We start from the raw sequence: 144,179 nt of genomic DNA, 5'->3' as shown, positions 1-144,179 counted from the left end.
TCACTGAAGTCGAGACCCCTCTTGATACAGATGGGTCATTCAAATTCCCAAGGTGGTTACACCTCAAGCCCCCAGGGTCAAGCTTCAGCCTCACAGCAGTCCCCCAAAGCCAGCTGGGAATTAAAGCTGGGCATCTGACAACTTTTTTACCATGTGCATGCTGTTTTCATGTGTAATTACTGAAGAAGGTATGAAAAGAGCTCCAGATCAGTTTTTTTTAAGGCTGCACAATAAATTACTTCCCTTTCATTTATTTTATACTTCTCCCAGTGACGATATGATAGGAAACACGTGCCATGAATTCACATCCCACCAATTTCCATACTTCTGTTAAAAAGGAGAACAGAGGTTTTAATCTGAGAAAATGTCTGATGTTTCAGAACACCCTTTTGCCTTCCCCATTTCAAATTAATGACTCATTTTCAAATTAAAAGGTTTCATTAGCTGCAGTCCTGTTGGACAGTGCTTTGGACAGAGAAGGAGAGATTGGGAAATTCTAGACAGCAAGGAACTTGCCACAGATGAAAGTTTTTCAGCCTCTTTAGGCAAAATGCACAAATGTTAAATGCATTAATACAAATAACACTTAAAGAAACAGCAAGGCTCAAATATTATCAGCCTCTCAGTTTTTGTCTCCCCAAACACAATAAGCCCAGTTGGCAGGTGGGCTGGGGGACGCCCCACCAGCAGCACCATGGGCTGTGCTGGACTGTGCCAGCCAGTTGATATCCCTCCTTTATTCCCCTGGGATTCAGCACATTCTGCTGCCAAATCAGCCCATTTTCCTCAGAAACAATGTATTTCCAAAGAAGGTTCCTTTAATACAGACGAATGTCCAGGGGTGCTCCAGCCTCACAACATGGGGGCAATCACATGTAGGCTCCATAAAACAGGAGTAAGGACAGTGGTAGGTGTTGTTCAAGCTAACCTCAAACCCTGAGCTGAGGCTGGTTGAGGTTTGACTGCTCAGTTCCTGCTTTCCCTTGCCTGTCCCAAACAGGTGCTCACCATCAGGACTACAACTCCAAAACGCCCCTGGGTGACAGAGGCAGTGAAAACCCAGCAGTGCCGGAGCTGTTGTCCCACCACCTCCTTCTGTGCCTTCCCAGAGTGGGACTGAGGCTCCTTGCCCACCAAACATAACACAGACACATGGGCAGCCTGAAAGAGATTCCAAAAATGAGCCATGGAAATGATTCAGTGTTTGGAAAAAGGCTTTTTTGTAGTGCAAAGATCAATCCATGCAGTCTAGTAAAATGAACATTCAGCAATAGTTTAGTTATCATCTACATATAGTATCAGGGGAGGAAATTCTGACAGCAGAGGGCTCTTTAAGCCAACAGGCTGAGGTACAGAAAGATCTGGTAGCTGTAAGCTGAAGCTGAACACATTTGGACTGAAAATAAGCTGAAATCTATTAGCGATGAAAAACTCTGATCTCAGGACTTCCTTGCTTTAGAAATAAGTTGGATTCCATAGAAGATGGAACTGTAGTTCCAGTTGGATTGTAAATAAAATTTTCATTTAAATTAGATACATTTTTAAAAAGAAATGAACTTTTTTAAAATTGCACTTGTTATTATGACAAGCTATAGTAAACCCCAGATTTACTGTTATCTTGGAGTAATTCAGATGCATAAAATAACACACTGCATCAATGAGATAAAAGTGGTTTAAATTCCACATTCATTGGGTTTTAGCACGTAGTCCAAGGAAGAAACCTGAACTTCTGGAAAGAGCCCAGGCTGAAGAGACTTGTCACAAAAACATGCAATGTCATTGCCTTCATTATTTTTTTTTTCTTTTTAAGTTTAAAAGACCTCAAAAGCTCATTATTTGCTCCAAGCCCATTTCAGGACTGAGACATCAACCAGATGTCTTTTCATTCCCTCAAAAAACACATCCTCTCCTTTTGCACAACAAGCATTCCATGTTCAACCGATTTTTCCCATGGAGAGGTCACAACTTGCTGCCTCTGAGAGCACAACCACTGGCTCTGCAGCATTAAAGTGTTCATTGCTGAAGACTTCACCCATGTTCATCAGAAACAGGTAGATATTTCTGCCAGAAAAACGAAGAAAACTGCCCATTTTGTGAACAAAACTGAAGCAAGCGATGTATTGCATGTTTGAGGAAAGGTAGAGTTAAATGAACCCAGAACAGAGTTTTCTGGGAGATGGTACAGTGAAAACACTCCCATGAGAAAAAACAGAAGAAATTTCTCTGAAATTTCTGCTGCTGAAAGGAGTGTTGTGCCTTCATACTACAAAGTGGGGTGGCTGGAGCAGGGTTTTTCATGGCACTTGGTGTGTGCCTCAAGGAGAATCTGGCTCTCATCATGGTTTTAGGAGAGAGAACTGATGGTCAGCTCCCAGGGAGAAATGGCTCTATTAAAATATGAATAAGAAAGAAAATATAGCAACATGACTCTTGACCCTAAAATATTTAGATTAAATTTCATCCACATCTGTACTGAGCTTCTTTCTGGCACAGCTCTGGCAATGTCCTTCCAGGCTATAACATTGTGTGTTTTTCCAGACAGTGCCAATGGAACACAGTTACATCCAGACCTATTACTTTCATTTTCTGATTAGCAAAACAGCCACTTATCTTAGTACCTGGGCATGTTGTCTTCTCCTAAGGGTGGCAATTCGCACTGTTACAGAATTGCTCCTCCAGGAAGCTCTCTGAATGAGGCACAGTTTTCCAATGAGTATGTAGAGGAATTAAAGCCCAGAGGGTAAAGCTCAGCAGCTAAAATGTAGGTCTCTTGCGTCAGGTGGGATGCTCTGGGGACCTGAGACATCAGTATGGGACCGTCAGGAAGGAAAGATGACCTGCGTGAGACCCCAGTATCCACAGAGAAAGCCAGGGCTGGCCAAATGGAGAGTGAGGTACGTGTGTTGCAGCAGCCAAATCCCCTTCAAGATGACTGAAACCTGCCCAAGCTCCTCTCCAGTATGGCAACTATTTATAGAGCATGAGGCTGGTCCACACCAGCCTTCCAGGGCAGGAGTTGGATATGGACCCTGCTCATAGCTCACAGTCTTCATTTGCCCCAAAGTGCCTTTGGTACTGACGGACCCTCAAAAGAGACTTAGTATCCTGTGCCGGAGGGACGGACATTGCTTGTCTGAGCTGACACCCTGCAGGTTCTGCCACCTCCTCAAAAGGATGCCTGTTCGACTAATACCTTTTCATGAATGTCTCTGTGACCTTTTCTGGCTTTTGTTTAACATGTAGTTCAAGCTTGTCAAAGACGTGATCACTGAAGTGTATTTTTGAGTATACCTTTGGCACTGAACACCCCAGGCTGGGCATTTCAGTCTTTCAGCACTATTACTTGTTGCCTCCTTGTCTTCTTACACGCAGTTTTTTAATTATGATTTTTTCCTCCCCCTCAACATAATTTCTCAGTATAAATAAGGGCAACAGCACTTCTCACTTCCATGAGCATTTAAACCCTGAAGCAAAGTGTGCTGCCACTGCTTTAAGGGTCTTGTTTTGTAGTGGAAGTGAGGAGATATTGTGCAGAGAGAGTGTGGATCTGTGCTCTGGATGCCTGTGGTCAAGGTGGGGAGGACACATTTTTCCTGTCTTCTGCTACCTCTTGTCTTTCCCTGCCATTCCTTGGCATGAGGTCATGGGTGTTGATTCCCTCTCCCCTGAGAAATCCCATGATTTGAGTCTGGATGACAGAGATAAAAAAAATGAGCCACAGGAGCGAGTGATGAGGGCAGAGGAAATGGTGCTACTGCCCCTCTCCCCACAGCCAGCCAGTGCTGTGCTTCCCTGGCAGCCCCAGGCGTTCCCAGCACAGTCTGTTCCCGCTGCCTCCACTGCACTGCTCTGCTATGGGGGTTTTTGCGTTCTATTGGTTTTGGCCACCTTCCAAAATTTCCCTCAGGAATGCAACTGCAAGGGGGGAAATGGCAGTTTTTAACACTTCATATTTCAGCCCGAACGGAATGAAATTTTAGTGGAGCAAAAACATGGTGGTTGAGCACCTCTGTAACCTGAGGGCTGTCTGCTCTCCAAACACCACCAGCACGCCAAGATCCCAATGTCAGCCTTGTGAAGGGAAAAGACAGGACAGTTCTATGAGGGGACATGTTGCAAAAGGCTGGAAAAAATATTTCATTGCACACCATGCTCTAGTACATGCTAGAGAAGTCAAAAAAAATCCGGACGTTAATGTTTTTGGTAAGTTTCAAAAGCTCAAACTGATACAAACATCCTCAGATTTTGGAAACTTTTCAATTCCTGTTCAGCATCCTGTTCAGCCTGACTCCATTTCTAATCCATTTGTTACTACATAGACATGAAAAGTCCTGTCCTGTTTGTCTCCCATGTTGAGCTCCGAGCTCCCTCCTTGGCACAGTGGGGCTTGCAGTTGGATTGCAGCGCCCTACGCACACGCTGCTCGCCCGGAATTTGGCTGCGGGGTTATTTACAGCCTTCCCCATGGAACGAGGCAGGGTGACAGTTGCCAGCTGTGCTGGTGGCTTTTGTGATGAGCAGACTGAATGCTCTGAGTTTAGCTGGAAATGTATAATTCATTGCACATTAAAAAAAAATGAACATCATCGGATGTGACGCTCTTTTTAAATGCCCTGCTGCTTGGCTCGGGTTTCTCCTCATCTGTGTGAAGAAGCTGCTGCACGGCCTGGGATTGTGGACAAGTTGGGACAGCAGCTGTGCTGCAGTCATCCTTTTGGAAAATTGCTGGGTTGGAGGCTAATTTTACAGACTTTGGCAAGGTACAGAAAAGAAGAAACTTTAGGATATCTGGCCAACCTTGGGAGTATCCCACTGATGAGAAACTCTTCAGACTGAGGTGCTGATGATGAAACAAGTTGATGTTATGCCAATTTACACTTTCCCAAATAACTCGAGGAACAGTTGAGTAGTACCAGGAGAGGGGAGGTTAGGCTGGAGTATCCTTATCCCTGCCCATGGACAGATAGGTTGCCATCTTATAGTAAAGACTACTTTACACTAAAGGTTTTGCTTTATCTTATCCAAGGCATCTCTCCTGATGTTTTTCTTGCTTCATCCAGTTGGTATGGCTCATCATTCATATAGGCAGTCTGTTTGGGACTTCCATATTCAAAAGAATGGAAGTGTAACAAAGTCATAATTTGGATAAAATTACCAGTGCTGCCATGATACAAACCAGGAGTTTTCTCATCTAGGACAGGAGAATAGTTTGTAAACCTCCCTATCAAGTATGAGAACTTCCTTCCCATAACATTACAATCTCTCGAATAACCCAAGGGATTTGATTCCTTTGCTGCACAAGAGAACTGTGTGGACTGTGACTTGATGAGAGCTGTTCAAAAAGCTGATGTTATCCCAAAATTTGAATAACGTCTCCTGGAGAACGTGAGGCAGAAGAAGCTACACTTAATCGAATTCAGGATTTCAGTTGCTTGTATTAGCAGCTAAGGAAACTGGTTTAATTTCTTCTGTGAGAAAAGTGAGATAAATGATGTGTACATGTGTCTCTGGTAAAATATTTGATCACTTACCTTCTTAGTCATCACTGGTCTTTAATCGCGCATTATGTAACATTACACCCAGTACAGATTACATTGGGGGGAAAAATCACAACCATGCAGCCTGCAGAAACTAGAAAGCAATTTGTCTCCAGGAGGAAGGATGCTCTTTTCTGCACACTCTGTGTACAGCACCATTTATCACCTGGGAGCATCACCCAGCAGAACAGCGCTCAGTTAAAGTCACATCAGGCCAACTCTCCTCTTAGAGGCTCCTGTACCAAGACCAGCCAGACCCTACAACTTTCCTAGGGCAAAGGCCTCTAAAGCAATGCCAAATCAGTAAGCCCAAATAGGTTTATAAAACCTTTTAAACTTGTGGGCACTGCTCGTAGTCTTTTACAGGCTACCTCTGTCATAGTGCCTAATTCAGAACACATTGCACTTGCAGATTGAAGACAGATCTATTTGGTAATACAAAAAAGAGAAAGAAAAAGAACCCCAAAGCCAAACCCTCCAAACAAATTATTTCCTACTGAAGAAACTTTTCTGGTCCTGTGAAACCTAACTACGCTTTGGCACGTTTTCCCAAACACAGTATGCAAAAGTAGTAACATTTTATGTTTTGATTATAGGACATTGTGGGCTGCAGCCATCTGCTAAGAGAGGGCCATTCTGCTCCCCGAACATCCTGGCTGTAATCTGCACAATATTTGAGTTTCTGAGAGATACCAGGAGCTCAAATACAGTGTAGATACCCACAAGCACTAACAACACTTAAAACATGGGAGAGCTGACTTGAGGGTGACAGCAGATTTTGGCACCTCCTGATTTTTCCCCAGGCAGTGGAAAATGTTCCAGCATGAACTGAACACGTAAAAAGGTTTACCCAAAGCACATGTAGCCCCCATGGAAAACTGCAAACATGAAGAAGTGCCTCATGCTATAACATCATCTCCCTTTTCCAGAGTTACAGTTGGGTTCAATTTTCTATTATAGCAGATCTTTGGGGTGGGGTTTTTTTTGAAGCATTCAGCCTTGGCCCAAGTCCTCTCCCTCTGGGAAACAATGAGGCCCTGACCCTCCCACTGCTTTAATGGCAGAAGAGTGAAGCCAGCACAGAGTGCTTCGGAAAATCCCTCCCTCTGCCGGCTCCCGCACAATGGGTCAAACGTTTCATCCCTGCATGGAGCCTGAATAAACAGGCATTGCACAAGGAATCGCGGTGGGGAAGCGAAGCCGCTGTGCCAAGGGCAGCCTCTAACACTGCAGCCAGCCCGCGATAACTGTTACAGCTCACGGGCTGGGATTGATCCCGGGAATGCCACTGCCCTCACGGGGAGCCTGTGTCCCCCTCACTGCCTGTTTGACACATGTCCATGAAGCTCTGCCAGTGCTGCCTGACAGGGCCAGGCTGGCTGTGACGTGGTTCACATCCTTCCATATCCTCCTACTGATGACGAAGATGGTAATTTCTGACCTCGGGGGCTATTTGCTGTAAGGTCAGTTTTGGTTCTCCGGATGCAAATTTTGATGCAAGTTGGTATTTTTGAAAATTGACCAATTTCATTTGTTAATGAAAGAATAATGTGGTCATAAATCATTACCTACACCTCCAGAAGAAGAATTTACTGTTGCTTTGAAGTGGCTGACCAAACTGTACCTAGCCCTCAAAGATACTAAGCTTGGGGACATCTATCTGCCACACCAGGCATACCCTCTCATTTCTTGACAAACCATGTCTGAGCTTCACCTAGGCAGCAAAGACAATCTGTGCTAAAAGACCTGCAAAGTTCACCCACATTCTTCTCCTTGGGACTCATTGGTAGGGATTTCAGATGGAAATGTACAGTCCCACAGTGAATGGGTGCTTCTTCACCCATGGGCTGCCTTGCAGGAGGAGGTGGCATGGAGGACTAAATACGGGCTCAACAGCCTTAAGCCTGTGCCTGTAGCACCCCAGACAGAAAACTAAGCTCGTATCGGGTGAAGAGTGTTACTCTGCTGCTAACACATGCTTTTACATCGTTATTTCTTCCTTATCTGGCATGTTTCTGGCGCGGTTCGTCAATGCTCTGCCCTGAATCTCAGGATGGGTTTCTGTAGGTCAAAAGGAATAAATAGCTTTCTTTCTTCTGCATTAGGTAAACAGGCACAGTAAATGGGCTCTCTCAGTTGACATTATTTGAGGATCTGTCTCATCATCATCAATGCCAAGACAGATGAGCACTTCCTACCATCCTTCTGCTGAGACATAAAGGCATAAAGTGCTTTTTCAGGCAGCCCTGTGCATACTGTGCTCATTTAGGAGGTAAATGAAGAAGACATCACCACTGGATGTGCGTCCTCTGCTAGCAATCAATGCACAGCATACACTTCTGATGAGGTTAGATAACAAGCATCACATGGAGAGAGGAGTACCACGCACACACAACCTTCTGAATATGTGTCAGCAATAAAGTGAGAACTTCAAAGGCAAGCAGTAGCTGCCCACTGTAGGATATCTCATCTAGTTCAAGTTCAGCTATGCAATACAAGCCCAACTCTCTGTAGTTTGATAAAAAACCCTAAAACAACAACAAATCTCCTATATACTGCTCTGAAGGATTAGCACAAGGATCTATCTTTGTTCACAGAGCCCTTTTAAATCTTGAAAAGAGAATTTCTTATATAAAGAATAGAGAAATTCTTTCATGTCACTGTCAGCTCTGTAGCCCACCTAAAATTGCATTATTACCACTGACAGAAAGACAGGTGTTAACAGCTGGAGAGAAAACAAATGTAGAGCACTGTGGCAAAAATTGAGGAGAAACAGATGTGTGAGCAACATTGTCTTTGATATTTATTTTAATAGTGCTTCTCAAATGTGTTCAATATTTATGCAGCCATAGGCTCAGCTTTCACTGGCACACGAGAGCCCACGCGGTGCATTATTCACCTCTGCCACCACTTCTCCTTTTCTTTTCCTCCCTTCTAACTGCCATAAAAACAGCATCCACAAATCTCTCAGGAAAAGCTGGTTTATTCCTCCTCCCCTCCCCCAGTATAAAATGGATAGAGTTTTTTAGCAGTGGGAGTTCAGTGTGATTAGTATGCTAATACGGGAGAGAGAAAGGGAAATGGAGATGAGAGATACGGTCCTTTAGCGAAGAAAAGCAGGAACAACTGAAAGGAGGATCTCTGCTAATCAATTAACCTACAATGGACCTAATGCCATAAGAAGCTATTGTGCATAAAGGGACAGAATTCTCGGTGACAGATGGCACTTGGGCTCATGATATTACAGGGTTGCTGCTCGAGAGCTTGTTTACCTCCCATACAGGGGTAAGCAATAAAGCAATAAAATTGCTTATTTATTTTAAAGAGAGAAGTTGAAATGCTTATTTACCAAATCAATCAAGGTTTACTAAGGCAGAACAGCCACAATCCTCATGGCCCTAAAATGCTGGATACTTCACTGATTTCAAATAGCAATTATCTATTGCAGTTTCTTGAACCCGCTCTGACTGCAAAGAGACGTTTAATTTGCAAATTTTGATGAAAATTGTCATTTTTTTAATTGCCTATTTCACCAATTTGAATTTTAAAACAAACTATTAACTAGAAGCTCATTTTTACTTGCCTTGGGCAAGCCCGGAAAGATATTTGTCAAGACCCAAGCCTGTCTGCTTAGCATTTGAGTTGAGAAATGCACAACTGCCTTCAAGTCAACATTAGCTGTGACAGAAGCAAGACTATTATTTAACAGTAGCTGAAAATGTCAAAAACAAGCGGCATTTGGCATTTTGACAAGACGGTGCTGAAAAGAAACTACTTTTTTATTTTTTTTCCCCAAACACTCAGTTAACTGTAAAGCAAAACTGTACAATTATCACTTGGCTCTGAGTATGGCTCTGGCCGTTTCCTCTGAACCAGAGGGGAGAAGGAGAGCAGGTGGGTCTCCACCTTCTGCTTGCAGCCACCTTCAAGGTCCCACCACGGGCCAGACCCTCTGTCCTTAAATCCAACCCACACTCTGCTCCCAGAAACAGAGGCGGCATCATCTTACAATGTGTCAGGCCTCAGGCACATCAACGAGATGAAGACATCTTGAAAGCTAAGGGCATATGTAAATGCTTAGAGGTATATATTTTAGATGTTAACTGGCTGTCAGAATAAATGCAGGCATTTTTAAAAAAATGTAGATATTGTGCTTGGGCATTAATCAGCCTTTTTTACTTTAGAAATTGTAACAAAGGGTCAGCTGAATTAATTAAAAATAGCATTGTGTTGAAGAGAAGTCTGATATTGAAGAAGTGCAGGGAAACTAATATCTAAAATACTTTGTTCCCATGGGAAGATTAAGTTGGAAGTTACTGTTTTAATCAATAACTAGATATAACAGTGCTTATGATAAACAATATTGTGAACCATCTCAGGGAAACAGTGCAACGGGTGATAAGATTCTGCATTCAAGAACTTTAGATACCAGAATGAACAGACCTTCATAACTTAAGAGATGTCGAAGTGATGAACACATGTTCATCTTCATTGCATATACCAGATACTCTGCACCATTTATCTGAGCTCAAGTGAAACAATTTTCTAGCAGTATTTCCTGCCCAGGAAGTCCCTTCAACATCAGTCAACATTAGGTGGGGTATAAAATCCATAAAGATTTGTCTATATGACTGTCAGTTGCTTGTTTATGTCCTTCCTCAGTGAAATCTCAGAGAGGCATCAGGAGATGTGTTGCCTGGTCCCATCCCTCAATAATCTTCTGTGTAGCAGCTACCTGACCAACCTCACCACATCCTTCTGGGTTTCATTAGTTACAGTGACCTTATAAATCACAAACTATCAAGATCTGACAGCTCACCAAAGTGTAAGTATTCTATGAAAAGCTAATTCAGATGATGCCAGAAAGCACGTCCTGTCCCCATGGCTTTGAAACTTTCCTGAAAATTTGGGGGTTTCTGGTAGCAACTAGGTCCCTTTCCTGTTACACAGCACCCCTGGTGTCTCACTTCTAAGACTAGTGGAAGGCAGGAGGAGGCAATACCACAGACAAGAAGAGGTCTTCTCTTTGCACTGACCTTGCATTGGTGCTGGGATGGAATGTAAAGGACTAGGGAACCACTCCTGCTTCAACTACACTTATTATTATTTCCTGGGAACAGATTAAGGGACCATGCTTGTCAAGCCACTGGCTGTGGGAGCAACTCAACCATCCTCATTTATCTATGAGCTGATCCAAAGCAGTGAAACACAGTGGTTTTCAAATCCTAAGATGCACTGCAAATCCAGGGAGCTGGGATACAAAAAGCACCCTAAATGGCACATGTGGGTCTGAAGAAACAACACTTCCTCATACTTCCAAGTATAGTCCCACAGAGGTTAAGGGCTGAATGCAAAAGCAACCTGTGATACCTCTCTCTGTCCCTTGGTACTTGAAGGTGATTCTCCTTTATAAGTGATTCTCCTTTATAAATTCACAGTAAAAAAAAAAATTAAAAAAAATCAAAAAGCCCATGTTTGAACTGTACAAATAACACTGGTATTTGTCTTGGCACTGGACATTTTGACCTGACATCTCAACAGAATTCCCTTTTGTATCCAGCCAACTTATCAAGTGACCCCCCCATCTTGCTGCTCTCCACTGTCCCGAAGTTCATGCCCTGGACCACCAGTGCAATGATCAAAGTCTGCAGAACAAACATGGAAAAAAAACCATTTCCAGGGAACAGATATATATCTCCCTTTCTACCAGCTTCATTATTTCTTTACACTGCATTTCTACATTTATTACTTACGTAATACTACATGTCTAACATTTCTAATGCCACCTATTGTTGCAGTGGACACATCACTTCATCGATTCATGTCCTTGAAACATCAGTCTTCAGGATCTTTCAATTCATCTTCTTCAAGCCACTATTCCAGCTGCATTTTCACTTGATACACTGATTTGAGGAAACTGGTTGGTAAGAGGAGTCTGAAACCACACAAAGCAGTATTATTTCTCTCTCCCCAGTTTAATCAGAGCAGGCACAGGTCCAACACAAAGCCTCAGCTGAATTTCCTACAAGCAAAATGCTGGACAAAAAAAAAAAAAGCAAGATCATGGCAAGCATTTATGACAACAAGCTCATTGGCGGCCAACATTTTGTATCTGCATCATTATTAATCTGCTCTGCCAGATCTGATTCTTCTGAAGAGCTGATACCTCATATAAAAAGCACACATTGCAAATCACAGGGGATGATGACAGTTTCCATCAGTGCTTAAAGAGAGGAAGGAAAGGCAAAATGTGCAGTGTGCTGCTCTTACTTGTTGTACAATGTAGGAATTTTTTTGACCTGTATCACATTAGAAAACAAGTGAGGTCTAAACAATTTCACCCATTTCAAACACAGTGGGCCAAATTCCCAACCAGCATGAAATGCCGCATATCCACTGAAATCGATGGAGTTATGCCAGTTCGGCTGAGAACTTGGCTTTGCATGTCAGTTCATTCAGCAATGATTGCACTTGACATGCAGCACAGAACAAGCATTTGTTTTTAAAAATAAACAGTGGAGTCTTTCAGTGCTGACCCAGCCTATACATAGTCCTGGCTCCAAGAACAGGATTAACTGTCCTTAGCTCAAGGTCCTATGTATTTGTGCAAAGGAAGAGTAAAGAGGAGGGAAAAAAGCACATTCTTGGGTGCACAGTTGGCATGTCACCACTCAAGACAAGAAATGATGGTCTGTAGAACAGGGCAACTTTGCTCTTCATGGGAACTTGCAAGTGGCACATGCACTTAATGTCCTTATAGACACTGGGCATCCTTTCACCCCACCTGAACACCATGGACTCACATCCCTCACTTTACCTCACCATTACCAACCACTGCCCTGGGCCAGACCACCAGTTTCTTACAGAGTTCAAAAGGACTGTGTCAATCTCAGCAAGGAGTTGCTAAAGCCATATTTCCAAGAATTCTCTGGTGGCATAGCTAGGCTTACCCCAGGCATCCTTAGTCACTGACGAAACAACTGGCACAACTGGGGTAGAGGAAAACAGACAAGCCAAAACACATTCTGCTGATCATAGCCAATTAAGTGATTCCTTTGGAGAACAGCTGAGATCAGAACAAGTCAATACAAATGCATCTGTGAGACTCCCCTTACCCTTGTTTTGAAACCCATGGTGCAATCAGAATGATCATTTATTGCCCTTTTCTTTCTTGCAACATTATGGAAAATGCTGGAGGTTCTCCTTGCATAATTTCTCTCTGGTAAATTAAGTTGCAGCCCTGTTCCTCACAGCTTTCTTTTTAGTTCACATATTTTCCTTGACTAACTGCATAAAATAAATCTTGCTTTGAGATTTGATTACCAAAAAAGTATTAAATACCTAAATGTTAGTTACAAGGCCACTAAACTAATTAGAGAACAAAACCAGCAAAATTACATTGTGAATTCAGATAGCAATGTATTTATAAATAGAGATTTTTCTTGCAACAAATACTTAGCCATATTTGCTTACAAGGTACAATTTCAGGATTTCTACCACGAAGACATAAAAAACAAGTGTTATGGCTACACCTGTGGCCCTCGCCACTGCAAATGCTCTGCAATGTGTGCACATATCCTTGCAGAACTAAGTACATAGAAGTTTTTAAGTGCAAAGTACAAGGCAGAACTGCTGTCTCTACAGAAAAAGAATCCTATGAACCTTGATCTGGGAACACTGCAGGTTGTGCATCTGACATGGATGCGCAGGGCACGCTGGGCACAGAGCTCTCACCTGGCTTGGCCTTGGGAAAATTAGTAGCTGCCCTTTCCATCTGTATTCCTATATATTGCTTCCTATCTGCTATAGTGTCTGACAGGCTAAAAAAACAAAGTATGAAAGTATAACAGGAGCTACTGAACTTCTGTGCTTCAGAACTGAGGAGCAAGAAAGGAAAACCTCAAGAAAATGCCAACCTACATTTCAACCTGGATTGGGCTCATTTCAACCTAGAAATGACCCCTACCTCTTCACCAGCATGGTTTTTAAACATTCAAAGCACAGTATGAAAGTCCCAGTATGCTGCCTGAAAAGCCCAGGCATAAAGTTTATCCTTTAATTTGAGGCTTTGTCATTTGGCTGGGGGGAGGCAATCAGGACAAGGCTCTGGACCATGCCGCTCAAAACATGACAACAGATACCAAAAATCCGAGCTGGCTGCCTGAAGCAATTAAAGGAGTGTTTACTATTCCATGACACTTAACATGTTGGACTGACCTTTCATTTACTGTTTAGTGCTGAACATTAAGCTGCAAAATTACTCATGCTTTGCATTTAGTACTGGCATCAAAACTAACAACATTGGATCGCTATTCCCCACGGCAAGACATGCGTTCCCTCTGCCCAGCTGTGCTCGTATTTTCATAAGCATTGCATTTGATATTTAACATCATTTCCACAGGTTATATTGGAATCATTGGTAACACTGTTCCAAAATGTAAAAAGCATATGCAAAACGTCCGGGGTGATGCGGCTGGTGAAATTATGTTCCTTCCTTACATACCAGGAAGGATAAAGAGGGAAGACTGGTGTATGCCCACAGGTCCCCATGGCAGCTCCCAGCCAGATGGCAGCAGTGAAGTACAGAAGATACAGAGGAAAAGTTTCTTTATTTACTCTCCTCCTGACTGCTTAGGGCAGCTGTGTTATAAAGCGGCACAAGATGCGTTTTGTGAGAGCCTGGTAGCTCAGCAGGTGGAATATTCTCCCCAAAATAGGCAACTTTCCTTTTGATACCCTTAGGCTGGAAGGACCGGGAGTTTCCATTCCTCATGGAGAGGCTGCAGATGAAAGGGAGAGGTTAAGTTTCCAGCAAAACACCTTTGCTTGTGTGCTTTTGGTTGATCTTAGTGCTTACTATCCAAAATTATGGTTATTTCTATCCCTGGCTGTAATTTGCCTGGTCAGACACTTGGCACGCCCAAGATGCTGCATTTTGACATGAGTTAGGAATTTTGGGTCACAGGCTGCCAACACAAACAGGGGATTTTTCCATTTACTCACTGCACTCCTTCCAACTTTCAGTTGTGGTTCTGTCCTGCTGTGGGACTGCATCTCAAACCTCCACGAACTTCTCTTCCCACCCCTTATTCACCTCTGCCTGGACACTTTTCCATTACACATTTCCAAACCTCTATTGGTCACATCTTTTTTGAGAGAGAGCAATAGGCATAATGAATTGAGTCTGTGAATAGCAGAATAACATTCACTTCATATCCAGACCGGAACATTAATAAACACAAATATATTAAAGAGTTTCTCTGTCATTTGTGGGTGGGGTTTTTTCATATTCATAGCAGCTATTTATATCTAAATCTCTATTTTCTGTATTGCAAGGGGAGTTATCTGACTTATTCCCACTGCAGATTCAAAAGGGCAGATTTTCCAAGGCTGCTCAGCATGCTAATTAAGATAGAATCATGGCCGATTTGATCTTGCCCGCTTCTTTTTCAGTATTTCTAGGCAAGTGTGCAACCAATATGCCAGGAAAATGGTCAAAATTATTAAGAGATTGCTGATAGAAGGCAACTCAGTGTATTTTAAAAATCAGTGTAATTTCTTAAAGGAAGAAGAAGCCTATCAATCAAGGTTGTAATTGTATTTAATGCACATTTTGCTTTTATCGGCAATTTGCCAGTTTAAACAGCATAGACTTTACAATGCTTAATTGGTGAAGAGGTTATAGTGCTTATAAAGTTGTATAGAAAATATAGCTTATTCATTCTCTACTGAACAACATTTTTAAGAGTCTAATGTTATAATGTTATAATGTTAAAATGACATGCTATACAGTAGCAGCATGTTCCCACCACTAAAGTTAAGGTCGTCAGCATTTTCATCATGAACCTTTTCCAGGGTTTGAACACATCAGCCACAAAATTACAGCGCAGTTTGAAACAACAGGACACCCACAACGTGATCCTGTATTGATGTTAGTCAAATAAGAATAAAAACAGTAAGACATATAATAAAGGACTCCACCCAAATTTATTTTGGATGATTGCTGCCTTTGCACAACATGCTTAAAATTTCCAAAATGAAATTTAAACGTTAGCAGACAGCACAGTCTAACCAGGTTTAGCTGAATCTGAGTGCAAAGTGCCGTAAAGTGGGTGCCACAGAAGCACAATAACCACTTCTCACATACTGCACATTTTAACATACACAAGGCTGCTTCTGTCTAAGTATCAAGACTGGCAGGTAATAGCAGTTCTACCACCAAGGGAATAACAAAAGCGACTCATCTCCAGTTGTACACACTCACTGGTCATGATGAAACTACATTGTTTACCAAGTCAGCACACTGGCTACTGAGGTACCATGTGTTCTCTACAGTTAGGATAAGAAATATCTGAATTTTTATGCCACTCATGCTGCCCAATCATGCTGCCCACCATGCTGCACGGGCCCACCAAGCTGAAGGCATTTGTTGAAGCAAAGAAGGTGGATGAGGTGAAATACTGTGAGAGACCCAACAGCTTCTTCAGCGAATCACCAGAGCATACCTAAAGAAACTCACCCGTCATTTGTACCCAGTTTCCTGGTTTTATTAATAAAATGCTTCTTATTGCCATATGGTTTGGTAAGAGAAAATCTCTAGTCAGGGATCTACTTAAACATGTTCTACCTCTGCTTAAAGCAGAGCACCTCTGTACGTGCTTTCCTGAAACATTATCCCATGACCATGTGCTGTTGGTGCTGAACTGCCACGGAACCATGACAAGCTGATGATACTTTGTGGAGCTGCAGAACCAAGCTCTTTATACCACACTTGTTTTTCACATTTACAATTCCCCATTCAATAAAGTTTCCTTCCGTGACCGCTCCATTCCATACCTTTCAGACTTGGAGGTAAGCAGATAAGACTGAAAAAGAGTTGCCTAGTTCAAGCTTCGTGTACAGGCTTCATGTACAACACATTCACACGTTAATAAAAACTTGTCTAAACATCTATGTGTTCTTTGGACCAACTCCAGCCTCCCTAGGTGACTGTAACATGTCTTATAAACCTTTCATGGAAGACTTAAAAAACAGTACTTCAAGACAAAAAAGGAAAACAAATACATTAAAACATCAAGAAAGACAGAAGAGGAAAACAAAGTGGAGACATCCCATGCCAAATTCACTGTAAGCACAGGTTAGCAGTGTCCTCTTGAAGTCTGCTTTCTGCCTTGTTGCACAAGTTCTTTTATCTCATGATCTTAAAAGGGAGCTGCAAAGCCAAGAGGAAATTCCACTTATGCCCCCAAATATGGGTCACAAACTGAAATCCTTCTTAAGAAGGGAATTGATTAGCACCCAGCCTATTTCAGCTTGCTGTCCTGCCAAGCTTTCTGTGCACGGGCACCTGTAAAACAGGGGTAAAACATTTTTCTGCCCCAGAAAACTGCTGTAAGAACAAATGCATTTATGGTTGTCTGGACACAGTCACAGAAACAAGAGCTACATCGGCACCTAAAATACAGCCTGGCCTCCTCCTGCTGCTCCCTGCCAACAGAGCAGGTGGTCGGCAAGGACTATCAAGAGTAACATTGGTAATGGAGGGGTTTTATGACACTATATGGCAGTGGCTGATTTACTTCAGCAGAATTAAATTTTGCAATAAAAACTCCCTAAGATTTTTTTTTCCTAACCACACAAATCAGCTTAAAGGATTGTACAAGAATAACCCAAACTGTATCACGTTGTGCACACGGGTAGTTTCAAAATCTGTCCACATGTGACAATAAATTCATACACAAACATGTATACTGGTTGTACCAGGGGAAAAATAGCAAGTAATTTCTAGATTCAGTTTCCATTTCTGTATTCTGTGATATTGGGCACATACCACAGACCAATGAAATGCTACAGCAATAACCCACATAACCTGTATTGTTTCCTCACCTGTGCGTAAGAAGAATGATACACTGTGTTAACAGGCATAAATCAGTTACTTATTGCATCAAAGCTCACCTGTAATCCATAAATTTCATACAGATATTATGGGTTATCATCATGGAAAGAGATCTTCATTCCGAAATTTGAACCCCCTTTCTTTCACTAGCTGTTTAGAATATATTCCTCAAAACTTTCAAGATAAAGTGAAGCAAGAAGTTTCAGCTACAGAAACATAGTGCAAAGGTTCAGTTTGGCACTGCAACATTATGGACAAACAGGAATTTATGGTAAACTGTTTAGATTTGGAAAAAAAAGAATCCTATAATTGAACCAATATTGTCAAATGTATTGCATACTATTATAACTTCACAGTAATCAAAATCAGACATCAAGGTTTCTATAGAAGCAGCAATCACAGATTGCAGTAAAGTATACCACTCAAGGGAAAAAAATTGCATTTTGGCAATTTCATAGTCAAGTGTTCCTTATGCTCCTCCAACAGTCATTTGTCAGAAAATTTCCTGTTTAAACGGTGCATATTGTTTCCTCTCAGTCCTCGTGAGACTTCTCTGCAATGACTTTGCATTCATACTGAAAAACAGAAGTTGACAAAACAATATTAATTTACATAAATCATGAAAAAGACTTATGAGAGTGACTTTTCTACAAAATGGGTAATAAAACAGCTCTTCTTAAACTTCACCCACATGACTTTGGTTTCCCAGGTTCTGTGCACACACTGGTGGCTGCAATTTCTGTCTCCCTGAGCAGCAGATAGAACAGGTCAGATTTGGGGGATGGCCTGACTTTTCCCCTAACACAGCAGCTCTTATTTAGCTCCTGGTCCTTTCAGGACCTAAAAGTATGTAACAGAGTGTGCAGAGCAAAGCATAGGCTGTGCTTTGAACAACAGGAAAAGCAATGATTACTGATTTGTACCTTACTGCACACCCACGAGTCAAATAGCTGGTTGGTACATATGGAGGAAGAAATGACACGGACATTTAGAATTTTACTAGAAGACAATCAACCCTCTCCTCCACACTCACCATTGCCAGCTGCCTGCCAATATTGCCCATAGTTATTCCACCAGCAAAAAATATACATGGCAACCAGGAACGAACATAGAGGAAATCTGGAGATGTGTATCTGGAAAAGAACACACATTTTTGAGCTCAACACTGTGCAATACAGAGAGTCCTCCAACCACAAGGCAAATTATATTAGGACATTTCAACTCAGAAAGATACATATAGAAATCTAATTACTTGCAGAAAACAACAAAGGAGGCTTCTTATTGATTATAGCAGCATCTACTCAGCTGAAAAAAGCATGTTACATTATTGGTAAGGTACTAATTTCATTTCAATTAGTAACTTCCAACTAGATTTCTCACACACATAACAGCTTTCATAAACAGTCCAATTTGTGCTGTGCTCAAAATTAGGTGCTGACAGCTTTGGAAATCATATCAAATCATACTCTTTCAGTTATTCTGATTTTATGTTACAGGTTCAGAATACTATAGTTTAATCTTAAGAGAGCAAATACTTACTGATAAACTCCATTGTACACAAGAAGTTGTGATACCAATGTGGCCAGGAAAGCAATTCCCACTCCAAGGCCAAAGCCACTCCGTGATCTATCAAATGTCCACCACAGTCCAATCGACAGTGCTGCTAATGTCAGAGACAGCTGGATATTGTTGGCAAAATCCACCTTCTGGGCTGGCTGTTAAGGATAAGTTTGGAAATACCATATACAAGTGTAAAGTAATTTTTTTCATTCTGTTTATAATATTTTGGCACAAAAGAAAAAATACTACTAAAAAAATACAGCATTACCTGTGTCAGCTCTCACACAGCTACAGGCGTGAGAAAATAAGCGTTGTAAAAGTTGTCAAGATATTGGGAAACTAAAAACTTATGACACTTCTTCAGATTTTAGGGTCTGGGTCCTGTACAAGAGCAAAGATACTCTAAACCTACCAGAGAATGCAAGCATTTTATAAAGACTCACAATGCACACGTTACTGTTAAGAGTAAGAACATCTCATCCTCACCTCGTCCTTTATTACACTAGATATGAAAACTTAAATCTAGCATTAGACTTCTCCAAGTGACAGGAATTTACAAAAAAAAGGTTTTTATCACTCTTAATTAATTGCAATTTGTTTATTTAAATGACACTTTACATAAAGCTCAACATTAAAATGTTAATGTTTTTTATAAAATAAAATGTAAATATTACTGGAAGTGTTCACATAAATCAACATAGAAAGTCAGTTTAGTCAGCTTTGTGACAGAAGCATGAAGTCATTCCAGATATCTTTGTAGTGTTTCACATCCTTCAAAATGTTTTGGAAACACTAACCCATCCTCCCTACTCCTGTCCAAAACAGATAATTAAAAAGGAGGCTGTCACACTTCATAAGCCTGAAAGCAAATTTATGGGATGACAATATAAAAAACACTGCTCTGTTTTCACACAAAAATCTGGAGAGAGACCTAGAGGAAATGAGAAAGAAACTTCACTAACTGAAATAATGACAGGATAAAAATCAACAGCATCAGAAAAAGTATCAAACAAGACCAAAACCCTCACCAAACATGGCAACGTGCAGAATTGGCAATAGCTGAAGAGAAAGCAGACTGGAGAGTTGTCAAGGAGGAAATACAGACAGTATGTTGCTGACGTCCTGAAATATGGGTAACAGCTGTTAGAGATCTGCAGAAGGTTTGCTGTAAATAACCAGACCCAAGCAGAGAGGTGGTGCCAACTCTCTTGTATTTCTTAAAAGCAGCAAAGTTGCATGTGCTCACCCAACAGGTACAGGCCAGGTCAGTGAGAACCACAGCACCAGACTAGTGCATCTTTGGCAAGGAGAGCGAGGCTTGTGAGGGACAGTGGGAGTGACTCGGAGCCTTGGCAGCTCCAGCTCATCCGGCCATTTTGGAGAGCAGTAGAACACCACCAAAAAACAACACAACTCATCTGACGGCCAAGCCACCTCAGTGGGAATTCAGCCTGCTTTCCCATCTTTCACCTAACTTGCCCTCTTCCTGGGAATGAGGAGACAGTAGCAGGTGGTCAGCACTTCTTAGTACTGTTTTTGTGAACTGTGTTGGAGCTGACACTGATGGAGACAAGCATCTCAGAGATGATCAACTTCCTTTCTGATTACTCTACAAGACCCCAGTTTTCACAAACAGATACTGGCTTTAGCTGACAGAGAATGCACTAGACATGACTACAGAAAACCTCTCAGCACTGCCAGTAAGGTGCACCAGTCCATGAGAATAGCACCCTGTCACCCAGTACGTCCCCAGCTGCTTCAGAGGGGACACCTTTGAGCTCACTTGTGCCAGGATGTATCTGAGCAGCTACACAATTAGGAGGAGTATAATGTACTAACACGTGCTGACTGACTTCTAATTGCTCTTACTGAATGACCACAGGAATGAGAACTACTCTCTTGGCATCAAGGAAGGCATTGTTTGCAGAATGGGGTAACAACGCTTCCTTGAGTTGTATAGTCCTGCGTATTCCTGTCCTGAGTTTTCCCCATTCTTTGCAAAGTGCATGTGCTTCACTGATGACCTCAAAACTGGGATTCAACCTCTTACTGTGGTGTTAAAAGGACATAACTTGGAATGTCGTAAAGCACTTTTCTGTAATACCTACCACATGAATATTTTCCTACACTTACTTTAATTTTTCAAAGAAAATAAAGAATCTAAGTAAGACAAAGCCTAATACTGAGACATTTCTAATGAAAAGATATTTTCAAAAAAAAAAAGACCTGAGACTTATAACCTCCAACACTGCTACAACAGTTTGACACTAACACATATTTTACATGTCCCTTGCAAAAACTCTGCATGTTATATCTTTACTAACAATTCACGTGACTGTGATTTTTTTTTCATGGAAACCCATTTGTTATCACCAGTTTCATCTGAACACAGGATACAGCACTGGCATGATTTATTCCCACAAAGACTGCTACACATCGCATTACACTGGACCATTCTCTCTTGAACTTATGTGGCTCTCCCAGATGTCTGTCCATGCAGGGGTACAATAACCCAATCACAGCTGTGGAGACAGGAAAGAAAAAAGGTCCAGAAGTTAAAGCACTGCAACATTTAACTAAAATAAAGACTATCCAGACTTTGACCATTATAATCACTACTAAAACAGACCTGCAAGGATAAATAGTACAAAAACATACATTGTAAACAAAGAGGAATTTCAAAGAATTTCATTATTTAAAAAAGCCCTGTAAAACTTCAGCAGCATCTTCGAGCACTGCAGCAGTGACCTGGCAGAAGGAGCAATACAGAGACAATCTGAACTAGGGGCAGAGGATAACAGAGCTCTCCCCCACACCAAAATCTGCATTGCAGTTCGGGAAGAACAGTGATAACCTGCAGGGTGGCACTTTTGAAAGCCCCACATATCAAACATACATGTTTAAATAACTGCAAAACAAACACACCACAGTAGGGGCAGAGTGTGGTATTTTGTTTTTTCTTTTGTTGTTGTTACAAGCAGGTTTTGTTTAGATAATGTTTTTCTCTTCTTCAATGCTCACTATCAGGCTCACCCAGAAGAGAGAAAACCAAGAGCCTATGGCAGCTGTTGAATACAGAAAACAAACAGGACTTCCAGCCCCAGGGAATTGTGATGCTCTTTCAGTATTTCTTCATAAACGTGTTCTCTACTGCAACTGCAGCTAAAAAGACTGTTACCAACCCCACTGAGGACTAACAATGGTGCATAATGTTACACTGGTGTGGCAGGAGCGTGGCAGAGTCTGAGGCATCAGTACAGACTCCAGTGCTCTCAGTCCAGCACACTGCTGGGGGTAACACCACAAATGCTCTTTATTCTGCCACAGAGGAAACTGATCTCCAGGATTCGGGAAAATAAATCATCAGTAAAGCTGGAGCGGAAAAAAAAACCTCCCTGAGCAATTTTCTTGCCAAAGGCCTTGGGCCAAACTCATGACTAATAACAGTGATGGATGAAAGGACTTCTCTGAATGCAGCCTCGATCACCACTGATTATAAATATGCAAAATACCTTTATTCTGTTTATAATAATAAACCATACTGCAGAGAAATGTTCACGCCAATTCCAGGAAGGCTGTGCACATACAAATGGTAAGAAAATGGGTGAATTATCAGTATTTACCACAGAGATTCCCTGTAGGTATGCTAGCAAAGAAGATAAGGGAAGAAAATGGAGAAGACTGATAATGAAAAAAAAGAACCTGAACACCTCAACAGGGGTGACTCCTGCTGGGAAAAGCCAATTAAGTCTGTAATATCTTTAAATCAGGTGGCTTAAAATCAAGTAGTGTAACTGCCTAGCAAGTGACTGACTACAATTTACAAGCCTTATCCGGTCTTTTCATCAAAACCACCAACCCACCAGATCCAGAGAGGCCCACGAGTTTCTTGTGAGATGATGGCAAGACCTAACCTTCACAAGTTCCCACTCACAGTTGCAGTGTCCTCAGATTACCCAAAAGAGTACAAAGTGCAGCCTGATGCAAACAGTTTTTGGTGCAAACGCTTCAGTAAACACTGCAAACCTTGTGCATTGCTGCTATTGCAGGCTGGTATTCTGTCACTTCAACCTCCATTACTCCATACATATAAAAGATCAAATCTTTATCAGAAATATTTGTCAAGACAGTCAGTTTAAAGCATGAAAGAAAAATGCAGCAAATAGAGAATACGAACCAAAACATAATCAACAATCTCGGCAAGATAACAGGAAAAGGACTAAGACAACTAGCAGATAAAGCAGGTACATAACTGCCACCATAATATGCCAAATGCATTTCCACTGGAGAACACAACTGACGTACTCAGCAAGCTGTTTGGAGGGTTTCCTTTCAAATTAAGCTCCTCGATGATATCTGGGGTGTAGTAAATTCAAGAAGGTATTAAAAAAAAAAGCTAGGAAAAAAACCAGGCTTAAATATTACCATTAGCAAAACAGTGATGCCATCTTGAAAACAAGTTTATTGACTCACATTACTACCCAGAATCACGAGCTTCTCAGTCTTATTAAAACTGACTTCTAGGAAGATATTGCCTACAACTAACAGCTTCACCAAAGCAGAATGCTCCAGTACTGGCTGCTAAGAATATTTCCTTAGTAAAGCGTGAAACTGACCCACAGATCAGTGATTTTCAGAGCCAAGTAGAAAGTCTAATCCTATCATGCTTGTAACATAGAATATGCCTTGATAGTTGAAAGAAGAGGGAAAGGGGATATTTCTTACTACCTACGGTGGACATACATCTCACTTAAACTAGTTAAACACACAAAAACCTCAACTCCCTACGTGGCCATGGGAGAAATGGAGCATGTTCACATCATCTGAGGTGCTCTGTTCTGCTCTATGCCTCTACAACTATAAGCTGCCTGCCTGCCCTAAGCTCTGGAGACACATCAGGGCTCCCAGCTCCATGGAGCTAAAGCCATACCTCCAGCTGGAACAAGGAACAAATGGAAAGCCGGACGACAAAACAGAGTACTGCTCAGGGTAGTTTGCTGTGCTCAAACAAGGCACTGTGTGATGCACAGTCTGACACTGTTGGGGTATTTTCAAGGGCTGTCTGAGAGCACATTCCTGTAATCCAGCCTCCAGGTTACATGTGGCACCACCTTCTCAAGTCTGTTGAACTTGCACTCTACCCCAGCAAAAAAAGCAGAAAAATTGCTGTGCTAACAACAGTACAATAAGACAAAATTGCAGAACAACAATTTCTGGATACATGCATATTTGTGTACACACAGAGGAGATCAGAAAGGACAGTAACAGCTCAAAAAGGGCAGTGACGATGGAAGAGAAATTTGTACCTTCCCCACCTCTTATATAGCTTTTATAACTATCTACCTCCCTCTCCACTTTTTCATCTCCATGCTAGGCACACACACATGACTGAACTTACCTGATGCTGTGCCACAGCAAGGTGGTACCCACCAAGCTGAGGAGAAGATGCTTGTGATCACGTCAGGGGGGAAGAGAGTAACGTTTCTCTGGATCTGAAGCAAGTTTAATACTAATGCAAGAAATACGCCAATAAAAAACAGCACTATACCACGAATTACCAAATTCATGCCATGACTGGTTACAGATGAAATATATGGGCCACACTTTTTTGGTAAGGTTGGCATTGCATCATTTTCTGCCATGACTTCTTATATTCTCAGAGGCATCCAACAGGTTGACTGAGGAGGATTCACTTGCAATCAGTACGTTGACTCTTCAATTTGGAGACACCCAAACTCTGAAAAATAATAAAAAAGGGTGAAAATGCAGATATAAGAAACATTACATATATTTCTCTTAAATTATTTGGAGATTGGGTTAAAAAAATGTCTATTGTATTTTTTTCTGAATTTTCTGAGGAGGCAATTAGTCATTTGAGAGCAGAAACAACCACAGCTGCAAAAACAACTTACGAAGAAAACAGGTTTTACAAATAGCTTTGTCTATTAGGAGACAGAGGAGGAAACACGTGGTATGGGACAGCTAGGAATGTGAAACTACAGTCAGGAGGGGAAGAAATGAAACTGGTATCAGATGGAAGAAAGGCTTGCTTTGTAGTAACAATAAATTGTTTTTCTCCCCTCATTTAAGCAACAACTGGAGATTATGTAATTCAGAAGCAAGTAAACACAGCCCTTAATTCCACGTCAGCCACAGAGGTTCATAGATCTCTCTTCCTGAAGAGATGCCAGAAAACATTTCTCAACTGGAAAGCGAAATCTGAAAAATAATTTTCAGGATGGAGTCAGAATTTCAACAATCCTGCAGCGAGCACATTTTGTAACCCCTGGTAAGTGCAAACAACTTGGCAAACCAGAGCAGTAACCGCAATACAGAGAAATATTTGCCCAAGTAACAAACTTTTGGTGAAAACTGCCATATATTATTTCAAACCATAACTGTAATCAGGCACAAAAGCACCTGAGGGTGAAGGTAAAAGGAGCTCCGCCTGCCCGTGCACTCGGCAGCGTCCTACGTGAGTAACTGCAGGCACTACAGGAATGGCAGAGTTCCCATCCCAATCACTCTTTTTTAAAAAAACCTGTCCATCAAAAGTCTTGTTATACATGAATTCAGTGCCACATTCATGTATAACAACGATTTTGATCGACAGCTTAGCCACCTGGAACTTCAGAAAAAAAGCCCTGACATTGTTTTTAAATTTGAAACTGCCAGCCAGTGGCGGCTTCTGTTAACTCTTATTTATGGCACATGGGGAGCCAAACCAGAACATCCATCTCCCTTCCTCCCTGGCTCCAGCAGATCCAGAGGAAGCTCTCTGAAGATGCAGCAGCAGGGCAGAGGACACAGCATTCAGTTTTGCTAACTGAAACCTGAAAGGGAAGTTAAAAACATCCAGGCTACGTAAGATACTCCAGGTAACTGCACAGAAGATGCAATGCCACACCATGGCATCCTCCATCAGATGGAAAAGGTTCCAACAGGCAACAAAAAAAAGGAAAAAAAAAAAGTTCTGATCACATGCAGCTTCCCACTGGCAATCTGGGGAGGCAGCAGTGTCTTCCTGAGAACACAGGATCTCTTCTGCACAGCTGATTCTCCACATTATTTGTAATAATGAGCACCTCTTAGGGGGACAGAGGACAAACAAGGTGTCTGGCTTCTCAGTCTGCTTCCTGACTCACACTGGTACTGGCACTGCAACACACTTCCCTCAAGCAAAAAGGAGGTGCTCCAGATTTTTTTCCCCTCCTCCGGATGACATGGCTCGGTTGCTTGGATAAGTGGAGCTTGGATAATACGTTTAGCCTCCAGGAAAGAAAGCATGGAATCACAAATACATCACTATTTCAGCTGAGAGTCTCCCCTGTATCCCTGAGGGCTTGCCCAACAGATGATCACAGGAATTCTCAGAATTTACATGAGTCTTTTCAATACATAGCATTGGAGGCTGTAGGTCCCAGTTACAAACTCTGCAGGAATATTGTGCCTAATGGGGGCTTTCAAACTGTTATGTCCCTTCTAAGCTTTAGCTTGCCTAGGAAAACAAGTTAAACCCCTGACTCTGTACTTACTTCTCCATCCCAACAGCTTTTGGCATTTCCTGAAACCTCCACATCCCTTTTTTTAAATACATGACCACAACTGACGTACAAGAAAGTTCACACCTATGTATTTCTCTATAACGAGCAGTTTTGCAGCACACAGGATCATGGTTTCTTTTTTCAGTCATAAAGTGGTTTGCTCATGTCCCATGATCCATTAGTACATTCCAGTGTCTCTTCTTTCATGTTACTGAAGTCCTTGTTCCCTGCTACCAGCCCCAAACCTTGTATGCTGCATTTCAGGTGTTATTTACTCTGACACTCAACGTCATTCCATTTTTCCTGCACAATCTCCCAGTCCTCCTTGGCCCTCCAAACGGTTCTCAGCTTTGGGTCCTCAGCAAGCAAGATTACTGCATCCTATTTTGTGCACCAATGTCATCAACTAAAATAGAACCATAGAGTGCTTTGGGTTGGAAGACCTTAAAGATCACCTAGTTCCAACCCCCAAATACTGAGAGAGATCGGCCCAAGCCTCCAGTCTTTGATGAAATCTATTAACAATTTCCCCACAGCAATTATTTCCCCCTTTTATACTATCTCTTGATATGTCCCTCTAACAAGACTCTGCTTTTTGTAATTCTTCAACTACAGGAATCTTCAACCTAATTAAGAATCACCAACTGTCCCGCACAGCAATACTGATGTAAACACAAATCAAATGTTATTGGTTTTTTTCTAGAAATGCTGATGATTGAAAAAAGTACAATTTTAGTCTCACATAAACCAGTTTCAGACTAGGAAACCTGCATTTATCCAATTTCCTTTTATTTGTCATTCAGCAAATATATATTTAATTGTGAAGGCTTAGCAAAACGTCAGAGGACTTTGCCACTCAAGGAAATCATTCACTGCTCTTATACAACCACTGCAGCTGCAAGTCATACAAGGCACCAGCAACAGATTTTTACTACCAGGTAAACAGCCTGACCACAGCGAGGGCACCCGAGTGGGTACACATTGGTAGATGTTCAAGGTCCTAAAGTAGCAGTAGTTTTCACCTGGTGGTTTCTCACCCCACACGTATCATTTCTATTTGTTTTATCCCAGTTTCTAAATTTTCCACTGACCTTACGGCCTTCTGGCATGCCACAGAGCAACAGGGGAATGGAGCAAGGTGACCAATTCTCATGAAAAATTCCTCAGTGCCTCAGACAGCTCTGGCTCAGCAAAGATATTTAGTATCATCACTTTTCATGAAAATGAAATTAAAATCTCTAAAGGCAACATCACCTCCTCCTCCTGGACTGGGAGGCTACTGCGCCTGCAGACAGAGAAGACAATGTCTCCTTTTAAGACTTATTTTTTACTGAGTGTTTCCGCTCAGATGGGAATAGATCACATATTGAACCAACACGATTTCTGAGCCTGCGTCTCTTGGGACTGCTCATTCACAACTGTAACACCACACTGAAAGCTACAGGCTTGGCACTGCCAGAGCCTCAGCTGCGCTTCCCAAGCCTTCCTTCCAACACACCGTGCAAGGTGTAAACACGGTGTCTGGCGTTGCACAAACACTTAAGGAGTAAATTACCACCTTAGACATTTTGGAAACACTTAGTCACTTAACTGTCTCCTGTTGAGAAGGTCCGTCCTGCAAGTGCCCCCCGGGGCTCTCCGGGAGCACCGGGAGAGATCCACAACTCCTGACACCGCACACACACACCGGGCACGGCGCGGTGTTGCGGGGGCCGACTAAGAGAAGATTTATTTAAGCAACACCGCGCAGGAGATGGCAAGAAACCATCCGTCGCCTGCCAAAACCAAACCACCCCCTTCTTCGGTCGCGGCGGTTCAGCCCCGGACCCGCGGGAGCCCTGCCAGCCTGGGCAGAGCCAGCACCCCCGGCCCGGTTCGCCCCGGCCCGGCCCTTCCAGCAGGGCCGGTGGAGGGGCCGCGGGCCCGGGGCAGCCCCGCGGGGCACAGGGTCCCGCTGCCGCCCGGGGAACGGCCCCGCCGGCCTGTCCCCGCCTCGCCCCCGGCACGGTCCGCCTGCCGCCCCCCAGGCGTCACCCCCGTCCCGAGGCCCACGGGCAGGACCGGCCGGGGGCACCGCTGACCCGCCCGGCCCGGCGCGTCCCCCCCTCCCGCGGCCCCGGCCCGGCCCCTCCGCAGCCCCGGCACTCACTCGGCCTCCGCCATCTTCCGCCAGTCCCCGCCCCGCGCAGCCTCCGCAGCGCCCGCCGGGCCCTGGGGCGCGCTGGGCTCGGGCGGGCGGGAGAGAGAGAATCCCGGGGTCTGCCCGGGTATCCATCGGCACGGCGCCCATCCGCCTCGGGTTCCATCGGCACGGCGCCCATCCGCCTCGGGAACGCGTTGGGGACCAGAATTGGGGGTGTTGGAGCAAGTCCAGAGCAGCGCCACGCAGTTCGCAAGAGGACTGGAGCACCTCACCCTGAGTGCTGTGTGCAGTTTCAGCACCGCAATATAAGAAAGACATTAAGCTGTTAAGCGTCTAAAGGAGGGCAGCGAGGATGGTGAAGTGCCTTGAGGGGAAGCCGTATGAGGAGCGGCTAAGGGCACTTGGTCTATTCAGCCTGGAGAAGAGGAGGCTGAGGGGAGCCCTCTTTGTGGTCTTCAACATCCTCACCAGGGAAGTGGAGGGCCAGGTGCTGATCTCTTCCCTCTGGTGACCAGTGACAGAACCCGAGGGAATGGCCTGAAGCCAAGGGAGGTTTGGGTTGGATGTCAGGAAAAGGCTTTTCACCCAGAGGGTGGCTGAGCACTGGAACAGGCTCCCCGTGGTCACAGCACCAAGCCTGACAAGAGCTCAAGAAGCATTTGGAAATTGCTCCCAGGCACATGCTGGGATTCTTGGGGTGTCCTGTGCAGGGACAGGAGTTGGACTCAATGATCCTGATGAGTCACCTCCAACTCAGCATATTATGTGATTCTATGACAGGCCAGGGATGTTGGGACTGTTCAGCCAGGAGAAGAGAAAGTTGTGTGGAGCTCTCATAGCAATCTTCCAGTATTTGAAGGGGGCCTACTGGGAAGCTGGAGAGGGACTGTTCATCAGGAGCTGTAGTGATAGGACAAGGAGTAATGGGTACAAACTGAAAGAGGACAAATTCAGGTTAGATGTTAGGGAGAAGTTCATTACTTCGAGGATGGTGAGGCCCTGGCACGGATTGCCTAGAGAGGTTGTGGATGCCCCAACCCTAGCAGTGTTCAAGGCCAGGCTGGATAAAGCCTTGAGCAACCTGGTCTAGTGGGAGGTGTCCCTGGCCATGGCAGGAGGTTGGGACTAGATGATCTTTAAGGCCCCTTTCAACCCCTTAACATTCATTGATTCTGTAATTAAAACAAGATCCATACGCATTGGGGTATTTGCACCACGGTCACGCTCCCAGCTGGGCTTGGTGCACTGGTGTGGCTGTGCCACAGCCCTGTTACACATTCAAGCACAGACAGGGGGATAAAGTCCTTGTCCCCACCTGACGCTGCCAGCCCCGCTGTGGCCGTCCTGAGCACCTGGTCTCACAAGGACTTTCCCATGCACTTGCTTTATTGATTGAGTCCAAAATTACACATCCCCTTACTCCAGAAGCCGCATTTTTATTGCCAGACTGGGAGAATGTACAACGTTAAGCAGAAAACAACTTGTGTTAGCCAGTCTTAACTGCTGGTAAAGGCATCACAATAAAAAGTACCATTTATTGTATGTACATGAGGCAGATTATGGGAGACTAATACTGTTACAGCCATTTATATCTCATATATATTCCTTATAACATTGTACTCATTATTATTCTATTATTAATGAACTCTTCCCTTTCTCATTGCACTGATTTTGAATACAATTTATTAAAAATATTTGAATGTTGCATTCCCTCAAGCTTAGTATTTCGTTGCAAAGACTTTGACAGAGCTTTCCATATTACGAAGTCTGCAGTGGTTCCGTGCAGATCCCATTGTAGTTTCCAGAATAATGACTGGGTAGGATGGAATTTGTAGCTATTTACTATATTGGCATGTTTAGTCATAACTGTGGTTTCTTTGTGCTGGTATGTTGCAAACAACAGTGTCACCAAACATATAGAAACTCAGAGGGGAATACATGGGTCTATAATAGATATACTAAGAATGGAATACAGCGACATTTGCAGCGGTATAAACCCATTGTGGTTTATATGAGCAATAAATGAATTTTCAAATCATTCAACTGAGTTTTGTCACACAGAAACAAAGTCTTTTTATTCTTAGTAATTGTAATTCCTAATGAGCTGCTTGCTCTGCCTGTGGTTTACATATTTGCTTTGCTGACCTTGAACTCCAAATTTTGGATCGAGAAAGACAAACAGATGTTTTAATCAAATTAAATAGCTTTCCCTAATGTAAGATAAATGCCTTTGGCCAGCCATGTGCCTGAAGCAGAGTAAAGTGCCTTATCACTCTGTGCCTTAAGGACTAGGACCACCAGAAAGCCTGAAATCAGAAACTTTGTGAACATAAGGTGTGTGCACTAGAGAGGAAAGTATGACATAAGTAGATGGAGACTGTGAATAATCGCTGGATCTTTCCTTCTCTAGACACACATATATATAGTCAGGTAATGGCTTGTATATAAATTTGGATTAGTTACAGTCAGGTCTGCTGCTGTGTTTGGCACTATAAAATTACAAGAGATTAGTTCCTACAAAAAATAAATTAGCATATGATAAATATTAGCCGTATTACTGGACAGTATGAAGACTAAAATGTGAGAAAGTGAATAACCAGTGTTGGAGTAAATCTCTGCAACTCCAAGGACTTCATGGCATTGCCAGTTTACACCAGCTGAAGGCTCAGTCCTTACACCCATCTGGTTATCCTGGAGGACACAATGTCCTGTTGCACAGAAATGGGAGGAGCACGAGGGAAAAACATGCAAAAACATATCTGAATTGGAAATTGCCAAAACAAATATATCAGCAAATAGTGTTGCAGACAAAGGAGACAGAGATATGACCTGCAGAGAAATGTCGCTTGCTCTGACTTTGACTGGAATTGCTATGAAACATCATGGGAGAATCATCTCTTTTGGAAAGCAATATGGAGTTGTTTCATTGCAGTGGCTGCAGAAGAAGATGATACAGAGTGTTCTGCACTTAGTTTTGGGACATCAGTATTGCTCTGGATAAATAGACTTGACAATGAAAAGCCCAGGAAATTTCATATAAAGCAGAGGAGCCTATAGCAGCCACACACCTGTAGAAAAAGGGGAATTGCTCTCATGACTCTAACAATGGCTTTTTAAAAGCTGTATTTTGTAAAGGCTTTCAGAGCTGCCTGATACACTGGTTGAGTGAGCCAAGGCCAGTTGGCTGGACTGGAGATGTGTCTATAGCAGGATAATAAGGAAAGAGTAAGAAACAATGGATAGATACATACATGGATGGATGGGTTAGAAAAAGAGAAAGAAAATAAGAGAGTAGGTAAAAAAACCTCACCTGAGTCTCTCTGTGATGATTCATAATGAAATGATCAGGTGTTCCTGGAACTATATGCATGTGTAACTTGAGAAAAGCCTATGTGTATGACAAGATAAAGCCTCCAGTGGCAGTCTGGAGCCAATTCCTGGTAGGGCTTCCAGAGTTTATATAAAGGACAACATCAGGCCAAAGCTGTTCCTCTTTCCGAAGGCCTGCCTGTACTGGGGGGGGGGGCAGTGGGGCAACCACAGAGTGTAAGACCATTCAGTGTAAGACCATCTGGGTAGGAGCCTTGTTTCCAGGGATTAAGCCAGGTTTGCTTCCTGTTAGGTATGTGATTGAACGTCTATAGAGCTCTTCAAGCACAGCCTGCAGATCCTAAGTATCTGTGGCATCCCCGTAGCAGGAGTTCTGCGGAATCCTCTTTGTGAGCCGTGCTGAAGCATGGCCAATGACCAACAGAAGTTTCCCAACAAGGACTGCCTGTCCCTTCCTCATTTTACATTCCAGACAACTATATCAAGTATTGCTGTTATTTAGGGCCTTTAGCTAGTGTTGTTAAAAAAAAAAAAAAGAGTAAATAATAGATTTTTCTCTACCAAATCATTCTTCAGGAATATAAATCTCTTCCAAAGCCTTCTTGGAAGTTCTCCATGCATGCAGAAGGCTTCTGGAAGGCCAAAGTGAAGAATTAAAGAACTGGGCACATTTTCCACAAATGTCTTTTATCTCACCAGCTGAGGATGCTGTCTTGTCTTCTACCATCTTTTACTATCTGCAGAAGGCATTGCAGGCACCTGGGTTAGCACACAGCTGGTCACAGGCAGAGACAAATCCTGCAGCACATGGGGAGCTCGTTGGGCACAAAGAGGCAGAGTCCTGTGAACTAGTCTGGAGTCTTGGCAAGAGCATAGCAAGTAGTTGACAAGTTCTATAAAATTGATTTTTCAATAGCGTTGGCATTTTAGAGAGGAAATGAAAAAGAGACAGCAGCAATGTGCAACTATCAGATCACATGCATTCTCACATGTGAAAAGGGCTTGTGCTTATCTCAGGTTAGCAACAAGATACACAATTGTAGGGCTGACATCATAAGCATTTTTGTTTATTTAGCCACTTGCAAAAGGTGCTGTGTTGTCAGCTCCAGAGGCTAAAGTCCTTTATTTATGTACTGAAAGGTGCTGCATGGACAAATGCAGCCTGGGTTTTCCTGTATCACTCTGCCAGCGTGGCTCAGCCCTGGTCTGGTTTCCATACTCATTCAGAACTTGCTAAAATAGTTACCTAGGGAGTAAACACTGCCAACCACAGCCGTGGTTTCTGAGATATGGAGTCCAGCCCAGTCAGGAGTTTGCCAAGATAACCTCATTGCATCACATGCCAGAGAGCCACAAATAGCTGTAGCACTGAAGGACTGTGACATTTAAATAAGAGATTGAAAATGGAAGGTAATCATCATCATGTTAGAATACGTCCAGATATGGGATTTAGAAATTAAAGACTTCCTACCATATTTTTACAGTGCCATACAACATCTAGATTCAAAGGACAGACTAATTAGCTGGGACACTGAGTTTCAGTGGGAAGTCTTTTTTTCAGTGGTAAATTCTGGTGAGAAGCAAGGACAGTATGGAGCCTGGAGGTGCATGGAGAATGTATATGAATGCATTCTACCCCTGGGTTTATGTGCATCTGTCAGAAGTGTGTCACTTGCTGAGAGTCAAAATAAGGTCAGTGCAGATGAGTAAGTATATGCAAAAAGGGCAGGGAGGAAATTCATGTCAAATCAAGCTAAAAATAGATGGCTGCGTGGATGAGAAAAATGGTGTAATAAATGCAAACAGAAAAACTGCACTGTCTGAGAAGGACAGTACCCTTGCACAAGAAGTTAAAATATTTTCTGAACTCAAATGAAAATATTTGAGATATATGTATCATTGAAGTTAGAATGAAAATTAATATATTTAAGTTGGGAGATTAACAATTTCTCTGCAGCCATGAAACTCAGATTCCCTTCCTTTCTCCCTTCCTTTCTTGATCCCTTTCCCTCTCTTTTTCCTTCATTCCCTTTGTGGCATTTCAGATCCAGAAGGAAGAAGAAGATTCTAGCAACTGAAATTGAAAGCTTCTGCTCAGTATCCCAAGGCTTGCCATGTAGTCATTAGCAGGCAATCTCAGTGCCAATTGCATTTGGCAATACTGTTGACTGAATTTATTTCAATTGGCATTATATTTGTAGAGATACAGACTTTATACTTATGCCTACAAAGAATATCAACAACTAATTTTAAATTATTTTAAGATAAGGCAACCCACCCCTGTTTTGCCCTTCACTGTACAAAGGCAAAGTGTGAATGTCTCAGGCACATGCTGGGATTCTTGGGGTTGTCCTGCGCAGGGCCAGGAGTTGGACTTGATGATCCTTGTGGACTTGACGATCCCTTCCAGCTGAGCATATTCTATGATTCTACAAACAGGCTATTTCTGCAAAGTTTACAGTCCAAAAAGAGCAGCAGATTCCTCTGCGGGTGGTAGAAAGAAATAGCACACACAGAGAGACCCTTCTGCTCATTTGATGTATCTATTTAAAGTTAAAAAATTGTCCTCTGTAGAAGCCTGCTTCTTTCCTTCACTTATTGCAAATGGAACAGGTGCCAAACTTCATAGACATCTAACTTTTAAACCTCAGAATAAGAAGATAATGATGTTATCCTGTGTATTTGTTCAACAGCACAGGTTATCTGGGTCAGTGTTGAGGAATGTTTGTGTTGCACCAGTCTCAGGTGCTTCTGTCAGACAGCAATCACTGCTGGCATTGACAGTGCTGGGAAGGACACATTACAGAGCAGTTTAAAAAATGTCTATTTCTCTTAGCCAGCAAAAATCTGCAAATTTACAGTGACAATTCAAATACCACAAGTTCTCGTTTCCAACAAATATTTCCATTTTGCAGCATTCTGCTTTGTCTCAAATTTGACCTTTCCCTCAGAAAGCACATGGTGCAAATACAGAAATAAAGGAACCAAGAGCTCACTTAGAAACACAATTTTACATTAAAATCAGTTTTAATGAAATATATTCCATCAGCTATAGTTGCTTTTGACAGTCAGTAAGTGATTCAGGTGCCTAAACATAGGACTCACAGTCTGTCAGAAATACTTTAGGGCATCCAGGACACCTGCATGGAGCTGGGGATGTGACAGCCACCTGCAAGACCTTTACCTTCCTAAGGCTGTGGCTGTGGCTGGGGAGGGACACTCTGGGGCATCTAGAATAGCATTACACACCCTGGGCTGGGCAATTAGTCTCAGAAACTCTATGATTTCAGACAGAAAAACATCCCACCTGATGCTGTTGTTAATGGGCTGTCAGAGCCTGATAAAGGAGAGAGGGCAGCAGCACAGTGCTCTCGAGTCTCACCCTAAATTCACACTCCATGACCTCCAACAGGTGCTGAGCACCGGGAGCTGGTTCACCCACTGCCTCCATGCCAAGCCCTGGAGCAAGAGGCAGGTTTCAGTCCAATCACTTGCAGCAGGAGCCTGTGCTGTCCTGGGAACCCTCCAAGCATGTGGCAATGCAGCTGCAGCAAGCTTGGCAAGCAAGAAGTGAAGTAGTTTGTTGGGCAACCTGACTGTGCAAGGAACACCAGGATAAACAGAGCAGTAACTAGCAATCAACTCTATGTAAGTCTCCCTGAAGCTATAAAAAAGAAAAAAAGAATTGTCTGAGTCAGCATTATTATATATTTTCTTTTTGATCACAGAGGCAACACTGGAGAGCCCATGTGCTGGAGAAGGAAAGAAGAGAGAAGTATATTACTGGTCCAGGCTGAATGGGGCTTTGAGCAGCCTGGTCTAGTGGAAGGTGTCCCTGCCCATGGCAGGGGGTTAGAACAAGATGATTTTTAAAGTTTCTTCCAACCCAAACCATTCTATGATACTGTGGTAAGATAAAATAATTCAAATTGAATTTGTGTTGAAGAATTCTCAGGCCTAAAAAATGAAAATGCTTTCTTTCCTTCATAATTACTTTACTGTCTTGGCTGTAATCTTTGTGAAAAGATAGAGAGTTGTCTCTTCCTTCTATAGTGACCCACTAGTTAGTGTCATCAAAGAGTTGTTAGGCTGTCCTGGAGTTCTGAGCTACTGCTTCAGCTTGACCTTTTCTGATGAAAGCCGAGGCTTAGCTGTGTTGTGTAAGATTTGATGTTACAATCAGAACATTGAGTATGAACCTTCTGAACTTATATTTTAATGTGATGGTAAATGGAGCTGTTAACAGAATCACTTTTACTCTCTTCTACATATTTTTAAGGTTTAATGAGGAAGTTTTAAGGTTTAATGAGAGAGGGGTTTTTTTTTTTTTTAATTCTTATCTCTATTACTAGAATTATCACATAATTCTATAACATAAGTTGAGCCAAAGTACATAGGACTTCACAAGAACTGAAAATTATGTGCCCAGATGTGTTGCTGATGTGGGACACTGAACTACCACCAGCCTAAACTGGCTCCTGGATTTTGTTTTAGCCCCATTACTCCCAGGCTACACATTTTGGATGTCAATTTATTCTGCATTGTAAATTTACCCCAGTGAAGAATTTGGCCTTCACCTTGCAGAAACAAATAAAATCTCAGTATTGTGTTTGTGTTTGTATTGTTCTTAGTGGGTTTTTGGTAGGTTTTTTTTTATTCTTTTTGCTCCAGTGATTCATTTATGAAACAAGGTGATGAGATTCAGGCTTCTGATGGTATTTCCATTACCCAAGAATTGAAGAACTCTGAGTAGGCCAGGACTTGCATAAAGATAAACACACGTACCCAAAGTGAACACAAATACTTTAAATACAGAAAAATATTACAACTTGTGCCCTGTACTATTTACCCAGCAGACCTTCTGCTGTGGATTTATGGCTGTTGTCACAGTATTTTCTCCTCTGGCCTTTCTCAGAAGAAAGCTTTTTCAAGAGCTAAATTAATTAAATTCATAGTGTTAAACCAAAAATATTGTCCATACAGATACGCACATACGTACGTGCATATACCCATAATTAGTAACCAGTTCTTCTAGAGATTTGATCTAAATCTGGCAGATTAGATTATCTGATAATTACTTTGTTTTGTGGATCTCCATGGCAGATGCAGGACTCCAATAACATAATTAGTTTGGGAAAGGGCACGAGCTTCTCAGCAGTTCACTCTCATTTTCTCATATGTGCTTCCTGAGAGCCGTATGAAGATCTTCCATTCCAAATAAATCCAAAGGCATGTGTCAATTGCCAAATATATTATAAACAATAAGGGAATTTTATGCACCAGACTTTTTGAGAGTAATCTGCTTATACAATTTCTTGACTCTTAGATCAATATTTTCCAGCATTTGTGGTGCAGAATAAAGACCACGTTTTATTCCAGTTATGAGATTTTAGCTATATATTTTTAGAGACTTTAGAAGTAGTTGGACATGCTTGTAACCAGAACGTGGGCCAAAATGAGTAATGTTTTGTCATCAGTGAATTTCTGCTGCTTCATAAAAAGTGATCTTACCTTCATAACCAGCAATGATCTTATATCTTATAAGTTCAGATGAAACTTGGTCTCTTGTGGCTGTGCTAGAAAACTGAGACATTTTCTGTTTGCTCTATATGCAAAATTTCAGTCACCCTGGCTTTATCTTTTGCTGCATAATAAATAAGTGGTGTTGTTCAAGTTTTATTTTTCTTACTCATAAATAAGAAATCTCATCTTCATTTGGTGTAGAGCTGCTTCAGATGCTTTACTAACATTTTATTGTCTGCCTAAGTAACAAATACACTGTCTATCCAGAAACACTGTGGCTTTCATTAGACTGTTCTGTTCATTGGATTCAAGTGGACAATAAAACATGCTGAATGACAGTGTGTCACTGATGACTAGAGAGCTTTAAAGAAAAACCATTCTGCCTCCTGCCTTTTCTTTGGTTTTCATATATCTGAATGTACCACACACACTGTTTTAATGGCCATGTTGATGTATTTCTATTAATTTTTAGTGATTAGCCCAGTGTAAAGCCTTGTTAGATAAAACTGATTATGTTATTTTTCCAAAGGAGAAAATAGGTACCCAGATGTCAAAGATTAGTAAACACCCTTCTAGTGAGAAATGTTGGTTAAGTGTATTTTTGGCAAATTATCCTGCAGTACTTGGAAAACTGAGGGAGGTCCTTTAAATGAAAATGTGTATATATATAAGTCCATCTGCTCTGGGCATAGATGGAAGAGATGACTGAGAATCAGTACTAAAAAGGGCTAGTCTGTGGCTTTGTCAGGGGTGTAAATTGGTGGAATGTCTGGTTTGGTAACAAAAGACATTTCTTCCACTCAGGTTGGAGTTTACCATGTTCCAGAAGCTGGTACAAAGCCAGTACCACTTATGTTCCTGTTTGGCTCACACAATGCATAGGTTTCACGTGCTGCACAGGGATAAGGTGTCATTAACTCTTGTTTTTCTTTTTTTTACTCCTCCTAGTCAAGCAGAAATGTAAGTGACTGTAATTCCTCTCTCCATTAATTAGATGTGACACTTCAGCAACTTCTGCCTGACATACATCTGGTTTTCTGGAGTCCATCAGAGGTCCCTTATCCTGGGGGATCTACTGAACCTTCACATGCCCTTGAGGTGTTAGATACCAGTATGTGATTTTCAAGGTAACACTGGAGATATTTCTTTCTTTCTGAAATTCAGGTAGTTTTGGGTTTTTTTCCTGTTTATCACATATTTGTTCTGTGGTGAAGGAATATTCCAAAGTATACTGGAGATACTACCCCCCCTTTCAGAATGCTTGTATTCTGTGCCTTAATTAGACAGTGGCCAGAGGCTGTAGCTTGGGTGCATTGGCCCTCTTTCAAGAAATTATCTTTTGAAAACTTGGCCACAAGGAATGGGCTAGGAGGGTTTTCGTGTGTGCTGTTTTAATGTTGTGGAAGACCTATCACAGCATTATTAGAGAAGCACACAGTGCTGCAGCAAACACATCCCCCGCCCTCAGTGATGTCCTGCCTGGGGTGAGGCCGTGCAGACCCCCTGTTACCTCCTGGAGATGATGTCTCTTTGGGACAAGCAGCACCTTTCCACTATGTGTGAGCACAAGATGTAGCAAAATTGTCATATTATGCAGCGTTTCTAGGACCAAACTGCACATCTCTGTTGCAATAAGCCTTTGCTTACCCAAATGACCTCTGTGTAAATGGTGCTTGCAACATGGACCCCAATAAACAATAATGACAGAAATAATGATGGCAACATATTTCTGTGGCTGCCTGCCTTTTCTGTTACGTGGGAGACATTCAGGTACCACAAGATGGATGTGGTACAAAATACAGATCTGTTGTATTGGGAAGCAGCAATACTGGCAGCACTTGGAGAGGGATGGTACTGTGTGCTGAGAATGTTACATCTCTCCACCTCTTAAAAGTACAACACTATTTACAACACCTCTTGGTTAAGTGTTTATTTATGTTGCTCCACGTCCAACTAAATGTTAAATATGACGTCATGTAGTCCTGCTCTGTCTCTGGGTGAAGGTATGAGTGGAAAGGCATACAGAACTTTCTTCTCTGACATTCCCATCTACAGATACACATGAATTGATAGAAATAACCTTTTGTAATACCCACAAGTTTCTGTAGTTCTAATTTTTATTGTGCCTGCTGCCTGAAAGATGATAAGACTTATTCATAAATTCACACTCCAGTGGTTTGATAAATATATAACAGTCTGAAAAGGAGTTTCTTGGTGCAGTGCATGTTATTTATCAGGTCTCAGTTTTCCTTGGGTTTGGTCCTAAGGTTTATTGTTGACTTTTTGTGGGTAGTTTTTTTTTTCATTCTGACATTTTTGGCTGACTTCTCTGATCCTACCCATAGCCACAAGGAAAAATAGCAATTGGGACAACTAAAACTAAATATGGTGTGACAAAAAATATGTTTATATACCTTTATTATATTATCTCTTATTCTCTATCTGATAAATGAGGAGGTGAGAATATTGTAAAGTGATATTCTACAGCAGGCACAACGCTTATCAGTTATTTTCTTTTGACCTTCTGCCTTAGAAAATTAATTCACTTGAGCTGCTCGTACACTAGAACATTAGGAAAAAAATAATGTTAGCACTAGTGAATATAATCTCTGCAGGAAAGCTGGGCAATTATTCAATGGCCTAATCTTATCTCTTGTTTCATTTTTATATGGCAAGTCTACATTTAAAGTATTAGATATACTGTGCTTCTGCTCAGTGCCATCAAACCACAGTAAATAAACGCCGCTAAGTGCCACCATGAGTGAAGGAGCTTATAATGAGAAGTGTGAGCGGACGTGTGCGCCATTCATCATCCTGCTCAGGCCGATATTGGGGCTCTTTTTATCAGCACTATTCGTAGCAGTGTCATCACCTCTGGTATAAATCTTCTGTCAGTGTCTGTCGTCCCCGTGCCCTATTAAACTCATGCTCTCACATAATCACGGAATGACCTTTGGATGTCTTTCATTAACCTCTGACCTGAACCCCGCTGGCTTCTTGTTGGTAGGTAAATCTATAACATGACATTTGCTTACGACTCAACCTTTATCCTTTTTTAATAGTCATGCCTTTCAATTTTATTTTTTTTTTTTGTTCTGGAGCAAAAAGATAGTTACAATCTTAAGGCACAGCTTGGATTTCAAAGGTTAGAACACAATATTCACCTAAGTGTCTCCTAATAGACTTTATAATATTTTTCCACTGCTGCTTACTGAATCTTATCAATTGTAAACTGATGAAGGACGTTAGCCTCACAAATAATAATTTTGTTTCTGATAGAAGTTTGTTTTCCCTCAGATATTTTCTTCTTGCTGTGTTCACCTAATCAGGGATTAAAGATTGATTGATTCAAATTCAGTTGTGCAGCTGTGCCACAGCTTAGCCTAAAATTTCTGGTGCGGGAGATGAAGGATAGCTATTACACAGCAGCAATGATAATAAAAATAATGCAAGATTTTGTTCTCTTGAGGATCAAGTGGGCTGGAAAGTAGCTCCTGCAGTGCTCTCTTTATGTTGCCGATGTCTTACTGCAAAGCCTTGGTCAAGCTACTTGCTTTTTCTATGACTCATTTACCTCACTTGTAAAACGGGCCATGGTAAAACTGTACCTGAAGAATAAAACATGAAAAATGGCTTCTATTTACCTCTTATGTGCTTGGGAACCAGACCGATGCTCTTATTAACCCTGTTCAGCTAAGTGTGTGTACAGAGTTGAGAGTGTACTGAATTATATTTTTCCTCCTTCAGCCCTCCCTCCCCCCTGTGAATGTGCCCCTAGTTACCCCTTAACTATAATTAGTGCCAATTAACTCAAATTCTTAGCAGTTGTATTCCTGCAAACCCATTGGTGAAAGGGGCTCTTGGTAGAGAACAGGAAAGTAGGTGATTGGGGTTTGTGCTGGCATTGAAATGAGGGGTCCATGGAAAAGGGTAGGACTGGCTGGCGCTCCCTTGGCGAGGGGTTGGGGCCATGGGCTCAGCCTCTGAGGGGAAACGGGAGAAAGGAAATGGATGTGGCACTGGAGAAACCCAGGGAACACGAAATGTGGGCAGTAACTGTGAGGAAGGTTGTGGGGAGACAGTGGATGGGAAGGTTTGATGGGGGTCTGTCTGCAAGGTGCTGTGGTGCTGATTCAGTCTTTTGAGGGACCACAGAAAAGAGGAGCACAAGCCTTCCTGTAGGTAAAAATATGAGTGAATTACATGCTTAGCTTTTGTATTTTTCTGCTAAAGTGCTGTAAATCATCCTGAAGCAATGTTAAAGAAGAGATTGGATGGCATTATCTTCTCCTGAATTTTATACATACCTTTAATAAGGATATTTTATCAGACTTGTGTACTTACAAAAATTTCAACTAATTTGTGTAATGGTGTCAGTATTTCCTGCTCCATATAATGCACACACACTCATTACATCCCTGTCTTTATTTTGCTATGCAAAAAAATGCCAGCAGTTTGTTCCTGAGATTTTCTCTCTCTGTTTCTTTTACTGTATTCACAAATGGCAAGTAGGTTATGCTTCTTTTCCTGTTTTGGTATGAGGCTGTCTCCTCACAGCTGGAAGGCCCATCTCTTCTCAGCTTGTGAGCAAGCACCATCAAAACAGGGAAAATTTCAGGGAATTGGGAATGAACAGATAAGCAGTTTGTCTCTTCTTTAAGTTACAGTTTTTTGATCTATCATTTCTCTCTGTTTTTATCAGTATTGTCCTCATTTCTCCTTCTTCTCTCTCATTTTCTTCTGTGCTTGGGTATGTCTTTTTTGATATCAAGGGCAAAAAAACCCTCTAGTGTTGATGTTTTTCGGTTTATAAAATACCTGGAACAAGTTACATGGATAGCAAAGGAAACTGTAACAAACCAGAGGTGTCAACAGATACCCATCCCTGGTGTTGGCTGGTGGCTGTTACTCTCCGGCCTCTCTGGAAGGGGAGGCTGTTCTTGGCATCAGCCATCTCCATGGGAAGGTGACACCACCATATGTGCCTGGGACCAGTGTCCTCTGAATGACTTGGACATTGCCTGAAACAGCATCAGCTTCCTCTGGTGTCTGAACTCTGGGTGGTTACTGAGGGGTGTGGCTGCAGCCCTTTGGCGGGGCACGGAGATGATGGTGTCGGTGTCTGCTTCAGTCCTTGGAACCATCTTCTTCCTTTTCAGGTCACCAGAGAGAAATCTTCTTGTCATACAGATGTGGAATAACTGAGAACTCATTTCCCAATCCCAGGCTTATTATATGGATGGTATTACCAAGTGTAATACAACTTACACGTGGGTAATTGGGCAACACTGTGCCTTTTATTCAACATACGTGTACTCTTTATCTTTCGTTAATCAAAATGAAAAGGGATAATGCTAGGGAAAGGAAATAAAAGATTTTCATTCACAATGGATAATCCATCTTCCCAGCTTGTTTGCAAGCACCTTGCCCTTCCCAGTTTAGTGTGCATCTGTTTTGGAGCTCACAGGCAGTGCATGGGGCAAACACTGAGCAGTGAGATGGAATTGGTGGTAAATTAAAGCATGAGCTGGTGAGGTGCCAGTGCCAAAATAGAGTGCACACAAATAACCTGGCAAGAGATTGTTGTTGCCAGGGCAGTCTCCTTTCATTGGCAAAAGGGGAAAAAACTGGGCAGCATACTGTGTAATACTAATCCCTCGGCCATTAAGGCCCATTAGTGCCCTCAGAACGCTGACACAAATCCCTGCAGTGACAGGGAGATAGGGAGGGACAGCAGAGAACCGTGGAAAATGTGATGGAAAGGGCATTTCCCTCAGAAATGCCTAGTGCCAGTCTTTGCTTGAGCCTAGCGTCCCTCGTGGTGCCCATGATGTGACCTGGCACCTGGGCACACATTTGTCATGTTACTGGACAGGGATTCAGGATTTACTGGAAGTAAATGTTATAATTCCAAATAATGGTAACACTAATGATAATAGCACTAAGTTATGAGAGTACTCTGGAGCTCTAGCTGTGGATCAGAGTTATATTGTGCTAGTGACAGTAAAGATCTTTCCAACACCACCAGACAGTAAGATGAACAAAGTCACAAAAGCATGGGAATAGAATCAAAAAATAAAGGATTCTCTCTCTCTCCATTTTATTTGGATTTGCAAATACATTTGCAAATGGTTGTCAGGGTCAAATTTGGCAAAATGCAATTGAGAACCCCTGAAAGAAACTGTATTTTGAGGAGAAACATATAGAGCAAGGATCCTGTCTCTTAGATGTCTCAGCCCCACAGACTTGAGTGAGCTTTTGATCTGGCGATGGCAAAGCAGATTTTCAACTGATGATGGCAACTGAGAGGACCTTGGATGATGGCAGCAAAGAAACACAAAGCAGTGGTTGATTGTGTGACCCACAGGGAGCACTGGAAGACATTAATGGGTATAAAGAGGCCATATTTCCATAAATGACCATTAGTCTTCTGCAAATGTTCCTTGAAATGTAAAGGAATGGTTTTCTGTCTCCAATTAATCATCCTCAAAATCCTCTTTCGTGTAGTCTTGAAAACACGGGAGAGGACTTAGTACCAGCAAATGTTGCCAGATGTACAAAATGGCAGAGTAATGTGTTGTATAAAATGATTTTGGGTGGCAGAAACAGGATAGAAGCCAAGAATACTGCACCAACATTTGAGCTTTTCTGTGAGAGGCGTTGCCAGCCTCAGGAGGGAGCACTGGATAATTTATAGGTTAACATTTTCTTTTTATGTGAATAGCATTTTTTCTCATTTATAGTTAATTAGGTTAAGCATGCATGGGGAGCAAGGGAGGAAAGACTTTCAGAGAGAATCTAAACGATTAGTAATTTGAATGAAGTAAAAGAATCTGCTAAAGGATGTAGCACTAGAATTAAATATGTTGCTATAACAAGTGTAAGTATCAGATAGGAATTTTAAAGGTTCTTACATTAATTATAGCAGCAGTACAAAAAGAGGGAAAGCATATTTACAGATTTGGCACGTGTATTCTTTTCCCAAGTAGCTGCTGTTTCATTTTACTAGAGAAGGAGAAACTGTTTGTCCCACCATTTCACAGGTTTATATCTTTTGCACACATTTCTTGTCTCAGGGGTTTTGGTTCACATACAGGATCAGTTAAGGTGAATTACAAAGTAAAATGAACATTCCCTTAACCACTGAGTTTCTTCAAATCTTTTTTCCTGTATAAAATTCTCTTGACACTTCCTGGTTGGCTGAACATTTTTTTGGCAGATTCTGTGTGCCCATCTCTACACAGGGAGTGGAACAGTTTCACTAAGGGCCCTCTAAAAATGCTGCACCATGTCTAGTGCAGGACAGACTTTTATGCAGACACTCAAATGGTTCAGGGTATTAAAAGCACCTGGGCTGCAGTTCGATTGCTGCTCCACAGACCTGTCAAATCCAGTGTGTTGGTGGTGAGGGTTGCACAGTGGGCTGTCACCTCCCACCACGAGGGCAGTACAGATCTCCTTTGCAGTGCTGCACCACAGGCTCTGTCCCATCCTGATGTCCCATATCCCTGACACAACTGGCTGGTTTCCCCCCCAAGACCAACTCTTCACTCCCTGTCTCCACTGGGTGATTCAGGGCATGGTTGTTATGGCCAGGTACGTTCCAAGATATCTATGATGAGCAAGATGGAATTTTAAAAGAAGGAAGACATTTATGAAAAATTATTTAAAATGCATTTCAAGCCATAATGCCTTCCACTGGGTAATTTTAAAAAATGCTCAGAACAACTTTTAACTAATTTTCAGTTCCCTAAACTGAAGGTTTTAACTGTAAGTATGTAAGTTCAAATTTAAATACTTTTATCCAAGGGATCCGAGTAAAAGTTCTCCCAGCTGAAGAGTGTGCAGTATTTCCGAAAACCAGGCAGGATTTTGTGGTAGATACTAAATATAGATTTAACAGTTTATCCCCTGACACCCAGATAATTCAAAAGGTGAATGATTTATGATTTCAAGAAATGAGTGATTATTTATACTGGAAAACACTGCCGTTTTTATTGCATATGAGCAGTTCCACATGGAGAGTTAGTCAAAGTAGTTTAATATTTGTGCTGTGCCCATAAATGCCAGTTTCTTTTTCTAGACAAAGGTCTTTAAAATAGCTTAAAGGAATTGAATGCTGAGCCCAGATGAAAGTCACAGTGAAAGATAAGCTCTGAATTCCCTAATTTTAAAAGATCCCAGTGTTTATTTGATGACAAAACAACATTTTAGTAGCAATTTTGGGTTCTTCCAACATGGCACATGTGGTGCAATGAGTTTAAATACCCTGTCTTGGGTCACCCAGGGAAGCAGTAGCAGATGCTGTAAAGGAACAGAGGTACCTACTCAGAGCCCATTCACCTCCTGAACCACACAACTTCTGTCACAAGCCAAAGGGAATACTTTCACACATGCAAGGAGAAATGTCTGAGAAAACAACAGTTCAGCCAAGCCCATAGTGAGTTTGGATAAATGGGTGTTGGTCAAGCAGCCAGAGCTGAGGACCAAAGCCCAGAACTTTGAGTTTGGTTCCTGGCTAACTGCATCAGTGCCTCTGGTGACTCCTGGCAAGTCCTTTATTTCTACACCAGCCTGAAAAGCTGGGCAGAAATGACTTTATGGTGTGATTGTGAGAATTAGCTAATTAACACTGTGCAAAAGCTCTGCCAGAGAGCTGCTCTGCCCTCAGTCGAAGAGCCTGTGTGCTCTCTCCAGGCTCTTGCAGGATAGGATTGAATTGCACATGGGCTCATCTCTTGCTGCTGAGATCATTGGAAGGTATTTTGATCCACCCTTTAGACTGTGTACTTGCCCAGGCAGCCTCACAGACTGAAGCTGAGATCGGTGGAGCAGGAGGTGAGTTTAGGCATTTTGGGCATCATCCAGCTCCCACAGGGCAGCTGCAGAGCAGCACCAGATCTGAAGGGCAGTATGACCTCTACCACATCTAATTGCTGCACCTCTGAAGCATGTCCACAGCTCTCCATGAAGTGATTCCAGCACAGTTAGAATGCTGACAGGACTTGCCCCTCTGCCTAGGGGCTGGTTCCCACACATGGCAGGAAGGGCCACAGCAGAAGGATCCAGGGGAGGAAACTTCATTTCCTAATGTCCCTTCTGCTTAGTGAGTCAGGCCCATTCACAGGGGGACAGTTCTGGGGTTGGGCAGGTGGACTCTGTGCAGCTGCTGCTTTATTTGTCCCGGCAGCAGCAAATGTCTCCTCTCTTCATCTGAGAGAAGTTGGAAGCGAGGCAGGCATAATATTTTATGGTAAAAACTGCAATATCCAAGGAGGGGGATCAAGAAGGGATAAGAAAAGCTGATATGGCATCTCTTCAAGACCTGGATCACACCATGGACAAGTGAAATGCTTCTCCTTGCACCAGTTGGTTTTCTTATCTTTGGGAAGGGCTCCTTCCCTTGCACCTCAGCTGTGTCTCTTCTCCACTCCCATACCTGACTGTCAGGGCGGTGGGAGGTGCTTTGTGAACAAACACAGTGCCTGGAGAGCTGCATGGCTCTGAATGGCTTTGCTATCTCCTTGTGGAAATCCTATCGTATCCTGGAGCCTGTGCCAGTGGATGTTCCAAGGCTTGGCTCATAGTAACGCTCCCTTGAGAAATAACAGTTTCACTGGAAGAAGTTGCCAGTACATTAAAAATGTAAGAAGGATGGCATTTTTCATGTGAAGGCTTGCTGTCAGTATGGATAACGAGCTATCTGCTGCTAGTTTCCTTCTTCTTGGGGTGGGAGACAAAGAAGAACTGTACTTTGTGCTGAATGGGTGGTTGTGAGAAGGTGGTACTATTCAGTGATTCACGAGCAGCTTGCAGACATCAGGAGTAAAGGTTCGTTACATCCCTAATTTTTTTCTTCCTTTGGGCAGGTGGCCTAACAGCCCAACAGCTGATCCTACGTTTTAAATTTAATTTTAATTGAACGCACTGCTAGAGATGCCTTAAATTGACTCTTTTTGTTTGAATTTCCTCAGGGAGTTTGCCCCAAGACCTCTATCCTAGTGATAACTTATTCTGGCCAATGGAGCCAGTGTGTATTTATTGTATATCTCTCCATCCCCTCTCTGGCTTCTGCTCCCATGAACACTGCAGTTGCTGATGACTAGAAAATTACTCAAGTGTGAACTGTTTCACTGTCTGTCACTTTGCTCATTAGGCTAGTGAGAAAATGTATCTACGGCTCTGTCACACACAGCCCTCATTAGGTCAGCAGCACATTGAGATCATTGCCTTTTTTAAAGATGGCTGCAGGAAAAGGGCTGGGTAGTTTGATGCTCCTCAGTAATAAGTGGAAATAGCAAAACTAGGGCTCGCTGAACTTTCCTCTGAAATAATGGCATGGTTTGCAGAGCCTGATCAATGGAATGAAGTGATACTGATGGGGAAGGCAGCATAAACACACTTCTTACTCTGAGGGGAAGGGGCAGGAGATGCTGGAGGTATCACTAATTCAGTGTGCAAAAAAGATTTAGTACAAGAACAATATCCATATTTTGCATCTGCTTCTCCTTGTGCCTCTTAACCTGGAGGGACTCTACTGAGGGTGGTGTACTTTCTTTTGTGTCAGTATGAGCAAAATTTAAGTCTATCAGCTATAGCTCTAACTGGTAGCAATGAAGGCTACCAGTGGGTTTCTAGTTCCTACCTCGAGGAACTAGCCAAAGTAGCACTAATCAGTCTAGACCCATTTTAGCCATTCCTAGAAGGCTGCATTTAGACACCATCACTGCCAAATGTCCATGCTGAGCTTCTCCTTGAAAAGACACATCAGACCTGTAGTGCTGATGGTTCATCTCTGTCCTCTACAGGAATGTTCGTTCATTAGCATTGGCACAGAGGATCTGTGATGTACTGTAGTTGATTAGGTTCATAGCAGCTATGTATCCCCTAGGGATAAGATGATGAAAAAAACTTAAGGCCTTTTTGCTTATTTAAAGTTGATATCCAACTCCAAGTTAAATTGGATATCAAGTACTTTACTTGCTCTGCATATATTCTCTTCAGTTCCATATACATAGGATTCTTCTCATTATCTGCATTTACAAATTCAAAGGCAATTAGCCCTGAAATAGCTAGAAATGTAGAGAAAGAAATGTTTGAATTTTTACTTCCCATAAAGTTCACATTTTCATTTAAGTGGAACTTTAATTTCTTTTGAAGCACGTAAGACAAATGTAAAAAAAAAAAAAAAAAGCCCCTCATGGGATGGGAGGCTGAAAAGGACCATTATCATGAAATAGAGTATTTGCTTCCTATGCTGAGGATTCAAATATTCTTTGAGAGACTGAGTCTATACTGGTATGTAGAAAGCAGCTCCTTATCTGTCATCCACATATTGAGACTGCCAGTGCTGGGATGGCTGGGCTCTGGTGTTTTGGTTCTCCTGGCAGCTGAAGCCTGGGCTTGAGCAATGCTGACTGTTTCTAGAGGCCAGCCTGGTTTATATGCTCAGTACCAGCCTGCAGTGCCACCACAGAGCACTGACAAACCTGCAGCCCACCATCTGTTGTGTTCAGGCTGGCATTCAGCTGGCTCTACAATCCGTAATAGGAGCCCAAATTTTTATTCAAGCCAAGATTTGAAGCTACCTATGCAGGAACACCTGTGTTCAGTCAGGTGCTGAATGGGTGTTATGGAACGTGGGAGCTGAAGAAAGGGCTCAAATTCACATTTAAGACATAATCCTGGTGGAGTCTGTGAAATAAGCCATTCCAGTTCCAAAGGAATAGGTGTCCTCAATACTAAGAGTGAGCAGACTGAGAAAGGTAGGCTATCTAAAGCCAGGCCTTGAACAGCTGTAGGATAGGAGCCAATTTCTTGTATTTTGTTCCTTTATGTCAGAATCAAACCAGTCTGTCCAGCAGGAAAACCTGAGCTGTGCCATCGGCACATTCCCTGCAGACCAGACTGTACATCCCTGTGCCAACACCATGCAGGGTTTCACAGGTCTCGTCCCACCTTAATAGTGGGAAGAACAGGTTCACACTCTGTGCTGATTTTGCAATTGTCTTCAGTTTTATATTAGTATTTAAGTTTCCTTTTCACACATAACTTGTCTTTAGACACACCAGCTTTTGAGGAAAGTAATTAATTTACAGCAATATTACTTAGTTCATCCAGCAGGCTGGTTGTGCCTTATTAATGCCTAGGTACAAGACTGGGTTTTTTCTTCATTCTGACGGGGATTCTTGGACTCTCAATGAGCAATTAGTTTAAAAAAGCTGTCCTGGGGAGACAGAATTAATACTAAAAATCCCAAGCCCCAACTTGAAACACTTCAACATGTCTGAAATTTTGTGTATTTTTTAATTCATTAAAGGATACATTCTTAACGAGCAATCTTCCCAAAAAATACCTGTCATCTATTAAAAAATAAAAAGTAATATCTTTTTTAAGGTTTTACAAGTTAATTTCAATAATTTTCATTTAAAGGAAAAATATAACGTCATATTCCCAGAGATGAATGAATGTCCTGTTTAACAGATGATGCTTCAAGAGTTGTTTGGGGGTTTTTATGTTGGTTGGGTTGATTTTTTTTCGAATGACATTTTCAGAAAGCATAATTACCTCAGGAGTTGACTTTCAAAAGACTGTTGGTGGCATCAGCTTTTTCTTGTCTTTATTAGAGCTGGTGGGAGCCAAGACTAGATTGTTGGCTTTTTAACATCTGTAAACTACGTGATACCTGCTGCAGTAGGAAAATAAATAGCCAACAGCAATGCATGAAGACATTATGTGTAACGTGGCCTGAACTAGTACCTCACTAATGTGTACATAACCTGCTTTAGAGAACCATATCTTAACCAGGCTAAGGGCTTAATTATTATTGATTAGTTCTGCCCACTCTTCCAATATCAGTCGTTATTGAAATAATCTCTGTGTCCCTCATTAAACATGCATCTGTTTCCATGGGAATGCATTTTTAAATAAGAAGTGCTATTTGAATATTATTGGTTTCACTGGTTGTTCAGGCATTTGGTACTGTGGTTGCCCAATCTGTCATAGTTAATCAACTCTCATCTCTTAACACTGGCTGCAGTTATCAATGAGTTGAGGATTAATATTCTGGGCGAAGCAGATGATAAATCATTTGTATATAATTAGTGTACAGCAAGGTTACAGCTGACATGAATTTTTATCTTAATTATGAGAGAAATTTGTTCCATTAATTTAATTTAGTTTGCATGAGTGGCTAGACACCTAACAAAGTTAATCTTACACCTGTCATTACAACATTAAGGAGAGGCTCATTTTCAAGCTGTAGACACAGATACTCCAGTATATAAGGATAATGTTGCTCATTCTGATGTGAAAATAGATGATCGTAGACAGAAGATATAGAACCTACCCTCTTTAAAGACTTCCCAAAGGATTTATGTGCGCACATTACACAGATTCTAATCCAGTTGCTGCTGTACTGAATGGACTAACTTTCCTTCATTCTCCTTCTGTACTTCCTCACGAAAGAGGCATGCAGTGCTTACAAACAAAGGGGAAGGTTTTCCCCTTATCTTTACGGATATGTATTTTAATTACTCTAACTATATACATATAGTTAACATGTGACAATGCCATAGCACTTGTATGACATGATATCTGCATTAATGGCTATGGGTGAGGAAATACGTGCTGCCTGCAAGCCAGCCTTCTTATTTATGTGAAAAAGAATTATTCATAACTTCATCTACTACACAAATGGCAATTATGCAGGCATTTCTGAGGTTTCAGCACACTGAATAAACCTAAATTCTGTGTTAATTATCCAAGCAATTATCAAGTCTGATAAATCATACATGATTGATAGATAAGGTGGGGCTGTTTGGGTAACAGGATATGGTGTTAGTTATTTTGCTGATAATTAACCAAGCACCTAAATGAAACAAGACTATTTGTGGCATCCCTTATGAAAATGTTTATCTTTATAGATTTGTTGATTATAGTTATTTTATTCTGGTAGGATGACTTCGAAAAAGAAAAGCCAATACCCGAGTCTTTTTACAGCTAATGAGATGAGACTGAATACAGTGGAGACAGAAATATAACTGAAAATTGCATTCTGCACTAGCTCAAGCCCAAATACATATTTGTAATACAAGCCACAGTCTCCTTCACATTTGCAGCATAAAAATAACCCTCAAACAGAAACATTAATTGAACAGTAACTCAGATTAATGTTTTGTAATATTAGTTCACAATTATTACTCTCAGCTAGGGTCAAGAAGTATATAGTTGGATATTCACAAAGAAATGGCTGATTTAAAAACAAAGAGCTCTAATGGAATTCAATAGTGCTTTTCAGTCATTCCAGTTGGCATCTCTATTACCTGAAATGATTCACAGTCCATTATGGGAGCTTCCATGCTAATAGAATGTCTATCTTCTGTAATACAGACACATCAGGGCACTAACTGAGAATCTGTCACAATGAATTTCATCTAGATTTCACTTCATCTCTTCATGGACTGTAAAATTTGCTCGTGTACAATGCCTAAATTTACTGTGGGTAATTGAGAGAGATCTATAGATGCAGCACACAGTAAAAAGCCGTTTTCCAAAGATCTATTGTAAATTGTGCAGATTTGGTTCAGTTGGGAAAAGAATATGGAGTGCTGGACACCACTCTTTGCTAATTAAATGTTTTTGGTGAACTCTGAAAATATTTTGAATAGATCGCAGTGAACAGAAAAGTGAAAACAGCAATCCAGTTACAGTGTCTCTCTTGCAGCTAGAAAGGCAATGAAAAAGCTTTTGAAATCTAAGAAACCCAAAAAAGAGGTAGGCAAATGAGTGAAAGTAAGCTCCATTACCCCTTGTAAGACTTATGGATCATATCAAGTAGTCCTATGATATTTATATCTGTCTTGTGTTTACATAGTGCAAAGTGGGATATTACCCACTTAATCTGACTTCCTCCAGTTCTTTAGAAAATCCTTCTTAAATAGGGCAGGCAACTCCATTTTATTTTTGTGACTGAGATTATTCATCTTCAGTGAAAATGTTGCTGTTAAGTTCTATGCATGGACTGTTGATAAAAAATTAAAATAACATTTAATGCGTGGCTCATTTTTTTTCCCAGCTGAATACTTACTGCTCTGCTCATGAAATAGATATCCTGAGCATTTTCAACCCTTTCTGTCTTTTTTTTTTTTAATTTTACTTGTTCCATTAAAAGCTAAACGAAGTTATTGGTATCCTTACTGATCAAAGACTTTAATATTTGTTAGACAATTACAATTGTGATATATTCTATAGCTTTTTTCCTAAGCCACAAACAGAATAATAGCATCACGCTCCACTGCAAGTGAAGTGATCTCAGCCTTTACATTAGGAGAAAATCAGAATGGTATGACTGCAGTTCATTACTGAAATAGGTAACTGATGAACTGAAAAGACAAAGGGCATTGTTAAATGAAATGTCATTATTAGAGCTGTTCATGTTTAACAAATGTACTGTAAGTTAATTCAGTGGTGCTTTCTCCAAAGTTCTCTGTAGGACATTCACCATCCATGTTTATGTCTTCACATGTTCAAAATATTTTTATTTTCTTTGTGAAAACAACACTAACTAAATCTTAAATAAACACCAGTTAAACTGTTGTAAAAAATGATACATCAGCTTTTGTCCAAGGTTTACCTCCAGAACTGTGGCTCACCCAGTGATCTCTGAAAGACAAGCCTTTTTGAATGCTTTTAAATGTTTATGTATATTATATTTGCATAAATGCCTCGTTTCCCTTGAAGGAAAATGGAAGGTAAATCCAGAGTTTCATGGGGAAAAGATTTAGTCTTCAGGCTCCAATTCAGCAATCTATGACTATGCAACAAAGCACTTTGGCACGTGTTTAATGTCAGGACCTGAAGCATCTGTTTTAATATGTTGCTGAATTGGGGCCTTAAAGCTCAAGCAGAATCTTGGACCTTGTATTTTAAGAGCTGTGTAAAAGTGGTGTTCTGATATTAAATAAAAAACATATCGTACTTTCAGCATCTGTGGGAAACTGTTTGCATTGCCCCAGAGGTGATAAAAATAATTTATGGACTCAATATTTCTCACAACAAGGAAATGACCTCAGCTTTGGCAATCTGAGGTAGTTAGTGAAGCTTTTCTGCTACATTTATAGATCTACTTGAGCTACATATTCTTTGACCTGTATTTTAGATTTATTGGCAGATACATAAGTCACTGTAAATAACCTAAAAAGCAACTGATGCTCTGTGCATTTTGTGCATGGGCTGATTGACAGATTAAGAAGGGCTCCTTCTTCACAAGTGATTGAGACTTGTACCCTTGCTTGTGATAAATATGTCTGTTGGGGTGCCACGTGAATTTTTTTAACCAAAAATTTGAATACGACTGGAAGATTAAAAGTATATTGATACCATAGGATGTGTAAATATGAGCTTGAAAAGAAAATATGTACTTATGCATGCAATATTAAGGGAAATCAAACTCTTGGGAGCAGCCTTAAAGCCCTCTCTTCTCTGGGAAGTCTCACTGGCTTGGTACCTCTCTTAGGAACAGGAGTGCAGAGTCCAAGTCTCTGTTGCAGAGCATTAATGGTCCAAAAGAGCAGGGCAAGAAAGGTTCCTCTGGTACCTTTCCTTCTGCTATGACAGTACTGACATTGAGATCAGCACTGTAAACAGCTGAGGACTTCACCCAGAGCTTGCTTTTGTCTTGAAAGGTTTTGAAATAAAGATTTGGGCCTTGAATGCCCTATTCAAGGCGCTCCTCCAGTGCTTTGCATAGCCCTACAGGACTGAGTAATTACCTCTGTATGTGAGGAGGGAGAGTCGAGCTGGTTTTCCTCAGGTGAATCAGGCCCTGAGCTGTATTTGATGGTCTGACATCTGATTGGAACTCACAGACCCCACAAGTATGTTTTTTTCATGACATTGCCATGGAACTAATATATTAATGACATCACATAAAAATCCCTGCTATCTTTTCATCCCTTTTTCACTTTAGGCAAGGAACTTAAAAGTTACAATCAAATATCTATACTGACATCTCTGTCATTTGCCTGCCAAAAATCGGAAAAAACCCACCCCCCCTCTGCCATCCTGCCACCAGAAATGAGATTAATTTAAAGTGTAAGGCAGGAATGTAAAAGTTTACTCTCAAACTCTTTGTTCTTTGTGGCTTTAAACTGATATCTTATTAACCCTTTCACACACTCTTTTTAGCAGTAAAAAAAAAATTGGCAATACAAAAGTTTTAAAGCAACCCATAGTGATACACTCTCATTCTCTCAGATGTAGCATAGGATACATAATAAAGAGTAAAAGTTTACTCACTTGAAACTGAGCTTCATCCTCATCTGTTCAGCTATGCATAGGTTTTAAATATGGATGTAAGAATTACAAGAGATTTTATCTGTATCACCAAAGACATCACAAACAAAGCAAACATGACCTGGATTACTAACAGATATGGATGAATTAATATTTTCTGCCTCTTGAATGTGCTACAGGCGACCTGTGCATTGGAAATGAACCTTACACTGTCTGAATATGGGCAGAGCTCTGTGAGCTCTGCAGCAGCACCATCCACCAGGCAAAACATATTTTCTTGACTCATTTCCCCTCATTTGTTTAACTTCACTGCCATCTGCTGTTAAGGAAGGGAACCTGGTCCACAGGCCCGAGAAATAGCTGTGATGTGCCCAGGTATGACTTGCCATAGTACTTCCAACGTTTACACATTTTTGATGTGCTGTAAAGGACAGGAAGGAAATAGTTGTCCGTGAGATTTGTGTCCCATGGGACACTGTGCTACTGCTACCATTGCCAGGAGTTCTGCTGTGTCCTACTGAATTAAGTGTTAAAATGGCCCCTGACTAGATCCAAAGCAAGCCTGGCCCCTCGCAGATTACTGCTGGTTGTCATCTTGTGCATCCTTATACCTCACCCAAGGGAGTGTTTTATCACTGATACACCTTGTGAAGACTCCAACGACACCAACATAAATAACACCTTCCTTCTTCGGGCATGTTTCCCTTCTTCATCTTCCTCCTCCTTTTGCTCTAGAGAGAAAGTCTTCCTCATGTCCCTTTTCACAGCACTATTGCCCTATGTTCCATAAAACAGATCCTGGGAAATCCCATCTTTTCCACCTAGCTTAAAAGAATGTAGAAGAACAGCTTGAAAAGTAATGAGTCATTATAACATCTCTCATTTTGTGCAGGGGAAGCGCTAGGCAGAGAGAACTGGAGCAGATGGATCACCAGCTCTTCTCATTCAGTATGTCAGGTAGTTCCTTCCAGTCTAATTCATTGATGCTGGTATTTTCACTGCACTTAACAAATAAAATAACTCAGTATGGGTAATGGATTGCAGCCAGGAAAAAACTAAAAAACCCCTACCAAACAAACCCCCCCAAGAAAACCCCCCCAAACTGTATATATATATAAAGGTTATGAATTAAAAAATAGAGTTTGGTTATGGAAAAGATGTTAAAAATGGAATATATTCTACTAGTGATGAGTGCAGTTAAAGACAGGAAGTCTGTAAAAGCATGACATTTTCTATTTCTTCCTATGTATGTGTATCCAACTTTGACTCAATGACTTAATCCTTTGGCCTGGTTCAATATAAAGCAACAGAAAACTTTGCTTTGACCACAGGAGGCTTTGGCTGAGACTGTCAGTAAAACTACTGTGGAATATAAAGTGATATTTGAAGATTAACCTAAATACTGTGTTTAGATAGTTAATCTGATGGCCTTGAATGGTAAATGATGATATTACAGTTATATATACATTTACTACAAATAGTATATTTTTAATCTACAATGTCAGGAATAGGTTTTTGTCAGTAGCAGTTTACTACTCAGGTATTAACTCTTTCCCCATGGCAATACTTTCAATCTCCTTGCTTTTCTGATTTATTTTTTTTCTAATTACTAAAAGGCTTGATAATCAGTACATCTGTAGAAAAAACAAGATTCAGTCTATCTCCCCTTATGCGCTAGCAATGAAATTGCATTTCAGTCCTGATCTCAGAATATCTGTCACTATCAAAGCTAAGTTATGAACTATATGGCAGAGAAAATGTAGCTCGATTTTCAGATACTGTGTTAAGTGCAGACATGGCATAAGTTAGAAAAATCTTATTTTGCCTTATAAAAGGAGTGAATTTGATATGGAATTGAAGAAGCATGAGAATGGAACACCAACATGTCAGTTCTTAAGTAGAACAACATCCCTCGGGCAACAAGATTTGCATGAAAAAGTCTCATCCAGCATTGTTAGCACAGGATTGTGTTGTGGTGGGCAGAATGTATTAACAGGCATACTCATGTCCAAGCCTCCTGAAAAACCTCGGTATCAGACATGGAACAAAATACTCTGAAAATGAAAGAGTTAAGGAAAAAACTTTGGAAAGAAGTTGGACTAGAGCTGACCACGGTCAAAGGCCAGAGATGCTGGATTTTTTTCTTTACGTTTTATTTTTTCCTAAAGTGTTTAAAGTACTTGTCCTGACTCAAACCCTTTCACCACGCATTTCTTTGTTTCCTTGGTTTCTCCTATGACACGTGGTTATTCTCCTGTGAACACCCACTCTTTTGCACAACCACCCATCATATATGCAAGCAGACTTTCATAAACTAAAATCTCTTCAGAACTGACTCAACATTCGAAATTTGTTGGAAAGTTCATGGGAAATCACTGGCACTTGGTACTTCTGACTTAGTGCATGGCATGAGAGCCACTGCTCACCTTCTCACTCTGGAACTCCCAGTCCACTTTATCTTATTGAAAGCAGACTTGAATTTTCTCTCTCACACAGACCAGCACAGGCCTCTTTTCTCTGAGCCACTGTGAAACATGCTGCTTCACTTCATACACACTTCCAGAAATAAAGGCGGGCGAATCCTGATGTGATGTTCTGATAGAGCATATGCAGCTCATTTCATCCTACTTTCTAAACCAAAAAGTGGCAGGATTTTTTTTTTTTGGCTACACAAAAGGAGAAGCATAGCAGATGGATCGACTACAAGACAGCCAGTTAGGGAAGCTAAGACCAACAAAAAGGAAAATGCATTGTCGGATTTTTCTTTAAATCTGCAAAGAGAAAGGGAACTGGGTGAGAGAGTCTTGCCAGAAGATATGATGACAGAGAAGTGGCTTTAAGCTCAGTAGAATAGTCAAGGTAAAAGGTTAATTATTGTGGAAGTTATAGTGCCTGAATTAATGGGTGCAACTGCACCTCCTCTGTTAGAAGCAGTTCCTGGATTCAGTCATTTCTGCTCCATGTGGACTGCACTGAACTGCCAGTGTATAGCATTGCTCTGTGCTCACTGCTCAGCTTCCCACCAGCCCCAGGCTTCCCGAAGTGCAAGGAAGTAATGTCTGCTAAGTCCATTCTGCAGGGAATGGACAGTTTTACAGGATGGCTTTTTAGTTTGCAAAGAGTCTGAGTAAGACAAACAACACATCTCTGCAACCACAGGGCATCACAGCCTGAGGTACAGTAAGTTCTCAGAGCAGGTCCAAGAGATGGGAAGCTGGAAGAGCTTTTTGAATGAGCTGTGACTTTAATGGCCATTCTGAACAAACTAGACTGGACATCATATGGCATATCCCAGGTGTTAGTGTACCAGTAGGAACTTTCCTCCTAATTTCAAAAGTCATAGAATTAACAAGGCATCCTTTTCCATCTTCTCTTTCTAGAAGGCATAGTCCCTGGTAACAGGGCGTGCTTTGGGGATAAGCAGTATAACTCCAAACATATTACTTCCAGCCTTTCGAACTCACAGGAATATGAACTACTGGAGACAGTGGAGAAATTAGTAGGAGAATTCTACAACAAAAGACTTCATTAGCCTTGAACTGCAAAAAAAATCCAGCACAGTCACTGGAGTCAGACAAACTGCTGCATTTGAGGAGACTGATAAGAAAAATGCTAACAATCTTGGAGGCAAATCTTTGTCCTAAGTGGCCCTGCATAAAGGATATGAAGCTGTGTAATAAGACATTGCCAATTCTCCTTGTTTGTATTATGAACCTTGCAGTATTTGATGTTTGTTTATAGCCCAGCTCCCAGAATCAAGAGATTACGTGAAAGTCTCTGTTTCAATTAAGAAACAAAGGTTTCCTTCATTTTGTGTTGCTGAAAAAAGGTGTGCAACCCTCTCCCCCCCAAAAAACCAGATAGAAAAACCTTCATAATGATGTATGATTTAGATATATTAAATTATCTAATTTAAGTTGATTACATTATTTATGAAGACTGAATTTTTAATGCTCATTATTTAGTAACACTAATGATGCTAAACTCAAGGGAGGTTTCTTCTTTATTTTGCATGTAGCTCTACTAGATGACTTAACAATTGAGCTGGAACTTGAGTCTTCCGGGCTTGGGGCTCTCTTGTCTTCTATTTTTGACTTCTGAGACTTTTTCTGACTCTGAGAAGCCTTAGAAGCCTTGTGCAAATTGAAGGCTAAATCTTTTGGGTTGTAACTTTTTCCTCCCTCGCTCTTTTGGGCAATAATGGACCTGTTTTCTAAGTTACCATTCAGTATGAGTGATTTTTCTCTGACTACTAAAACCTTCCTCAATATTCCTCACTGCACAAACAGCAGGCTTATCAGTTGAGCGTTTCTGCTACAAAATGTTCAACATTGAAACAATCCTAACACTTTTAGAGGGCATCACTGGCTGAATAAAGATTTATCACCCCACTGCTGTGAGATGCTGAGAGGAATCAGGACATCACTTTTCTTTCCTGATAATCATGGTATGCCCTGTGCTGGCTTATTAAAAAATGCTGCTCAGTTTTATTCTAGGTGACATTCTGATGATTTTCTTTACACTTTGGGGATGTAGTGCTGTATTATTTTATCAAATAAAAGATTAAATCACTATGATGTGAACCAGGTTCATATGATAAATTAGAAAATAATATTGTAATTATATGAACATTTTTTCATTAATTATATACTTGAGTCCCACATCACAGTTAAGAACTTCCATGGTTTCAACATTCTTGACCTTCATCTAGTTTTTGGCAAGGTTCCCTGATGTCTAGGGGGTTTTGAAGTGTAAGAGTTAGTCTGCACAAAACACAGACTTAGAAAACCAGTTCTTTGCAGACTAAAATTCCGGAAAGTGTTTTCTAAGGTTATTATAACTACTAACTGCTTTTATAAATTCCTAACTAAACTCACATTAACTTGACCTTGAATTTTAATGAAATGGGCGCCATCATCATTGTGAAAAAGAACCTGTTCAGAAAAACTCTGTATTTTATTTGTTAGCATATTTGGGTTCAATTTGTGCTGAAATTAGCTATGATTTGCAAATAACAGTCAGGTTAAGATCTATCCTTTCTCCTTAGCTCTGAATAGCTAGAATGGCAAAAAGTAATTCATTTTTCTTCATAATTGCTTCTGTGGAAAAAGAAAATCTTTGAAAAGACAGCTAAGCCAAGTTTCTTGAACGCTGTAAGAAAATACTTGGATCACACACAGAAAAGCCTTGAAATGTCCAGTGCAATAAAACTTGGGACTGCATTTCATGGTGCCCATAAAACCTTCTCCAAAGCCTCCTAAAAAATGTCTCAGAACAATTCATAAAATGTTTGATTCAAATTACAAGAATTTCTCAGTGATTTAAGGGACAGTAGAAATAAGGTCACTGTCAGCCCCGATTTGTTTTCAGGATGTTCACTATTGTACTCCTTATGCATAACTGAGTAATGAATTAAAACACATTGAAACACACTGAGGCAGGCTTTCCAAAGCACAACACACCAGGAATGTATTTTCTAATGGCAGCAGAATACAGTGAAGTGCCTGGTGTCACCAGATGGTGCTCTTCCACCATTTGTCAAAGTGTTTGCCTGAGTGTAAGCAGGATTTGATTCTTAAAAACATGTGTGATTCTAATGGCAGTTTTGGATTATGCCAGAATCTACTGCTTAGAATTAGTCTGAAGATGGAGGGAGTAGTAGTGAATGCTGGCAAAATTTGCTTTTCGTTTAGGATTAAGTTGCAGTCAGAGTAAAATTCCTAAACATTGCTCGGTGGGACTCTTTCATTTCAGAACACACACATGTATAAATTACTCAAGTTAAACTTGATGTCTACTCAGACTACACACAGCTATTTTTTTTCTGCAGGCTATTTTCCTTTTCGCTTAGCTCTGTCCAAGGTTGCACTGCCAGCGCTCACCTTGTATATCTACCTTTCTGTCTCTTCTACCCCTCCATCACTGATATTTTCTCTTGCTCCTCTTACCACTTCTCTGCCTTTTTGATTCTCTTTCACAGAAATTGATATGGAAGAAGAAAGCCAAAAAAACCCTCCTCCACCTTAGATCATCATTCTCTTGGGGGTGAGGTGTATCTGTGAGAAGTCTATTACTGTGTCAGATTATCTCACTCCATGGGGAAATTAACTGTTCATTCTTACAACTATTTGAAGTTAAGGATGTGCCATATTATTATGACATGTAGAAGGTAAAATCTAAATCCATATATTTTGCCTAAAAATGCTACAGTGCAAATATACATCTCTCTGCCCCTTTGTAAGGATTTGCAAGCCAGTAATCCTTTTTTTTTAAAAAAAAGTATATTATAAATGACTGGGCTTTTTGTTTTCCAAGAATTCCAAATCAGTTTTGCTCATAAATAAATAGAAAAACAAAGCAAAACATTACTTCACTGTAATCTGACACAGCTGTGATCTGAAATTTAATATCCTAGCCCAAATCATAGACATAAAGTGCAAAGGTTCTCATTTTCTTTGTATCTTCTGAGGCTCAATGACTCAGACTTAATTAGTTGTTTCATAAAAGACCTCTCCCATAGATTAATTTCTTTTGAATGTAACAGCTACAGATGACCTGAGACTTTCATAAGAGAAGATGTGTAAAGGCCCTGTCCTTCACTATAGGTAACTACTTTGTGTCCGGGTGTGCTGTGCCTGTCCTTGCCTGAACTTTGGAATGTATATCCATGTAGAAACTCAGAAACTCCTCAGTAGCCTGATTTTTCACAGCAGCACTCTCTGAAAATCAAGCCTCTCAAAAGTTTCTTGAAAACTGAAGTAGCCAGAATGACTAGTTACTTGAATATTCTGATCACAATATTTGAGTGATGTGATCAAAATCACAGCACTCCAAAAAGAGAAGTTTGGTAAAAACTTCAGTATTCATCAAATACTTTGTTATAATATTCTCTTATTCTCCACACAGACTCGTATGAGAGACCTTGCACAGATGAAATCAGAGAGAGGACCAGCCACCAATTTTGTCAGCTTCTGTCACGTAGACCATGAGGGAGCTGTGCTTTTTTTCTTACCAGAGCCTCAATATTTTCACAGTCTTTTCCTCTACAAATTCCACAGGCCATAAGGTCTTTTCTATTCTTCCTGCTTTAAAAAGGAACTACTATGTGGCCCTTTGCAAGCTACATCACCAAGATGACCATGAGCAGGAGCTTCTTCTGTTTCCACATTCATTACCCCCACCTGTTTTGCCTGTGTTTGCCTTGGATTTGGTTGGGATGAACTAACTGGTAATTGAGCTAAAAATGTGCATGTCCATATTGCCAATCTTAATAAAACAATATTAAAAATGACACAAACATAATTTTCAAGGCAAAAAAAATCTTCTTGTCAGCCTGTATGTTTTAAACTATTAAATGCTGAGAATAGGAATTGTTCAGAGGAGAGACTGAATAGGACCTTGGCTGGACTGGACGTTCTAGCTGTCATCCATGAATAGGATAGTGGGCATGTTTAAAACATCACTATTTACTGTTATGTGTGACTGCTGAAAGGGCACAATAGCTTGCAAAGCATATCAGCCCATTTGATAGGATGCAATGGTCTGCTGCAGCCCCTAACAGTGGCTACTGTAACAGGTCTGTGACTTTTTCATTTCACAGTGCACAGTCTCACTTCCACTGATGATAATTGGGAATTTGCAATTGCCTATTGAATAGTTCCCTATGCCTACTACATCTGAGGAAATAGATGAAGGGGAGCTGAACTATAAGGAGATGGGACACAACCGAGACAACAAATAAAAGAAAAGTAAATGCATGCAGAGGAAGATACTGTTGCTGTGCCCCGCAGTATTGCTAATTCCAGAAACCTGGATGAATACAAGGAATCATTTCGTTAGGATGGAAGTGATCTCTGTGCTGAAGCTGCCAGGCAACTAAATGCATTGAAAACAGAGCTCATCCAAGATATGAGCCACAGAACACACAGCAAAATTTGATACTGACTTTGGAAGATGTGGGTTTAGTTCCCTACAGCTGGCTTCAGCTTCTCCTGTAACTAGGAATACAACTGGGAAGATGCAGTCATGGCAGTATGGAGGTCCATAGTCCAATGCAGTCACTGGGATCCTTTCCATTTACTCTGAGATCTGTCCATGACACTGTGTTTTATGGAACGCATAAAAGAGTGTTGTACCAGGAATTTATACTTACATTATCTGTATTTTATCTATTATCCAGAATTTATGAAAATAAATATCTTTTAGGCCTTCCCAGCATAGAGAATATTGGAAAGTGACTTAGGTTACTTTATTTATCTAACTGCGTCTGCCCTACAAAGTGAGGAGCCCTTGCTGTGGCTGTTACAACTCCATCTCAGATTTTATTCTTAGTATCAAAAGAAACAAATATGTGCTAAAAGATACAGTGGAACCTATTGCTACATTTTCAGTGGTGACCGAGTCTGATGATGTCACAAGTCCAGGCTGAACAGCAAAATGAATCACATGGCTATAAAAAAAAAGGGAGGAAGCTCTTTATCTCAGTTCATGGGATTGAAATGAATGAAATTGAAAAATCAAGACAGGATTGTTCAAAGCAGTTGCATCAAGAGTCAGAGCTCACTTACCGTCACAGATCAAAATAAGGGATGGGAAAGGGGAAGGGAAAACTGAGACTAAAGCTGAACCTGCTACAGATTTGCAAGCACAAAATCTAAAGATCTGAAGGAAGTGGGTTTTTTGGGTTTTTTTTTAGATGGTACCCCTCTTGGGACTCTTTTTAAACCTAATTGGTGCTTAGGAGATTGATTATCTGAATGTCATAGGGGACAATGGCTCTGCCTGGGTAACTGGGTGAATTTGCATCACAATTAAGTATTAGGAAGCAATGCCTTTGCAGAGTATTTTATTGAGATTCAAGTGATCAAAGATGAGTTGTAATGACAAAAGAGAAACATTTTTGTATTTTTGTGACTTTCTTTTTCCTTTCCCAACTATATACCAGGTGAAGGAAAATTCCAGCTTTCACTGTAAAGAAGAAAAATGTTTCCAGTCCTTATGGTATCATAAACATAGAGCAAATTAAAAGACCCTATTACATTTCTGTAAGTACATCATTTCAAGTCAGCTTTGTGATTTTGGGTTCCAGTTGCATGAGTTTTAAAGTTCATAGGAGTTAATTAACCCTGTCTCCCTCCTTTGCTTTACTATGCTCTAAAAAGCCAGAGAAACAGTTCAATTTCCCAGGGTAGGTTTCTTCCCTCCATTGTCTGATACTCAGTTACTATTGAAGCCCCTAGTCCATACTACCCTTGGCTTTTTATTTATTGTTTTTCTTTAATGTGGATCTTTTAAAGAGAATTTTATGACCATGTCATGGCTCAGAAAGCTTTTATCCAAGTTGGTGTTTCTTTTCAGCAGTTACCTTGCAACCTTCACTGACTGAGGAATCTGAAGGTCACCTTCATCCATTCCTAACACTCTCCTTGTTTAAACCCTTCTCCTTGTCCCTACTTTTTGCTTGTTTGTTTCAGTCTTCCTCTCCACGGCAATCAAATTATTGTCATACAGTTCTCTGTGAGGAGAAGGCAGACAAAAAGCAGAACACCCATATTGCTCTGGTGACCACGTTAACCTCTGCGACTGCATAACAGTTTTCTGCAGCTCTAATTAAGACATGGCCTGTGGTTACACCAGGTCTGATCTTGTCTGGTATATTTTTGCTTTTATTGTTATTATTGTTTTGATCACTCTGTGAGGACAGCAGTCAGTATGGACTGGCTCACATATGTTCTGCTACCCTCCAAGGGATGGGAACAGCACTCTTGTGTGGCTTCTCCTGTTCCTTGACCTCCCTGAGATGCTTCTAGCCACAGTCTAGTGCATGGTTTACTTTTTATAATGCTCTGTGTATGGCAAAGAGCCTGGAAACAGAACACCTGTGGTAGACTTGAAAAGAGACCACTGTCACCTACTTCTGGCCGTCGCCAACAAGAATGCTGTCCTGTCCCCACACTGTGCCATGGTTTGCTACCAAGCTGTTACCACCCATCAAATCCTCCTGCATTAGTGTGATTTTATTCAAGAGTCCGAAATGTGTTGGCACCCAGACAGGGCATGGGCACAGCATCCAAACCTCAGCACACACCCATCGTCCCTCAGGGTCTGCCCAGTGCTGCCAAACCCGGGATGTGAGGCCAGGTTCCAGTACATCCAGGTGCCTGCCTTCCCACCAGGCTACACTCAGACCTGGCCCCATGATGTGCCCACTGCTGGGGGGCAGAGGCAGCACCACATTGTGGCAGTGCCAGGGTTACTCGGCGTGGGACTGGCCACAAGTCCTACAAGGAACAGCTGAGGGAGCTGGGGGTGTTTAGCCTGGGGAAAAGGAGACTCAGGGATGACCTTATCACTCTACAACTCCCTGAAAGGAGGTTGTAGCCAGGTGGGAGTCGGGCTTTTCTCCCAGGCAACCAGCAGTGGGATGAGAGGACATAGACTTAAGCTGTGCCAGGGGAAGTTGAGGTTGGACATTAGGAAAAATTTCTTCACCGAAGAAGCGATTAGACATTGGAATGGGCTGCCCAGGGAGGTGGTGGAATCACCATCACTGGAAGTGTTTACAGAAGGACTGTACATGGCACTTTGTGCGATGGTCTAGTTGACAAGGTGGTGTTTGGTCACAGGACAAATTCGATGATCTCAGAGGTCTTCTCCAACCTAATTGATTCTGTGATTCTGTGACCTGTGTGCAGGGCAGAAAAAAAGAGAGTTAAAATCCCCTTCAGCAATCAGGTCACCAAAGGGAACCCGGCTGGCAATGAGGAGTGTCAGCGCCCTGAGGGGCATCAGCGGCCGTGAGGCACCTCGCGGTCACAGAGCACTCCGCAACTTGTCCTCCATGCCGGCGGGAGGCCTCAGGACCCCTTGGAAAAGGAAAAAATGAGGGAAAAAGCGCAGTGCGAAGAGCAGTACAGCTGAAGGGAACCACCCGGCGCCTGAGGGCGGAGCCGCGCTCCGAAGAGCCGCGAGCACGGGGGCACTCGGGGGCGCCCCCAGGGGCGCAGCCCGCGGGCGGGCGGGGCCGCGGCCGTTGCGCTCCGCGCAGCCCGTCAGTCACATGAGCCACCGCCCTCCTTCCCCCGCACCCCTTCGGCCGCGAATGGCACGGCCCGGATGCGCTTGTACGCAGGGAGGGTGCGGGCGAACCATTGCGCGGGGGCGGGGGAACCCGGCAGCCGCCGGCCGGGAACACCCCTTCGCCGGGGCGCTGCGGCGGCGGCGGCGAGCGGACGTGACAGCGGCGCGGCCGGCGGAGCGCGATGGGGGTCCCGCGGGGGCAGGAGCGCCAGGCCCCGCAGGAGGTACCGCAGCGCTCGCTCCCAGCCCCCCGTCCCCCCGAGGCGCGGCCGCTGCTCCCCCCGGCCCCGCGGCACCGGCGTCCCCGGGCTCGCCGCCTTCTCCTTCCCGGAGCCTTTCCGGGAGCCCGGCGGTCGCTGCCGCGCCGCGGGCTCGGCCCGGGGGCGCGGGGGGCGCGGGGAGGCCTGCGGGGCTGCCGGCAACGCTGTGCGGGTCACCTTCGGTGCTCCACCGCCCTGCCGGGTCCCCGCTGCCGGACGGGATCGCCTGGCTCCCGTGGGAGCGAGGGGAGAGCGGGAGGGTGTCCCAAACACTGGAGGTGGGGAGGGTGCGCAGGTGGGTCCCTGCAGCCCCTCGGGGCAGACCTGCAGCCCTGTGACCCGTCTCTCCGGCCTAGGGCTGAGGTGTGTGGGAGCTCTGCGTCTCTCCTGAACCGTGTGTATCCCTGGAGCTGTGGGGTTTCATCCTGTGAGGTGGGGACAAAAACGATGTGGTGGCTGTGCTGGCGCTCTGCGGTCGCTCTTCGGAGCACTGGAGCTCTCCGGTTTGCCTGTCACACTTTACTTTTGTCACTGCTGTGCTTTGAAATTGCATTACCCCTCCAAAAAGTGGAATTCCATGTGGATTTCTCCTCCTGTTTTTGTAAAAGGATTATAGAAGTGTGTCCTGGTTTTGGCTGGGGTAGAGGTTAAATTGAGGTGTGTGATTTTATGAAGCCTGAAATTGAAGGAAATGTGCAAAATGGAGAATAAATTAAGTGGCTTGTGGCAATAGGGCGGTCTGTCTAGCTGGAGGCAAGCAGTGGACCGGGAGGTTCAATAGGAAAACCAGATTAAAGTATTTAACTGGGTGAAAAAAATGTGATGTTAAATCCATGTAGAAATGTACCTGTTTCTTTAATGTCTTTCATATTAACAACCAAGTTGCATATGGTAGTCAAGATTTTCCCTGATGTGTGGTCTGTGCTAAGGTTAAGTTTGGAAAATGTTCATTCTTCAAATGAATGAGAAATGCTCAATTAGTGTTGTGTTGTTTGTTTGTCAGGTTGAAACGAGAGAAGATGAGGAACAAAACATCAAGTTGACTGAAATTTTGGAATTGTTGGTGGCTGCTGGGTATTTTCGAGCAAGAATCAAGGGATTGTCACCCTTTGACAAGGTGAGACCACTGCAGTATTTTTAAACCCTTTTTTTAAGTATATGAGGTTCATGTATTTCACTAGTTTGTTTAGCAGTGCTAGGTGACTTTAAAAAGGACACTTGCAACCTATGAGGCTTTCTTGTGTAAATAATTCTGCAAATGACCTAGTTTCAGGCAGACAGGACCTCCTCAGTCTTGAAAGATGATTTCGTGCAGCAAGGCCTGTTTTAAGGGAGACAATTGGATGCAACCTAATTGCTGTCTGCTTTTTTTGTGGGTGTTACAGCCTGTGGGAGAGTCATATCCAGGGAATTTCCCCCCTTCTCTCAACTGCAGTTAGAATAATGAGATTTGATACTTGTAGAAAGCCTGGTAATTTTAAAAGCAAGTATTCGTTAATGAGAAATGAGGAAGTATCTGTGTAAGAATGGAACAGTTATCCATGTGAGATTATTTTGGGGCTGTTTTTACATATCTTTAGAATGTCACATATGTTAACCTTTCTTTGTCCCAGACAGGAAGTGTGTGATACTGACAGTGAGCAAAGTTCAGGTTGAAGAGAGATTTCTGAGTTGTTTCAGTGCTGACTCTGTGAGAAATTCCTAAACCAAGGTTTGAAAACACACAACTACAGAAGCCTTGAAATGGACGCTTCTGTTTTCTGCTCTTTGATCATAGCACAGCCTCGCTTTACAATGCAATTTTAGTTTCTCCAAACTCCTTGCTATTGCTAAGTGTAGCTGCTCAGGAGTCTGTGCACACAGGCACGGAGTAGTTTGAAAGAGAGTGCCCTAGGATGTAACATTGTTGTGTTTGTGTGTAGAAGTCAGGTTCATACTTACCTAAGAACAATTGCAAAGGTATCATTTTACGACAATGCCCAACCTCACAAAAAGGAGCATTGCTATTGCAAATGCTCAAGGTGCTAGTGCAGAAGGGATTCTGGAGGTTAACTGTTTCACAGGGGAATGTGGGACGGGTGATGTGTCAGAAACCTTGTCTAGAACAAGGTTCCCAATTTGCTGGGTGATATTGGTGAGTTACTCCATATTTTAATCCCTTTCCTGTTCTTTGCCTTTGCATATATTTTAGGTTATCTTGCCTATGTTTATGCAAGGTTGTCTTTAAATATTTATATAAAGTTGACGAAATGGCTCAGGAGTTTAAATATGCCTAAGTATATGTCAGATTAGGGCCTGAAATAGAGATTTCTGTAGAGCTGAGGATTTCCATTGCTGGTACTGTGTCTAACACTTGCCTTAGCAAGCAAGGAATAGTACTATCAAATGTGTATGTATAAAGGTAAGTACATGAATGCAAAAATTATGATCCTTGATAAAATTTTAATCTGGTCACTTTTTAGAGATCATGACATTTAACATACTGTTGTATGTTAAACATACTTTGTTTTATCCTTCTTTTTTTTTTTATTCTGAAAGCTGTTTCAAATCTAAGGCTAAATGAAGCTGAGAGAGGAATTTAGAATATCAATAACTGCTGTTTTTTTTCTTGTATATGTGTATTGTATGTAGAAGTTGATATGGTTCTGGTATCTATTTTGGTCTCTCCATGAGAATACTGAGGATGGAGAGAACACTACAACCTGTAAGACGTATTTGGTTTTACCTCTTCAGTTTATAATGGAACTAACTCTGCTGTTGTTCCTTTGATAGGTGGTAGGTGGCATGACGTGGTGTATCACTACTTGCAACTTCGATATCGATGTTGATTTATTATTTCAGGAAAACTCTACTATTGGTCAAAAAATGTAAGTTGGTTAAATGGCAAGTGGGGTATTTTAATTCTTCTTAAAAAAGAGGAAGCAGGTGGGGAAGGGGAAGTTACCTGCTATTTGCCTGTTTCTAAGAAAGATTTTCAGTCCAAGTTTCCTACTTTTCAAGACTGCCTGTTTGCAAAACATTGCACAAGTTTCTGGGTTTCTCAGACTGTAGTTCCACAAACTCTAAAACCAGAAAGAAGTTTATTTCAAAAAAGGCAGTGCTATTCCCGCTGGGCTGCCATGCTCTTAAATGCTTTCACTGCTTAGTAGGGATATGTGTGGCTCCTCACCGAACTGGATTGGGAACTGATCCTGATTAAACCCTATTAAAAAAAAAAATAAAAAGAAAATAGTTTTAACATGAATGAATTCCTGGATCCAGTTCTCTGCACAGCTGCACAGATGCTTGTGCTGGCACAAGGGGATGATGCAGAGGCCAAAACAAAGGGCAGAGGGAGACCACGCTGCTGGAAACTGGAGTGCAACATTAGAAGACCTTTCCTGAGTACCCTCTGTCTGCAGTTCTGCTGTGTAAATAACCTCTGACTCTCCTTTATGGTTCTGGGTTGGAATTGTAGGCATCAGCAAACAGAATTTAAAGCATGTCATTGTTGCCAAAATAGTTACCTGCCCCATGCTGGGTGGGAGATTTCCTTTCTCAGACTGACCCAATGAAACAACTCTGTTTTGATTAATTTCTTATGCATGGAATTTGCTCATAAGCCAGCTAATTCCTGTATTAGGGAGGTTATAAACTTTTTTTATGCTGAGAAAGGGAACACATTCCAAACACATGCATATCTGTGATAAAAGAGCAATTAAAATTTGCAGAAAATAAGAATAGCCTGACAAGTTACAGTGACATGAAGAGACTTGTTTGCTCAATGTAGTTGAAAAGAACATTTCTCTGTGCTGTTTTCTTGAAAGTCGTTGAGCATTGGCAAGGCTGTTACACTTTTAAAAGTAAAGATTTGTGGGTATTGCCATTGCCCTCGGGGACACTCAAATTTTCATAGGTTACTAACTACATAAAGCATTACCAAGTGCAAGGAATTTAGTAGAAGCTAGGAATGAAGATGGTGGTGATAATTTTTATAATCACCAGGTTTTTATAATTGCCATCGTTGTTATCCTTAAGAACAGCAGGATAGGAAATAGTTAAGTTGTCCTGAAAATGTTCTGTTATTTTTCCAGCTGACTGGATGCAAAACTGGCAAAACAAAAACCAGGCTCCTTTCCCAAAACAGCAACAATGATTTATTTGTAAATCTGAAGTGTTCAGAATCACACAAGCATAGGCTGTTTTGATGTCCATGTAATGTTTGCATTGGTGGTGGCTCAGGGCTTCTGTGGTGTTCTCAAGATAAGGAAAAGTTAATTGTGTTTTCTCAGTATTATTCCAAAGACATTGTGATGGTGTCCTGTTATTTAATTGCTGGGTTGAAATAAGCACGGGCATACATTAGGAGAGGACCTTGCATCTATTGGATAAAACTTTTGTTTTAATTGCATTTGCTTTGATTGTGCTCCACTTCCCTTTAATAGGTGTAACGTTTCAGGCTCTTTTCCCAGGCTTTGGCCTCATAGCTCTTGCTCCCGTTTTGTTCTTCCAGAATATCAGTTGTCCATTTGGGCTGTACTAAATATCACTGAGGTCAGTACTGGACCAGTTACTTTTTCTCCTTCATGGAGAAATAGCTTTGGTTTTCCTAGTAAATTTTTCATCCTCAGTGCTGACACCTACTTTAAAAATGTACTTGGCATCACTTACAGCAAAAAAATTCCTTGCCCTAAAATAAAGAATTTAGTGGAAACAGGATGAAGGTTCTGTAGATGAATCCCTTGTGGTAGGATAATCCTTTCACTTTACCAGATCCTACCTGAGCTCTAGAATGAGATAGTTACCAGCAAATTCAGTTTTACTCACTTGAAAACTATGTGAAGTATACTGTGTACTTAGCTTTTAAGTGCAATATATATTTAAAACCATCAAGTTTCAGGACTAGCATCAAGGTATGTTTTGGGAGTTCTACCAAACAAATTTTAAGTCCTTACATTTGATTCTGTACTTTTTAAGTGCATATCTCTTATTATAACTGTTCTTAAAGCTAGTGTGGGCATATACTAGAATATGCAAAGGTGTTTGTAGATGTATCTTACCTGGGTATTTCATCTGACCAGACACGCAGATTTAGAAGGTTTGTGTGTAATACTATAAATAGAAAAACTGCGTACAGTGGAAGCAACTAGAGGGGACTTAACTGTGTTTGCAAAAATAATTTGTAATTTACAAAAGAAAAACACATCTGTGTTTTTGTTGTTTTATAATAGTGCCTTAACTGAAAAAATTGTGTCAGTATTACCAAAAATGAAGTGTCCTCATCGTTTGGAGCCACATCAGATCCAGGGACTGGATTTCATTCATATATTTCCTGTTATACAGGTAATAGTAATTTTATGGTGTATTGGTAGTTTCCTGAAAAAGGCCATAAAACTTGCATAAAAAATTTAGCAAAGCTTTGTATTATTGTTTGGCTCTTTGTTTAACTTTGAAATGAATAGTCACAGAGAAGTAATTTAATGTTTTTAAGAATGGAGTGACATTATGGATGATAGAATCCTTAAGTATCATTTGATCCATATTTAAGAAGACGGCAAATCAAATTCTCTAAATCCTTTGAAATGGAGTCAGATTCTACCTTTTGTGGAATACCTGCTTATTCCATAAGCTTAAGCACAGACTGTAAGTTACGAAGATAGTGAATCAAATGTGAATAAGGCTCAAGGCAGTTGGGATTGTTTCTTTAAGCATAATACATCCTTAATTCTTATCACTTAAAAACTGTATGGATGGAAAAATGCATTGCTCTGACAAGCACCACTAGCTAAGCATGTGCATATGCATAGTTCTCAAGTTTATTAAGGTTTAAGCTAACACTTGATGTTAGTGTACACAGCTACCTGTGGTATTTTGAGAATCCTTGGCATGTTGTTATCAGTTTTTGATTTTCCTTTCATGTGCACACAGGAACATGTCTTTGATACATAGGGAAAATAAAGACTGTTAAGCAAGCTTTTTTTTTCATTAAATATCTCACTACCTCCTACCTTTGAAGGAATTTAGCAAGAATGGAATCTAAGTTCCGGTTTGTAAGAAGTGGGGAAAACATCTTGATGCTTTGTCTTATCTTCTAGTAGGAGTCTCCTGAGCGAAACCACACTTAACTGCACTCCCCACAAAACGTTCCATGGTGTGTGCTACTGTTACACAGCTTTCAAGCTGTTCTGGTGCTGCCTAAGGTGGAAAGTTTGTATCTTGTTAATAAGACTTTTTACTTCTGAACTCCTTGTTTCCTACACACAAAAAAAAAAATAAATCCAATCCAGGTGAATTTCTTTCCCTGGTCACTTGATGACAAGGAATGGTTACGTTTATTAAATACTAGGCTTCTTTCACAGGAAAAATATTACTCCTGCTGTAAGAACTGTAGCACAAGGTATTCTTTTCTCTGACCTGCTTTATCCAAAATCCTGGTTTGAGATATTACCTCAGGAAAGGAGAAACATTAATTCTAAGCAGGGAGGAAATCTGGGTTTCTCTGAGAGCAGTGGTTCTCAGTAGCTGGCCAGTAGGTGGTATAGCTGACCCATACTTGAAGAAGTCTTTCTTGATTGACTTAGTTTTTTGTCTGTAGAGGATCTTTTTTTAGAAATTGTGGCTTTCTGTCAGGTTCCTGTGAAACTCTGCCTGCTCCACACACTGTGGGTTCCTCATTTCATCCCAGACAAGACAGGCTTTCTAGAAAACTTGCTGATGTCACCAGCATACTCTGTTCTGAAAAAGACCATGCAAGAGCTGTAAAATGCTGACTACACCATGTAGGAATTATGTATTTGATAATGACACTTTATTCAGTGCCCTGTTAAATTCAGGATTCCACTTGCCATCTGTAAATCTCGAATCAGTGCCCAACTAATAAAAAAGCTTGCTCTTCTGCCTGGCATTGTGTCCCAATACCTCTTGCACTGTGTAAACTAGTCTGGTGGTCTTGACAGGAAAAATTTAGATGAATCCTTCCCGACAGGAAAATTTTAGATGAATCCTTCCCAACAGGAAGAAATTAGGTTGAGTTGGCTCACTGCCACAGACTGTAGCAGAACTTTAAAAAAATAATTTTAAAAGAATTCCCATAACAAATATTCCAGTGGGCAGAAATGTCGCTGTTCTTCCTAGTAAATTGTGCTTATGTTCACAGACAAAAGTATGTACACAAACTTGTGTTGAGATGTACTTTGTAATTAATAGATTGCATTTTCATCTCTCGTTGTCATCATCTTCCCCTTGCTTTCCAGGGGTTCATGGTTATAGCACAGGAAACAGTTGCTGGTTCAAACTTGGATCCCAAGATTGATCTCATCTCTTATGTGACCTCCTGCACGGGCTGTCAACAGCCAGCAGGATTTATCTTCTCCAACATTGTTTAAAATGTACTTCAATATTTTGTGGCTTTTTGTGTGGTCTTATAAATGTCAGAAGTCTTTTTTTCTTACGCAGGCATGTGGTTCTTCATGAGCACTTCATAGGCTTGAAGATACATCTTTTCACAGTGGAGCTGTAGTTTTTTATAACAGAGATCTATAGTAGGAAAATTTCATAAAAGAATCATATGCACAGAAGAAGAAGAAATTTGAAGTTTATAAAATAGCTTATACTGAATCACTTTGTTAGGATTAGGTCCCTGGGTTACCATGTTTACAAATAAAAAAATCACTTGTTCTTGTTTCTGTGCTTAAAATGTGCTTTTAGCTTTTATCATGTATTAAAAATAATTATGCAGCAGTTTGTTGTTTGCTGCTGTTACTCTTCTTCTTTCAACTGATAATTATTTTTTTTTTCAGTGGCTGGTGAAACGTGCAATAGAAACAAGGGAAGAAATGGGAGACTATGTCCGTTCTTACTCTATATCACAGTTTCAAAAAACTCACAGGCTGCCAGAGGTACGATGAAGCCAGTTCCTGTTTCTGTTATGATGTGTCAAATGCTCAGGTGCAGTACCAGCTTCACAGCTCTGAAATCAGCACAATACACCAGAGTTGCTTTTGCTATCATTTTGTTTTGTTTCCTATGTATAGGAGGAGGGGTGGAATGAGCTTGGATATGTGCCTGTAGTGCAGAACTCAGTTCTATTAATTCCAAATTTAACACCTAGAACCCAAGTTTGTCTCGTAACTTAGTAACAGTATTAAAGGTAGATGGCCCTGCTATTGGGATAGACAGATTTTACTAACTTGAAATGGTTTGGATTTTGTTTTGGGGTTTGTGCTTTTGGTTTTTGGTTAGCTTTTTGGTTGTTTTTTAAATTATTTTTAATGCTTAGAAACTAAAATAACAGTAGAGAGTACTTTTCTCTTTTCCACATAAAGCCTATCACTGCTTCATTTTTTTATAGTGTAGTAAAGATTGGAGATCCCAGTAGTGTGCTGGAATTGCATTTGTGTCAGGTCCTGTATAAGCAGAGAGCAGGACTGCCAATCTGGATACAGTTTTAAAGACCTACCCAGCATCTGATGACAGAAGCAACTACATTTCTGTGTTACAAGAAATCACTAATGTTTCACCAAATAACTGGACAACTCAGAAACTATTTGACAGCTTGGTTTCACAGAATCATTAGAATGGTTGAGATTTAATCTCCATTCTGGTCTTTTTCATTACCTCCATTAATGTCTTTCAGGATGATGAATTTATGCAAAGGAAAGAGAAAGCGATCAAAACGGTTACTGATATCTTTGTAAGTATGTTAGATTTTTCCTTTTTCATGATCAAGAAACAAGTGGCTTTAGTAATGGAATGGTGGTAGTTAATTCTGTTTAATGCAGCCAGTCCTGGCTTTTCTCACGAGAAGATACCAATTAAGTTACATGTTGAGGTTCATTCTTAGAACAGGTCTCAAATGCCAATATATGAGATTGAAAACCTTTTAGGTGTGCACTATATGAGTAGAGAAATCATATCAACTGCCTGCCCAGAGAGTGTGGAATTCCTCACTATCAAACTAAACTCACCAAGTAGCTTACAGTTTGTTAAACTCTCAATAGACTGTTTGTTTGAAGCTATCAGCAGTTGGACTATTTATCTTGAAATTAATTGATATAGTGATGACCTCTTCAATTTAAATGTCTGCTTTTCAATGCTTGTCTTTTTTACTTGTAATTAGCTGTAGAAGTACACATTCTACTTCAGAAATGTTTTCTTCAAGTGGCAGATGTTGGTTGGGAAAGGTGGTATCACCTGTGTTCTCCCTCCCTCTTCAGGTGCAGATCTTTTAACTCTTGGATAAACCGCTTGTTTATATTTTTTGAAAGCTTGTTCATGAATACTACAATGACATGGAACATATCTAGACTCTCTCACTCTCATACCTAAATTCAGCTGCCTAGCTAGCAACTGAAGTTTCTATCCCTGGAGTTTCTGTCCTTGCTTTCTAGTTTCCCTGTTTACTTGGGACCATCAGTTCACCATTCCTGACTCCCCAGTTTGCTACTGTTTGTTTTGGACCATCTTGATAAATTCCAGTCCAGCATTTGAGAAAGGATGAAAAATCTGGGTTTGATTTGATTAGGACATTTCCAGGGATCTTCAGTAGATGGTGAAACCCTACTCTGCAGAGAAAACCAGTGATATTTCAGGTAGCTCTACCAGGCATCTGAACTCTTCATGCACAGGTGGAGGTGTCCACTGCTGGTGTAATGAGCTGTGTGAGAGGTTGTATGATGGACCAAACAAGTCATCTGACTTTTTTGTCACATTTTGGAGATAGTTGTTTTTCTATACTAGTGACCTGAGTGCTGCTGAGCCTCATGGATGTGGTTGAGTTACAGTCTGTGTTTGTAGAATAAGGTCGCTGTGAAAATCTCCGGGTGATGACCAGTGCAAATCCCTTGTCAGTCTATTTGAATAATTGCCCTTGCTTTGAAAACTTCAGTTACAATCTCTTAAGTATTGTTCCCCATGGTTTGATTTGTGTTTTTTTAATTATTATCCGACTTACAATGAGTCTTTTACTCCACCCAGAAATACTTTGTCTTTCCACTGAGATGTTTTCTGTTTTACAAGTTAGCTCCCCTTGTACGTAGGTATCATTGCATTGTTTATGCACCTGTATAACCTTTTAAATTGAGAAGGAATGCAAACCTGTGGGATAAAGCAAATTCCAAATGTGAGTTCTATCAAGTAGCACTTGAAATTCATTTGGCTTCTGTTTATTTTCAATTTTCAGAATACTTGTCCTAGTTTTTCAAGTGTGTCCATTTTTTACCTGCACTGTCTTTATATAGCACTAAAGAGTCTGTATCCAAGTGGCTGATATTGACCTTGTCACAGAAGAGACAGAAACAAAGTAATCACAATGCTCTTATGGAACAGCAGTACCTAGAATTTTCAGTGTCATTCAAAAATATACAGAAGGTATTTGATTAACAGTGATGAAGGGTTCCCTGTGGTTGCTGAGAAACAGAAGTGGTTTCAAGGCTTAATTTCTATGTTCCATTATTTGTATTCTATCTTCTCCTCTGGCTCAGTTATCTTGTTTTTAGGTGCACCTTCATGGTACATAAAGTTTTTGCCATTTGTTCAGGGTATCATTAGACAAACACCTCTTCCTTAAGGATATGAGCTCTGTCAGGATCATGTCTTCTACAGCTGGCACCTGATCTTCTTAACAAAAGATTAGTTCGTGAGATCTCTTAAGGCATCAAAGCATAAGTACAGCCCAGAAGAACACAGAATGAATCTGCAAGGGAGAATGTGCAGAAGCTTTTCTATCTATCCATAGGAACTGGAAGGAGAAGGTGGCTGTTAGATGAAGGTACTTTTGTAGGTCACCTTTAAATCATTATGTATTGGAACTGGAAGAGAAATTCGCTCTCCTAAAAGAGGATCAGCAAGTGTGAAAGAATAGTTTGTTGTCTGAATTCATTACTACAACTCTGGTCTGAGGACCTACCCTTCTTTTCTCAAGGGGTCAGTACACCAAGATTTATGGTCATGATCAGGCCTAAAGGTTTGAAAAGGGAATATTAAATATCAGTAATGGTTATTGGAATAGGAACTACTGCTGCTGAAAGGTGACTGTCTAGTCAATTGAGGTTATCTTGCAGTGGTTTCATTCAACTACTCAATTACCTGATGCCAAGACTAATGTTTATGATATGATGCCTACACTTCATATAGCAAAGGTATAAAACACAGTGCCATCATGAAAGCTATAATTATTTTTCTTACATTGCCTCTCTGTAGGTATGAAAGTACATTTTGCAGGAGATCCTTGGTCTTAAAAAGCTTTTTCATGTGACAGTCAAAAATGTAGCAAGATTGAATAGCTGGAAGCAAAGATGACAGAAATTAAGATTAGAAATGAAGTAAAAATTGCAAAGGGTAACAGACAAATTCAGCAGAAACTTGCCAAGGAATAGTGTCAATTTTCACTTGTTTGAAATCTCCACTTTGGGATTACCTGTCTTTGCTGAAATAGCTTTCAATCTGTTTCAATGTTATAGTGCAGCAACTGCTTGTTGAAAATAATAGTTTGTCTTGTATAGAAAGTCAGAACGAGCAAAAAATGTTCTTCCTTTTGTTTTTAAATTGAAAGCAACTCTATGAGAACAAAATAATACTTGTGAATCCTTGTTTTATTTGATGGGCTGTTGTCCAGCTATTGGATCACATTGGGATAGCATTAGATTGAATCATTTTGCTAACAAACTCCTTCAGGTATTTTTGTTCCAATAAAATCTGCTTTAATTCTGTTGTAACCTGTGATTATTGAGTAAAAAATAATTGCTTTTATTTATCTAATCAGAATTTGCAAATAGAATTAACTCACAAAGGAGGTAACATTACTAGACACTGACATTAGCCAAATAATCTTAATAGATGTTGAGTGTATTATTTTTGACTCTTCTTTCAAACATGACAGAAGAGATGGTTGAGAAATTGTGTTGTTGTTAAATATCCACTTATTTTTTTGTTTTAAACCTGGAAAGGTTTTATTCGTATAGCAAATTGTTTAGAAATGAATTCAGTAAGATTTTATAATGTAATTCCAAAAAGACAAAGTGAGGGATGTTTATTTGGGTAAGTATATTGAGTTGGAAAGTAAACAGTGTGTATATCACTTGAGATAACAATTCATCATTTATTTTAGAAAAACCTTTTACGAGCTCTGAATCCATTCACTGTCTTACAGGAGGTTTACAAACCTCAGAGAAAATACAAACGTCAGAAGGGAGCTGAGGAGCTGCTGGATGAGGAATCGAAGGTTCATGCTACACTTCTGGAATATGGCAGGTGAAAGGCTTCATTTAATTCTCCTTGGGGTTTGTGTTGTGTGTACTATAAGCATTACATATAAAATTCAGATTGTGATGGGTTTTTTCATACTACTTCAGAAATGAACTATGTGAAATGTACTCCTGTTTGGTTTCATATTTTGTTTGCTTATCCTGTAAGTTCTCTGGGGACTGGACAGTCCTTATACGTGTGAACTGTTTTTTGTACAATGGGAGCCCAAGTTCAGACTTTGTGCTTTTAGCAGGGTATGTTTTTTAACATGGTTGTTCTTTGTGTTATAGAAGTGGCTTAAATTCATGATCCTTCTAGGTACTGTCAATCAATATTGTCTTTTTGCAAGCAACCCTCAGAAAGTGAGGGGAAAAGGAGCTGAAGTTGCTGTTGCCTCTTTTTATAGTTCTAATATGACTGTTACATCAAGAGACTGAGTCATTGTTTGGTCTTTACTTTTTGCAAACTCCCATACAAAGTCCAAGTTACCAAGGTTTTCACTTTTCCATTATCTTTGAAAGCCCCTCTGGTTTACTGAGAGCTCTCCAAACACAAAAAAATGAAGTTACAGAGCTTCTATTTGAGGTTTCTATTTCCAGTTTTTCTTTTCACAGTTTAGTGGTAAGAACAGCTTGTCTGCTGTCTGAGCTCTTCATACTTAATGAGTGCAAATGACATTTGAATTACATTTTGTATCTTCTGTGGCTTCTTCTCCCCCCAAAGCCATAGATGTTTGTATTTTTTGTTCTCACTATTTTGAGTGCCTTCCTTTTAACAGTAACATGGACTATAGTGTAATAGCTCAGGATTAACTTCCAAATGGAAAGAGGGCATTGCTTTTTCCTTTCATGAGCTTTACACGACAGCATTTTATGAAGAGTCAAGATTTGCAAATCGTGATGGAAAGAGTAGATGGAGTTGAAATCATTCTGTAAATATGCTCCAGTACTTGCTTATTTAGTTACCTTGAAACATTCCAAAAACTAACATGAATCTGGCTGTTGGTGCATATCTTATGTTGAAAACTGATAGAAATGTATTTGTGAAAGTTGTAAACAACAATCTATTTCCTTCATGTTCCCTATTGTTCTTTTAGGAGATATGGATTTAGCAGACAAGCAGGAAAAACAGAACAGGTAAAAAAACCACTAATTTAAAATACTCAAATAGTGGCAAGAATTGCATTGTTGGAGTGTTGGTAACTCTTAGATCTTAGAAGAAAACAGTAGCATAAACAGCTGTAACTTCCATTATTACCCTCTCTAAAAAAACTGCTAACTGGAACTTAAAATCTGTATTCCGTGTTTAAAAGAAAGAGGGGTTGGGTGTTGTGTTTGTTTTAGTTCCGTTTTTACTGTGAGGTAGTGACATATCCTGTCTGCTTAGTAAGCATCTTTTGACTAAGTGTTCCATAATGTGATCATTAATGGGTTTTTCTTTTTCTTTTTAAAGACTCATTCAGCTTGGTAAGAAATATTGTAGACATTTATTACAAAACAGGTTATCAAATGTGGTAGAGAAACATGATACCATGTCATAAATAAATCATTGGGCTTCTTGAAAAGTAGTATCCTTGCTTTTGATGATTATGAAATCTTAAAATGTCCTTGTCAGAGTATGTGCAGTGTTACTATTTACTATTAATTTGGCTACAAGCTTTTATCAGAGACAGAAATAATGAAAAAAATGCATTAAGCTTGTCATGGACTCAGCAATACATTGACTATATTAAGGTTGCCCTTCATCATCTCAGTATTCCACATACAAATTTCACATTTAAATTTTATAAATAGAGCTGTTTCCCAATCTAGGCATGGCTGTTTTCCCCTCGGAGTAGCTGCCAGGCTGCAGTCATGTTTATTGAGTTAATTTTCTTTCTTCAAAAACATTGTTGACTTTGGGATATTGTATATTAGGTGGTCATCATGATTGTTGTGGGAGTCTCCAGTAAGGCAGAAGTGGATAATGAAATAGTCGTGTTAGTGGTGCAATAGTGACTTAGAAATCAAGTCTATCTGTCACCAGCTGTCACTAATTTTGTGGTATGAGTTCTTCTAACTAAACCAGGCAGTTTTACACTTCTTATGTTGTGTGTTTATTATATCAGTATTAAGTTATAAAAATTATTTATGTAAAAAAAAAAATTCAGCCTTCTGCTATGTAGCAGACATCATGTTTTGGGATAGCTGGTTTTCTTCTGAGGTTGGTAGCTCTCAGAAGGCTGTGGGATAAGGAATCTTTGCACCAAATGTGTCCCTAGGAAGCCAGAAACACAGCTGGAATACTTGTGAGAAATCAGGGAGCCTTACGTTTCAGCTGACATGATTTGGAGTGTAGCTGAAATGTATTCATGAAAACAGAACGGCTACATTCCAGTTTTCTCCTTGACGTCTTATTTAACACTTTAGAAAACAGGAACTAGATATAATCGTGTCTTATTTTTTTCTTTAAAAGGCTGAAGATAAAAAAGCGGTGCTGCCTGCAGGGCTTGCAGCAGCAGGAAAAGCTGAGTCTTGTGATGAAGATGACCTTCAGGCAGCTGAAGAGGTGTGCCACAGACATAGTAGGCATGGATGTTACTAACTTGGGGGGAGGGCAGCAGTTATCACTGCCCAGTTGTTCTCTGGAAGAAGGAAAATTTCCATGGTTAGTTGAAGTGGCATTTGCTTCCCACAGGAGAATATGAAACCTGATGCACAGAAATGTTTGTAGGTGTTTAATACTCCAAAACTCAATTTTTGTTTTGGAATTGGAGCATTTTTAAAAGCTTGGGTTTTGGTTGACAGTGGAGCTGAATAATCTGAGGGAATGTGTACTGTTATAAGGAATTTTCTTAGCCAGCTCTTCTTTAACTTTCATAGATTTAGTGCCCCATTACATGCATTAAAATACACATGTTGTATGATACTGATTGTATAGATGTGTCCCTGGCAGAAAAAAGCTAAATAATAGAAGTTAAATTGTTACGTATAAATCTTCCTATTTTACTCTAGCTTCGCATTAAAACTCTGATGACTGGAATGGCTGCAATGGCAACAGAAGAGGTGAGTACCATTTAAAACTGATACAGCTTTGTTTAAATTATGGTTGATTGTGGCAGTTATTCCTAAAATCAGATTACTGATTCAGGTATGAAGTCTTGGAATGACTGCATTTGAACTTTCATAAGGAGAGTGCAATAAAAGATGGTTGAATTAGAAAGACAGTAATTTTTAGGAGGCTGATGCATTCATCAGTTGCCTTGAAATGGTAACAACAATATAAATTAGTGCCTCTTCCAAATGGTTTCTATAAGGAGAATTTCAAAGGAAAGACATCACTGTGCAGCTGCCCAAGATGCAGTATGATCTTACTTTATTCATCTTGTGACGTTATGCAGAGGAGGAATTGTTTTGCTGGGGAGAGTGGAGGAAAATTCTGTGCCTTTCAAGGTGCTTTTCAATACACTGATAAATAGTTAGAAACAACAATGTTGGTCTAAGATACTGAAAATACTGGATATGTAATACTGGGTATGTATCTTGTTTTCTTAATTGGTTGTGTTTAATGATATAATGGAACTTGTAGTCAATCCTTATATTTTGATTTCTGGGTGAGAGGAATAGGAAGAAATACAGTTGTTAAAAATTGTTTCTGTTTATGCTGAAGTCACAAAAGCAAAGGCAGTAATTAGTCTGCTCTCCAAGTTGATTGACGTGCTTTCTACTGAAATCCATTGTAGAATTCAGCTCTGTTTGAAAACTGTTTTTATACAAGCATGCAGTTTGAAAGGTGCATTCTTGCACGTGCCTGCATTCTTAGAGTTTTATTACTGCAAATGTAGAATTCAGTATAGAGATTAGAATCAAAATTAAGTTTCTGAAATCTGAATTCAAATTTGCTGAAAGGTTTTAAATGAGAAATTTCCATTAGCAAAGTTGACTTTGAGGGGTGGAATGTTTCCTGGACTTTTCTTCTGATTAGAGATTTTTACCCAGTGTAAAAATTTTATAAATTTCTGTTAAAATTAGAGCTTGTGGAAATTGTCATGTAAAAAGTACAGGCAGCTCCAAAACTCCAAACATATTCTTGACACAATTGCAGGGAAAACTGACAGCAAGCACAGTTGGCCAGATTGTTGGACTCCAGTCAGATGAGATCAAGCAAATAGTGTCTGAATATGCTGAAAAGGTAAGTGTCACCTGATTTCGTTTTACCACATTGTGTTCAATAGCTTGTTAATTTAGGCCTTTAGCTTCCAGTTTAATTGCCATAATTCTCTTGAAACATGCTGCTTCATTTATGCTGTGGATAGCACCAAAGCCAGAATTCAGGGAAGTATTTTAAAGAGATGTATGAGTAATTTGAGTTTAAGCAGCTGCTTAAATGTTTTTGTGAAGGAAGAAGGACCCGAGTTGGTACCTATACAAATTACAGGTCTAAACTCTAAATACATTTTAAAATGCTCAGTGTTTAGCACAGAAATACAGTTCTGAGGGCCTGCTCAGAAAAAAATCTATTCCTCTTCCACTCAGATTTTCATATACTGAGATCTTGCTTGCACTGGGCTCCAATTCTGTCATCCCCTGGGTCTCTAGTTTTGAATCTTGTCTCATCAAACCCAAACCTTTGTTGCTTTAAGGAGTCAAGGCAATTAAATGTGCACATTCGCCCCATTTATTGTGTTCAACTGTGATTGTTTTTACTGTAATGTGAAAAGAAAATCTGGCTCTTCAAGCAATTAATCCATACAATACATCACTGCCAGATATGAGTTATAGGTCACTCTTATTTGTCCAATAGTTTTCTCATATTTCTTCCCTTTTGTTGACACATATGAGGTATGGACCTTTCCCATTTGGGAGATAAACCCTATAGCTCAACAGAGTCTATAGCAAATTCCTGGCCTTTCTTTATTATAAAGAATTGGAAGAACAGAAGCCCAAGGGTCATATTTCAATGTTACATTTCTTCTGTTCTGCGAGAAGGCAGCAGAACCTTGACTATTATAGTAGAACAATGATTAATACTCTGGAAAGTAAGAACTGATTTGAGTCAAACCAAAAATAGATCACTTTTCAAAACTATTGGATGTGATAAAACAAAATAAATTTCTGTGCACATATTCATGCATCAGAAAAAGAATCAAGGATGTTATCAAACAGTTTATTGAAGCTTCAGCAATGTTTGGATATAACGTTAATAGTTTTAACCCCTTGTAACTAAACCCAGTCTGAGGAATGCAGCAGTGCTTATTTGTCTACCAGAGTCTTAATAGAATCCACAGGCCCAGTGAAGATAGCTGACAAACAAAATTCTAGATCTGATGTTGCCATGTGCCAGGACCTTTCTTACAAGAGGCATTTTTGCAGATGATCAATGCATACAGTTTTCTGCATTTGCCCCTCCATTCTGCTGCTGTGTTAACTTACTGAGTAAACTGGAGGGAGGATTTTGGTATCATTCCTCACTTTCTAAAAATACTGACAGAAAATCGTTAACATGGCTTTTATCTGTCTATTCATCACCAGCTTTCTAAGGCAAATTATTCAATTATTATTCAATTATTTTGATTTTACTGAGAATTTACAACTACAGTGATCAATAACAAGTGATTTTGCTAGGAGTAGAATAGGAGCAAAACCTTCTTCCCTGGTAAAGTGAGAGAATGACTAAAAGTAGAGTAGTGCTGTGTCAAAACTACCTCCTTCAAAAATGCCTGAAAGGAGAATACTCTTCAAGAGTTTTAGGTGCTGTTTGCAAGTTACTTATATCTTAAGTTGACTCAACATATTTTAGGATTTCTAGAATCCTATATCAAAAACTTTTATGCTCCCTATACAGTCAGTAGAAGTATTATACAATGAAATTTTTAACCTTTTAGTTTGGTTAGGGTTTGTTGTTCAAAGCAGATAATAAATTGGATATTTTTATATTTTTTTGGCTTGAGGAAACACTCTAAAACCCTTGTAAAGTTCTATAGAGTAATGTTTGAATTCTTTAATTATTAGTTTATAGCATATATGTGTGAGAGTCTCATAATAAAGAACAACATTAATTGCAGAAGCTTTACATATGAACTGTGGGAGACAGGCTCTGAAAGTCTAGAATTAACCATGTATTTTGGCTACCAGTTTTTGAGCTGCCATGGGTTAGTGATCCTCATGCGTAACTAATAATGTGGTTTAATTTATCAAATTCTATCATACAAAATGAGGCTAATAACACTTCATGTTCAACTAATTTGAATTGGCTAAATCTTTTTAGAGCAATTGAGCAGTTGCAGGAAACAGGGAAGAATACAGAAGTGAATCTATACTTGTTAGTGGTGGGGATAATGTGTGTTCACAGAAAAGTTGAAGGATGTATCCATGTATCCCTTTTTTTCACGTGTAATTGAAGTTCATATATCAAGATAGAGTAGCAAATTGATAATCTTAAACAGTCAGAAACATTAGTGCTCAGATACAGGTTTCTTAAACTGTGTTCAAAAGGCAGCTGCTGCTCCAGGCAACAACAAGGTCGAAAGCAAACTAGCTCTTATGCTTTGTGCTGTCTTCCTTCTGTGCTGAAAGATGGATTTTTCTCCACAACTTGGAACCTAATTCCTCAATAACTTTATAGTGTTGCTGCAGAGTGGATCCTTAGCCCACTATGACTGCATGAGGCTTATCCGTGGCTTTTTCATTTGCAGACCAGAAGGATTTCTCTGCAGAAACCTCTGCATTATATTGATGGTTATTTCCCATTTTCAAAAAGCAAGCTGTAACAGTTCATTCTTAACACATGACCTTTTTTTTTGTACCAAAACTGTACTGTATGGGGTTTTACTGTTTTTGAAAACATCAGTCTTGGACTGGTTTAGCTCATGTTTTTTTCTCTTGCACTTCCAGTTTTCTCAATTGGCATGTTATGCATATAAGATATGCTGAATGTATGGTGAGAAAGATGGGATCTTGGAATGCATGACAGGATGAGGGAATGTGATTTGACTAAAGAATGAGAAAAATAAGTGAGTCTGAGTGTGTATTTCTTGAATAGTTGTGTTACAGGTGTTGCTTATAGGCATTTTTTCCTTTCCTGACAAAGGGAGAGAAAATATGTGAATTGTTGGGTTAAGAAGTCAGAATTGGTCTTTTTGTGTTGTGGATGTAAAAGTACAACAAATCATTAAGCTGCTCTTCAAATTGAATAACATAGAAAATGGTGAAGAGTAAGACAGATTTTGCCTCTTATTTTCATTTAAAATTAAGCTGTTTACTTGTATGCCTAAAGTGGAACCAGGACCAAATATGAGTGAAGAGTATGTCATACTTCTTGCAGCATTTTGGGTGATTATACGTTGTAGTGGTTGTCAATATTTGGTGATTATTCAAAGAGCACTTAGTATTGAAGTCTTTGACAGACTGTAAATTAGCACCTGAAGTACTTAAAAATTAACTGGTTTTCTAATGAAATATTGGAAAATGGATTAATTGAGAAAAAGAAGTATGAGTGCATGAAGCAAATTACCAAAACAGAGGACTTTCTAAAGTTACAAATAATTTCTAGGCAAATAATCCCATAGACATCAGGCTGTCACAGGATTTTAATCATTCTTTTGTCTACTGCAAATATACAATTTCTATTATAAATGTTATTTCTGGTAAAGAATGTTTCTGTCAGCTTTGCTTTCACTATTCAGAGAGAATAGGAGACTGGATCCAGATTGCTGTCTTCATTATGTATTTATGAGACACTTCCTTGGCATTGCAGGCTGGATTGAGTAGTTCTCAAAGACTGGTGTCAACAGTACATGTGCACACACAAAAAACATTTACCACTCAGTGGGTTTTATCTACCACACTGAGTATGTTGTTGTCATTCAGCATCAAGATGCATCCAAGCCTCTATTTCAGAATCTAAATACACTATTGTTCAAGGCCTTTGAAAGTCCTGGATCTGCTTACTGGGGTGTAGAGCATCTCCAAGTCAACAAGCTCAGTAAATATCATGGCTTAAGGTAGTTTTTAGCATGTTTATATTTTTTCTGTTTAAGGAATCTACCAGGTTTAACTGTAATGTTGATGCCAAAAAATTATGTCTGTCTTCTAATATACTGTATTATTTTCCACCTGTACCAGGACACTTGACTTAATTTTTAGTTTACTTTACCTGTAAATTTTGGAATATAATTCAATTGTTCAGCTACTTCCTTATCTTGGTGTGAGAAAAATTGGTAAGTCATTCTTTCTGTTGGATAGTGGGGTGCAGTTCTAGATAAGAAAAGTCATAGATGTGTCCCACTTTGGTATTTCATGAGCTTCTGAAGAAGCAGAAAGCAATGTTGTGAGGTCCAAAAGGCTGTTGTTATGGTTTATTTTAGCAATCTGAGCTTTCAGCTGAGGAGCGACCAGAAAGGCTTGGAGCTGCCCAACAACACAGAAGGAAGGTAGCATCTCTGAACAAGCAGATTTTGCAAAAAACCAAGCTCCTGGAAGAGGTGAGTATTGTGTGTGTAATAAAGAAGAAAACTCTGATAAATGTGGTTGGTCACAAAGTTGTTGCTATCCAAAAAAGATTTGCAAGCTATCTTCTGTACCGGCAATTTGTCATGCTGAACATTCATTTCAGCGTCTCTGAATGTCTTGCTTGCACATTTATAACTAAGAAAATGTGGCTGGTTTTATATTAAAAAATTGTGTAGCCCTGTCTGTGAGGAGGGGGCTAGCTAATCAAAACATGCTTTTCCTCTTTTTGCGTGTCTTTCAGGGAAAAACAGAGAGAGTATCACTGTTTGATTTGTTAGCTACAGTGTTGAATGTGCTGTTTTCACAGTTTTAAGAAACAATTTAGGAAGTTACTCTAAAATATGTTATAAATTACTTTTAGCACTTCCTGTCCTTTATATGAACCAGCTTGTCTCACCAAGGTGGGGGTTTTGCTGGTTTGTTTGTGGACGTTTTTGCAAGTTACTACTCAATTTTCATTTTCACATTTTTTTAAGGAAGGAAAGGCTCTTGAATTTGTGAGTGATGTTTTTTTAATATCTATAACTAGGGGCAAGTATTCCATTATTCCTCTATTTCAACCTACTTATACTGTTGCCATTTAAACACAGAAAAGTGTAAGTGGAAAAGCTATGTCATTACTGAAATGCTGCTTTTAATTATGCATACCGCTGTAATCAGAGCCATCTTTAGCTTGCAGAATCTGATGAAAACATACTGCATCAGAGTCAGTAATTGGAAGAGCTTGCCAAAAAAATAAATAGTACTTGAGGAAAAAGAGTTGCCGGTGACTCCTGTGAGTGATGCTCTGTCAAGTACAGCACTGCTTTAGCAGCCTTCATCTGCTTTTTGTTTTGATTTGCTCTGCTCTTGTCAGTAACGCCTTAACCTTACATCTTAACTGGTTTTATCTGTTCAGTGTTGGGTTACAGGGGCTCTGATAGATAGGTGTCTGTATGAGACATTTTATGAGACGGTGTTATGTTCTGTCCTACAAACAACAGAGGTAAAAGAAGGGTAGCTTGGAAAGCCTTGCCTTCTATGGGATAGCTATGGAAGCACTGGATTCTAAGTCTTCCTGCTCAGCCACTTACAGACTTAACTCATTTATTTATTTATAAAATTAGAATAAAATAGTCTTTAACAGTGCAATAGTGTCTTTTATTTAAAGGTTGTTTATCCATTGAAGGCTTAAATCTCCTTCAAGTAAAGCATATGCTGTGAAACATTTCTTGAAGTCTCTGACTAACTTTCAAGTGATGCTAAGTTTAAATAAAACTGGAGAAATAAACCTATGCACAACACATTTGAAAGATTAATTGCCTATCCTGTTCTTTATTTCTCGCTTCTTTTTTCCAAATTAATAAAAAGCTTTATTAAGAACCGGTGCAGGTTCTTCTTGATTTATTTTGCAGAAAAGAAGAATTTTGAGGGGTAGAGTATGACAGTGTTTTGACTGGTCAATATTAGAATGCATTTCCTCTGGAATTTGCCAAACTAGTTTTGTTCTTCTTAAACTGATGCATATCTGTTCATGTTGCCCTCTGGCATACCTATCTGTTAGAAATAGCATTTTTTTAATTGTCAATAACACTACAATTATTGTTTTCACTATATCTTGAATGCAAACTATGTCCATCACAATTCTTCTTCACTCTAGAGGCAAATATTAGAAAGTATTATGATATACTATAATTATGACGTTATTTTATATAATGAAATAAAATATAGGTTGTTTGTGTTTTGGGTTTTTTTACTTGAGTTTATATTCTTTTAACATTTTGGTAATATGAATTTTCCATGTCTGTTTATGTCAAACATAACTTTGGTGTCCTGTCAGGATGATGGCTGTCAGTAAGAAAAGTATTGACACTACCTAGCATTTAAATATAGGCTGAAGTGTCGGGCTTTCAGAATCATAGTATGGATTTACAGACAGTTAAATCCTGGTGGATTCCTGTGTTTGATTGAAGTTAATTTCTGAAGTAGAAACACAAATTACAAAATGAGATGTTTGGAATTTCAGAAGTGGGGAATTTCGGTGTATCCCAAGTCATTGCAGTACATTTGTGTCACACTTTAACTCTTCTTTTAAACCACAAAGGCTGTAGGACACGTACATGTGAAGGGACACAGAGATGTAGGGTGTGTGTATATTGTAGAATGGAGACAGATGCAGGCACTTGCAGCATGTGCTCTGAGCAAACCTGTTCCAGGTAAGAAGCTTTGTTGTCATGATTGGCAATGATGTAGCACTGTCCTGTTATAAAAGAGGGTAGACTTGCTCAGGTTTAATTGAGTTCTAATTACAAATCTACAGGTTTTGGTTGTGTCCAACAGCTCACAACCATCTGTAGTTTTTCTCCATCTGTAGTCATACTGGAGGCATGCTCAGTTTGAGGGTGTGTATTTTCTAGAACACTACATTGCCCTTGCATTCCCTTGTGGGCAGTTAGCTCAGGCTTAATTTTGAGGAGGACAGCCTGGGTACAGTTGTGGAGGAGAAGTGGCACTAGGAAATGGCAACAGCTAGCTCAGGTTTCAAAAAGTGCAGATGTGCACTAGCACAGCTCTCCAGCCGTGCTGTTCCCTTGATCTTTCTTGCCTAGTTGAACAGTAAGAGAGGCTGGTAAGTGAGCCCAGCAGTCATGGGTGGCTTTTGCAGCTCTCCTGTGTTGTGTAGTTATGATCTGGAAAGCAGAAAGGATCCATCAAAGTCTGTCTGCAGCCTCATATACTGAAGTGTTCAAAAGCATTTTGTCTGTAGCAGATGACTCTGATATTCCAGAGAATTTGAGCATAGTCTGGCTCCTGGATCAGTAATACAGAATATGTCTGTTAACTAGATATATGTTGTGGGGATTACGTTTTCATGCCTTGTGCACGCAATTTCCTTTGCCAGTTTCCCTGGTATATGAATGAATGTATTTGCTTGTTTTCCATGTGCTGTTGAGAATCAGAAAGCAGTTTAGGATGAGGAGGAACCCTGGTTGTAAACCACACAAAATTGGTAGAGTTCTTACTTCATTACGGATCTGCTTTGAACTGCCAAACAAACTTCACAATTCACAGGAAAACTTAAGTATTTTCTAAGTCTTTTTTCATGCCATTTTAACAGTTGAGGACCCTTTAATTCTATGTGGCTTGTTTTCAGTACATAACAGTCTCAGTGCTGTTTATACGTGGGGAAAAAATGTACTGACAGCTGTTAGCCAAATATACTCCTTTTATCACTTTAGTAAAGTAAAAATTTCCTGGCTGAATTTCTCTTACTACTTGCCAAAGGCAGTGTTTGAAATCAGTGACAGTCAAGACCCCACCTTTTTAAAAATGTTTATGGAGTTCCAGCGTCAATAGTGTAGTAAGTTTTGGCAGGATTTCTCATAACAGATAGCTCTTTAATCTTTATGTCAGTTTTCATGAGATGTGGACTGCAGGCTTAAAACTTTTTCAATTAGTTAGAATCCAGTCTATTGGTGAATTATTGGTGAAAAGTTATGAAAAACAATTAAAAAGGGTTTTTTTTAATATAAATTAAGCTTTGGAAAGGAATGAGTGGAGCATTAAATCACAGCTCTGTGTTGTGAACAGCAAACTAAACCAGCATGAAGGGAAGTGAAACAGAGCTACATGTGTGGTTTTTGTTTGCTCACTTCTGCTCCACTTTTGTAACGCATGGCCCGTTTTTGTTGTTACTATTGGCAATGTTATCTTAAATCATAAGGACTTTAAAGAAGGATGCTCTTCTAAAATTAGCCTCTGTAAATTATTACAAGTGAAATATCCGCTGGCATTTTGCTAACTACCTTCTTATTAGACTTTCCATAGTTACACAAAAGAAAACCATAAACCAGCTTGCTTATTTGGTATGGACATGTGGTATACCCTGACTTATTTGGAGAAGTACAAAATGGGACTCTCTTCTTAGCCTGGTGTGAAACTAGGCTGGTATAACCAGGCTAAATAAGTTCGAGTAATTTCACAGAGTTCTGTGCAATAAGTTACCCTTCTGTTGCCATATATTTTGTACAATCTGTTGTTTATTCTGGGACTTTATCTGGAAGGTCACGTGGTAAATGTTGCTGTCATTAATTAAATATTCAATCAGAATTCTTGCAATCAAATGCTCTCGGAATAGCTGACAAGAAAAGACTGTCTGTGATAGTTGACCTGTTGTTTAAGAGACAGTCATGAACAGCTCAGATATTGCTGTTCTGCATTACAGGTGTAATTAGTGTGAATATAGAATCAAAATCTTTTCTTTCTCTTTCATAACAGTTGCAAGCTAAATGTACTGATCTGCAGGCAAAATGTACCGAAGCAAAAAAGACATTAGCTGAGGTAATCTTTGTTTGTTTTCCTGTGTGCTGACTGTAGCTGAAATACTTTTAAGAAGTTCTGTGTGTGAAAGAATGTATTAAATGGTGAAGGTGTTTGCCAGCTTAACTCACTAATCCCATGGTGTGGGAAAGCTAAGTAGCATGACTCATGTGTGGAAGTGTATTTCAGTTTATTATTAATTGCAACCCTTAGGTTAAGAGTTACAGTGAAAAACTGGACAAGGAATTGGCAGCCTTAGAAACAATAGAAGCCCAGGCAGATTCTAGGTAAGTTTCTTCCTTTATGACCTTTGAAATTTTGAAAAATAATGACTTTAAAATGAATCATTCAATGTTTCTTCCTTTATCAACCTACACAAATAACTAAAATTTTAAAATTAAATAATTCTCCAGCTTGCTTTCCAAAGACAGGAAAACATTACCATAGTGTTCAGTCAGAATGAAAAGTGTCAGTCTGTAGTTCAAGATAATTGTAGGTGTTTAAAACAGAAGAACCCTAGACACATTTGACAAGTAGCTGAGGCCTTCTTGAATTATTTTGTTCGTATTTGAAGCCTTCATCTCAAATAAATTAATTAGGAGTCTCTCAAAACTTCCACAGTAATGAGGTTAAAACATAGCAAAGCCATCAAAATACTCAGTGTAATACTGCATCTTTATTTTGACCTTGGTATATCAGTGGTGGTATTTGAGGTTTCAATTTACCTAGATTTTATTAGAAATTTACTTAGAACTAAGCTTGTTCTAATATATGTTAATTATCCATCTGTTTAAATTAGAAACTAAAAATCTAATATGATTTACTGGATCTTCAAATTTAGCGTATTACAGAGTCTGCGAGCGCTGGTGGCCATGAATGAAAACCTGAAAAGCCAGGAGCAAGAGTTCAAAGCACATTGTAGGGTAAGTTCCAGTGTCTTATGTAAGGATTAATTTAAAGCTTGGTGAGTAAGCATTGTACTTCTTCCTAATTTGTTGTTGTGCTGTGTGTGTCGCTGTCTGTCATCTGTCCCGCACTCCCCACCCCCCATGTTCTGGTAGTTCAGGCTGATGTTCAATATTGCCACCAGTTTGATTTGCAGCAGAATTATGGGCAGTTTCTGTATCTGCAGCAAGGCTGTGACCAAAAGGGAGGGACCTGCCCCCTGCCCTGAGGGCTGCCAGGGCAGCTGAGTTCATGTGGCGGACCTTAATACAGGGCAGTTCCTAGACTCCAGATCTGTCTTGTGCTACTCAAAGCTGTGGCCCTTCTGACTCTTCTCCTGCTCGTCACCATTCTGCTGAGAGCAACCTGGGGTGGGCTGACAGGGATACTAAAATGTAAGTTTGAGGTTGGGCTGTACTAGGCACCCACCTGTGCTATTCACAGCCTGAAATGGATCATCTCTTCCTGGATAATGCAGCCAGCAGGGACCTGAGGAGAGGCAAAGTGCCAAAGAGGAGTATTCATCAAGGCCCCTATCTGTGGAGCAACCCACCAAAAGAGACAAGACTGAGATGGAGCTATTCCAGTTTTCAGAACGTGTTCCAGTTTTACTGCTTAATTGCTGTTTCACTTTCCTATTTACTGCTGTGTTTATGGACTGCCCAGAAATATGATCAGAGAGAAATGTTTTCATTTCCTTCTATTCAAACAATAGTGGATGTAATTTAATAGAATGAAAAGAAGCAAATAGTGCCCTAAGGCCTACATGGAGCATAAGAACCTCATGTTCTCCATACGTACTCCTTTGGAAAGCTCTAAAGGATTGTAATGGAAACTTCCTTGCAAGTAACTTTAGGTTCATTCATTTCTACAAGTGCCATATGTTTACAGTCCCATGTCACTCTGCTGCTATTGTAATATTGCTTTGCTTCTTCAGCTTCACTGCCCATGTCATTCATTAGCTGTCTTAGCTAGATCTAGTGTATTTGCAAGTAAAATAAATCTGTTTCTGTGTTTGATAAAAGCAGAAAGTTTAATGTAATAAGTATTAATGGATGCCTTACCCTTAAGCAGGGAATGTTGTTCAAACTATGTGTGGTCAGCTCTGCAGTTTTGTTAGTGGGGGTTGGCAAGATCCCTGCTCTCCCCTGCTAAGAGAATGGGTCTCAGTTAAAATCCCCATCATTTTTTGTTTGTATTACAGGAAGAAATGGAGAGACTTCAACAAAGTATTGAGAATTTGAAAGCTGAAGCAGCGGAAGATGGGGAGGAACAGGTAATAGCAAATGTCTAAGTTTTTTACTTACAAATTTTGTTTTGAAATGTTGGTTTAAGTCCTTCTGACTTTTGTGACATTCTCATAAGCATTAAAATATCTGCTGAAATATCTGAAAAATTCCATATCCCCCTGGTAAAGGCACAGATGAGGCTAATAATCCTAGAAATAATTCCTGTTCTGGAAACAGCTGTAGCATTCTTGATTATTCTTGCAGGATCCATGGGGATCTACTCAGTGATGCTTTTGTGCATCTTTGTTCTTTTGTGCATTACTTCTTTCTGTATGGTACCAGAGAAGAATCTCTGGGTATTAAGAGCTGTGCATATCTCTGACAGAAACAGCTCTTCCTCAGAAAGCATGTTTGGCTTGGTTGTTTTTTCGTTAGAAGTGGGTTTATTTGAAGGATGAAAGCAGGAGTTTTCAGTGGCTCGGTACATTGCATGCTGTGAGCAGCTGTCAGAAGTTAGGCTTTGACACAACTGCATCCAGAGTGATGGCAATGAATAATGAATGAACAGAAAAGGAAAAGCTTGAATGATTTGTATTTTCCATGGGTAAACATTTGATACATTCATGCCTCTGAGATGAGGTAGATCAGAAGTTCTGTGATGCTGCTGTCCTTCTGAACACAGCATGAAAAAATTAGAAAGTAAACCTAAACCTTAAATTTTTTAACAAGAAAAAGTTACCTTGAAGTCCACAATCCAGGAAATATTGAATGGGTCAGAGGATTTATGTTCTCTCCTGATGCCTTGTTTATTTTTAAACCCACCACTGAATCAAAGTATAAACACTCAGACGAAGGGTACGGACAATCTTCTGATTCATATTTAAAGTGCGACTCTTGGAAAGTAGTGCAAATACTATTGACAAATCTTAAACTAAAATATCAAAAATTAAAAGCTAGCTAAATGCACTTGCTTACAGTAGATGTGTCAGGTTTTTAATACAGATTATGAATTATTGTTAAAAAAAACCCTAAAACAGCAAATGGTGATGTCATTATGGGCACCGTTAAATGGAAGATAGAGAAAAACAGAAAACAAACCCAGTCTGCCCATTTTTGCACTACAGCTCTTATATGCTACTGTAATACACAATTGCTTTGGGTTCTCAAATTCTAGGAGCCGAATAAGATCATAGAACAGCAGTACCAAGCTGAGAAAGAGAAACTTCAAAAGATCCGGCTGTTACTGGTGAGTAACTCTTTGTGAATTTACTTGTATGAAATTGTTGACATTTTTCTTCTCTTGTAACTTCTAATACTTCTCTTCATTGTTCTAATTTTAACAAGTTCTTCTGCCACAAATCAATTACAAAAAGAAAATTGATCCTCAGCCAATGCTTTTCTTTTTTAAAATAAATTATTTAGTAACAAAGTATTGCTGGGGGGGCGGGCTTCATCCATTTTAAGAAGAGAACAAGAAGAGGCTTTGTTTTCTCCCCTCCTAACTTTCTATTCAGGCACGAAGAAACAGAGAAATAGCCATTTTACAGCGCAAGATTGATGAAGTACCCAGCCGAGCTGAGCTCACACAGTATCAGAAGAGATTTATTGAACTTTACAGTCAGGGTATGTATATCAAGCAGGAACATCCTGCTGAAGGCTAAAGCCCTGAAAGGAGGGCAGTTGCATTTTGAGCATATGGCATGTAACAACAACACTAATAATTTTGTGGTATTTTAAGGGTCTTTTGGTATTCGTGTTCTACACCATATTTTCAAGGTTTTATAAGCTGGGCTTTAAGAATTTTCCTGAGGGTGAAACTCAATGCACAAGATCTCTGGAGTAAATTTTGTCTGCAACAGGTTCTGTCGTTTAGGTTAATGACCAATGTGTTTAGAAAGTCCTTAATTTACCATTGACAAATGAGATTGCTGTAAGTTTGAGTTGTGTTTAATTAATTTACCTTACCATTAGATTGCATTCGTTGTTTTCATTGAAGTGAAATATCTGATTCTAAACCAAACTGTGTCAAGAACTACAAAGAAAAGGCAGTCTCTTGAAGGGACTGTTTTCTTTAATTTTTGATTAGTAAAATCCTGCAGTATCTTGGTAGAAAAAGAGTACAAATTGTCTTTAGCTTCTACGATCAGAAGTTATAAAATTGGGAAGTGTGCTCAGTTGAATTTTTGGATAGGAGTGTGTTTGCTGTGCATGGATGGTATGGAACATGCAAATGGAATAAAATTTCAAAATTGTTCATTAAACTGGTAACAGACCACTGTGCTTACTGGTATATATTTAATGAGCTTGTATATTAGCATAAACTAAGTCTACCAAAAAGAACTAGCTAATGTTTTAAAGATATTCTGCATTTATTAAATATGTGTGTGAACCAAGCTCTTGAGGGCTGAGCAGTTCCAGTCTGGTTATCTAACTGTGATCCAGATCCTTTGCCCTGGTGAGGCATCTCTAGTGACACAGTCATGTGCTGTCTTCCATGTGTGTTGTCTAACTCAATACATGGAAGAGATGTCAGTAAAAATCCAGTACTTCTTCCCCCCTCTTTGCTGTGCCATGCAGTTCATTTAATCAGGTCCAGCTACAAAGAACTTTGTTGTCTTGCATTAATTCAGTCTCTAGTCAGAGCATCCACCTGCTCAGATGATTGAGCTTCATTTATATAGGAAGTACAGAAAGATTGGAATCAAAGAGACTTGTGCAGCTTGTGGTAGATTTAAGATGCTTTGAATTTTATGGGACTTTGTTTTCTATAGTACAATGTGTAGTAACTCAGGATAACAGAGTGCTCAGTCGTGTTGGCAACTTGTGTCATACAGGCTAAGCTTCTGGAAAAGTGAGCTGACAATCTCTAGCCAGTCTTTCTGTGAATTGTGGTAATTTTAGAGTTATGTAGAGGCTTTTCATTTAGCCAGATTCAGATGACCTTCAGAGTTGATTTTTTGAACCTTGATCCAAGGGGTGTTGGACAAGAGCCTTCAGCGATGACTTCCAACCTTAGTGATTTTATGATTTTTGTACTAGAATGCTTTTCAGTTCCAATGTTCAGTGCTTTATTTTTTACCTAACAGAGCCTCTTTCATTGAAAACATTAAGCTGAGGCTTCAAGAGAATCAATGAGCCAATTGGCTCTTTCTTCCTCTTCTTCTTTGTCTGTCATACCTTACACGGGTTCTGGTGTGTGCCCATAAGGCTTCATAACTTGGTACAACATTCTGCCCAGTGGAAATCTTGAGAGGTTTTCTCAGCTGGTACATGGAATCCATAAAAAATCTAGACTACCAGAGCTGCTGCAAGAACAGAAAGAGCTGCACAAAGGAAGTGGTTTGGGAAAAGCCTTGGTTCCATTTGGCAACAGTTCTGCAAAACCCGGACTAACTAAGAGACCACACTTGACATAAGCCTGTTGCCTGTGTTTCTGCAGTTTTTCATGCTGCAACATGATTTTACCTTTTGGAAAATCTTTGTGGAACATACTGAACAGCCCTTACTAATTTGTCGACCTGTGCCAGGCTTTTCTGATTTCCTCAGTGTTTCCAGGCTCCTGGTACTCAGTGTGTTCCTTGAGGCTGTGGCATGAGCAGAACATGTCACATTTGTACTGTGACACTGACAAAGCTCTTTGATCCCAAGCATCTCCTACTGCAGAAGTAGCCACTGCTGAACTTCTGTCACTAAGACATACAACTTTGGGCTGTGGGTTGCTCCTGAGCTTCAGCTGGAGAAGAGGATGGTACAAATCAAAAGCTGGAATTTTTTAAAAAAATTTTGGAAGTTTCAGTGAGGTTGTGCTGTGGGAAGGAGGTCATTCTGTCTGTAAATGGTTCTGTTGAAAAGCTTAGCCAAGTGTATTAGTTCCATAAAGGTATTATTTAAAGATGGCAGTTGGTTAGCCTTTAGAGTGTGATGTAATGAGCATGATTTCACCAAGGTTTATCTTTTTTAACCCATGTATTTTTTTCCAGGTTCTGGTTTCTAGACAGTACTTAATATATTAATGATTTCTGCTGACTGTCTTTCTGTGTTGAACTCTTTCCTTGGGAATCACAAATATCTTGGGTTTTCTTAGGCATTGAAGAAAAGAAGAGCACTCAGCAGATTTGAGTATCAGGCATCACCTTGTAGGCCCAAAGGGAAGGCATGGCTGAGCCTTACCTTCCCCACTGAGCTCTGACCAACATCTACTATAAACACCTAAACTAGAAAATATTATTTAATTCTATCACCATGAATAGATTCTAAGAAGATAAAAAAGGCTTTGAAACAGAAAAAGCTTTGTTGGTCATCTTGCACCTGTGCAGCTGGAAGTATATAGTCTAATGCACCTTATTCCCACACAGTACTATCAGATTGTCTGTCTGTCCCTGCCCAGCCTGTGCCTCTCCAACACCACAGCTGTGCCAGAGCCACTGTGAGCAGCACAGGAACCTGTGTGGTGTAAGAGTAAAGCTGGAGAAGAAAGGATGGACAGGCTGATGGTGCCAACATATGTTGCCATAAAGGACTGTCAGCATTTGAGGCTTAATTTAGACACTGAACTGTGTTTGTCCTTATAAAAGATGATAGCTGGAAACCCTACTGAGATTTACATTCAGAGGGAACATCTTTCCACAGTGTATTAAAGACTGTGTTCCATTATTGATAGTGGAAAGTATGTTATATAAAACCTATGAAGTATTTCTACAGATTTCATTTTGCCTCATGTTCTTTTATTATTCTACTCCTTTTTTTTTTTGTTTGCAGTCTCAGCAACTCACAAAGAAACGAAGCAGTTTTTTACTCTTTATAATACACTGGATGATAAGAAAGTATATTTGGAAAAGGAGGTAAGAAGTTGTTATTACTGTTTTCTAAATATTCCATCTGTGGAGAATGAGATAAAAAGTTTTTACTTGGCTTTCGCCATATTCAGTCCTGTCATAGCAGAGTTACCAGTCTTTGTAAATAAAAATGGAACAACTGATTCATAGGAATATTTCTAATCTTGGAGGGGAAATGGTCTGTGTTGTAAGAGAATTGATGTTAGTACACCATGTTTAAACCACTTGCTGTGTTCACAAAACGTGAGTAACATTTGATTAGCAAATATCTCTGTCATGTTATCACAGGTCCAAATTGCCCTATTTTTCTCGTTTTTGTCAATATCTTTTATTATGAACCAATGCTCCAGGAAATAACTTTGGAGAGCAAATTCCAGCTGCTGTCAGCAACATCAGAGTTAGGTCTCAGGGTCTGAGCCTGTCTGCACTGAAGCCACTGGTGATTTTACTGTATCAGAACAGTAGTTTTCATGGAAGCAGCTTGGTTTTTGTCTCTCCCAGCCATACAGGGTTCACCTCTTTGTTAGGCATAACTTAAGTGAGTGATTTCAGCTTTCTTTTTTGGCAATGACAAAACATCTGATTTCAGTAAAGATGGAGAAAAAGGAGTTGTCAAGAGTTGACAAAAATTATGACTTTACTTTTAAACTATGTTTTGATTCTTCAGGCTTCTCTGTTTATTCTGATGAAATAAGAACAGATTAGTGAGTTTTGCATTACTTAGATATATTTTAGTTTGACAGACAGCAGTGGTCAAATTTTTGACTGTGTAAAGACACTGTATCTCTGGTTTCAAAGATCATAAGCAACCATTTCCTTCCCTTAAGTAGCTGATTCTAATCTACTTGTTGGGTAGTTTTCATTTTTTCCATTCAGAAGAGTCATATACCAGACTTAAAAAAACTACATTAAGTAGCAGCTATAGAATTTTTATTACTTTGACTTCTCCCCTAGGTTAGAGTTTAATACGGATTTATTTGTTTTTTTTTGTTTTGAGGGCAAGCCTGCAAATTTTAAAAGCACGCCAAGATTGTTTTTGAAATGGGCACATAAACAACAGGCAACAGAATACAGAGCAGATTTATTTCACTGATATATAAATTGGAAGTACTCTTGTCAAAATAAATCAGTGCCTTTTTGGGGGTTCACAGGGAGAATTCTGACTGTTCTTCTGATACCATCTTAACTTAGTTAAATGTATAATATCACTGAGATTTCCTTGAGTCGCTTTTAATATGAGAACTGAGGTTTCACCAATTAAATATTGTCTAGTAATGTACAAAAGATGCCTTTGGCATCTGTACCTCACAAAGATTTCTGGAATATACTTGCTCTGGAGTCTGTTCAGAATTTGTTTGTTTAAATTTTCCAAGGGAAGGTCAGGAACACCTGCAGATTCTGCCATGCATGTGCTTATTGCTGTCTCATCCAGGTGGAAGGTTTTAAATTTGGGAGAGATGGGTTCAGCTTCCCACAGCAGTGGGGCAGGTGATTCTGTTTGCTACACTTGGGTTTGTTTAATGCAGAACACTTCAAACACTCATCAAAAGGAGAAACTGCTTGGAAGGCTGAATCACAGGAGACTTGCAAGATATATTCAAAGCCAAGAGAAAAGATCACATTAATTGCTAGTTGCTGAATTTTGATATTCTCAGCAGTACATAAAAAAACAAGACAAAAATCAAAGGTGGTTACATGGGATATATTGAATATAGTTTAATTAGTTGGAGGAGTTTATACCAAGCAACAAAATAGTCCTGTGATGCTGTTGCTATTTTTGTGTTGAGTCAGTGCACTGTTAGTGAAATGCCATTCTGTACCTTTTGCAAGTTCATCTTCTAGCATCCTGTAAAGTACATATAAGCAAAGCAAGTAATGATGCAGTTCAGAAACCTGTAATACTCATCTGCATGATGAAAGCAGGGCAGGAATTCACCTGTTGTGCTTGCACTGCTTGGTGAGTCTTCACAGGATTGTGTGGAGCTACTTCATCACAATACAGTGTGTGGTTCCAGTCTCAGAGTGGAGGTTTTTTCTGTTTATTTGTGATGTGCTTGTGCACAGTCACTGTTGAACACTAGGCCAGTACCTATAAGGTATTTTAATGTGTTTCAACACATTTTGGACATGTGTACAGGCCATTTTACCATATGGCTTTAGTTTGGGAAGTCATCGTGCTAGAAAATTCTCAGTGATATCATTGAGTGTCAGTGAAATTAAAAATTTCGTTTGTGATTCAAGACCTACTTCTGCTTCCTGTGATTCCACCACTGAAATAGATTTTACTAATCAGAAGAATCGTGGGTTTTGTCCTGAAAGAAAGCTTATGATGATTTTCATACAACTGGCTGCTTTTCAGGGCAGTATCTCTATAGTCAATTTTTTGAACTAAGTTTCATCTTATTGTCTGTGAGAACTCATACCAGAAAAGACAAATGTATATTTTCTTCTTTTTTGTTCTTCTAATTCACAGGTTAACTTACTAAATTCTATTCATGATAACTTCCATCAGTAAGTAATGGTCCTTTATCTCTTTATAGTGGCAAAGAATTGGTTGGAAGAATGGTGGTGGGCATCAGTTAGAGAGACTAAAAATTTGTTAAAGTTTTATAATCATAAACTGGTTTATAAAATAGTTTATTAATTCTGATTAAGCCGGTTAGGTAATTCCAAGTCTATGATTCCCCAGACTTTTATAGCCAACGTATGTTTTTAATATCTGAGTCTTTAGATGTGGAAATTCCGTCATAATTTTCCTGGCATTAATTTAAATCTTTTCCTCCATTTTGTGAAGTTGTGGTTATTATATTATGTACAAAACATCAGACTGGGACATGTTTCAGGCATGTTTATTTTAAAACAACTCTGTATTTAAAGGTTTTGATATAGTGTGAAGTCCTTATGTAAAATCATGGTTCCCTTGGAAGTTCATGGTCAAATATCAGTCTGTGATGCAGCCAATGTTTATTTTTCTCTGGATCTTTTTGATTTCAGAAACAAAAGCCCATTAGGAATTTTTGTCACAGCAGTTCAATTCAAGAGAGTCATGGGGGAGGAGATGGCCATTTAGTAGTTTTAAACAGTTCTTCCTATTATATCTTTTTATAATTCTGTTATGAAATTCTAAGCTTTTTTTTTCAGAGTAATTATCTCTTTACTTTCTTCTATACACTTGTGACCTTCTGTATTTGATCAGAATTATTTTTAATTTTTTTTTCCTATTATGTTATCCAACACAATAATTACAACAAAACCCAGGAATTTACTATTTCAGATGTTTTCCTTTGAAGCAGGGATTGTAGATCTGTTTTGCTCGGTGATGAGATTCTTTTGTCCAGACAATAGAAACCAATATTGTAATTGACAGCTGGGCTTTGGACTGGGGGCTTTTTGGGGGGGTGTGCACGGGGGATTGCATTTTCCTTGGTTTATTTTTTCTTGCTCTGTTTAAGATATGTTAAAGTCTAAAATGATTTCTAGGCTTTCCCTGTTAGGGCCTGAAATTGCTTAGTGAATATTTTCTGACTTCCTAGACCTCTACTAACTTCCTTAACATTCATAACAGTGATTTTTTTCTTAAAAATTTATGCTTTTATTTAGTTATTTGCAATTTATTTCTGTACAGCACATGAGAACAAGGAACTGAGAGGGACAACACTTGTGATGAGCTCCGCAGTGTCTGTTCCCCTCTCTTTGGTAGCTTATAGCAGCTGAAGAGCTGCACTGTTACTGAAATCACTGATTGCAAAGATGAATTTTTACACAGAGCACTAAGCAATGAGAATTCTTGGATGTGGCTAAATGTACAAGACACTTTGTACATTGAGCTTGTAGCTGAGACACGGTGTCTCACATCCCTGTCAGTTGTTACATTTTTTTCTTTCCAGAGCAATGGCATCTTCTGGTTCTCGTGAGCAGTTTTTACGGCAGATGGAGCAGATTGTAGAAGGCATCAAACAGAATCGAATGAAGGTCTGAGACTCCTCTCACTTTTCTTTGCTAGAACCTGGGAGTTATTTCAGCAAAGCCTCTTTGATAATAACTGTGTGTGGAGAGATCCATTATGTGAGGTGCAAATAAAGCAAGCAGCTAACAAGTATTATCTCTTTTCACATTGATAAGAAACTTCTCACCACTAAATGTTAATGAACAGAGTAGAACAGAAGTGTTATAACACCTGACAGGAAGCTTATACCCCATAACTTGGTTATTGGCAGTGTAGTGATTTAAATGCTTGAGCTAAATGTCACTGAACTCAGGGAGAGGTCCTCTACCTGGATTGTGTGGGTGCAGTCAGAGCTGCACCTCAGGCAGTTGGAGCTCATGGGAGCTGCTCTCTGCTGCTGAAGAAGGTCAGCAGCACCTCAGAGTCCCAACCATCCCTTGTCTTAGTTGCAGCTCTCACCTGTTGAATCCACTTAGATGGGTTTTTTGACCTGGTTGAGAAATGGCTGAGCTTTACTGCTGAGTGTGTTGTGTCCACATAGCAAGTGAAAGGGTTTGTGGGCGAGGACGGGTTCAGAGAAGACAAAACTGTTCTGCTAACATTGGGGGCTATTTTGCTGCTTTCCAAATGCCATCTATAGTGCCACTGCTACTGGGGCTTCAGCACTAGGTTTCTAGGTATCATTTATGAGGCATCTGTCTGCCACTGTGTTTTATAGATAGTTGTTCCTTATGCAGGATATCTGTGTGTGTATTCCATGGACAATGTATGATCTCTTATCCTTCCTACACACCAACAGATGGAAAAGAAGAAGCAAGAAAACAAAATGCGAAGAGACCAGTTGAATGATGAATACTTAGAGCTTCTAGAGAAACAGAGGCTTTACTTCAAAACAGTGAAAGAATTTAAAGAGGTAAGAGCACTTTTGCTGATGTAAAACTGTCAAATGTTCAGTGACCCATTTTGACTTGATTTGTGCACTAATATATGCACGAGATTTCCTGCCACGATGCTTATCACACCATGGTCATGATGTATCCTGGTGGTTATCTCCATGTGAATCTTGGACCCTTGATTCTGGCAATTCCTCTTTCACTGCTAGATTGGCATCCCTCCCTGTTACAGGGAGTATAATTTGTTATCAAGCAAGATGCATATTTAGGGTTCTGAGTGGAATTTCTTGAAGACTTATGAGCAGTCTCTTTGCTGGAGCAAAGAGGGTTGAGGGAATGTGTGTGAATAAGGAGGAAGTGCAGATTCTTGGTAGTTATAAATACCTTTGGGAACCAGCCTTGTTGTCTAACGACTGTGAAAGCACCGTTTAACACTTCATTGATTCAGCCTTTCCCAAGCTTTTAATCATCTTGTACTTCTGTTAATTCTTGTCTCCATAAGAATGAATGACAAAGGAGTGCTGCCAGGCAAAATTGTCATTTGGCTTCAGATGCTGGAGGAAAAATATCTTTCTGTAATTTGTCCTGCTTTGTTCTGAGACAGTTTCTTCCTGTTTCAGACAATGTGCTCTGGGAGAATGACAGGGACTGTTCAGCTGCTTGTTTGACATACAGAATTTTACATCCTTGTTGCAGAACTTAGGTGGAGGTTTATTTATTTAATTTTTAACCCATTTTTCTTCCATTGCTGGATTTGCTTTAGCTACTTGTTACAACTTTAGATGAATGGTCAAGCAGTGTTCCTTTTGGCTTGCATGTCAAAGTTTAATGGGTATGATCACTGGAATAACATTGTGGATGAATAGGAATTATCTTCAGCTCATCGCTCACTCCAGACTACTTTGGATTTTGGAGATCCTTCAAAACAAAAAAAAGCATTTGGTTTTGTTGATGTGGAGATACAACTAGTAAAGAGCAACTACCTCCTCCTATGTTTGCTTTCTGTTCACAGGAATGCCGTAAGAATGAAATGCTGCTGTCCAAGCTGAAAGCCAGTTCTTCCTGAAGAACTCCAGCTAGGGAAATTTATAGAAGATTGTTCAGTCCATTGAATCTCTTTTGTGAGGTGACAGTTATAACTGCAATGTAGATGTATATATATAGATATATATATAAAAAAATATATACACACAACTGTAAAAGTCTGTTTTTTCCAGTATGTGTTCAGTTTACAATCCCTCATCACATGGCTTGTATTATTCATTATTGCCTCCACTACACAGTAAAGAGTTAACACAGTACAGCAAAATAGAAATACTGTCTAATTTTATTTATTTGGATTTGGGTTTGTTTTTTTTTTTCCCACAGTAAGAACAGTGGAGATGGTTTTTATTTGGGTTTTAACACTGAATTAGGTCAAGATTCTGGAATAAGTAGATATGTACTGTGTAATATGTCCAGTACCACAAGACGAGCACTGCAGAATGCAGTATTTTGTTAATTTTGACCCAAAAAACCCCCACAGAATGAGATTCTTGAAACTCGCTTCACCACCTAATAACTTCACATTACTTTAATTTACAGTCTAGCCATAGATAGGATTCCAAAGGATAAAAATTAATTTCTAATGGTTAAGACATAAGAAAATGGAGACTTACCTTGGATAAGTCCTGGTGTAAAATTATAGATCTATATTTTTATAAAGTCTAGCTGTTGTATAAATTTCTTTGAAATTTCATTTTTATATATAGAGAGTATGCTTGTTAAATTAATAGCTCCAGGAAAAAACACCTTAATCACTAGGACTACCATGTTATCCCTGGCTGGGATGAAAATCAGTCTGTCACCTGTAATATAGGAAGATAAAGATTGAGACATTGTGCTCAAATGAACTGATGCTCACCTTTGAAGACAACCACCTACTTACCCTGCTGAAGATTTGATCTTGAAAGTTTAGAAACTTTGTGGGACACTTTCTGAAACATTTTTATATCTGTATATACAGTATTTTATAATTCAAACAGTTGCTTTTTGTACTTAACACCAGGATTTTGGACTGACTTCTTAATGTACGTCACATCTTCAGGAGAAGAAATCCATGTTCCTTTTTCCCAATGACCCTGATGACAGTGCTGTTCAATTACTTTCTATGGCAGCAAATATAAAATAAAGGATGTTTGGAATCCAGTGACATTCTGCTATCGTGTCTTTAAGGTGGAACTTGCCTTAGGAGCTTTACCAGGCTCTCAAGTTACAAGTGCCTTAAAAGATGAATTGTGTCAGTAGTGAAATGAGATGCTGTTTTTGTGACATCTTGTTCCTTCAGCACAAACATAAAGAAAACCTTTCTACTGAGCCAACTGGTACCTTGCTCTCCCACACGAGTCAGGGACTGAACAGACACAGGCTGCTCCTCTTGTATCTGTTCAAAAAGTCAGTCTGCCCAGGGCTAGTGAGAAAGGAAGGCAAAATCAGATTCCAAGTCCCTTTAAAGAAGGAAAAAATTATATTCAGCATTTCCTTCAAAGAAGGAAACTTGCAGACTTTGTAGTCAGCTTTGATACTAGGTGACGTTATTTCTTATCTACAAACTTTGCCCTCTATAAAAACTGTTATGCTCTTTCTAGTTTGTAGATCAAATAATTCATCTTTGGCAACAAGAAAACCTGTTTGAGAATTGAAACTGTGCTGTATTTCTGTACTGTGGAATTCTCAAAAAAAGAACTTGAGTGGATGTTTCAATTTGGGTTTTACCATTTTCATCAAAATTGCTTTAGCCATCAAGCAAAATTTCCTAGGTAGGATAAGTAATGAACTTGGATGTAGAATAAATGATGTGATTATTTGTTCAGTATAAGGTTAAATTTTATGCTTACCTGCTACAAACACAGTAACCTGGAAACTTCAACGAGGAGTATGAAAATGTTAGAGCCATTGCTCTGGCTAAGAGTTTGTAATTTTGACTAAGATATAAATCCGAGGTTTGTGAAGATGCAGTTACTGCTCATAGGGAATAAATCAGAGTCCAGATTATAACTGATTCTAAAACAGATGGAAACCAGGGCAGATGGACACTTATCTTTGCCTTAAGACTCCTGTGAAACTGAGAAGAAAAAGGCTGGAGAGATATGAAAAGGGGATAGATCCTTGCCTTCTGACACAGGCTGTATGTGTTGAGTGCCATTTCCTCTGATACCGGGGAGGAACCAATAGCAAGGAGAATCTGTCTTAATTCTTCATCTCAGCTGGTTTCAAGGGAGGAGTAAGAGTTTCTCAGAATTTCTTTGTTTAAAGAAGAAGGTTGTGCCCTGAATTCATTTGGTGTTACCAGGCTTGTAAAGTAACATTTACAGGACTTGCAGCAAAACTTCCTTTTTTTTATTTGCTGGAGCCATTTCAGAGCTTTAATTTGCATTTCAATAAATGTAATTAGTTTGATATACTGATGAATAAACTGCTGGAAAGTCAGTCTGCCCTTTGTTTCAGAAGCTGAGACAGTCTCTGAAATTCAGGCATACACTTACCTTAGATGGTGACAGCTCTCTTTAAATGCAGTTCCTCAAGTGCACTTGTAAAGCATCTTTTGAGAGTGGAATCAGTGACACACAGTTGCCAAAATCCAGACAATCTTTTTGTTACAGTATATCACAACGAATGGAGTACTGCACCTAGTCACCTCTCACGTCAATAAAGAAAATCTCTGAAGGCAACTTTAAATGTAACCAGTATTTTCTATAAGGGTTCTTCCCTTGTTCCTCTTTATTTTATGACAAAATCTGCTTATTGAAGCATGACCTTAGTGTGTAGGTTCCTCAGTCAACCAGTGTTTGATGGGGAGGAAATGTATGACACCAAAAGCATTCTACTCTGTGGCAAATTGGCACGATGCACTCTTTACTCTCCAGAGGCACTATGGGCACACCCAGCCACACAGGACATAGACTGCAGAAAGTTCTTTAGAAACATAAAATTACTTGCATGAGAGAAAGGGTGTGTCCCCCTCTGTGTAGCTGCTGCCACTCATGCAAAACAGGCAGCTGGAGAGCTGTGCTTGGCTAGGGCACCCACCCCCTTAGAGCAGCTTTCCTAAATTGGGCTTGTAAGTAAGACACATGACAGGACCATACACAAATCCTGCTCATTTGGGTGGTGGGTGACATACTCTGAGGATAGTCTTATCTTAAAAATATACGAACTCCAGCCTGTTTATTCGTGCAGTGCCTGCACAGCCCTGGCTGCAGCCGGTGTGAACTCCGGAGCAGAGGCTGGAGAATGGCTGGAAGATCAGCAACTCCTGAGTACAGTGATGAATTACCGAAGAGCTTCCGTTGTGGAGGCTGGAGCATGGATGTAGGTTTCCTGGAGACAGGAGCATAGAGGGTTATTAGCATTTTCTGTTCACGTTCATGTTCCAAAGCCTTTTCATTTCTGCACAGTCTGGACTCCAACAGCACAACAAACAGGCCTTCGTTTCAATACAGCTGCTGCAGGGTTCTCAGAGCCTTGCTGCAGGAGGCAGCAATGCCCTTCTGCTGAGCAATGGGCTCCAGTGGGGTTTTCTAGAAGCACATTCAGTGTCAGGGAATAAAGTTTAAAACCAGTAGTCCACTGTGTGCAAGCAGAGATGATTGCTGTACTCCAAATTGGCAGCTTCTATTTGGGGAAATAAATTACCATATGTCTAAGCTCTGCAAAATGATGCTCCTTTATAATAACTGCTTTTTTTTTTTTTTCTATTTGGATAGTCAAGATACTGTGTCATTTATCTTAGTTCATATGGGAGTAGTATTTTCAATATTTTCTTTGGTCCATCCTGAAGCCCAGGATAACTGCACAGCAATAATGTCAGATCTAAACCCTAATGCTTAAGTGCCAGAAAGAGGAATCCTTTGCATGCTTGATTTTACTCTTTTTTCAATTAAAATAAAGTTGCAAGATTTAATAATGAGAGTAATTAATTGCAGAAATAAAAGTACCAAGGGACATAGAACATTATCCACAGTTCCAAATTTTTTTAATCAGGGTTGATGACTATCCAGCAGTTAGTCTCCTGTTGTACCAGGTCACTGGGTTTGGTACACAAATGGGAGGGTAAAGCTCTGGGCCTGCTGTGCAGGAGGCCAGGGGATGGGAACACCTTTTCTGACTTTGGGTGGGAAGCAGCACCCAGCAGGTTAGGCCGGGCCTCCAGATAACGTATTTCTTTTCCCTGCACTAAGCTCAGATTCCATGCCATTAAAACCCCAGGATTTTAAACCCTGAACATGTGCTGCTGCTCTCCTAAATGCAGTCTGCATCTAGAGCCAGTGCCAGTGTGGGAAGTCGATTTTGTTCAGAGCTTTCTAGAGCCACTGTAATGAAGTGAAAGCCCCGCTTGCTCCTCGGCGCCTCTGGGTGCATCCAAAGCCGGCTGGTTGCTGTCACTGTAGCGCTCGCTGCTGTCACAGATGCCTGGGCGGGCAGAGCACCAGCTAGTTATCTTCAGAACTTCTCACAGCAAAATTGCAGAGGCTCCGACTCGCCTCCTAAGGAAGCTAAATTCATCCCTGAGGAGGCGGAGAGCTGTGTTGTGCTGCGTCAGTGCCCTGCTCCCAGCTCTGCCACTCGCTGAGGGCACCCTGCTGCATCTCTTTCTGCAGCAAATACCTGTGCAACTGTGCAGCTGCACTGACCTGCACAGTGACCTCACAGCTCTGTGGTGTTCTCCCAAGTTCCACCTGCCAAGCCATGGTAAAATCTACCTTCACAACCTGTTGTTTCTTGGAAGGGCTCCTGTGCCAGAACTGGAGCCAGGTGTTGCTCCGGTCAGCTGGCACGGACAGTTTGAACATGAGTATCACTGCTGCTGCTGCAGCCACACACTGTGATGGGCCTTAACTTCAGTGCAGCAGGGTCGGCACTGGATTTGTGTGATAGTAATCGCTTGTCTTACCAGGCACAGGGGGTACAGGCACTAAAATTTGGCAAAAGTGCTATTATGAGAAACTTCAGGAGATTTGTATGCTTTTTAACACCAGCTCAAGATGACCTCTTCATTTCTTCTTTCCATGTCATCTGTTTGGATTTTAAAGTTTTTCTTTCACATGAAAAATTCAATTGACTTGAAAAATTTGTGAATGGTTCTGAATGAGGCCTGTGGGTTTTTGGTAACTTTCAGTCTCTTACATATGTGTCTTCCTTCTGGTTTAATTAAGCCTCCAAACAGTAGTTTAAATGGTAGCTATTCCATATGCAAGGCAAGTTGAGAGTCACAAGGGAAAGTTATTTAAATTGGCATTTAAGTCTGAGCCACTATCTAACAACTCTGAAATTCTAGGTTATTAAAACTTCTGAATTTCCACTGAAATTGAGAGGAGAAGCACCATCTGCAGGAGCATAAGACACACAGGTGGTTGTGGCTACAGGCACAGCAGGTCACACTGTCACAGCACTGCAGCTGTGAAGTACAGCAGTGCCTGACCTCACCACACACTGTGCTACTGAGATACAGCCAGGCTCACTTCAGGAGCTGGAGGAACGTGTGCTTTGATGGCATTTATTTAAAACACTTGTTTAGAAAAGAGCAGGAACATGCCTGGGTCTAAGTTGCCAGTATACCTGACACTAAGCTCAGTTTGACATCACCAGGTACATGAATCACTTTAAGATGCACTAGATTACCTTTAAAGTTAACTCTTTAAAGTTTGACTCTGCTTTAAATTTAAGGAAGTAAAGGCTGCATCATTCTTTTATTTTTCAGAACACACGAGCTACTCGATAATACCTCGCTGACGTGGCTGCCCAGGACGTCAGTCCCTGGCTATGGAAACACACCTAGCTGCCATTGCCTGGAGAGACTGCCAGGATACCAAGGCTTTGGTAGGAGTTTCATGCTCAGGACCTGTGTCGATGCCCGTGGGTCAGTACCTGTCAGAGATGAGGCTGAGTGTGATGTGCTGCAGTGAGATGGAGATGCCAGTGGTGCAGGCTGCTGGAGCTGAAATTCCTGACTTTTAGTCACCCTGTGCAGTCTGTGTTTGCCTGAGGGTACGCTTTGAACCAAAGGGTTTCTTAAGCAGCAGAAAATACAAGACTGGCAGAGAAGGGCAGTGTGAAAGGTTAAACCTCAGCTTCTGAAGGAGCTGTGATGTTGCCCAGCTCCATAAGAGCTATGATGATTTGCCCTTACAGTACTTAAGGAAGCTTTAGGAAGAAATGGAAGAGGGTGCCAGGACTCTCCATCAGTAAAAAGCTGCCATGCAAGAAATACTCAGAGATGCTCTCAGCTCTCCCCCTCGGGGCAGGGTAGGAAGTGAAACCCACTAGAGGTACAATATGGAGTGAGATAGATTTTGCAGTATGCAAGGAAATACTTCATTTATTTATGTATATATTGGTGGACAGGAGTGTTTGTCAGACCTTGGAATAACAATTTAAGGCTTGGTTTTGAGTCACTTTGGGGTCTGGGGAGTCACATCCGATGGCATCAACACCTTTCTTTAGCAGGAGGTAGTTGATGCAAGCTGACAAATTGTGGGCTTCAATCAGGGAGGGTGATGAGCAGACTTATGGTGCAAGACACGGTGCAGACACTCACCTACCACTGCCAAGCAGCCACACGCTGCTGCCAGCAAACCTGGTGACTGAACAGCATGTTTGGTGTTTGTAACACAGACACACTCACTTATATGGTAGCATGAAACAATAATGCATCCAGTCCCCATTCACTTGGAGGTATTGGGGGTCTATCTTGAGCTCACCTGGGTTTCATAAAACAGGGAGAGCCTGAGCCCTGCAGAGTAAGGGTGCAACACAGGTGAAAACTCCAGGCTAGATATGCCTCCTGTGAAAGGAGTGAGAGCACATCCTTGGGAGCTCTGAATAATTTTACGTTTGGCTCTAAAATTTCACTCCCAGGGGACTCCAGGGGACACAGCCAAGCCTGCCCATCAAGCACTGCTTACTAGAGCACACACAGCCCCTCAATCATCAGGGCATGTTTCTGAGCTGCTTAATCATCCATTTTAATTTCACATCAACTCAACGACTGATTGAATACATCATGTTTATTCCCTTCCAAATAAATCTCAGAAATGAAGCAGCATCCTGCCCCTGTCACAAACATTTTGGTATTGCTCAATTAGCAGCTCCCACTGTTGCCTTTGCTAATGATGAGAGAGCTCCAGGATGGCACGTGTAGGTTGGATGAGATCAGATGTGTTGGGTTTGACAGTCATGGTATCAGACACACACACAGTGCTTCGCTTTAGACCTCAGCACATGTTGATTCCAAGAGCAGACGGGAGGTATTCACTGCTTCCATCTTCTCTGCCAAACCCTGGAGCAGCACATATGTATTTCCAAGGGGGAACTGTAAACTGTCAGTTGGTTTATATCCAAACATCTTCCATCTTCTTTCTCATTGTTCCTGAATCCCCTTGAGTAGCTCTAGTGCATGAAACCTGTATGTATCACAGGCATGTTTCCCTCAAGAAATCTCTATATTATGCAACAGAGGAATGATTTTCTCCTCTGTGTCCCCTTTTATCTCTGCTTTACAAAAAGGTTCTTGAAGGCATTGTTGTAATTTTTGTTAAATGCTGTATAAATTAGAGGATTAAAGAAAGAATTTGAGTAGCCAAGCCAAAGAAAGATGCTTTTCCAGACCGGTGGGATGTTGCAGGAACAGAGGGGACTTATTAATTCTGTGATGAAGAAAGGGATCCAGCACAGTACAAAAACTCCAATTAAGATGCCAACCATCAGAGCTGCCTTTTTCTCTTTCTGTTCTCTCCATGTTTCTCCATCTGTCTGGAAAGTGATAGCTGCATGACGAGCTGTAAACACCATCTGTGGTTCATGCGAAGCTTCCTTCACCTCAAAACAAAAGCAAACACAGTTTCTTACCAAGACAGTTTGTTTGAGTGAAGTATTATTACTAAGTGACAGCACAACATCTGTGCACCTACCACAAAAGGCCTCAACTTCATTCCTTCCATGTTAAAAGAAAGAAAATGCCCCTGAGTGCCAAAGTAACCAGACTTCTCATTATGTTGGAAAAGCTGCCAAGTGTGACTGACAAATGGAGCTAAATAAAAAGTAACTGATGCCATGTGTGTTGTGGGATTCTTTTTCAGTTCATTTATTGGATGCCTTGATACCTAGTGGGAAATCAGGTTGTTAAGGCAGGCTAACAAAGCCATGCACCTTCTGCCTATCCCTACACTAGACTCATGCTGTACATGACCTTCAGAGTCCTTTAGACCTGCTCTAGATGAACTGCTGTAGCAGAAGGGTTGGACTACATGATCTCCAGAGGTCCATCCCAACCCCAACCATTCTGTGATTCTGTATTCTCTCAAAAAATACTCCACTGCCAGAAAAGCACCATTTCAGCTGGCCTTCAGTTCAAACTCTGGCTTCAGCAGAATTCCACAAGAGAGGAGTACATTTCAGCTACTCCAGGTTGCCGACAGCACTTCTTGTCTGCTTGTCTCTCTATGGGAGAGTCATCTATGCACTGAGACTGTGGCAAACAGGTTCTGGGCACAAGTGATTAATGTGCTTAGAGTCTGACCAGAAAAAGATACTCCCCTGTGATTTTAATCTGAAGATTAAAGTATCTGCAATATTAAAGTTTTTCTAGGCACTACAGTTATGAGGACAGTGCCATAAAAGAAACAGTTTAAGGATGTGACATGAGGCTCTAAAATTTGCCTAATTGATAATCCACAGGCACTGCAAGACTTTGACATCATTCCAAGGGTGGCTTGTTGTTAAATTAGCTACATATTCCACACGCATGTGCCACCTTTGTGCAAGCTTTATAACAGATGGAGGGCCTCTACTTAATATGAACATGGCAACTCAGAGAGGGAAGCACTGGCAATGGCTAAACAATCACTCTTCAAGATGGATATCCCTGTCTGCACCCCCAGGCATGAGACATGACTGCAGAATGTAAGAGCAGCAGATTATGGGTGCAGGCAAATAATGGAGGAAAATGAAAATCACATCTGTTCTGACAATTAAAATGGGACACCCCTCATGTAGCAAGGATCACACCATTTGTCTGCAGAAGGATTTGCTCTACACATCCTTAATCACACTCTGCAAAAGGGGATGAATGTATGACACGAGGACAAATTTGTGACAAGCAACCCTGAAAGATTACGTCTCAGCCCTGAGGAATAGTTACATAGGTGTGCCTCTTGGGAAGAGCCATACAAAGGACTTTGTCAACAGCATTGGGCACAGTTTGGTACTATGCTTAACCTTCAACTCTTGCTCAAAAGACAGAGCTTGCAGTGTGCCATCATCAAATCAGAGCCTTTTTGCTACTTCAGGTTTTAAAAGGCTTATGACTCAATTGCAGAATTTAGTAGCAGCAACCCTTTTATCACTTAATTACATATCTTAAAAAAAAATTATTTATTTTGATAGAAAATATCACAGTCCTCAGGTGTTTTCCCTAATGAAGCCAGCATTTACTGCCTGGTCAAGTTCCTACTGAAGTCAAAGGAGCTTTTACAAACTTCACTGGTTGTTCGATCCAGCCTCTGAATACTAAACAGCAAGTGAAAATAGATCATGATATGTTTTATAAATTACAGGACAGCAGTTATCTTCCTAAGTAATTTCTACTTTCTCTGTTGTCACAGCTCTTTTTTAGTTTGTTTTTTTGACTAGTTTTGCCTGAGACTTCTGAACAATGTTGTATTAACAGCTATAATACTAATAAGAGAGAAAACAGTAGTCAGGTCCTTTAAGAAAAATAATGGCATCTCTCATGGAACCTTCCATTAAGTAACCATGTGGTAGACTGGAGATATTTTGCTTCAATTCTCCATAAGAAATCCTTTGAAAAGGATACAGAAAATGTTCTTGAAAAGGTTAACTAGTATTCTTGCTCAGCGAGGTCTTTCAGTCTGTGCCTTCAACAGACAAGCTGGGAGCTGTGTAGAAGCCCCCACCACACCTGCCTCCCAGGCATTCCCAGCACAGGACACTGCTCCAAGGGCCAGCCCCCAGCAGGAGCGCTGCTCTTGGCAGACCTGGCCAAGGTGCTCCTGGCTTGTACCACCACAAAGGGGTCCCAAATTTAGAGGGTTTCTAGCGAGGCCCTGTGCTCAGCACTCCTGTGCTCAATGCCCTGGAAAGGCACCAGTGTTCCCTCCCTGCCCAGTCACCATCCACACCTCCTGCAGGGCCTGCAGCACCTCATCTCTCCTGTGGGGGCTTGTTCCTCAGGGAGTGAGCCCAACAGGCTTTTAAGGTTAAACACAGATTTAATCAGAAGTGCCATTCACATAAGAAAATATGTATCGGTGCAGAGTGCAAAGCTGGGGAAGTCCAACCTTTCATTATCACTTCATTTTTTTTTTTTAATTTTATTTTTATTGTTCTCTATATGATTTGCTGCAGACCTGACTCATCTCACTGGCCTCGTTGGTGTAAGATTATCTTTACTACTGCTATCAGCCCCCAAGACCACGTTGTTACAGACATTTTCTACAAGGCAACCCATGCAAAGTCCAAGGAAGGTAAATTAGCCTGCTGCAGGCAAGCCCTGTTGGGGTGCACAGTGCTGGCAGGGGAGCTGTGCTGAAGGATTCCCTCCCCTATGCAGGCACAGGGTAATCCACCTTAATTTGGCTTTGTCTGAACAAGAGCACAGGTCAAAAGATTACGTGGCTGCTTTCCAGCCCTGCCAGTTGTGATTTACTTGAACTAAACACAGCTCTGGCTATACCACATCTGCAGTTCTCAGTGCCAATCCTGGAGGCTTTGCATGACTCCAATTTCTAACATAAGCCACAATACCTGACCATTATCCCTGCACCACATGAAATGAGGGACAAGCTCGTTTTAGGCCTGCTGATGAGCAGGCTGTGGCAGTAGAAAAGGTGGTCACAGGCTGTAAATTAAAGCAGTCCATGGAGATGCTTGGGTTATAGCAGGGCCACCTCTCATCTGGGAGCATCTCTGCGCTGTTGAACACTGTTCTCACTCAGTGTTCAGCAGCACACTATGCCTTGGGCACTGACTTCCTTCCATCTGCCCAGGCACTGCTCCAGGATTTACGAGTCAGGAGCAGTGGGGAAATAGCTGGTATGAAGGGACTGCTACTCTGAGGCCAGAATTAGGCTCTGCATTCATGAAATCTGTTATTTCCAGGACAACAGGCTCTGAGAAGTACAGAGATGACTGCTTTCCAGGGAGAATAATAGAGTAAATGAAGGAAATGAGATCTCAAGTACAAATTCTTCTACAGACACAAAGGAGTTTGGTTTTAGTTTCAGAATTTATTCTTCTGTACATTGATCAGCAGTTACAGTTTAATGCCCCTTCACTTGTTTGTCCCCAGTGAATCACTACTACTAAATGGCTACATGTTCCAAGAGCTGTATGTTCCCAATTCCTATGTTCCTAGCAGTGTCATAGAAAACATGCTACCAAGGAGCTTCTGACAAAATCCCTTGATTTAAAATGTTCCTTATAGCTTTAATGATTGCTATCATTGGTCCTTCGTGGCAGGTAATCTGTGTGTTTGTCCTGCACTTCCAAGGTCTGCAATAACAAAACAACAGTAAACTTCAATCAAATCTGGCTTACTACCACAAATTCAGTGTGATTCAGCAAAGGTCATTATTACCTCAGTGCAGCTTTGGCACTTCTTGCTCTTTGAACAAGAACACAAGAAATTGAAATGCACAGGAAAGGATCAAAATATAGGAACATCTACACTTTCTTGGATGCTCCACCAATAAGACAAACAGTTCATTTGATAGGGAGAAAAACACCTGCTTTCTCTCACAGGATTTTCTTTTGCTGCAAGCAGGAATAACTCTGTATTTCTGCCAGGAAACCACTAGCTACTCCACTTTGCTTCCTGCCTCACCTTGCTTCTATCTGACATTTGCTGCCACTCTTCCAGACAATTGAACTTCATTTCCTGACCCATCTTTTCTATTTGTACAGTCAGAAGCAGAAATAAGAAATGGAAGGCCTCTGACCCCTTCAGAGAAGGAAAATCTGTTTTCTCTCCCACATTGTGAGTTGGAGGAGGCCAAGGTGAAGAATAACATTGCATTGCTTGAGCTCTGGGCCTGATACTGTGTAAAGTGGGAAGGACTCTCACAGAACAGTAAGGTTTGGATCATGCCTCATTTTTTATACAAGTACTTCAAGAGGGAAAAAGGAAAAAAACAAAACAACAACTAAAAAACACCCAACCATCAATGGAACTTTATTTTTAACTCCTCACATAGAAATTTAATCCTGACTCTGCAATTGCTACTTGTAAGTAATCCAGACATTCAGATTCTGTCATCCATGGTTTTCCTGGGCAAAGCTACAAGGGACTTCATTGATTTAAAAGGGCATTATCCAGCAGTACCTGCTGCTTTTCAAGCAGTTTCATTTATTTCAACTGGACTCTTTAGAGAGAAAATTATTACCTGCTGTCAAGAAGGTGTGACAGAGCATAGTTCTCTGTCAGTGACGGTATGTCACTAGGTTTTTTACAAGGATCACCCACATCAATATTGCCTGCAGAATTCATTTTTTAAGGAGTTTCATAACTAGCAAGCAAACAATTATAAGAGCCTCAGCTTAATTTAGGATCCCAATTCTGCAATTTTTTTTTGTTTCAAGGGAAGGCAAGAAACAAGCTCTCATTAAAATTAGAAGCACCCTAGGTGTTTCATGTCCATATCCCTCACCTGGATTTTTTGGAAGGTTTTCAAAAACACAAGTATGATTTTAACCAAAAAGTTACTTAAAATAGTTACTTGGTAACTATAAATATACATATACATACACACCCACACATAGATATAGATATATATATCTCACCATCACTGTTCTACTTGGTGCATCTGTTTCTTCAAGGCATCTCTACTGGTCCATCAGCACTACGAACTCAAACCTTTTCCTCCTTAAACTTGCCAGAATTAACCAGCTGGTTATACCTCAGCCATGGGGCACAGTTCCAATCCAGCACTACCTGACAGCCAATTCCTGAGTGCAACACTGAGGTCTCTCCCAGCAGGGATCTGTTACTGCTGCTGTTATTGCTCACCTCCAGACTGGGAAGCACTTCCAGCCTTTGGCATCTTCTGCCAAAAACCCCTCTAATGCTCCTCGGATAGTGCAGGGCACCTGAAGTGAGAACTGTCATACATGCAGAGGGCAATCCACATCCAGAGTAAGGGTGACAGAAGGAAAATGTTGCCAGGGAGAGCATGACAGGTGAGCATTCTCAGAGAGGGAAGGGATGAAAGAAAGCAGAGGGAGGAGAGGCATTAAGGGAGAAAGAAATGGTAAATTAGGGTGAGCTGATGGGCAAACCAAGAGATATGGAACAGAATTTGCCCCATCAGAGAGAAGGACAGGGCTGACGCTGACAGCTTGATCACCTCTGCATGTGGAAAAGCAATGCTGGATCACCTCCCCAGGTTTGCCACATATCCTGGCAATGTTATTCTTGTGTTTGCAGGTTAAAACAAAAAAAAGGGTTTTGCCAAAGGAACATTCATGTTGTGTTTGAAGATTCCCCTCCAGAATTCACTGGGAAACTGCTACTCTTCCTGTGGATGTGATGGATCCTGCTTATAAGCTTAAATAAGATCAGGATGAAACTCAGCGAATAAGTCTCAGTCTCTTAGAAAGAAAACTGAGAAGAAATGCATCCTGAATGCCAGCTCCCCTGATCCATGGGTTCATTAAATGAGCACGTGTACACCTGGGCATCAGCCCTTCCTTTAGGTGAGGAGTAAACAGCTGGCAACCCTTCCAAAATGGGGAGTCAGCTCACACTGACAGAGCTCTTCTGTCAGTACAGCCTAAACCAGTTCCCAGACACTGCATCAGCAAAAAGCACTCACCTGCCACCCATGCTGGGCTCACGCTAGGGCTTCTGCAGACACAACTATGACAAGCAGGAGACAGACTTTTTTCTGCCAAAACCGACATACCAACATGTCTCTAGATCGGCTCAAGTAGCAACGCCTCAGTTCATTTAGCTTCCCAGAATTTTAGATGCCAAACAAGTAGTCCTGTGTGAGTATGTGTGTATGTAAAAGACACAGCATGCAGAACCACTACAACTGATCAGCTGGCTTTTGTAATTGGAAATATTATACATTAACTCTAAGCAATACATTCCTCATACTTATAACAATATGGACAGAAATTTGGTGCTAACTAGGGGGTGAAGATCGTAGGAAAAAAAAAAGAATGCCTCTAGAGGAGACATTCTCAAGTTTTCTAACACATTTTATGTTTTTGCACAGAAGACACCTTAATTAACCAATATATATTAAAAATATCTCCAAGACATTACAATCCAAATCTGCAAGTCTAATCACATATAATTACCAGTGCTGTTATCTCTTACAAGAATCTGGGGACACAACCTACAGACTTCTATTTGTGACCATAATAACGTGTTTCCTACCAGGACTCGAAATCAAAGTTAGAGGAGTGAGGCCCTGCAGGATTAGCCCAAAATGAACAGAAATGTTCCATGCCTCTTTAGATATCTCTGACATCCATACAGGTCATCTTTTGCTATTGGGAAGGGACTGGACTTAGCGAGTACAACAGGAAATCACAAAAACATAAAGAATCTTTTCCACAGGCAGGAGTGAGAGTAAGAATATATGACAGAAAGCAGGGAGAATTTATAGAGAGTATTGCCAAGCACTCTGGTGCCATGGCATGGTTGACAGCATCATCATGCAGAGAGCCTGACTTACGGGACACAAGGAGCCAACCCCAACCCTTCTGAAGGGAGACAGCTTTCCTGTCAGCAAGGTGTGTCCCCAAAATGAATGAGACCTCCCACACTAAGTGCCACTAAGGCACTGCGAGATTACAGACAATCTCTGGGATAAGAAGAAGGATACGGTTTTTAATACAGGAGGTTATTTTAAACCAGAAACAATTAATTGCTCATTGCTTTAACACTATGTAGTGAGCAGTATTCAAGGAAAAATAGCCCAAGCACATCAATGAAGTGCATAATTTGCTTATTAAAATGTATTGAGACATGTATTGAGATACTGATAAAAAGTCTGTGTTGGTAGATAAAATATGCATGCATTTACTCTTACTTACCAGACTTAGGGATCTGTTTATGTCTGTTTATGTCTTTGCTTACCCCACTAACACTGTAAAAGGAAATAAAGAGGAAAAAAACCCCAAAGAACGGCAAATTCAGAACAAAGAGAATATTCTTAAATAGCTCTCCCGACTGGCAGTAAATGCACCTGTTTCTCACTCTTAGGACACACAAGGAAACAATGAGAATAAAGCTCTTCTCCAAGAGTGGTGCTTTTTGACTGGCTAATTACTGCTCACGTCCAGTCTGTAACAGTGTCCAGTCTGTAAAAGAGTTAAACTCCCGCGGGACCCCCAGGACACCTGGCAGCCTTCTCACTGTGCCGAAACCACCAGCGCAGGAGTGACGGCTGGGACAGATGAGACGGAGGATCACGGGTGCCTGGGGGAGGGAGCAGGGGCTTTCCTCCCCATCCCCACCCTTACCTGGGCAGCCTCGGGCAGGGGCACCACGGCGTTCCTCCTGCGGCCCCCCATATGGAACTTCGACGCCTTGTAGATCTTCCAGTAGACGAACAGCACCACGCAGAGGGGCAGGTAGAAAGCCCCGCCGGTGGAGACGATGGTATAGGAGGGGTCCTGGCTGACCTGGCAGCGCTCCTGCTCAGGGCTGTAGGTCTCGCCCCAGCCGAAGAGGGGGGCGAGGGAGATGGCGGCGGAGAGCACCCAGGTGAGCGCGATCATCACGTTGGAGATGCGGCGGCGGGTGAGCAGCGTGTACTGCAGGTGGCGGGTGATGGACCAGTAGCGGTCCAGGGCGATGGCCGTCACATTCCAGATGCTGGCGGTGCAGCACAGCACGTCGAAGCTGACCCACACGAGGCACAGCTCCCGGCCCAGCCGCCACCGCCGCCCGGCCGAAAGCTCCTTCACCAGGCTCAGCGGCATCACCAGCGCCGCCACCAGCGCGTCCGACACCGCCGTGGAGGCCACGAGGTTGTGGGGCACCCGGTGGAAGGCCTTCACCCGCAGGATGGTCGCCAGCACCAGCAGGTTCCAGAGGAAGGTGGCCACGGTGAGGAGCACCAGCAGGGTCAGGACGAGGACGGTGAAGATGGAGAAGGGCTCCCGGCCCCTCCACGCGCTGCCGCCCATCAGCGCGGGGGCGGCCGAGGAGGAGGCGTTGGTGTCCATGTTGGCGGACGAGGCGTTGGCGCCCATGCCGGGCTGGCACTGGCCCCGTGGGCTGCAGGGGCTCAGTGTCTCCGCCATGCCCGGGACCGGGGTTCGACCCCTCACTCTTCCCCCTTCCCAGGCCGCCGGCACAGTCCCCAGCCCCGCTGCCGGCGGGCGGGAACCCGCACCGGGAGGCGCCCCCCTCAGCGCCCGCCCGCCATGTGCCGCCGCCCCAGCGCAGCCCGCGGCTCCCGCCCGGCGCTCCTCACAACCATCCCGGGCGGCTGCAGGAGGGCAGGAGGCTCCGCGGGACGGCGGCGAGGAGCAGGCACAGGGAGGGACGGAGGAAGGGCGGCACCGCCGCTCCCGCCCCGCCCCAGCGGCCGCCCCGGGGGCGGTGGCGGAGCCGCTCCGCGGCGGCCGCTCCTTGAGGGATGGTGGCTCACTCGGGATCGCCCCGCGGTCCCCGGGAGGCGGCCGGACACCCTCTCCTCACAGAATTGTCAGGGTTGGAAGGGACCTCTGGAGATCACGCAGTCCAACTCCCTACCAAGGCAGGGACACAGGAACGCCTCCAGGTGGGTCTGGAATGTCTCCAGAGAGGGAGACTCCACAACCCCCCTGGGCAGCTGTTCCAGGGCTTTGCCACCCTCAACGTAAAGAAGTTCTTCCTTGTGTTGAGGTGAAACTTCTTGTGTTTTAGTTTAAGGCCATTGCTCCTCGTCCTGTCGCTGAGCACCACCAGAGTCTGGCACCGTCCTCTTGGCACTCGCCTTTGGGATGTTTATTTAATGAGATCCCCTCTCAGTCTCCTCTAGTCTAAAGAGGCCCAGCTCTTGAAGTCTCTCCTCATAAGAGAGATGCTCCAGACCTCTCATCATCTTTGTGGCCTCTGCTGAACTCTCTCCAGTAGCTCCTTGTCTTGTCCTGAGGAGCCCAGAACTGCTCACAGCACTGCCGGTGTGGCCTCACTAGGGCTGAGCAGACAGGAGCAGTCTGTGTGTCCCCACAGCCTGTGCAGTGACAAGACACCCCCTTCTCCCCACAGCCTCCATGAGGTGACAGAACACCCCCTACTCCAACTCCCCCCAAACTCAAGATGTTCCAGAAATTATTTTAAACCCATTACACAAACTTTTTTAAAGTCTGTAATAGAAGTTAACAATGTGGTAGCATAAAGGAGATATAGCAATTCAATTTCTTACTTCCTGAGTAATAAATCATGGAATATACAATCACAGATGGTTTGGGTTGGAAGGGACCCTAAAGATCATCTCGTTCCAACCCCTGCCATGGGCAGGGACACCTTCCACTAGACCAGGTTGCTCTGAGCCTCATCCAACCTGGCCTTGAACAGTTCTAGGAATTGGACATCCACAACTTCTCTGGGCAAACTGTCCCAGTGTCTCACCATCCTCAGTAAATCACAGAATCATTAAGATTGGAAAAGATCTTTAAGATCATCAAGTCAACTTGGCGTAGTTGTAGTACTGTGACAGGATTGTATAGCAACCTGGGTGTTATATCTAAAGTGTGTTTAAAGCATTACATCTAAGGTATTTGGGAGTTATCCTTTATCCCAGCCTGCTTTCATTCCTGGGGTCCTTTACAACCCACTATCAGCATTTTCACCCTCTCTGTTTCCCCATTGTCTGTGATCAGGACTATTTCAATGTGAGTTGGTGGAAAAACACAGGCTCTTTTCCCTTACCAGGTCATATGGTGCTGTTGAGAGATATCCAAAGGGATTAGAAGAAATTGAGCATCTGTAAATAAGACCAAAGAAGGTCAGTGATGTTTGTTCCCTTGCAAATAGCAGCACACCTACATCACAAACTGTAGTGGGGCAGAATTTGGGGGCAGGAGATGGGCTGATGATTGTTGAGGTAGAGAAGGAGTATTTTCTGGGTCAGAATGGTCCTGTCTAGATGAATGCTGCTCAAATCAATGTTCTTCATTTGCATTCATATTCACTGAAGAAATAGCACCATTTGACAAAACACAAACCTCCCACAGCACCACTGTGTTACCCACAGCAAGCAGAATCCAGCTTGTCTTACTCAGGGGTCCCCAACTTCAGAATCTGGAACAGTGATAAAATATTACAGAAATTAAGGGCAATGACTGTAGTCAGAATAACCAGGCTGTTTTCTTGGTTAACTTTTGGATGCCACTTCACTCACCAGATGAATAATAAAGCAAATAAATCCTTTTTCAGGCCCTTAATGCAAACATGATTTCCGCTGTTCTTTCCTACAGTAATTCTGACACGTGTTCTAGTGTGAGCCAGCAGCAAAGAGAAGACTATCTGCATCACTTACCAGTTTTTATTATGAGGAGAAAAGGACTTCTGAGTGCTGAATGGGCTTCCTTTGCTTTGAGCTTCCAACGGGTAGAATCTGACAGAGCTTGTCAAAAAAAGGCTTTGCATAATACTGCTGCAAGTTAAGCCTAAAGCAGCACCTGAGACAGCTAGACACTGCTAAAAATTTGGCAGGCAGCATGTGACTGCTTCACAACCAGCTTTGCATGCTTTGCCTTATATCACTCCTTTCTAATTTGTGTCTCACTTTGTTAGTTAATGCCACTTTTAAAATGCCAGTGAAAGGATTACTGAGCAACACTTCGTTCATTTTAAAGGCAGCCAAACATGAAAGCAGGCAGGGAAACAAGCAGATAAAAAAGCCTTTTAACTTCTAAATGTTTCAACAATTGTCAGTCCAATTCTGTGAACTTAAGGACTAAAAGGATCTTGTCACAATGTGAATTAACTTGGTTATTAAAGAAAGACTGCATACAAACAAGCAAAACTTAGACTAACTGCAAAAGTTTCATGTTTAGGGGCCCAAATGGGCCAGGATATGATCTATTGGTTCCTGCTCCTGCAGCAAATGAGGTTGTCTTTTTCTTGTGTGAGGGTACTTCCTTGGCGGGTTGCAGACTATTCCTACTCTTAGACTTACAAGCAGATTACTGTTTTTCACCCTTTTGTTGCAGACCATCATTAAAGCAGCCCAGATGATCTCAAAATCTTCTTTTCCTAGAAGCCGTGTCCTCCATCCCTCTTCTCCTATTTATTACGTGTACATTACGTGCCACATCCTGAGAGTTACATTCCAGTTCACACATCAAATGCATTGAAATCTCCCACTTTTTCCTCCCTCTTGGCTGAAATAACCCAGTCCTATAATACAGAGGCTTGAATAAAGTCTCCAAGGGGTTTATTTTTTCTTGATAATTACCCCACTGCTGTCTTGTCCTGTGACTGCAAAGGCTTAGCACTCCTCAAAGATTGCTATGGCAACACTTTACAATGTCTCAGAAACCAGGGTATGCTTTGAAAAGGAGGGAATTATAAAAAAATGAGGAGACTTGCACGTATTGACTTATTCTAAATAACAGAAAAACAAATACAAATTACATGACACGATAAAATACATAGGTAAAAAAACCCTAAGAAAGTAAAAAACCAAAACATTTTCCTTCTACTGAAACTAAAAGAGGACCTAGTTTAGTTTTATGCACAATTATAGTATGATAAGCTGCTGCCATGTCAAAGTGAACTGAAAAAAATGAAACCCCTTTGTTTCATTCACTGATACTTTTCAATGACTTCAGAAACTACGGTTTGAATCTTCATAGTTTTTTTTTTTCCAGTGGAGTATGACAGTGTGTAACCAACCATTTCATTGCTCTTAAAATAAGCAAACAAATATGTGACTAAGGGTGATAGAATTAACAGTGAATACCAAGTAACGTCATCTTTCCATCTGGATGTTTGGTTCTTTGTGGGCTGGGAAGTCTGAGGGATGCAAAACAAAAAAAGGGTGGAAATAGTAATCTGCTTGTAAGTCTTAGAGGAGAAATACTTTACATCTTCCTTTGCATCTGTTCTCACTTCTCCCTGTGTACCTGAGAATTGCTGAGAAGAGGACTTGTGACAGAGGCGAGGAATTGCAAAACATATTTCCTTGTCTTTATCACTTTACCAAACATCACCCACAGAACCCTCTCTCTTGAAATGAATCTCCTCAGACTCAGTCTTGTCATAATCTTTTTTTTTTTTTCTGTCAGTCTGGAAGTTCTTAACTTGGCTTAACCCTCCCTGCATCCTCATAATTCCTGCCCAAGCTCCCCTTTGCTCAGCTGTGCTAAGGAAGTGTTTGTCCTGACCAGGCAGCAATTGCCCAGGCCAGCTTGGTTACAGCACCCTGTTTCCAAGCACTTCCAAAAACAGAATACTGCTTAGGAACAGCTTTGGAGGATGATGATTCATCCAGATAACAGAATTTCAACTCATTATGTGAAGTGATGCTGTATTTTTATAGCAAATATATAAAATTTAATGTTACATTTTTCAGAAGGTTTTTTTTATGTGTTAGAGGCAGATTACTTTTAGACCATTATAAAGGGACTACACTGAACTATTTTCCATTTTTGTTTTAGATTGAAAAGTCCTTTGAAAGCTTCATACAGTTTTGCTACAGATCATCTGCAATAGGGCTTAGTACTGGTAAAGGATTATTTTTCTAGTATTACAGAATTATCTCTTTTAGTACCACACACCATTTTGCTAATTTTTCTTCTGCCACACTTAAAGAGAGGAATTCAAAGATATCAGTGAATACAATTTCTATAAAACCATGAAGTTGCTTTATGGTGGGGTTGGTTTGGTTTGGTTTTTTTAGCAATGTCATTTTAGGGTTCCATTTATGCCCTCAAATCACATTTTGTAGGTACTAGTGTTACTATGTACTTTCATAAATTCTTTCTCTGGTTTCTTAATAACGATAGAAAGGTGCCAGGGAGAACTTGCCTCCTCCTCTGTTTTCCCATACAGAAAGTGCTTTAAATCAGAAGTGATAATGTATCAGGAACATTTATCCAGAGACCCAATAACTCCTGCAAATTCACATAGTCTGTCAGCCCCTATGAGTGAACATCTAGGCTTAGTTCTGAGTGACATATCTGGTATTCCTGTAATTCTCAATATCCATAGGTGATTGCAACCACTCAAAGAGGAGCTCAGAAAGCCTGGGTGGTTCAACACATTGAGCTGACAGCCAAAATAGTTTTGAAGTTTTGGTACTGTTATATAAGATTTTGCAGAGCCTATGAATTTTTTTTTTTTTAAATTTTGACCAACTGGTTAAAATAGTAGATGGTTATGTTTTTCAGTGTTGCAGCTTACAAAAGTGTTTAGGAAGATGGACTGCTATTGAAGAGTATGCTCAAGTTTGGTTTTTTCTTTTCTTTTTTTTTTTCTTTAAAGTGAATACAGTTCTTAAGCTGGATGACACAGATATAGCAAAGTGAATGTGTTTCTAGACAGCACCCCAATTTTCCATTTGTCTTCCCTTCTCTTAATGGCATCTTTCCTCTACCTCTCCTCACAACTCCATATCAAAAGTTTATCGTGGTGGCTGATAAAAAAAAATGTAATCTCTTCCCCACATGGCTGTGCAATAAAGAGATTTGACAGAAGCAACATCATGGTATTTATGATTTTGATGGAAGAAAGCAGATTTTTTAGAAGCTAAGAGCATTCCAGTTCAGGAGGCTGGGTTCCTATTGTCAGGGCTCAACATCATCTATAAATCTAAAAGCACTGGACAAACAAAAGCATCAAAAAGAGTTGCATGAATTCCCCTGTCAAGCCAAGCAGATAAAATCCTAAGAAAACCAAGCTGGTAGAGCAAAAGTCAAGAGCAGTGACAGACTTTATTCTTTATGCCCAGCCCCTTGCTTCTAGGCTTCTTTCAGCATTAATTTAGTTCAAATAAAACCCAGCCCCAACAACCAACCCACCTTTCAAGGGCTAATAACTGGCTTTTCTAGTTGTTAGGTTTTTAGGTCTCTGTAAAATCCCTTCTAAGTTTGGGGGGAGGGGTGGTGGTGAAATAACTGGAAAACTGTCTCCTAAACAGGACAGTGGTAGAACTACAAGCAAAAGTCACAGAGCTGTGCTGTGTTTTGTCAGCACCCTGCTTTCCTTCACAGTGGGACCTCTCCTAAAATGTTATTTTTTAAAATCACATGACCCTTTTCACTCTTCCTGTGAGAGCTTGCTTCCCCTGAGCCTCAGATCACTGGCTTGAAAGGAAATCATTTGAGTATCTAGAGCTTGGTAGCTTACTTAAATTGAGTCATCAACTCATACATCAAACAAAAAGGCTAATTATTGCCAAAACATAAACACTTTTTATTTACAGCAGACCTCGGCAGATAATATCTTACCCAGTTCTCAAGCATTCTTGCTCTACACCGTCAATAAATGTGCCCTTTACCTGTGACATTCACCCTGAAAAATTTGATGGCAACACTTTCTGACTGGTCTTGTGCTTGTCTATACCTTGTTATGGCAAAGGAAACTCGTATCATGACAAGATCTTTCATGATTATGAACAGTAGCTCAGCAATGGAATTCTCCTTTATGGGCCTGTTCCAAGAACTGTCAAAAAAATCTTTGAGTTCAAGCAGGACAGTTTTGATGACCCCCTTAAGTGGTTTAAAGAGTCCAATTTCTTTGTCAAGGTTCTCAGAGAAAGGAGGCAATTTCTCAAGGCACACAATATTAGTCCCCAACCTATCGGTCACTGTTATGAGACAAGCCTTGAGAGTCTGAGGGCTGAGGTCTATTAACTGCTCACAAGATTGATAACAGGGGAAGCTGCAAAGGAAATGCTGGATTTCCAATCAGTTTGACTATGTTTTACACTTCTTGCAATACCCCACAGTAGAACAGATGCTGCCCCATACATGATATTTCATCAGAAACTATTTGTCCTTTCTGATTTCATAAACAAAGCGAAAGGTAATTGCATCTGCACAAGCCAGGAAGCTGAAGCCCTTTCTCTTTTAACTCCCACTTAGTCTCAGCTCGTGAATTTCTCTTCTGCTTGATCAGGAAATTAGAGCAAATTATGTAGTTACCACAGGCTGTGCAGCCATCATACATCTATAATGTTTAAGTAACAGTGTTTAATTTTTTTTAGGGTAAGCTGGTATTACTCTAGAGTAATAGTATCCAGTCTTTTCATCTCCTAAGTAAGATTGGTTCAAAGGTTTCTTTGTAGTAGGGTCTATAAGAAAATGCAACCCAAATATCCCAGGGAGGAATTGTGCAGTCTCATGCCAAAGCACTGTTTTGTCAGTGTTTCCCATGTATCAGACAGTACCTCAGCTCTTCCAAAGAAAAAATTAGGTGCACGTAGAGGTTTTCGAACTGTTGGGAAAGCAGTCAGCTTGCTGTTCCCAAAATGACTGACAGATAAAAGTAGTTCTCCATAGTGCAGGCTTTTGCCTACACAGGGAAGTGGCAGGAATTTTAATGCATTTTCAAGCCCAACCAGTTCTGGCTCTGCAGCACATGGTCAGACAGGTGACTGGGCCCAACATCTCAGCTCTTTTACCTGTTCCAAACAAATATTCCACACTACCACAGCCAGGCTGCTTTCCCCCACATCACCATGCTCTGATCTTCACAGTGGTTTACTAAAGCTTTGCTTACATCTCTTTCCAAGTAATTAATTTTGCAGTTCATCTAATGAGTCCCTCAGCGTTTCTTTTGCTGTAATGTAAGTTAATTCCCATGCTGTGACTACACAGCTGGCAAGTACAGACAGAAGCCTTAAACTGTATGAGGCTGTAGGTCTCAGAGATAACTCCTAAAATGTGCCACTAATAACCAGGCATGAGAACTATTTTAACATCTATTATTTATAAATATATAAGAAACCCCAGAATCAAAGATTAGAACTCAATGAGACAGGCATCATGTTCTTAGCACTGCTTACCCTTCAGAGCAGATTTTGCCATTTCAATGCAACCCTAGAAGCACAAGACATTCAAATCCATGTGACAAAATTAATCTACTGAAACATTTTGATGTATCAGAAGCTCTGAAGATCTGACCAGTGTTAATTAAGAATCCTGAAAAGTCCAAGTCTACAGACAGAAATTGAAAAGCAGGCAATGTTCAGTTCTGAATGCTGGAAGCACTGGCAACAGAATGGTGATATTATTTCTCCCCCCCAAAAATTATCTATTTTTTTTTTAAGGATGAAAACAAAGTTCACTTATTTTTTTTGGCCATACATCAATGCTCATATCATAGTTTTAAATATGACATACTACTTCAGAAGACCTAAGAAACAACAGTCCTATTTATATTGGAATAACTACTCGTGCTTTTGTAACTAGTCTCGAGTTACATTATAAATGCTAATTAAAAGCTGGTTCACTGTAATCACACGGGGTCCAGATTTCTGGATTCTGCGACATTTGTCTTTCCCTGCCTTGACACATGAACACTTTCTAAACATTTGCCCACCACCACTGCAGCCTCATATGAGCAGTTACCTACTGCTACAATAGCAGAGATGAAAATAATATGTAATACAGTTACTCTACTTTTGCCAACTTCTGTATTCTTTTTGCACCCTCCACATTTCGTTTGCAATGTGTATTCCAGCCTCTTCCACTTCAGTCTTTTATATTCTTCCTTCAAAATACCCTCCTGGTATATCTATACCCCATTTCATTTTTTCACATATTGACTCTCTCCACCCTCAGTCCCATGGCAGCACCTTTGACTTTGCCCACCACTGATCTGATATACTAAAAGGAATTCACTTTTGTAATTTACAAGACACAACTACAAACCTTCTCTGCATCAAGGTTATGAAGTATCTTAAAAAACATTATCTGGGTCAAGTACAGTTTATGTTACCTGCTTTTCTTAATTCTTTTTGCATTTCATAAGAGAGCACAGTAGATAATTTCAGATTTAAAGTGAACATGAAGGAAAACCAAACATTGCACTAGAATGTTACCATTCTACCACAACATCAAAAGAGTATTATGTATGTCCCAGAAGTGGTGTAAAAGGTGATTTATTATTTTGGACACTGTACTTGTTATAAAGATACCATGTCTGAAATTAATCACAAGCTCATACGGCCTTAATTATTCATCCATACACTCTGTTCTAAAGGAATCTTCCTATATCCTTCAGCATATTTGATGGCCAGTGCAGAGTTCTGTAGCACTAAAATCCCTTGCAAAGATTCAAGTGAGCAAAACCTTTTTTTTATCTTATGTTGTAATGTCCTTATGTTGACCACTCCAACAATTTTCAGAGGTGTGCATAGAAAAAAGGGTAAATGTAAAGCAAGTTCTTCTATAAAACCTAAAAGTAATTTTTCTTTCTTTAATAAAAACCTCTGTAGTATTGACTTTAAGTAATTAAATGAGCTTCTTCCTTAAATATGGCAAAATTAGCTGGCCATATTATCCTTTAGTCTCCCTTCCAAAGAGTCTTCCTGACCTTAGAAATAAAAGATGTTCCCAGAAAAAAACCACCTAAACACGTGAATGGAGCAGTTTAAACTGAAAGTAACTGTCAGATGGTGTTGATCAAGGTGGGCTCTTCCAATGCCAGCAGCCATTTTAATGACTGGATGACTAACGAGAAAACTGCCGATTGTCTGACTTCTTGCTGATGTGTTTGAAGATTTTCGCTTTGTGGACACTCTTGGACTTCTGGTAACCAAATCCTCCACCTCCACCTCTTTTCTGAAGTCTTCTGCCATGGTTGCTGTTCACATCTGAAGTTTTATTGGTTAAAGAACTTAAAAAGGGATAATTTTGAATGTTGTTTTTTTGGGTTTTGAAAGGGTTATTAAAATGAGGAAAAAAATACCAGCATTAAACAAAAAGCTGAGTTGCAAAACTATAGAGGAAACCAGAACTACATGCCTGTGGTTGTAAATACTCCTGCAGTTGTCCAAAGTGCTATTGCTTCAAGTTCCATCCACTGCCAGGTCTGACAGTAATCTAGATACAGCCTTCTATTTCATGCTTTTGCCCCTCTATGTCAATATTCCACGACTATGAAACATAAGGGTGCGCATTTCCATGAAAATAATTTTGCACAGAGGAGAACAGTACTTTGGAACACGTGTGCATTCCAGTATCTGCTGCCCCACAGCAATTGAGGCACACACAGCATGGACATGCACCAAAACACAGATGCTTGTAGGCAATTTTTGCAGTTATAGTACGTGCAATGTAACATTTTCTTTGATAAACTACTGTGGGAGCATGATGGATTCCAATCGTTAATAGCAAAAAAAACCCCCACAACTACAAACCATCAGAACCTGAGGTAGCACAGGATCTCAGTAAGTTGCACAGAACACTTATAATGCAGAAATTCAACTCTGAAACACCGCAGTAAAAGGATACTGAGGTCAACAAACGGAGGAACTTTAAAACCAAATGAAAGGCTGACTTTGGGAAGATCCAAATTATTGACATTATAGATCTGCTTCAGAGAATGGGAGTCATAAGCTCTAATGTAAGCTTTGTATGCCTCCTGGGCTGACTTGTGAAGGAAATAGTTCTTCTCTATCAGTTTTTCCAGCTGGTCAGAGAAAAAAAAAAACAACCAAGAGTCACGAACAATTATATCTGTAAAGTCCATACATATTATTCCAGCAGATTGTTTACTCTGTGAGTGGCAATGACATTCTCTATTCACTTCAGCAAAACTGCCCTGTGACAGCAGGGTGCACATACAGGTATCAAATGCTTTTATAAACAAGCAGAGGGACAAAAAAGCTTGAAGCTGAATTACATTACAAACAAAGCCTCAGCAACTATTAAATTTATAGAAATAATAAAAAAAAAGTTAATTAAGAAGGAGAATACAACTGCAGCCACACCATGAAACTATGTGTATTGAGAATTACTGGACAACGACAATACACTTTTAAGTCTAAACTCCACGATTCCGTGCAATTCTGTACAGTCTTATCCGTTATGGTGCAAATGCATTGTAAAATAAGAAGTGTTAATTCTAAGACAAAAATGCAGATAACACTAGTGTAGACTGAGATATTTGATTTGTTGTGGGCCAAGTTCCCAATTCTCATTAAATCAGTGTGTCTCGTTTGATGATTAACATATGTCAATTCAGCAAACTAAAAATAAGCTACATTAGACACCATTATTTCCTGACTATTCTTAATTAGGAACCTCTCTACGTAAGGACCAGCTTCTTGTACTTGCTATTTTCAATTTAAGTTACTGCAAAGAAACTTCATAGATCTCTTATCAAAACTGTGATTCACAGAACTCACCAACAACAGAAATTCACACCTACAGAACTATCTATGCTATTCCACTCAACTTTGTGCTCCATGGTTATTTCTGTAGCACCAGAGCACAAAGCAGGTTTAGCTGATGCTGGGCTTTATTAACACCAGCTAGTTAAAAATACATATGGACTATATACTAACATTCCTAAGTGTTGGTACTGGGTGTATTTCTGCACACTGAAGTCTGAGAAAATCATCTTACAATACATACATTACTCGCAATTAATCTAAACATTACCCAACAAAACCCCTATTTGCTAAGCCATACAAGAACATTTTGTTCAAAAGCTGAAAGCAGGTTGACATCACTGTCATTTTGCATCACTGTCCTTTTGTTATTTTGTGATGTAATGTAAAAAACCAATTCTTAAAAGCAAATTTGTACTGTATAATGATGACGATTTAGTACTAGATATTAAAATTCATCTTTAATTTCTAAATATTTTCTTGCTTTACTGTCATCGAGGGTAGGAGGATTTCCTGCACAGTACTCATTTACAGGAACTTTCCTAAACAAGCACACCTATTTGTGAACTGCAGTCGTTATAGGCTGTAACATTCTCCATTTAAAATATAATATTCAAAGTAATTGTAGTATAAAGTCATTTCATACCTGAGACTGGATGTCTGAAATTTTTGACCAAGAAAATTCAAATTCACTCAGTGGTACCTTAAAAGCAAAAAAGGAAATGAAATTTCAAAATTATTTACACTCTGTAAATAGTGAATGTGTTTAAGACCCAAGACAAAAAGACCTGCTAGATAACAGAAGATTTCTTTTTTAACACCACAGCTGTATCTGTAAAGTGCCTTTACATCAATATGACAGTATTATCACTTCCTTTAAGCTGGAGTAATAAAGATGCTCAGTATGACACCTTCTTTTACCACTTTTGCTTCAGAAGTTATACCACTTTAAAAGTCGCAAAACAAGAGCATAAGGAGAGCAACAAAAAAACTCTGTCCAGCTCTATCATATTAAAATGGTTACATTTATGGGAAGGCTACGCTTCTTTTGGAATTTAATATATTGAAATTGATCTTTGAATAGTAAAAAAGTTTTTAAATTTAAAAACCTGACACACAATAAACAAACAAAAAACCCCATTAAAATGTAGACACAAGTTTACCCTGGCTTGTTTTAGGTATCGTAGAAAGCCCAGTTCTTCTGGTCGTAAAATGAGCAGAGCATGACCTCTCCCATTTATGCCTCTGGCAGTTCTACCAACACGATGAATATATTCCTTTTGGGAAGAATAAGCAACAGAAAATTCAATCTGTTTTAAAAACTTGCAATAATCAAAGTGCTTCACAAAAAATACCCAAAATTTGACATTAATATAACGTAACATATCATTCATTCTTTCTTAAGACTTATTCTTGGCACTGACACATGGATGAGGGAAACCAACTGCCAAAGATGCAAAGCACAGGTAGGCTGAGACAGAATCCTTGGCTAAAGTAATTTACCTTTTACTGAGGGAAAAAAAATCTTAGTCTGCTGTAACTGAAAATTAAACCTTGACTTTGGTGAATTTGCTGTGTATATTTGTCAAAACTTCTGAGTTTTTTGAATTTCACTTGTGTATAGTAGACATTTATTCAAATCAGAATATTATTTTTTAAACAAAAATCAAATTTCAACTGGAAAAGCTGTAAGACTCAGGGACGCACACGTAAATTCACACTCCTCTTGAAAAGCATTTTGTTGTTTAGCTGATTAGATTTTAAATTAATTTTACAGCAAAAAGAATGTTTTAAGAAGTAATTTTTAAAAAGATGATAAAGGTCTCAGGAGCAGGGTTTCCTAGGAAGTGGTGAAGGGAAGTGAAAGAAATCAGTGGCTGGATATGATCATGGCTGAATCCTGACCTCCCCAAGCAGCAGTTTCAGCTTTTTTCTGCAACTATGTTTGTAGTTAAGATTTGATTTCTTTCTCTCTTTCCTTAACTTACCTTTGGATCATCTGGAGGATCATATTGGACAATCCAGTCAACTTCTGGAATATCCAATCCTCTGGCAGCAACATCAGTGCACAGCAATATTCCAGATTCTGCATTACAGAACTGGAAAAACGTTGTAGTACGTTTGGTTTGCTTCTGCTTGCCCTAAAAGGAAACAAACACATGGAGCATGAAATATCAACCAAAAAAAGCTAAATTTGCCAGCTGGTAAACTTAAATACAATTTCTCATTTCACATATACATTATTTTATACATATAAAATAATTTGGGGCATCTTTCCAAATCTTGGTTTTGTACAGACCAAGCAGGATCATTTCACAGTGAAGAAACAAGGAAAAACTTAAACAGCACAGGGCTACACGAAGTGACAATTCCCAGAGGTTACAGTGTATCACCAAAAGTATTAAAAATTGCATAAACATTCTGTTCAGGAGGGCTGCATAAATGTCTGAAGTTCAGAAAAAGGACATTTGCAAGTCTAGCAATACGTTAAGGGTGATTACAGGTTAAAAAGCAAACAACCAAACAAAACCCACACTTGTAGCAGTTCTATCAAAGAATAGCAAAAAAACCTCCCAAACAACAAAATAAAAGAGGACATTTGTGGTTAGTTACAACTGTTTCATAGACTTTCAGTCAATTTTTTGTCCTAAACTATCCATTTTGTGGTTTTGACAGAAAAGTTACAATGCTCATCCAAATGGTAAGAATTGGCACAGCACAACCAAACATCACCTTGGACTTAGAAAAAGCACCAAACACTTCAGGGATCAGAAACTCTGGATTTCCCTGACAAGAGCTTTACTCCACAAATTGAGTTTTAGTGCTTGTGAAAGGCGACCTCTTGGAAAAAACCATAATTCTTTCTACACAGCTTATTTATGCTCTACAGAGCATAAATTAATATCATAGTTCAGCCTAGTTCAAAAAATAGCAAATTTAATTACTGAAGTGTTGTTATTACACAGTCTTTGCTTTATCTTCTTTCTCTACAGACTAATCAGGACCATCACTGGTTCTGTGAGTAGGGTGTCTGTTTTTTTAGAAACTGGACTGAAACAAACAAGTCAAATGTAAGGTCAGTAACAACTTCCAGGTACTATGAGATTAATTGAAAATAAATTAATGAATAAAACACTTACATGAATGGCCAAAACAGGCAGATCAATATAGTTGAGTAATTCATAGTGGTACTTCACTGACATACACGAAGAAAAAAATACCATTAGTTTCTTCTTCCGGTTCTTCTTGAGGAACGTGAAGAGCAAAAGGAACCTTTTCTCAGATGGACACACTACATACCCCTGGGAAATTTTTCAACATTATTATATACAGAGAAGTAAGGAGAAGAATTCTGTTTCAGCAATACAGTTAAATCAGGGAAGGGCTATGTTGTGAAACAAATACACCAAATAGTTAAACAATGAAATATACCTGTAGCATATCAATCTCTAGTCACTAAGGTGGAAAATACAGTTATAAAGACAACTGGAGCTTGTGCATGTAACAGGAACAGACAAGTGTCAGTACCTATATTATTATTTCATGAGGTTTTATTTTATATCATCTGTCCTGCAAACATTGACTAGATGCAGGTAACTTACCAGAGTTTGCACTCTGAATAAAGCCCTTTAGGCAACTGGATGGCTTCTGCCCACTAGGATGGTAAACACCTTTTTTGTACAACCCCATTAATAATACAGAGGAATTGGTGTGTTCACAGATCATACCCCTTCTAATGTTTGTGCTTTACCTGTTCAAGACCATCTACTGTTGCTGTCTCCTTGTTATCATCAACCCCAACATACAGTGGCTCTTTCTTCAGAGAAATCTTTGCCAGATCTTCAACCTTTCTGGTTTGTGTAGCAGAGAAAAGCATCGTCTGTCTGCGCTCTGGAAAAATATTTATTTTGAAAGACAGCCTCACTTTTTAAAGGAGAATTCAAATAGCAAGTCCATAAAATACCCAACTGAAAACTACCCTGAGCAAGTCTCTTACTTTTTTTCAATTAAATTCTAATTAAAACATACTGCTACTGACAAACAAAGAGCAGTGTAATTGTATTATGGATTGTACAGGTTGTTTACTTAGGCTGGTCCCACTTCCACAATCCTAACAGCTATAAACTTGCAATATTCTCCCTCTCTGGGAAAATGTCAATATCATTTGCAATCCAATTTAGACACAAAGCAATTATTTAAATAGAGACTGGCCTTGTAATTCTACCTATTAATTGATTTAATTCCCATGAATATTTAAATGTTTTTGTGTAGGAAATCTCCTGCCTGGCTGTCATCTCTCAGCTCAAACACACATCCTGATCCTACCAGATTTTCTTGTTGCACAGGTACATGGGAAATGCACTCAGCCTGTTCCATGTCACAGCTTCAAGAACAACAGCAACGGTTCTTGATGAACATTCAGTGCCACCATCTTTGATTTTTTTTTTCTATCTTGAAGAGTCCCTTTTAAAATACAATTTCCTTTCTAACACAACGAAACCAAATTAAACTCATGCAAAGTAAATATTTCTTTTCTCTATCAATTCCCACTCCACATGTAATTTTCATGCTCTTCCTTCCCTTTCTCTTTTTAGCACTGTTCATTAACATTCTTCACATGATGTTATTTATTAGGTTTGTATATATGCATTTTAAGCATGTAGATCTGAATTTAATATTTAAGATGTGGAAACTCAAAATATTTATCATTGGGTTTTTTATGCACTATTTCCATGGGTTTTTTTTCTGCATTTTTAAAGTTTAAAAGGAGAGAGCCTTGTTGATGCTGAGAATGTGTTTAATATAGCAATTACAAAGAATAACTAAATGAAAAATTAGGAAAAGAAAAATTTTAGGTAAATACTTAAACTTCCTTAAGACACTGGTCTTGGAGGTATGAAAAAAACCTTGAACTGCAAGACAGAAGATCTTTTTCCTTATAGTTAAATCTTATTAGGAAATAATGAATTGCAAGAAATAAACAGGCAGAGGAGGATGAATGAGAAAAAACGATCTTATATGAGCAGAATTATATCTCTAAAGTGCATATGAAAACTCTGTCAGATCAATGATGTTAAACAAGCAATATATACGAGGTATTAGAAAAAAAAGACAGAGTAAGACAACCACTACGCAGTTCATTTACAGAACTATAAAATTAATGACTTCTCTTATAATACTTGAGTCAGAAAGAAGACATAATGTTAGACAAGTGATTTCCAGGAAAGAGTGATTTTTTTGGTCTTACTTGGTAAGAGTTTTATGATCTGTTTCATTTCTTCTTCAAATCCAACCTCCAAGATTCGATCTGCCTCGTCAATTACCAAACACTGCAAGTTCTTATACATGAAACCTGGAGTGTTCTAGAAGATAAACAAATTCACAGTCAGACAGGAGTCACATTTTAATAACACAGATTAGACATCAATATTGTATCTACCTGCATATGATCCAGCAGCCTCCCTGGTGTTGCTACAATGATGTTGATTCCATTTCCAAGCTTCTGTGCTTCTGCTGATCTGTTACTGCCCCCCATTATCAGACCATAGGTGTGAACATGATGATTCATGAGTTCTTTAAGAACTCCATAGGTTTGCATAGCAAGCTCTCGAGTAGGAGAAAGAATAATGACACCCGTTCCTAAAAAAATACATCAATGAGAGGAGTAAATTCCAACTCATCCAGTCCCCTCCTAACCACTCAGTCCCTAAATGGCTGAGTAAAATTCAGTTCTGAAATGAAGAGCCTTACCATTTCTAGGCATGAATTTCAGCTTGTAGATGAGCTCTACTGCAGGAATGAGAAATGCAAGTGTTTTGCCACTGCCTGTTTTTGCAGCTGCTAAAATATCCCTGCGTGGAACAGAGTTAGAAAAAGTATTTAGATAGAAAAATAAGTATTTAGTTGGCCATATAGGCAAAAGAACAGTCCCACTCTGAACAATGTTGACACTGTAGAAACCTGCCATGGCTTAAAGGAGACCAGTGGAGTTGGTATTAAAAGCTTGGTGTCAGATGCAGGTCACAGCAATCGGTCACTCTGTCTCTGGTGACAGTGTCTTTGAGACACTCTGACAAGACTAATGAAAACAGGCTTCTCTGCTTCCAAAGCCAAAGGTAAAGCTGCTCCAGGACCTTACTCTAAGTATTTGTTCACACACAGTAATGACAGGCTTTCTGTATTAATTACTATAAACAAAATACATAAAACATAAGAGAATGCATTAAAAAACCCCAACAGTTTAGGTGCAGAAAGTCATATTTCAGGAAATGGCCTCAAGATGTGCCAGGGGACATTCAGGTTGGACATCAGGAAGAATTTCTCCACTGAACAGGTTGTTACGCACTGGAATGGGCTGCATAGAGAGGTGGTGGAGTCATCATCCCCGGAGGTGTTCAAGAAACAACTGGACATAGCACTCAGTGCTATGGTTTAGTTGAAAAGGTGGTGTTGGGTCAGAGGTTGGACCTGATGAGCTTGGAGGTCTTTTCAAACCTTAAATATTCTATGATTCTTTTCTATGATTCATGTATTTAGCTTGCTAGCAAAAATCACACAACATTTCAGATATGAGAGTCATTAAAAAGACTTATTTCTTACCTGCCTTCCAGAAGAGGTTTAATACTTTTATGCTGAATTTCGGTCATGTGTTTAAACCCCATGTCATTTATGCCTTTCAATGTATTCTCACTGACAGCACCAGCCAAGGAAGCAAAAGAATTGTCTTCAAAAGCACCTGAAGTGAGGGGGAAAATGAAAAATGTTTAAACTTATTTCTTCAATTCCATCTGTCCTCTGAAATTACCCAGTTAAAACTGACCTATATGAAAAAAAAATCAAAACGTTTTTCTTATTGCATTCTACCATAAAATCCAAAGACATTGACAAAATACTCTCTGTTAATGTGGTACTAAGAAAACTACACCGAGCTAATAAGAATGAACGTGAATCCACTGCTCATGGCCAATTTATTAGTTGTATGCTTCCACCTTGCTCTTCATGGATTTTTTTTCCTCTACTGTTAAACACAAGTGTATAGAGATTTAAAAAAACAGACTTTCACTAGTAATTTTAAGACTAACAGGTGTGTATATAATGCAAATTCCCAAGAAGAGTAACTGGAGGACGGCTGAACAGCTGCTAGTGTCACATCACTATAATTCAAACACCCACATTACAAAGCTCATTTGAAAACTGCAACTTGCTCCGGAAGAAAGTGTTAGACCTTTGGATTTTTGCACACACATGAAAAAGAGAACACAAGATACCTGTTAAACCTAGTGGTAAACTGGGCACTTCATCCTCCTCTCCATCCTCCTCTTCCACTTCTTTCATTCCAGAATTCTGCTTATCTCCATTTTCTACCTCTGCAGATTCATCTTCTTCAGTTTTTGCTTTTTTGGTTTCTGTATCTAAAGTGTTGTTTTATAGAAGACCAGTCAGTTAGCAATAAAAGGGACACATTAATCATGAAAAAGCATTCCACAGACTGCATCTCCTTTAGTCTCTAAACCATGTACAAAGATCATGCTTTTACATCGGGTGGAAGGGCCTGGAGAAGGGGAGGCAAGGTTTCTATTGAATTTTTCTAAGGCAAGAGCAAAAATTGTGAAGTCCCTTCCATACAACCCACTTTGCATAGTAAAACAATGAAGCTTAATGTATACTGGATGATACTTTCTGTGGAAACAAGATAAATTGTCCTTAAACAAGTTACAAAATTCTTTCCTATCTATAATGCAGACATCAAGTTTCCAACACAGTCTGTGCTCAGAATATGTGAAACATAACGTCTCTGTTGCATTTTAAGTACCTGAATCCTCAGAGGATGAAAGCATCTCTTCACTGGCATAACCACGATAAGTGTCACAAAAATTAAATGCATGAGGAATAGAAGCTTGAAAAATATATATGTCTGTATATATATGCATATGTAAGAAAATACATGAAAATCTAGCAATGTTTCTGGGGTGCTATTTTTTGGGTAGTTTTCCAGTATACTTTAGTTTCATAATGTACAGATGTTGCCAAAGGCTGGACATGTTGCTAAAATGTCGTATTGGTTGCACAAAGAGACCACCCATCTGTCAGAGCTCTACTCTGAAACACAGGGTGTACATTTCCACAATAAACAAGAAAAACATCTGAACCGAATGTTACCAAGCAGAATTCTATGCAACAATTATATTAGCTGCTACTGATCTAGAATGAGTAAGAGTTCAAACATTACAGCTGCAATAAAACAGGTAATGCTGAAGACCTCTGGGGCTTTAAAACACTCACCAGACCGGCACATGGCACGGGGAGGAAACCCTAAGGAGGCGCTTTAGGGGCGCCCAAGAATAACCCAGCCCTGGGAGACAAGCTGTATTTGCTAAGACAACGCACCATCTCCCGCATCAGCCGCCGCTTTCCTCTTTTTCTTCTTCTTTTTCTTCTTCTCCTTCTCCCCGCCGTGGGGTCCGGCAGCGTCCGCAGGCTCCGCGCTCTCCTCCATCTCCGGGGCCGCCGCTGCTTCCTCCTCTTCCTCCTCCTCCGGGGGTCCCTGGGAAGCCACCTGGCCCTGGGAGGGCACTGCGGGGCGCGGGGAGAGAGGGAAAGAGGGAGAGGAGAGAACACAAAGTCAGCGGCGGCTCGGCCAGCGCTCAGCCGGGGGGAGGCTCCGCCGCGCCCGTACCTGACCCCTCGGCCGCCCGCAGCTTCAGGTTGCGCTGCCGCAGCTTCAGGTTGCGCTTGTGGATCTTCCTGCGGAGCAGCCGCATGGGCAGGTTGCTGGCGGCCGCCGGCACCGACATCGCGGCGGTGGCGGCCCCGCTGTCCCGGCACACGTGGGGGCACAGCGTCCGGACCGCCGGAACCGCCCGCGGGGCCCGACGGGAGCCCGGCAGCGCCCTCTGGGGGCCCGGCGGGGGCAGCGCCCTCTGGGGGCCCGGCGGAGGCAGCGCCGCCCGGGCCGTGTCCGGGCATGGCCGTCAGACCGGGGGGGAACCCTCCCAGTACCCCGCCCAGGCCCGAGCCTCCACCGCCGAGGCGGAAAAGGGGCCAGTTTTCCCGCAGGAAGGGACTCGCCATCTCCCCCGCAGGACCCGTCTGCCCGATGGTGATGCCTCTGCTCACGATTACGGGTTGTTTAACTCCAACGGGAGAAAGAAACAGAATCACGGAATCGATTAGGTTGGAAAAGACCTTTGAGATCGTGGAGTCCAACCTGTGTCCGAACACCACCGTGTCACCGAGTGCCACGTGCAGTCTTTCCTTAAACACCCCCAGGGACGGTCACTCCACCACCTACCTGGGCACCCCATTCCAATGTTTAATCACCCTTTCTGTGAAGAAATTCTTCCTAATGTCCAACCTAAACTTCCCATGGCACAGCTTGAGACTATGTCCTCTCATGTCATGCCACTTGTTGCCTGGGAGAAGAGCTCAATCCCCACTTGGCAACAACCTCCTTTCAGAGGGTTGTAGAGAGGGATAAGGTCTCCATTGAGCCTCCTCCAGACTAAACAACCCCAGCTCCCTCAGCTGCTTCTCACAGGACTTGTGCTCCAGACCCTTCCCCAGCTCTGTTGCCCTTTTCTGGACTCATTCCAGCACCTCAATGCGCTTCTTGAATTGAGAGGCACAGAACTGAACACAGCACTCAAGGTGCAGCCTCATCAGTGCTGAATACAGGGGGACAATCTGGTCCCTAGTCCTGCTGGCCACACTATTTCTGATACAGGCCAGGATGCCATTGGCCTTCTTGGCCACTGGGGCACACTCCTGGCTCATGTTCAGCCAGCTGCTGACCTGCAGCCCCAGGTCCTTCTCTGCTAAACCACTTTTCCAACCACTCTCCCCCTAGCCTGTAAAGTGAAACTTTCAGGCTTGCAGAATGTCCAGCACCAACCCTGGGGATAAAGGACACAGCTGTGTCTTCAGTAAAGACCTGCATCTGCAGTAGCCACCTGGTAGCCACCACTGTCTATTCCTCCTATGCAAGAAACATGGAAATCCCCTGGCATTTTCATCAGCCTGGCAGTGCTAGTGCATGCCCAAATAATAGAATCACAGAGTGGTTTGGGTTAGAAAGGACCTTAAATGTCATCTCGTTCCAACCCCCTGCCATGGACACCTTCCACTAGACCAGGTTGCTCAGAGCTCCATCCAGCCTGGCCTTGAACACTTCCAGGGATGGGGCATCCACAACTTTTCTGTGCAACTTGTTCTAGTGTCAGCTATGCATCTGGGAGCCCATTATTTCCAGGGCATGGTTTCTTGAAGCTCTATTAGGCAGCGCTTTCCAGCCATCCAACTAGAGTTCCCAGCAGCATGACCTTTCCTTCTAGTGTCCTTCTGCTTTTTGTCTCTGCATCCTCTTCCAAAGAGTGATTCCCTGAGGCTGAATCGCAGCATCCCTCAGCTCCTTCATGACCAGCAGAGGGCACAGACAGCCCAGGAATGCACTGCAGCTTTGCTACCTGAAATCGCTAACCACCGCGCTCTCAGAAACCTGAATAATTACAAATTGTGTACGGCTCAGCCTGTGATACCTGGCTATAACACAGAATAAACTGCAGAAATACTTCTGTATTAATTTCTAAGTGTTTATTGCATATTTTTTTTTTAAAACTACTGATGTTAGAGATGAAACAAAAGTAATTTTTCACCATCTGTAATTGTTGTCTTGCAGAGGTCATATGGATCAGCAGGATGAGAATTAAATTTATTTTGCCACAGCTTCAGACTGTGAACCATGTGAACTTGTCCAGACCTTCACGGACTAGATAGCAGGTCTAGCCACTGGCTTATTGAGTTGAATGGAAAACTGCCATCTCCATCAACTGCATTGGAAAGCAAACGGATCCATCCTCAGCAAGAAAGGCTTTTGGTACAAAATCCAGGGGACTCAGTTTTACCAGCTTAATTTTGAGCAGTGTAATTTATGTTCTGGACATATTTTCTTCCTGGCTATCTTATATTGTGTTTGCAGGATGTATTTTTAAGTAGACATGGGTTTGCTCTCCTTAGTCGGTACTGATTTACGTGTTTACTGTCTGGATCTGGATTTAACCCAGGCAGGGCTTCTTTCTGGAATATGGTCATTGTGCAGATAAAGTGTATTGAAAACCTGGACAGGAGGGAGCTGGCACTAATACTTACACTGAGGGACGACAAGATTATGTCCTTTGGCCATGGTATGGTCTGCACGTTCCCATCTTAACCAGTAGTGCCAGGATCATAACTGTTTTTGCTTTTACCCACGTCATCACATCCCCAGCTCTGCCAAGAATTAGGACCTGAAAACCCTGGTCAGGTAAAAGCCCAAATAAAAACTCACCTCAGTGGCCATGTTGGGTCCTGGCTGACTTGGCAAGTCTTTGTGAAATTGCATTAGTGTGGCACAAGGCCCAGACTGATAAACTGTCCTGAGAAGTTATGTCAGATCCCCCTGACCAGAATATATTGGCTTTGTCTGTTGGCTACTGTCAACATGGTGCACAGGGAGAACTTTGTAGATAAAAGATGATCTTGCATCTGTGTAAACAGATGTCATAGCATTGTGTATAGGAATTCAGAAATTGAAGATTTAATTAGGTGGCAAAGTATCATGTGCTCCAACATTGCTTTCTCTCAAAATCTTGTAAAATATGTTGCTTAGCGTTAACAAAGAGGTGTGCTTCTCTGGAAATTTCAAAACATGTCTTACAAGATTCTTTCTTTTTGTATTTGCTTTTTTTTTTTCTTCAAGTTGTAATTGTCACAGAAAGAAGACTCAGAAGGTAATAATGATATTTTTATTGTGACAGGTCTAGACAATAATTTGAACCACTAACTCATGGTAATAGTTCTTCTCTGAATTTTGTCATTTCTTAGATACTGTGTGAATTCCGCCTAGTACATGTCTCATTTCTGTCCAATAAATTCATTCCTAATTGCTTGAGTTATCAGGCAATCGTTATGAACAAAAGGATTTTTTAAAATGGTTATTGAGTTGTTGTCAAAATGTCTCAAATTTTCTACACATGGTCTTGCAGGAAGGTTTGTAGAGAAACATGTTTTGTGTTAGTAAAGCCTTCACAGAGCTAAATAAGTCCATATAAGGTACTCTGAATTTATCTCCTAAGATGAATGTTTTTAATGGGCTTCCAAAGTCAGTATTTTACCTCCCAGAGTCAATTTATCATTAAAGCCAAATTCAAAATATTTTTTCCAGGTTACCATTAACGAACTTGGGTTGGTTAAAATGTAACACAAAAGTAGTAATTGATTTCAGTTGTATAATTTCAGGTAGATGGTGATAATTTGTACAAAATGTACCAAAATTCAATATATAAAAGGTCATGAAACAAAAGTGTGTAGTCATTTTTTGATACAAGAGTTGGGGCACAGAGTTCATTTAAAGAAGACAGGTTTTATTTTCAGAAGTCAGAGTCTGAAAAAAATGCTTTTTTGATGTCTTAGATTGGACATGAAAAAAATCACCACTGATGTAATTAATTAACATCTGCACCATTAAACTAAAAGTTTTGAACTGGAAAACTAAGAGTTGTCTTTTCATCATTAACAGATGATAATTTTCCCTGTTAGAGCAAATTTATCTGTCACACAGTAATACAAAAGTACTTGGTTTAAAATCAGATATCAGATTTTTTTTTTTCCAAATGTGTCTACTTTATGCAAGAAAGCTAATATGTATATGTATGCAAATAATGGATACAAAAGTATCTGCAGAAATAATCAATTTTCCGATTTAATTGAGATATACAATTCTGAAATCTGGACTTTGACAGAGAAAAGTTACCCAAACCTGAACTGATGT

The 144,179-nt window shown here is 40.6% G+C and overlaps 4 protein-coding genes and 1 long non-coding RNA gene across 9 annotated transcripts; 2 read left to right on the top strand and 3 right to left on the bottom strand.

The window, feature by feature from the left end:
* Nucleotides 1-15,120: 15,120 nt before the first annotated feature.
* INSIG2 (insulin induced gene 2) lies at nt 15,121-28,806 on the bottom strand. 4 transcript variants are annotated; one of them, XM_051786667.1, is made up of 7 exons: nt 28,129-28,345; nt 27,629-27,822; nt 24,392-24,730; nt 21,391-21,515; nt 18,973-19,139; nt 18,467-18,566; nt 15,121-18,008 (listed from the first exon to the last, which is right to left on the bottom strand). In XM_051786667.1, exons 3-7 carry the CDS (start codon nt 24,633-24,635, stop codon nt 17,967-17,969), a joined length of 678 nt encoding a protein of 225 aa, XP_051642627.1. In that variant the 5' UTR covers nt 24,636-24,730; nt 27,629-27,822; nt 28,129-28,345; the 3' UTR covers nt 15,121-17,966. The 4 variants fall into 4 exon arrangements, with proteins under 4 accessions (XP_051642627.1, XP_051642625.1, XP_051642628.1 ...); XM_051786665.1 differs by lacking the exons at nt 27,629-27,822; nt 28,129-28,345 and adding an exon at nt 28,687-28,806; XM_051786668.1 differs by lacking the exon at nt 27,629-27,822.
* Nucleotides 28,807-65,990: 37,184 nt separating this feature from the next.
* On the top strand, nt 65,991-105,216 carry CCDC93 (coiled-coil domain containing 93). The gene is made up of 23 exons (XM_051788070.1): nt 65,991-66,131; nt 67,171-67,284; nt 68,940-69,034; nt 71,378-71,489; nt 73,946-74,044; nt 74,782-74,838; nt 78,295-78,395; nt 79,486-79,525; nt 80,844-80,936; nt 81,383-81,433; nt 82,473-82,559; nt 86,734-86,850; nt 91,136-91,198; nt 91,391-91,464; nt 92,019-92,100; nt 93,327-93,398; nt 94,526-94,597; nt 94,866-94,974; nt 98,110-98,192; nt 100,660-100,697; nt 102,074-102,158; nt 102,932-103,045; nt 104,038-105,216. The coding sequence occupies exons 1-23, from the start codon at nt 66,090-66,092 to the stop codon at nt 104,089-104,091; spliced, it is 1,854 nt and encodes a 617-aa protein (XP_051644030.1). The 5' UTR covers nt 65,991-66,089; the 3' UTR covers nt 104,092-105,216.
* A 6,330-nt stretch (nt 105,217-111,546) lies between these two features.
* LOC127471279 (5-hydroxytryptamine receptor 5B-like) lies at nt 111,547-120,816 on the bottom strand. Its single transcript, XM_051788071.1, has 2 exons — nt 119,556-120,816; nt 111,547-111,881 (listed from the first exon to the last, which is right to left on the bottom strand). Exons 1-2 carry the CDS (start codon nt 120,339-120,341, stop codon nt 111,549-111,551), a joined length of 1,119 nt encoding a protein of 372 aa, XP_051644031.1. The 5' UTR covers nt 120,342-120,816; the 3' UTR covers nt 111,547-111,548.
* Nucleotides 120,030-125,583, top strand: LOC127471280 (uncharacterized). 2 transcript variants are annotated; one of them, XR_007904616.1, is made up of 4 exons: nt 120,030-120,144; nt 121,960-122,032; nt 124,692-124,758; nt 125,518-125,583. It is a non-coding gene; the product is annotated as an uncharacterized LOC127471280 (long non-coding RNA). The 2 variants fall into 2 exon arrangements; XR_007904615.1 differs by lacking the exon at nt 125,518-125,583 and adding an exon at nt 125,424-125,479.
* Nucleotides 125,584-126,423: 840 nt separating this feature from the next.
* Nucleotides 126,424-140,249, bottom strand: DDX18 (DEAD-box helicase 18). The gene is made up of 14 exons (XM_051788069.1): nt 140,052-140,249; nt 139,763-139,948; nt 138,643-138,786; nt 137,975-138,110; nt 137,126-137,226; nt 136,815-137,014; nt 136,623-136,737; nt 135,126-135,265; nt 134,515-134,676; nt 133,363-133,515; nt 132,538-132,651; nt 132,021-132,077; nt 130,494-130,671; nt 126,424-129,853 (listed from the first exon to the last, which is right to left on the bottom strand). Exons 1-14 carry the CDS (start codon nt 140,167-140,169, stop codon nt 129,711-129,713), a joined length of 1,947 nt encoding a protein of 648 aa, XP_051644029.1. The 5' UTR covers nt 140,170-140,249; the 3' UTR covers nt 126,424-129,710.
* Nucleotides 140,250-144,179: the final 3,930 nt, after the last annotated feature.

The sequence above is a fragment of the Manacus candei genome, unplaced genomic scaffold (assembly GCF_025592945.1).
Source record: "Manacus candei isolate 608988 ecotype Guabito, Panama unplaced genomic scaffold, ASM2559294v1 h1tg000023l, whole genome shotgun sequence".
NCBI classification, from domain to species: Eukaryota; Metazoa; Chordata; class Aves; order Passeriformes; family Pipridae; genus Manacus; species Manacus candei.
Note: the sequence above shows the minus strand (reverse complement) of the source record. Positions and strands in the feature narration are given on the sequence as shown.

Excerpts from the sequence above, each read along its gene's own strand:
- DDX18 (XM_051788069.1), bottom strand. The coding sequence starts at position 140,169 with ATGTCGGTGCCGGCGGCCGCCAGCAACCTGCCCATGCGGCTGCTCCGC. Across the intron at positions 135,266-136,622 it reads GATCATAAAACTCTTACCAA|AGCGCAGACAGACGATGCTT; the intron begins GTAAGACCAAAA and ends ATATTTTTCCAG. Across the intron at positions 133,516-134,514 it reads TGCCTGTTTTGGCCATTCAT|GGCAAGCAGAAGCAAACCAA; the intron begins GTAAGTGTTTTA and ends GTTTCCTTTTAG.
- INSIG2 (XM_051786665.1), bottom strand. The coding sequence starts at position 24,635 with ATGGCAGAAAATGATGCAATGCCAACCTTACCAAAAAAGTGTGGCCCA. Across the intron at positions 19,140-21,390 it reads GAATAAATCATGCCAGTGCT|AAGGTGGATTTTGCCAACAA; the intron begins GTATCCTGTGTT and ends CAGCCAGCCCAG. Across the intron at positions 18,567-18,972 it reads GTGTACAATGGAGTTTATCA|ATACACATCTCCAGATTTCC; the intron begins GTAAGTATTTGC and ends GTTCTTTTCCAG.
- LOC127471279 (XM_051788071.1), bottom strand. The coding sequence starts at position 120,341 with ATGGCGGAGACACTGAGCCCCTGCAGCCCACGGGGCCAGTGCCAGCCC. Across the intron at positions 111,882-119,555 it reads CCCTGCCCGAGGCTGCCCAG|GTGAAGGAAGCTTCGCATGA; the intron begins GTAAGGGTGGGG and ends TTTTGTTTTGAG.
- CCDC93 (XM_051788070.1), top strand. The coding sequence starts at position 66,090 with ATGGGGGTCCCGCGGGGGCAGGAGCGCCAGGCCCCGCAGGAG. Across the intron at positions 79,526-80,843 it reads AAGCAGGAAAAACAGAACAG|GCTGAAGATAAAAAAGCGGT; the intron begins GTAAAAAAACCA and ends TTTCTTTAAAAG. Across the intron at positions 100,698-102,073 it reads ATTCATGATAACTTCCATCA|AGCAATGGCATCTTCTGGTT; the intron begins GTAAGTAATGGT and ends TTTTCTTTCCAG.